General features: G+C 39.4%; 4 protein-coding genes, 1 long non-coding RNA gene and 1 pseudogene across 8 annotated transcripts; 2 read left to right on the top strand and 4 right to left on the bottom strand.

Annotated features, from left to right (window-relative positions):
- Nucleotides 1-36,999: 36,999 nt before the first annotated feature.
- Nucleotides 37,000-39,331, bottom strand: LOC127447940 (BTB/POZ domain-containing protein KCTD12-like). Its single transcript, XM_051710181.1, has one exon. It carries the CDS (start codon nt 39,285-39,287, stop codon nt 38,418-38,420), a length of 870 nt encoding a protein of 289 aa, XP_051566141.1. The 5' UTR covers nt 39,288-39,331; the 3' UTR covers nt 37,000-38,417.
- A 2,720-nt stretch (nt 39,332-42,051) lies between these two features.
- On the top strand, nt 42,052-50,780 carry LOC127447799 (cis-aconitate decarboxylase-like; annotated as a pseudogene).
- Nucleotides 50,781-62,440: 11,660 nt separating this feature from the next.
- LOC127447943 (uncharacterized) lies at nt 62,441-67,992 on the top strand. 3 transcript variants are annotated; one of them, XR_007898437.1, is made up of 4 exons: nt 62,441-65,876; nt 67,192-67,272; nt 67,359-67,505; nt 67,601-67,992. It is a non-coding gene; the product is annotated as an uncharacterized LOC127447943 (long non-coding RNA). The 3 variants fall into 3 exon arrangements; XR_007898438.1 differs by having other exon boundaries at nt 62,441-65,599; nt 67,359-67,992; XR_007898436.1 differs by having other exon boundaries at nt 67,359-67,992.
- Nucleotides 67,993-68,121: 129 nt separating this feature from the next.
- On the bottom strand, nt 68,122-73,287 carry LOC127447942 (thioredoxin domain-containing protein 9-like). The gene is made up of 5 exons (XM_051710183.1): nt 73,127-73,287; nt 71,329-71,534; nt 70,998-71,116; nt 69,958-70,212; nt 68,122-68,742 (listed from the first exon to the last, which is right to left on the bottom strand). Exons 2-5 carry the CDS (start codon nt 71,512-71,514, stop codon nt 68,628-68,630), a joined length of 675 nt encoding a protein of 224 aa, XP_051566143.1. The 5' UTR covers nt 71,515-71,534; nt 73,127-73,287; the 3' UTR covers nt 68,122-68,627.
- A 9,907-nt stretch (nt 73,288-83,194) lies between these two features.
- On the bottom strand, nt 83,195-133,887 carry LOC127447938 (DNA repair protein REV1-like). Of its 2 annotated transcripts, XM_051710178.1 has the most exons (22): nt 133,627-133,887; nt 108,169-108,235; nt 102,980-103,112; nt 101,649-101,817; nt 101,108-101,368; nt 98,697-99,409; nt 98,479-98,583; nt 97,817-97,933; nt 97,603-97,729; nt 97,344-97,472; nt 95,265-95,419; nt 93,739-93,858; nt 93,405-93,625; nt 93,098-93,270; nt 92,276-92,517; nt 90,363-90,556; nt 85,483-85,716; nt 85,275-85,374; nt 85,015-85,193; nt 84,762-84,909; nt 84,546-84,648; nt 83,195-84,422 (listed from the first exon to the last, which is right to left on the bottom strand). In XM_051710178.1, the coding sequence occupies exons 2-22, from the start codon at nt 108,223-108,225 to the stop codon at nt 84,311-84,313; spliced, it is 3,792 nt and encodes a 1,263-aa protein (XP_051566138.1). In that variant the 5' UTR covers nt 108,226-108,235; nt 133,627-133,887; the 3' UTR covers nt 83,195-84,310. The 2 variants fall into 2 exon arrangements, with proteins under 2 accessions (XP_051566138.1, XP_051566139.1); XM_051710179.1 differs by lacking the exons at nt 108,169-108,235; nt 133,627-133,887 and adding an exon at nt 103,215-103,327.
- LOC127447941 (uncharacterized) lies at nt 115,742-120,957 on the bottom strand. The gene is made up of 4 exons (XM_051710182.1): nt 118,672-120,957; nt 117,258-118,270; nt 116,620-116,936; nt 115,742-116,261 (listed from the first exon to the last, which is right to left on the bottom strand). The coding sequence occupies exons 2-4, from the start codon at nt 117,407-117,409 to the stop codon at nt 115,906-115,908; spliced, it is 825 nt and encodes a 274-aa protein (XP_051566142.1). The 5' UTR covers nt 117,410-118,270; nt 118,672-120,957; the 3' UTR covers nt 115,742-115,905.
- Nucleotides 133,888-144,179: the final 10,292 nt, after the last annotated feature.

Raw genomic sequence — 144,179 nt, 5'->3', positions numbered from 1 at the left:
GTAATGTATTATAATGGGCTTGTGTGACCATTTTTACAGGTTTATTTAAATTCAGAGTTGTTAAAACATTGATAATGATCTGTAATCCTCGTTAATAAATGATACCCTTATGAAAACTTACCATGGATTTACTGTAATAATATTGTATTAACCATGACTGTAGTGACCATGTTTTTTTCTTTCTTTTTGTCAGTAACCAAGGTTTTGATTCAATTAACCATAGTTTTACTACAGCATTACTGAAGTATCCATATGGTAACTTGGTTTTAGTAATAGTAGCCATATAATAATATCTATGGTTAATTTAATGGTTTTATATATGGCTTATACTAACTCATTTTTAAAGGGTAAACAAAGCAGCCTAATAATTTTCTGTTGAGGCCCATAAATATGTAAAACAATTTAAGTAATAAGTTACAAATTTTATCTAAAAAAATTTTTTTAAATTCAGTTCAGTAGAGGTATTGGCATTGGTATCGATATCGATATCAGTGATATTGGCCTAAAAGTACTTGGTATCGGATCGAAAAGAAAATAAGTGGTATCACCCATCCCTATTCTGTATCTAAAAGGTGACTGGCTATTTAACCTGTAAGACAGACTTCCTTTCTACATCTGTTGACTGTTGGCTGCCATTGGGCTTTCCAATTTCTCCCTGTGGAGCGGGACGTGGCCGTGTGTCTGTCACTGGGGAGAGAGGAAGCGGTAAGGGCCATCACCTGGTGATTAATGATGCGTAACACCTGTTTCTCATGACAGTGACGACAGAGATGGGCTTGAAAAGGCCGCTGAGAACACCAGTGAGACAGAGAGAGTCCCAGTCACACAGACCAGCTAGATTGTGAAGCTAAACGCTGCAAAGCTGTTAACCTAAATTATTTACGAGTTTTTGTTGCCTCTTATGACTAAAGCTAGAGTAGATACCTTGTTGTGAAGCTGAAGAGAAAATGCACTGCTGTGAAGCTGAAAAGCCAAATATGTTTGTTAGACTAGGAAACCATTAAAGCTTGATTTACTTGGACTGCCACCCCGCTTCCTGCTTCCTTATTGTTGATACTTCTACACTGGTGCCGAAACCCGGGAATAAGGAAGAAGACTGGTCGACATAGTCCCCTCACTGCTGGACAAAGTCATCCGTGCCCTGGCCAGCATCCAGGAGTCCCACCATCAAGCCCTCCTCGCACAAGGACGATGCCTCCAGGAGCTCCTCCAAGCCCAAGCTGAGGATCGGCCGGCCTTGCGGAGCTGGTTGGCTCCAGGCGGTTCCTCCACCATGGCCCCGGAAGCAGTGATGAAGCCACAGCTGTTGCTCCCAAAGATGGGCCCCCAGGACGAGCCATAGGCATACTTGTGTTTCTTCAAGCAGTCGTCCACCACCTCCGGCTGGCCGCGACCCCAATAAGCCCTCCACCTGCTGCCACTGCTTTACGGGGAGGCCCAGCTCATGGTGCAGCATGTTCCAGCTGAGGACGGCCTGGACTACGAAAAGCTGAAGACCGCTGTCCTGCAACAGTTTGGCCAGAGCCCCGAACAACACCGTCAGCGATTCCGCTCCCTCACCTTGAGCGCCGCCGGCCCCCTGTTTGCGTTTGCCCAACAGCTCCGCGATGCCTGCCACAGTTGGGTGCTGGCCAAGGCACAACGTTTATGTCATGAACACTACGCGAACTTTATGAATTGCTAGGGATTAAATCGATTCGCACCAGCGTTTATCACCCACAAACTGACGGGCTGGTGGAACGATTTAATCGTACCCAAAAAACATGATTCGTAAGTTCGGACATGAGGACGCTAGGAATTGAGACAAATGGCTGGATCCCCTATTATTTGCAGTCAGGGAGATCCCGCAAGCCTCGACGGGGTTTTCCCCCTTTGAGCTCCTGTATGGACGCCGGCCCCGTGGGATGACTGACGTCATATGGGAGGCATGGAAGGAAGGACCTTCCCAGAGCAAAAATGAAATTCAGTACGTCCTTGATCTTCGAGCAAAGCTACACACACTGGGTCGGTTGTCACCACAGAATTTGCTCCAAGCTCAAGAGAGACAAAGCCAGCTGTATAATAGGGGTGCCCAGCTACGGAAATTTGCACCGGGAGACAAAGTACTTGCATTACTCCCCACATCGAGCTCGAAATTACTCGCCAAGTGGCAAGGACCCTTTGAGGTTACATGGCAAGTCGGGGATCTCGATTATGAAGTTAAATGAACGGATAGAGGCGGGGCACATCAAATTTACCACCTCAACCTCCTTAAATTGTGGAGAGAGGTGGTCCCCGTGTCCACCTCTCTCCACATCAGCCACAACATTAAAAATAACAGGCCAGAGCCAAAGTTAAAAGCTGATCCATTCACCCCAGTCCCTTGTGGAGACCACCTCTCACGGTCCCAGCTCACGGAGGTGGCCAGGTTGCAAAAATAATTTGCGGACATGTTCTCTCCTCTCCCCGGTCGGACTAACCTCATACAACACCATATTGAGACCCCACCAGGAGTGGTAGTGCATAGTCGGCCATACCGCGTACCTGAACACAAGAAAAAGGTGATTCGGGACGAATTGGAGGCAATGCTCGAGATGGGGGTAATAGAAGAATCGCACAGCGATTGGGAGAGCCCAGTTGTTCTTGTACCTAAGAGTGACGGGTCAGTCCGGTTCTGTGTTGATTACCGGAAAGTCAACGCGGTGTCTAAATGTGTACCCAATGCCCCGAATTAACGAACTGCTCGATCAGTTGGGTGCGGCTCAATTTTGTTCGACACTGGATTTAACAAAGGGATATTGGCAGATCCCCTTAACTCAATTATCCCAAGAAAAAAAATGCTCTCACAGGAGGTTGAGGGTGTGGAACGCCCCGTGCTGTATATTAGTCGTAAGCTCCCTTTGAGAGAGATAAAGTACAGCACCATCGAGAAAGAGTGTCTTGCCATCAAGTGGGTGGTCCTAACCCTCCGCTACTACCTGCTGGGGTGGGCCTTCGTCCTCCAATCAGATCACGCCCTGCTTCAGTGGCTCCACTGCATGAAGGATACCAATGTGCGGATCACTCGTTGGTACTTGGCACTTCAGCCCTTCAAATTTAAGGTGGTCCACAGGCCGGGGCCACAGATGGTTGTGGCTGATTTCCTCTCCAGGAATAGGGGAGGGGTTGGCAGGCCGCACGTTGCCCGGGCCTGAGTCGGGCGGTGGGGGTATGTGGAGCGGGACGTGGTCGTGTGTCTGTCACTGGGGAGAGAGGAAGCGGTAAGGGCCATCACCTGGTGATTAATGATGCGTAACACCTGTTTCTCGTGACAGTGACTACAGAGATGGGAACAAAGGCCGCTGAGAACACCAGTGAGACAGAGTCACAATCACACAGACCTGCTAGATCGTGAAGCTAAACGCTGCAAAGCTGTTAAACTAAATTATTTATGAGTTTATGTTGCTTCTTATGACTAAAGCTAGAGTAGATACCTTGTTGTGAAGCTGAAGAGTAAATGCACTGCTGTGAAGCTGAAAAGCCAAAGACTGTATGTTAGACTGGGAAACCATTAAAGCTTGATTTACTTGGACTGCCACCCCGCTTCCCTCTTCCTTATTGTTGATACTTCTACACTCCCAATAATTTTAATAGAAGTGGCCTGTCTCTGCTAAATAGTCTCTGTTTTCACAAGCAGGAAATGTTTGTGGAACAATGACGTTACCAATGAACAGTCCTTGAAATGGTCTATATAAACCGATCAGCCACAACATTAAAACCACCTGCCTAATATTGTGTAGGTTCCCCTCGTGATTGGTGTATATATATCAGTGGTCCCAGTGCTTTCACATTTAATATTGGTAGTCTTGGAACGCCATTTGTCCAATCAGATTAGAGGACCGAAACTAACTTTATATAATTTTATTATACGCATTCACATGACTTTAGTGAGAGAAAATTGCTTACTAACCTTATCTGTGTAAAGTTTTCAAAGTATTATAACTTTATTGGATATATATTTTCACAGATAAGGTTAGTAAGAGATTTAAATCACATAAAATTATGTGAATGCAGGTAATGTTTACATCTTGTGACTATACTTTTGAAACAATCTTTATTTTAGCGTTTATGAACTGGCCCCATTCACTTTCACTGAAATGCCTTACTGTAACCACAATTTATGTTTTGTGAGTGGGGTCCCTGAATATCATATTGCAGTAAATATTCACCTTAGATCCATGTATTACGACATTGGCCTTAAACTTAGACCCAAACGAAGTTACTATTTGTATTAGGTTTAAATAGCACCTGCCACACATCGCAGCTATTTGCACTCCAATAGTCTGCTGAAAATACAGAGATTGAATTGCACTCCTAGTGTTGCTGCAGTGGTGAGGGGTGTAACTATGATATTTATATGTTTTTTTAGTGCGGACGACCCGGGTTCGAATCTGCCTTTTGTCCTACTTTTTCTCATCCTGTTTCCTGTCTTGCTCTTAATATTTCCTTTAATACTACTTATAATAACAAATAAAAATGAATATAAATGTTGATTTCCTCACAGTGACTTGGTCAAGGTGAAACTCGGATAGTTATTAACCATGGTTTTACTATAGTAATATGGTGTTAAAATAGTAACCATGTTTAATTTTGTGGTTACTATGGTTTTACTACAAAATACCATGGTGATATTATGGTTATTGTAGTACAACCATGGATAATCTTTGTAAGGGAAGGTTGGGGTAGGGGTAGGGGTAGGGGTTGGTGTGGGGTGTCTGTGGGACTCTAAATAAGCATAATAAACACACTGCAGTGATGCAGTGAAGAAGATGCTTTTTTCTATTTGCATTTAGTGTAAACAGCCTATTTCACTACTGATACTTAGAGCAAATAGCCTCTCTGCCTACTTTAAAACAATTAATGGATGTTGAGTTCAGTTTTTGGCTCTCATTCCCCTCTAGTCACTTGTTATTTGAAATCTACCTTGTGCACCATTTTCAGCTCACCTGATATCCCTTCTGTGAGTGACAGATGTTACTGTTCCTTATCAATATAAATCTCCCATGGTGCATTTCCAATGAGAAGGATAGGTCATGAGCATATAATCCTCCATTAAAGGGCAACCAACTGATTCAGCAGCTGTACAGGTTGCACCTTATTGACAATATCACCCCCTACTAGGTCCGGTGGCTGAACCAGATCAATAGACTTGCCAGTTCTGGTCCAGGAACACTGCACTTGTGCTGCCATTTACAGACCCCAGCATGGAGAGACTCCTGTTGCTGAAAGGAGATAAGCTGATGAGATGAAGGATGATGGGGTACTTGGTAGGCCCATTCTGAAAGAGGTGTGTCTTTCAATCATGTTCAGTAATTAAACCGGACCTCCTTTTGAGGTACTATCAGAAGAAACCATTTCTCTCTTCATCCTCTTAAAGATGCTAAAGTGGGCTAACTGTTTGAGCTCCTCATTTGTTCCAAACCTGTATGACTTTCTTTCTTCCATGGAACTCAAAAGGAGATATTAGGCAGTCTGTTAGTCTGAATCACCATTCACTTTTATTGCATATTTTGTCCATACAATGAATATGAATGGTGACTTAGACTGTCATTTTGTCTAACATCTCCTTTTGTGTTTCACAGAAGAGATAAGGTCAAATGGGAGCAGTATGAGAGTGAGTAAATAATGAAAGAATTTTAAATTTTAAACTACACTCACAGTGACATACATATGCAGTTGCAGGAAAAAGCAAGTCAACCCTTTGGATTTACCTGTATTTCTATATTAATTCTGTATAAATTTGATAAATTAAAAATATAAATTTTCCTGTCGATGATAGCAAGGTGTCTAGGCCCTTAAAGTTGGGATGAGGTTTTGATGTTGGTGTGCTGTGCATACAACAACTCAGTTCAGATGTGCAGCACAGCTGAGTTTGATCACATTCAATGATTACTGCAAAATGAATATATGGATAATGAATAGACCTACTTGCTGTGTGATACAATTACAATTATGCTTATGCTATATATATATAAATCTCATTATGGTAAAGAATTAAAAAGATTTAAAACATAAATATTATTTGAAATAATTACATTGGTTAATGAGTGAATGAGATAGAAATCTCAGAGTTACCATATGCCATCAGTAAAGTACTGCATAACACAGACTTATCTGCAGTAAGATATAAATATAATCATGAACCAAAATGTCTCTGAAAACAGAAGTTGATATTTCATGCATAAATGCAATAAGATATGCTTCAGATTGCTATAATTTGCTAAAATCCACTTTTAGGAGATTATCCCAGGGCTTTGAAAAAAAAAAAAAAAAAAGACAAAATAAGACATTCTTTGTTTTTGCAGGACACTACTACATTCAGAAGTGGCATGATAAATGGTATGAACATCTGTGGAATTTATAGTTAGGCCTACATATAGCATTTTCTCCATAGAAATAGATAATCTTTTTAGTAAACCAATATTTAATTGTATAATATTATTACATTGCATTAACTGTAAAGAATGCATTGAGAGATAACCTGACTCTAACTACTATACTTACTGGCTGTTGCAGAATAGTCATTTTGTGGCATCTTGCTTATTTTGCACATTTTGGTGCAATACTTATGCAACCATAACACAAGGCCAACTGAACAGATTCCCTCTATTTGACAGAGTACCCGCAAATAGAATTACCAAATTTAATACTACTTCAAAAAGGATTGTGCTCCTCAACAGGAACCGGTAATTGTCTTTTTTCCAAATTCAACTGACTCCTGCACCCAGACAAATGAGCATTCGGTTGAAATGATGACAGAGACAAACATCGATCAACATAAAGGAACATTAATTAAAAATGAGGTCTTGTCTCTACCTACATCCTTGTTAGAGAGTTACTAAGATGGGAGACATGCCCTGCTCCCTAGCTCCCTATGTTGTGAATCAGTATATCGTGAACACAAATTCGGGCACTGGTAAGGACACTGATCCACTAAACATTGGGACACTTATGACTCAATCACCTGCGACGTTAACGAGCTCACGCATTCAAGCGCAGCTGTTATTAATAAGCACCATCGCTGTATAAATGACAATACTGTTCATTTTCGTTCAAAATATTCAAACGTACAGTGTTATTATTACAGATAAATGGCATAAATAAAGAAATACAAATATATTGGAGTGTATTTTAAACCTTCTTTTAACAACTCAAATATTTAAAAGATTGTTTCACTTGGTAATAATGAATGAAAGACATTATAAACAACATATATTTTAAAGAGAAAATAAGGCTTGGACTTCATAGTTTTACACTTGTGCTCGTCATCTAACGACTTGAGAGACTTCAGAAGACGACGTTTCCGATAAGGGAACATAGTGAGCAACGATGCTCCCTGGTTTTTATGGTGCATTGTGGGATTTTTTAGGGAGCGAACATTTCAGTGCACTGGAACGATTTCGCAAATGAGACAGCTCTTAAAATGGCCGACTCATTGATCAGTGCCCTGACTACTAAACTAGGGAACTAATTGAGACATTTACATGCACCCTCATAATACGATTACAATGCGATTAAGGCAATACTGCGATTAAACTGTTGCTCATGTAAACAGAATATTGTGATTGTGATATTGTGATTATGCTAATAATCAGAGTAATGATAATCGCAGTAAATATGTGAAGTACTCCTTTTTAATCGCTTTATACTGGCATGTAAATGCTTTAATCGCATTTTTTCCACTCTGACCTCAGTGTGCCTGCGCCAGCTGCTGCAGACGGATGATGTTACGCCGGGTTCACACATCCTCTGTGAGCGGGGCGTGAGTGAGGCGTGAGCGGGGCGATTGCATTGGACGTTCACACTGTCTGCATCTCTTCTGCAATAACCAGCAGCGCCTCTGCGCAGAAAATAAAGTTATCTATGGGGTCCTACGCCAAATGTTTTCTTTAATAAGATCATAATATATGACGGCAAATCAGTGCCAATAATCTGTGCGCATTTTTTTAAGCTCGCACGCGTGATAAATTGAAGCCATGCGAGGAAACAGGTAGAACTCACACGCCCGTTTAAAACCCTTGCTCGCATTATTGACACTCACGCATGGTAGTTCATTGCTGCGCGAGGAAACAGGAAGAACCCGCGCGTTCGTTTTACACCCTTGCGCGCACAAAATCTCCTGTGCATGCAATACAACCTCTCGCGCGCTAGGAAACCTCTGCCGCGCGAGCAAGACCATTCTTCTGCCTTTGCTTGTGCGAACATCTTTTAATTTTGACACTCTTAGTGTTTTGTGTGTAACCTCAAATTTCATTGGTTGTTCCCCTTTCCCCTAAATTAGTTGTGACTGGCTCCCTTTTACTTTGAAGAACCATAACAAACTCACTTGTTCTTCGTGAGAGACATGGCTTCATCAAGGTACCCTCTGCATATGAGTCACTATTACTTTTTTTGTTGCTATTTTTTTTTTTTTTCATTTATTAGGGCTGATTTCATACTATATACTGTTTATCTTTGCCAGACACTTTAAAAACAGTAAGTTTATTAACAGTTTATTAGCTAGCTATTGCATTCTTGTGATTTTAGGTAGAACTACATATAACAATTTAACAGCTGAAAGCCCGGCAGATGTCACACGCTGTCCGGAATGGCTTTACTCAGCCAGGTTTCTGTGAAGCACAAGGCAGCAGAGGTTGAAAAGTCCTTGTTTGTGCAGGTGAGGAGATGTAGTTCATCCATTTTGTTAGGAAGAGAGCGTAGATTCACAAGATGAATACTCGGCAGTGCTGTTCGAAAGCTGCGCCGATGGAGCTTGACCAGCACACCTGCACATCTCCCTCGCCTGCGTCTCTTGAACAACACAGCCGTGCCTCCAACTAAAATGTCCAGCAAAACGTCTGAATATTGAAAAACCGGGAAAAGATTGTCAGGTATATTCTGTCGAAAGTTCAGCAGTTTGTCTCTGGTAAAACTGACTGGAAAAAGATTACTAAACACTGGACAAACAAACAAAAACAACAAAACAATAGGAGCACTCCACACCGAGGCGGCCATCCACGGCGCCATCATGATGATTGATATAGTAACATCACAAGAATGCAACAGCTAGCTAGTAACCTACCTGTTTTTAAAGTGTCTTCCAAAGATACACAGTACTTGCATACATTAAATCAGCCCTGATATTAGCAACAAATAAAGTAATAATGACTAACATGCAGAGGGTCCCTTGATGAAGTCATGTTTCTCACAAAGCACAGGCAATTTTATGGTTCTTTATATTATCAGGGAGCCAAACACAACTGACTTCCGGAAAAAGATAATAACCAATGATAACTGAGGTTACAAACAAAACAGCAAGAGCCTGCCCCAAGACAGACAAAATTAAAAGGTGTTTGCGCGAGCAAAGGCAGAAGAATTACCTTATTCACGAGTCAGGTTTCCTCGCGCACGAAAGGTTGTATTGGATGCGCAGTTGTATTCTTCCCGTTTCCTCGCGTGGCTTTAATCTATCTCGCATTACTGATGGGAAGATCGGATAATTTTACTGACTTGAATCTTTGAGTCTCGTTCAGCAAAATGAACGAATCTTAATTCAAGTTATTTAGTTCATTTCGTTCATTTGAGCAGAATTAAATTAAAATGTTACATTTTCAATAGCCAAATCCCCCCAACACGTCTACTTACGCAAACTTTGATTACAGTCCCAATAAGGAAAAATGTATAATGCCAAATTATGAGAAACAGAAAGATTAGTTCACCTCTGGAATCTTCTTGTCAGAGTCATTCATTCTTTTGTCACTGCATAGCGTATACTGCTGTTATGGACCAGAAGATTGGAGAGGTGAACTAATCATTTCTGTTGCCTGTGTGAGCAATGCATAGCATATACGGCTGTCACGTGACAAAAGAACGAACGACTCGGACCAGAAGACTCGAGAGGTGCACTAATCATTTCTTTTGTGATTAACATTTTTATTGATTCATCTATTAGAAAGGAACAGCAAAACATATATATACAGAATCAATATTTAACACTAACTACCCCACCCGACCCCCAACAACACCCCAGTGGTCACATAAATATAGACACACAACAAACAAAAAAATATAAATAAATAAATAAAAATAAAATAAATAATGTACTAATCACACACATCTCCTACACCTCTCTCCACTGTCCCTCCCCGAGAGCTCTCCAAAAAAGACAGATATTTGCCCCATTTCTTCCCAAACAGGTCTAGACTCCCCAGTCTTCTGGATATCCCCTCCTCAAGAGCTGCCACTCTGGCCATCTCTGAACACCACTTCTGAAATGGGTTCACTCCAGCCGACTTCCAACTCCTTAAAATAATCTGTCTGGCAATCATAATACTAGTTAGGACCCAGTTTTTCACGTGCTTATTCTCCAAATTAATGACTGCCCCATCTCCTAAGATACAGAGTCTGGGGCAGAATAAAATTTGAGAGGCCAAAACCTCACACATAAAACTCTGAATCCTCAACCAGATCTCTTGAATCTTAACACATCCCCAAAAGACATGGGTTGTGTCTCCATCTTCTGATTGACATCGCCAGCAGGTGGGTGTGTCTTTAAGACCAAGCCTATGCAATCTAGAGGGGGTCCAATAAACTCTATGTAAAATCTTAAATTGCATAAGGCGAACCCTTGCATCTCTAGATGCAGATTTGACATTTTTTAGAATCCTAGCCCACACTCCCTCCTCCAATACCAAGTTTAGATCTTTCTCCCATAATCTCTTAAGAGAAGCTGAAGTTCTGTCCCCCAGACTCTGAATTAGCAGGGAGTAATACACTGATGCCTCATGATCTTTTCCAAAAGCAGTAATCACCACTCCCAGAGTATCTGCTGCTTTAGGGGGGGTGTAAACCACTCCCAAAAACAGTACAGAGCAGGTGGTGCAACTGTAAATACTTATAGAATTGAGATCTGGGAATCCCAAAAAGTTGAACCAACTTTTGAAAGGATCTCAACACTCCACTCTCATATAGGTCACTGAGTGTAGTAACCCCCATCCCAATCCATTCTGACCAGCAAAACATCATGGTTACTTTCGTAACCTCCGTTCCCTGATAGAGGGAACGAGACATTGTGTCGATGTAGTGACACTAGGGGTCACTCTTGGGTGCCCCAAACACCTCTGCTTTTTTTAAAAAAGGCCAGTGAGAATTGGCGAGTGGAATTTGCATGCCACTTTATACACATACGGGTATAAAAGGAGCTGGTATGCAACCACTCATTCAGGTTTTGTGCTGAGGAGCCGAGACCAGGTCCCATTTCAGCGGGTAGTTCAGCATTGTGGCAAGAGGGACACAACGTCTCGTTCCCTCCATCAGGGAACGGCGGTTACGAAAGTAACCATGACGTTCCCTATCTGTCACTCACTCGACATTGTGTCGATGGAGTGACACTAGGTGTCCCTATACAAAATGCCACAACTATCTGAACTGTGTTACGTGAACTGGCGGTGTGTGATGGGCAGACCGCTGTGTGCCTCGTAGCCAGCGCACCAGGCCATCACGTAACCTCCCCCAACGCTCTTATGAGCATCGAACGGTCCTACAGGAACAAGTCGACTGCCCAACAATAGGGACAAGCTAGCCCAGCCGAGGCCTCTTTTCCTCACTTTTCTCCCCAAAAAGAGTGGAATTTGTTAACCGACTAGGAGCCATAAGTGTCTATGTCAGGTGGTGTCCCTCCAAGGGGAAGACACCGCTGAGACCACACCCACCCAAAAAGGGGAGGGGGGGGGGTATTTTGAGTGGAATACATCACATGGTCTTACTGAGTCTTGTTGGAAGTATGTCATGTGGAGAGGTCCCATGGTAGGTCCTACCTGAAGGGGGAGGAGTTTCTATAGAGCATGATGACCGGGTGCAGAGGGGTCTCTGCCCAAGGAAGACATTTACCGACAGGGAAACGATTTTGTGGAAGATATCACATGGGGTTGCATTCGGGGAACCAGCACATGTGGAGCACCTACCTCAGTACAGGGTCTCATTAGCACACGTACTGGGCCGGCAGCTTGTTTCTCCGCAAACTCAACTGCCAGAGGGCTAAGGAGGAAAGTCATCCAGGGATCACAGTCTGTGAACATGACTGGGAGTCAAGAGCGCACGTCTTCACCTCAAGGGAGGGGAAAGGTACTATGCGCAAGCGGTACACCTGGTCAGCTGTCCCGGAACTTACCTGCTCGTGCCTGCCAATACACGGGATGAAACCGGCTCAACCCGGAGATTGTAGAACCTTGCAAAGGTGTTGGGTGTTGCCCAGCCCACTGCTCTGCAGATGTCTGCCAAAGAGGTGCCACTGGCCAGTGCCCAGGAGGTCGCCACACTCCTGGTAGAGTCGGCCCATAACCCTGCAGGGGGAGGCATGTCCTGAGCCTGATATGCCATCGCGATGGTGTCAATGACCCAGTGGCCGATCCTCTGTTTGGAGACAGTGCTTCCTTTCCGCTGTCCACCAAAGCAGACAAAGAGCTGCTCGGAGATTCCAGCCAAGGCTGGGTCTGCCTCCTCCTGGGGCAGTGCTTGCAGGTTCACCACCTGATCCCTAAAGGGGTCGTTGGAACCTTGGGCACATAGCCCAGTCGGTGTCTCAGGATCACATGAGAGTAACCAGGACTGAACTCCAGGCACGATTCGCTGACAGAGAATGCCTGCAGGTCCCCTACCCTTTTGATGGAAGTGAGCGCAGTCAGGAGGGCAGTCTTCAAAGGGAGTGCCTTAAGCTCAGCTGGCTCCAAGAGCTCAAAGGGAGCTCTCTGTAGACCACGGAGGACTACAGAGATCCCATGAGGGGACGAGGCGCGGTCTGGAGGGATTCAACCACCTAGCGCCTCTCAGGAACCTGATGATCAAGTCGTGCTTCCCCAAGCACTTACCATCTACTGCATCGTGATGAGCCGAAATAGCGGCTACATACACCTTCAAGTTGGAGGGGGACAGCCGCCCCTCCAGCCTCTCCTGCAGGAAGGAAAGCACCAATCCGACTGCGCATCTCTGGGGGTCTTCACGTAGGGAAGACACCACTTAGTGAACAGACGCCACTTCAAGGCATACAGGTGCCTCATAGAGGGAGCCCTAGCCTGAGTGATTGTGTCTACCACCGTGGGTAGTAGGCCACTTAGGTCTTCCGCGTCCTGTCCAGGGGCCAGATGGGGAGAATCCAGAGGCCTGGTCGTGGGTGCCAGATGGTGCCCCGTCCCTGAGAAAGAAGGTCCATCCTCAGGGCAATTCGCCGGGGGGGGCTGTCGCAAGGAGCGTGAGATCCGAGAACCACGTCTGGGTGGGCCAGTAGGGTGCAACTAGGACGATCTGCTCCTCGTCCTCCCTGACCTTGCACAGGGTCTGTATGCACAGGCTCATAGTGACTTGAGGCACTGCTGACTCCAGAGGAGGAGACGGTGGGTGAGTTGGGACATGCAACGGGAGCGTAGACCGCCTTGACGGTTGATGTAAGCTACAGTCGCTGCATTGTCCGTCTGGACCAACACGTGCTTGCCCTGGATCAACGGCCGAAACCTCCGCAGGGCGAGCAGTACTGCCAATAACTCTAGGCAGTTGATGTGCCAACACAGCCGCAGGCCAGTCCAGGAGCCGGCGGCTGTGTGCCCATTGCATATGGCACCCCAGCCCGTCTTAAAGGCGTCTGTTGTAACCACGATGCGCCTGGAGACCTGCTCTAGGGGAACCCCACCCCTGCCCATAGAAATGCAAGGTCGGTCCAAGGGCTGAAGAGGCGGCGACAGATGGGCGTGATGGTCACATGATGCGTCCCGCGGCGCCATGCCCATCTCGGGACTTGAGTCTGAAGCCAGTGCTGAAGTGGTCACATATGCATCAACATCCAAATGAGGATGCCATATGCCCCAGGAGCCTCTGAAAAAGTTTCAGTGGAACAGATGTCCTCCGTTTTAACGCCTTAGGACAGTTCAGCACTGACTGTGCACGCTCGTTTGTGAAGCGTGCTGTCATCGAGACCGAGTCCACCTCCAAACTGAGAAAAGAGATGCTCTGAATCGGGGAGAGTTTGCTCTTTTCCCAGTTGACCCGATGCCCCAGTCGACTGAGGTGCCGGAGCACAAGGTCCCTGTGTGCGCACAGCAACTCTCAAGAGTGAGCTAGGATTAGCCAGTCGTCGAGATAGTTGAGGATGTGGATGCCCACTTCCATTAGCGGGGGAAGGGCTGCCTCTGCGACTTTGCGAAGACACGAGGGGACAAGGACAGGCCGAAGTGAAGGACCTTGTACTGGTACGCCTGGCTTTCGAAGGCAAACCGCTGGAAGGGTCTGTGTCGAGGTAAGACCGAGACGTGGAAGTATGCGTCCTTCAGGTCTACCACCGTGAACCAATCTTGATGCCGGATGCTCGCTAGAATGCGTTTTTGCATCAGCATCTTGGACGGGAGTCTGTGCAAAGCCCGGTTCAGTACTCACAGTCCCAGGATTGGTCGCAACCCACTGCCTTTCTTCGGTAAGATGAAGTAAGGGCTGTAGAACCCTTTCTTCATCTCGGCTGGAGGAACAGGCTCTATCGCACCCTTGCGCAGAAGGGTAGTGATCTCCACATGCAAGGTAGCGGCGTTCTCGCCCTTCACCGAGGTGAAACGGACGCCACTGAACCTGGGCGGGTGCCTGGCAAACTGAATTGCGTAGCCGTAGCACACGCACAAACTCCGGGTGAGGGGGACCAAGGGAATGATCGTGTTGGACGTACCCCGGCGGGTGGGGCCTCGTGGCGGGGCGGAGCTCGAGGTGCCATATCGAGGGGACTCGAGCCCCGTGGCTGTGCTGAGTCCAGGGACATCAAGCACTTACCTGGCTCCTGCTGCCCACCATAAGATTGACCGAGGAGGGGGGAGGAGGAATCTCGTCCCTGTAGTCCACCAGAACCAATCCCGTGTGGGCATGTTTGTGCCACAACTGGGCACACAGGGGTGGGGGGTCCGCTGCTGGAGTGCTATACCTGCAAAAATGGGACGGTGGACACTGGTCATGACGACGGCCGTGCGCACCGGACATGTGACCCAGAAGATGAGGGAACCATTCTTTTTTCAGGCTTTTGGGTGCCGCAGCCTCCTGGGCATGTGGCGACAAAAGATTCTCCTCCCGGCCCTCCACCGGGGGATGGAGTGGTTTGTCGACCAGCCCCAGAGAAGTGGGTCTCCTCGCCCCTGGGTCACCCGTCTCGGAGGGGGGGGCTTCGAAGCCTTCCTCGGGTTCTTAGCGGCCGGCCGCGAGACAGGTGGGGTCTGCTTCCTGTGGAGGGCTCCACGCTGGAGCCAGGCCACGGGGCGGGCTGCGGTGGAGCTGGTGTTGTTGCTGCAGGAGGATGCCCTTAGTGACGAGCAGACAGGGTGTGGGGTCTTAAGCTGCGCCAGGGCAGGATATGTTGTAAGGCCTCTGTCTGCTTCTTCACTGCTGAGAACTGCTGGGCAAAGTCCTCGACAGCGTAGCCAAACAGGCCAACCTGGGAAATGGGGGCGTCAAGGAACTGTGCCTTATCCGCCTCTCCCATCTCGACCAAGTTGAGCCAAAATTGGCGCTCCTGGAACACCAAGATGGACATCGCCTGCCCGAGAGATTGCGCCATGACCTTCATCGCCTGGAGAGCAAGGTCAGTCGCCGAGCGCAGTTCCTGCAAAAATCCCGGGTCAGAACTATACTCGTGCAGTTCTTTTAGCGCCTTGGCTTGGTGTACTTGCAGGAGAGCCATGGCGTGCGGGGCGGAGGCGGCTTGTCCAGCAGCACCGCAGGCCACAGTCATCAGGGATGACATAAACCTACAGGCCCTGGACGGGAGCTTCAGGCGCCCGTGCCAGGTGGCGGCGCTCTGCGGACACAAGTACACCACGAGCGCCTTATCCACCTGGGGGATCACTGAATACCCCCTGGCCACTCCACCATCGAGGGTAGTGAGAGCGGGGGAGCTGAAAGACCGGGACCGGGCAGTAAAAGGTGCCTCCCACGATCTTGTCAGCTCCTCATGCACTTCCGGGAAGAAAGGAACGGGGGCCCAGGAACCAATCGTCGAGCCACAAGGGTTCAGGGGAGAGTGGAGGGTTCCACTCTAGCCCAACGCTCGCGGCCGCCCGGGAAAGCATGTCCGTAATTTCCGAGACTTGGCGACCGTTCCCGAAGGAGGAAGCCCAGCCGAAGCCTCTGCGTCAGAACAAGAAGTCGAACTCGCGCTGAGATAACCCGGAGGTCTCGTGCGAGTGCCCGACTGGGGCAAGCGAGCGTGCTGGGGAATGGGAGGACCGTGGGGAGATACCTGGAGGAGGATGGTCCCATTGATGTCCTGAAATTGCCCCCAGTGCTAACCGACGTGGCCTCAAACCCGTAGGTAGAAGGACCTGTGCGGGGAGCCACTGGGGTGGCTTGCTTTCTAACGAGAGCAAGCCGCGACCGCAACGTTGCCATGGTCATATTCTCGCAATGAGGACATGACTCATCCACGAACAATGTCTCCGTGTGGGCAGTGCCCAGACACGTAAGACAGCGATCATGGCCGTCAGAAGCGGAGAGATAACGACGGCAACCAGGAATAACACACAATTAGAAAGATATCTTTAAAAAGACGTTCCGTGTGTGCCGCTCTTTTTGTGAATGAAAATATACTCTTTTAGAATATACTCTCTTATTTTCGCTCTGCCGAAGCGCCCAGAGGCATTCTCTGCACTGCACGGGTGCAGAGGGGGAGAAGCCGCTGAAATGCGCTGTAAATCCTGCAGTTTTGAAGTGCATCTTTGCAGGGAATTGAATTCAGTGCACTGAATACAACCGCTCAGCTCCGAAGAGAAAATTTGAATGAGTGGTTGCAAACCAGCTCCTTTTATACCTGTATGTCCAGGGGAGTGGCATGGTTACTTTTGTAACCTCCGTTCCCTGATGGAGGGAACGAGACGTTGTGTCCCTCTTGTTCCTTGAGTGCCCGGTCTGTGTCGGCTTGTGGTGGGATGTACACAGCAGTGATAATGACCGCTGTGAATTCCCTCGGTAGCCAGAATGGTCGACACAGAAGCATAAGAAATTCCAGATCAGGAGAACAGAAAGACTTGATGGAATGTACGTTCCTCTGATCACACCAGGATTTGTTGATCATAAAACATACAGCACCTCCTCTAGTTTTACCTGAGAGGTCTTTCGCTCTGTCCGCTCGGAGCATGGAGAACCCCGCGGGTTCAATGGCTTAGTCTGGAATCTCCGCAGACATCCAAGTTTCCGTAAGGCAGATAATGCAGCAGTCCCTCGTCTCTCGTTGGAAAGAGATCCGCGCTTTCAGCTCGCAGAGCTTGTTATCCAGAGACTGAACATTTGCCAGTAGAATAGTGGGTAGCGGGGGTCGATTTGCGCGGCGTCTTACTCTGATGAGAACGCTGGCTCTGTTTCCCCTTTTCCTCCTGCGTTTCCGCAGCCGTGCTGCCCAGACAAAGGGCTCCGCTTGCATGTTTGTAAACAGCGGGTCGGCATTGAGGAATGTGAAGTCCGGTTTACGGTGTGAGATCGCTGAACCAATGTCCAAAAGTGTTTGTCTGTCGTAGACAATAAGGCAGACAACATCCAAGACAAAAAACATAAGAATTGTAAACAAAACAAACAAACCATTGCTATGTTGTGTCGGAGCTCGCAACGCAGCAGCCATACTCGGCGCCATCTTGAGTCCAAAAGGCTTCAAATATTTGAAAGTTTTAAAAGGTTCAAAAGCTCATTTTCTGAAATTTAACTCCGCATTGGACAAATAGTTCTGATAGCTGAAGTGTAGAAAATGTCATTCAGCTGACTTTATTCGTCTACAGAACAGGGTACGGCTACTTTAAGTTTGTGTAAAGAAAAGGCATATATACATATTTTCGCTTGATAATGTTTTTTTTTTTAATTTAATGCATTTTTCGTTTGGTAATTTATTTAATTTAATACAGGGAATTTTGCCATCATTTTTTCAAAAGTAAGCTAAACAATAATTTAATAAAATTGGGCTATATGTTAGTGTTCCAGAAAAAGCACACTGATGCTTTTCTCCTAGTATTGTGTATTTATTTTTAATTTAAAACATCTTTGAGCACAGAAATGATATGTTTTTTTGTATTGTGGGCTAATTCCATGACTGCCATCTATAATTTTGAATGGTGTGGAAAAGCAACTTTAATAAATAAACAGATGTCTACCGTGATTAAATTAATCGCAAAGAGTGGCCATTCATTTGTTCTCCGTGTACTTGACAATGCACATGTCTTGATACGAGATATTTGTGTTGGTACTCCTGGAAGTGTCATGTTTGCAGTGATCGGATCTTTATGCTGTTCAGATCAATCCATAATCATGTACAATATATTGGCTTTTATGGATGTATACCTTGTCGTCATGATTAACACAGGCTAACGATTGGGGTAAACTGTTATGTGACAATACATTTTTGCGTTAATGCCAATTTTCTCAACAAAAAGTGTTTCCAAACCAGTTTTTCGCAACATTTGATGTATCGACATAAGAGTTTGTGTGCTAGAGTTAAACGGAAAAATATAATGTCAACACTTGAGAAATTTTAGCGATAATCTGCGTTTCCATCTGCTTTATTTTGATGCGCTAAAACTTTTTTGCAAAAAAAATCCTTGGATGGAAACGTAGTTACTGAAATTAGCAACGCGATTAGCTAGTTAGCTATAAGCTCATTGTCACGGAGAGTAAAAGACAGACATTGTTTATTTTACTTTCCAGCATTGTGTCTCACCAACTACATAACAACATAGCATGAAATCAACACTCATCAGACACAATCCACCACTGCACCGTTGTCTGCTGAGCTGCAAAAAGATGCTCTCTTACCTTTCAATCTGCTACATTACTGACTGCACTGACAGCTATAGCTGGCTAACAGCAAACAGACATGAGTGACGATATATCGGTCGGGCACTATTGTTGATGCATAATTTGGGGTTCAGCGATATGCTCGAGGCAACATTTAAAAAAAATTCAGAATTAAACATTCTGGATACTTTTGTCCATACCGAGTTCAAATGCAAGATAACGGGATGTAACTTAACTTCTCAGATTAATTTGATAGAAAGGCTCTGCAGTGGTGAAATAGGGGCAAGAACTTCCTGTTCTATACAGAACCAGGGAGGGGATCTCTCAGGGGGAAGTGACCAATGAGCCAAATGTCTGAGACCAAATGCATAATAATAAAATAAAATCTTGGGTAGGCCTAGCCCACCATTGTCAATCGGCATATTAACTTATTGAAATGTAATTTGGGACGCCCACCACTCCAAATGAAGGACTACGCTATGCTATCAAACTGCTTGAAATAAGAGAGGGGGACATCTATAGGGAGAGACTGCAGCAAGTAATTTAATTTTGGAATACAATTAATTTTAATAACATTAACTTTCCCGATCATAGATAAATGTAATGAATCCCACCTGTCCACATCACTCTAAAACCGTTTTATTAAGGGGTCAAAATTAACTCTAAATAAATCACACAATTTTGCTGGGAATAAAATGCCCAAATACTTAATGCCCTGTTTGGGCCACTGGAAAGTGCCCGGCTGGAAAGCTGTTACTGGGCAGTACACTGTCAAAGCCAAAGCTTCGGATTTAGACCAATTGACTTTGTATCCTGAAAACATTTATTTCAGAATTAATAATTCTGTGGAGGCAAGGCATAGATCTAGTAGGGTCAGAGACGAATAATAAAATATAATCTGTGTAAAGCAAAATTTATGCGCCATACCTCCTGCCACCACCCCTGGAAATCCTCCTCCTTTTTTATTGCAGCTGCTAATGGTTCCAGGGCAAGACAGAACAATAATGGGGAAAGAGGGCAACCCTGCCGAGTGCCCCTATTCAGAGTAAAATAATCTGAAATTAATCCATTTGTTTGTACCGTCGCTACCAGTGTCTATAAAGTAACTTAATCCAACCAATAAATGTACTCCCAAACACGTATTTTTCCAAAATCGTAAAAAGATAATCCCATTTTACCATATCAAACGCTTTTTCGGTATCAAGTGAGATGGCAGCGACCGGAGTCTGATCATTCGCCACTGACCACATGATATTGATGAAACACCTAATGTTGTCAGAAGAGCTGCAGTCCCTAATAAACCCCACCTGATCTATATGTATAAGAGATGTCATAACTTTACTTAATCGGTTAGTCAAAATTTTTGACAAAATGTTTACATCTAGCTGGATCAGGGAAATTGGACGGTAACTCTTACATTCGCTTGGATCTTTGTTCTTTTTAAGAATCAGACTGATCTGGGCTTGCGTCATGGTTGGCGGAAGCTTTCCATTCTTTAATGATTCAGTATAAACTTCAAACAATTGTGGAGCCAGTTCTGTAGCATAAGATCTAAAAAATTCCGAAGCAAAACCGTCGGAGCTTTGCCTGAAGGCAAGGCCTTAAATACCTCGTCAAGCTCCTCCAAGGTTTTTTCAGAATCAAGAGAATTTTTTTGCTCAGTCATCAATTTAGGGAGCTCTAATGGTTCCAACAAATTTTCTAATATCTTCATCAGTAGACGAAGACATGGAACTATAGAGATCAAGATAGAATTCTTTAAAAGCATTATTAATATCAATTGCTGAGGTAAATATTTCACCACCAGCAGATTTCACTGGGGGAATGGTAGAAAAAGACTCTCTCTGTTTTATATATCTTGCCAGAAGCTTTCCTGCTTTGTCCCCCGACTCAAAGTATGACTGTCTTGCCCTGAACAACCAAAACTCGACTTTCCGTGACAAAATAGTATTATATCTGTATTTCGATCGGGTCAATTCTCTGAGGCCATCAGACGACATTCGGCGTTTCAGCTCTGCCTCGGCACTTTTAATATTCCCTTCCAACTCCACGAGTTCACGTGCATTGGATTTTTGGGTTAATGAGGCATACTGTATGATCCGACCCCTAAAAACCACCTTAAGTGCCTCCCAAGCCATGCCCACAGATGATACTGAGGACCAGTTGGTCTCCATATAAACACTGATTTCATTCTTTAACATTTGTTGGAAATCAGGATTTTGCAAAAGGGATACATTAAAGCGCCAACTATATGATTTCTTTTTCTCTGTATGTGGCAAGATCTCTAAACTCACCAGGGCATGATCTGAGACTAAGATATTTCCAATTGCGCAATCAACAACAGATGAAATGAGGGGATTTAGATATCAAGAAAAAATCTATTCTAGAATAAATCTTATGAACTGATGAAAAAAATGTATAGTCCCTACCAGATGGGTTCAAAAGTCGCCAGATATCTACAAGACCAAGATTTTTACACATCCTGTGAAGCGTCAGTGTTGCTCTAAGGGGCTTACACACTTTTGCTTCACTATGATAAAGGATTGAGTCCTTCAATAAATTAAAGTCTCCTCCCAATATTATATCATGAGGGGTGCCAGCAGTTTGCAACATCCCTTCAAGATCTATAAAAAAGCCCTGATCATCAGCGTCAGGTGCGTAAATATTAGCCAAAATCAACCTTTGCCCCTGAATGTCTGCTAAAACAATAATGACTCTTCCTATTTTATCTTTAATCTGTTGAGAAATGCCCCAACCCATTCACATTCCATGTGGAGAGAGATAATCCACTCATATTAACATGTAACATTTTGATATAATAAAAAAAAAATTGTGTGTCAAAAGCAAGATTATACAGACCACATTCCCCATTAATGCAACAATCAAACCCCGAACTTACCCCCAAACAAAACAAACAGAAAAAAGAAAAACGTGCGCACGACAGCGCCAACCGGCGTCAATCCCTCTAAACTCAGAAGGTCCATGTTCACATACTAGACATAATCATTCTAATGTCCCTTAAAAATACTCCACAAAAACAAACTCCAGCCAACAGGAGGCATAAGCACAAAGAACTATCAGATTCATCCACAGCTGACCCGAAGCAGTATTATTCAACAAAAAAACTCCAGCTGCTAGGCGGAGCCAGCACATAAAGAAACACAACGGGCATCCCAGTTCCTCGGATGATCAAGAGTCAAATTCACTCGGAGGCCTCGTAAAAAAAAAATACACCATGACTTACTCAGTCCGTCAACTTTATAAAAGATGTCCTTTATGTGAGCATGTAGATATTTTGCAGTCATCCATAGTGTCCATTCTCAATCTGGCCGGGAACTTCAGTGTAAAAGCGATCTTCCGTCAATGCAAAAGTTTCTTGGATTGTCATGCCACAAAACAAACTCCAGCTGCTAGGTGGAGCCAATGCAGAAAGAAACAAAAAATGGCGCCCAGCTAACTAAGACAGTCGAGACACTGAACAGCGAGTCAGCCCACTCGCATAAGAAATGCCCAATGGTTTACTCACCCATAGTTTGTATGAAGACCAGTGCCTTTTTGGGGCATAAAAATACTTTGCTGCCGTCCTTGGTGTCTATTTTAAGTTTGGCCGGAAACATCAGTGCAAAAGCGATCTTCCGTTGATGTAAGAGTTTCTTACATTCCTTGAACCGAACACGTTTCTCTTCTCGAATTCGCAAAATCCGGGAACAAGAAATATTGTGATTCTTCCAAGAAAGCTTTCCTTTGATCCTCACCTCGCGTAACACAAGATCTTTATCGGATGATCTCAGAAATTTGGCCAGAATTGATCGGGGCCTGTCTCCCTCAGCCGATATCCGAGCCGGAACCCTGTGAGTTTCCAGCTTATGGCCCGTTATGTCGAGCAGACTCAGGAAGAGCTCGTCCAGGAATTTCACCACAATCCGTATATTGTTCCTTCGGTCCCTATTTTCAAGATCTTCCAGTTTTTTCCAGATTAGCGGATAATTCCCTTTACGATGACTCCAGATAATCGATTGGTTTCTCAACATCTGCAACTCTTGTGACCAACTCAGAGAATTTTATTTCCATCGCCGTAATTGATCGACGTATTACAGCGAGATCCTCCAAGTAAGCAATGCACCTATGCGGTTTTCACGTACCAAACGTACGGAGGTTGCGCAATGCACATGCAGTGAAACACAAAATGAACGAATCACTCTCTGAGACTACTCGTTCTTCTGAGCCACATAAAAGATTCGTTCAAAATGAACGAATCGTTCATGAACGACCCATCACTATCGCGCATGCGAGCGTCAATAATGCGCGCGGATTATTGGCATTGAACTGCCCTCATAATAATAATCTTGTGTGAACGCAGCATTACGCTCAAGCACAAGTTCAAAAATATCACGAAAAAAAAAAAGATGCACTTACTTCTCGGCTTCATGAGTAACGGCAGTTTCTTGCATGGTTTTCCACCGCGGTAAAGTTAGTTTGACGTTCGTTAGATATTCAGATTCGCTTACCCGAGCTCCCTTTAGTCGACAATCTTACAAAGACGTCATTAGCACACTTGGTTTAAAGGGAGTACAACTATACTATATGGGCATAAAAACTGGATTCGGAACAGTCAGCGCTTAGTGTGGCTGCAAAATTATGCCTGAAATGCTCCGATGCGCTTTGACTGCCTAGCAGATATAAGGGACCGTCTGAAAACTCCACCCACTACGCTAAAACATAGGAGATGTCCACTCATTTGTTCAATTGACCTGCAAGTTATACATGAAAAAAAATTAAATAAAATAAAACAGTAAAATACATTTTCACATTTAGAATGTTCTAATAACTTCCCAGAGGATATATGGACTTACTATAGGTGATATTATTACAGTTTCATCAATTATATAAGTGCAGTAATCAATTATTTTAGAAAAATGAAATCACAAAAATTCACCAAAATTATATTTTCTCATTCTAAAGATTGTAGTAACTTCTTAGAGGATAGATGGACTTACTACAGATGTGATTATTACAGTATGATCAATTACATGTGTACAATAATCAATTCTTTTAGAAAATATTCACAAAAATTCACCAAAATGGTATTTTCTCATTCTAAAGGCTGTAGTAACTTCCCAGAGGATAGACGGACTTATTACAGGTGAGATTATTACAGTACCATCAATTACATAAGTACAGTAATCAATTATTTTAGAAAAATATTCACTAAAATTCACCAAAATGATATTTTAACATTCTAAAGGCTGTAGTAACTTCCTAGAGGATAGATGGATTTACTACAGGTGAGATTTTTACAGTATGATCAATTACGTAAGTACAGTAATCAATTATTTTAGAAAAATATTCAGTGAAATTCACCAAAATGATATTTTAATATTCTAAAGTCTTTAGTAACTTCCTAGAGGATAGACAGACTTACTACAGCTGAGATTATTACAATATGATCAATTACATCCTTCCTCATGATCATGCAGCGTGTTTTCATCAGCTGAATGGGAGGCTAAACAAAAATTTCAAATGTAATGAGACTGCAGTACCAAACTGACCAACACACTCTCACGGCGAAATCATCAGGATTCCTACAACTTTTCAAAATTTGGCTATTTCGTATGGTATCATGCGACTGCACTCGTTTGAATTCCTACGACTTTCATTACAGCCAATGACATCGCTGGACATTGTTTCCATCTGATACGCGACAATTACTTGCTTCTGTCACACACAACAGCTTCCTATCATGTTTACACACTCTACTGATTGGTTAAGTTTCGAAAAGGGGTTTGGGTTAGGGCATATTATTAATAAGTATGTCCTTAACGCCTCGTGCGCGGAACTCGTACTTAATTCCGCATTAGACATCCGGGAATTTGCACGTGATGAAGTCGTACAAGTTTATGTGAACAACATCGTGCGAGACCATACAAAATAGCCAACTCGTAAATTATGTATGACTTTTCATGGGATCGGGTTGAACTGACTCGTGCAGCATGTGCAAGCCATTAGCGCTTCACGTTCGGTTAATCCCGCGAGTAAACGCGCCCTCTTTGCTTCGGTCAGGCTGCTCGGATGACAGCCTACATTCCGTGTTTCATTTGTTTCTTTTTGCTTTCAGAACAACACTTGATGTAATAAGGAAAACACCACTATTAATCCTTGAGATTTCCAACCCAGCACACAGGTACACCATCCTTGGTCTCACTCAAAATTACATTAAATGATTAAAAGAGAAAACATAAACCATAAAAATCTGAGTCTATTCAAAATATAAATTAAACCTGGAAATAAAGTTTTAGGATTTTGCAGGTGCGATTCACCAAAAAGGGCAAAAAAGTTATTCGGCTTGTTATGCGCGAATGGCTTGCATGCGCAGCGCGAGTCTCGTCACACTTTAATAGTGTTTATTCCCTCACCCAGCTGATGAAACATGCTACGTGATCATGAGGAATGATTACATCAAGATGTAGATTGGAATGCAGGAGTGAAAAACTTAATATAAATAAAATAGCCTGCTTCTCTCTCACTGTCGCTTGTGTAGGCTACTAGTGATTACCCCTCTGCAAGATTTTGAAAAATATACATACATAATTTAAGAAATATTTAAGATTCCACACAATTTCATGATCAGTAACCAAATAAGCAAATCTGTGACATTAACTGTGTAAACTAATTTTGTACAAAAGGACAGGTTTTCTTTCATTAAAGCACTTTCACAAGATGCTCTGTGAAAAATTCACATGCATTATTATATCTTAATCATCGGATTTTGCACACATTTTTCACTCAAACTGTTATGCTGATAATATGATTTGTAATGAAAAATAAATGATTAAATTTAAAAAATGCAAAATAGAAACATTTTCACAAGTGGACTCAAACTTAGGAAAATCAGCCATTGACCAGGAAAATGAAAAATGGCACTCCATGTCAAAAAGGTTGCCGACCCCTGGTTTACACTCTCACAGCTCTGCGGGAACCACATGCACATCCATGTCCACGAACAAGCACACACATACAAATGCACATGGACACATATGTTCACAGGTTTGTATATGAGGCTCAGAGACTTCAGTACCCTTGAGTAATAGGAATGCATATCTCACTACACAATCTTTTTATTTATACATATCTTTTTAAAGCCATAAAGATTTTTGATCCCTATTGGTTGAGCTGTTGATGTTGAGTCAGAAGTGGCTGGTCTTTTTTTCCTGACAAGTTATTTCCACAAGAGCACAGATAGGCCAAATTGAATTGCTCTGGCCTCTAGAATGATAAAGGTTAGCAGCACAATAGGTATGTGTGCAGCTAGAATGGGAGTCCAAAGCATATCGAAGGACAATATTTTGTTTTGTTTGAAGGATCTTTTCTTAAATGGAAAAGGTTGCAATAAGGATGTATTGGAAATACTGTAGGTATTGTCAATCTATTTAAAAATGATTCAGAATGAACGATAGTGTAACGTTCTGTCTTCCTTATGTTTCCCCAGGACTCCAGTTATGTTCCTAGCCTAATTCCTAGCCTTGACAACTACAGTAATTCCTTATTACAGAATCTGTGTGCAAGTCAGGGGGCATAATTAAATGTGTTAATTATTTGTTCTGATTTATTTTTTATATCATTAACTCAATTGTATTAAATTAACAGATTGATTGACAGCCTTAATTAGACATTTATTCTCCCTGTCGTGGTATTGCCAGTAATATAATGCATGCACTGAATTAATTGTATTGCTGCTTTGATAAAAATCTGAACACAAGAAATATATATAAATATAAATGTCCAATATGAAATCTAAATTGACTTAGAGAAACAATACAATACAGAAACATGGATTGAGTTTCATGAGCACAGTGTTTCACAGATAATATTTACAGGAACAGAAGGTATATAAAGAGACGCTTGTGTTCCATGAGGAAGTTGCGACGTTTGATTAACTTCATTCAGTTTAGATCATATGATTTCAAAGAATCACTCTTTTCATTGACTTACTACAAACCACAGACTAAAAACTGTTGAACCATTTCACCATGAAATAGACTACACTGTTAAAAAGGAACTGAGTATAAAAAAGTTACAAGTTTAAAAAACAAGGCAACATGATGCAGTAGGAGTTTTCGGATCTCTCTACAACTGTCTTAATTGTCCTCAGTATGATTACTTTGTTTAGTCAGTGAATTTGTTTGTTCACTAAAGGCAAAATACTTTTTAAAGTCAATAACATTCTTTTGAGGCAACTACAGATTTTTTGTTCTGCAAATTAGCAATGCACAAATTAGGAATTATTTAAAAGGAGTTACATTTTGGTCTGTACTTACCCAAAACCGACTGGATCACTTCAGAAGACTTAAACTACTGGAGTCAAATAGATTACTTTAATGTTGCCTTTGATATCTTTAATATTATATAACTTGGAGCTTCAAAGGTCTGGCCACTCTTCACTTGCATTGAAATGACCTATAGAATTTAAATATTCTTCTAAAAACTTTGTATGTGTTCTACAGAACAAAGAAAGTAATACGCATCTAGCATCAATAAGTTAATAATATCCTTTTGAGGCAACTACAGATTTCTTGTTCTGCAAATTAGCAATGCACAATGCAAACAGGTCTGTGGATGATGCAGTCATCATGGGATTGCATCATATTCTGCAACATCTGGACAGACCAGGGACATATGCAAGGATCCTTTTTGTGGACTTCAGTTCAGCTTTCAACACCATCATCCCAGCTATACTCCAGAATAAATTACACCAACTCTCTGTTCCCATGTCTATCTTTCAGTGGATTACCAGCTTTCTGACAGACAAGCAGCAGCTTGTGAACAGGGGAAACTCACTTCCAGCACCTGTACAATCAGCACTGGTGCCCCCCAGGGATGTGTGCTCTCCCCACTACTCTTCTCCCTCTACACCAATGACTGCATCGCCAAGGACCCCTCTGTCAAGCTCCTGAAGTTTGCAGACGACACCACTGTCATAGGCCTCATCCAAGATGACGATGAGTCTGCATACAGAAGGGAGGTTGAACAGCTAGCTGTCTGGTGCAGTCAAAATAACCTTGAGCTGAACATGCTCAAAACGGTGGAGATCATTGTGGACTTTAGGAGGAACACCCCAACACTGACCCCCCTCATCATTCTAAACAGCACTGTGGCAGCAGTGGAGTCATTCAGGTTCCTGGGCACTACCATCTCACAGGACCTGAAGTGGGAGACACACATTGACTCCACTGTTAAAAAGGCCCAGCAGAGGTTGTACTTCCGTCGCCAGCTGAGGAAGTTCAACCTGCCACAGGCGCTGTGATACAGTTCTACTCAGCGGTCATTGAGTCTGTCCTCTGCACTTCAATAACTGTCTGGTTTGGTTCAGCTACGAAATCAGACATCAGAAGACTACAAAGGACAGTTCAGACTGCTGAGAGGATTATTGGTATGTATGTATGTGTATAACTATTGTTTTTGTATTGTTGTACACTGGAAGCTCCTGTCACCAAGACAAATTCCTTGTATGTGTAAGCATACTTGGCAATAAAGCTGATTCTGATTCTGATGAGTCATGACACAAGGAGTGGGCACAAACCTGGTATTAATACCTGGGCACAAAGTCAGGGTCTTTAGGAAATTAAATGGACAAATAAAAAGCACATTAAATTCAATTCAACACATAAACCTCAATAAAAGTGACAATCAAAAAACCTGATTAAGTAAAAAGCTGACCTCTTAACATTACCACAAAACAATTATCTAACAGTGGCCAAACAACAAAAACAACAACAGCATCGATAAAGTCAACAAACAGCAAAAAACTAAAATAATAATAATAATGATAAAAATAAGCCCAAAACACTAACCACATAATTTATTCATGGTGCAATGCATGTTGGGAACTCGCAAATCATCAACATTGTTTAATATGATTTTTTTTTTTTGTCCAGACAACTCTATTTAGGCAGTTGGGACAACATTTTGGGGAATTTTGTTGGTCTAATGTGTTTTTATGTAAATGCAAACATAGTAATTCACATTCTGTAGTATCTATGTCTCAAAGAAATAAAAATGTAAAATAAAATGTAATAGCGCCTCTTAGGTAGACATACTGTACAATAAAGCTAGTAATGGGATGAAAAACAGTCAATTACTTTTGAAAAGCTAATGAATGATGAAGGATTTCTGGGTTTGATTACCCACGGATGATTACAGGGATGTTTGACGTTTGGACTGTTTCCTTTCCCACTTAGTTGCTTATTGGCTTTTTAAGCCCTATATTGATCATGCCCTATATTGATCATGCCCTATATTGATCATGTTTTATTTGTCCAATGGCTGATGTTTCAAGAAGTACATGAATAACAGGGTCTGAAGAATGCTGTAGATTTTAAGTTGGTTTTGCAAAAACAATTAAGATAGACAGGAACATTACAAATTCAACCCTATCGCACCTGATGATCTCAAAATGAGTATTAATTTTAGAAGTATACCCATGTTGAGTCACATAAAATGTGAAGCTGCCTCACATTTGGATTTTTCTTACCTCAATCCAGGGCTAAGGCAGGCATCCAAATGATTCTGCCTCAGCTAATCCAAATATGCAGTCTTAGCCTAGAGCTGCACAGTTGGATTTCCATTGAGGAGTGTCTCTGTATTAGTTTATTCCATAACCTGTGCCAAAAAGTGCTTCGAGTATCTACTGCAGTCCTTGAAATTGTAGTATCAATTTGCATAATATTTCATTTATTATTTGTTATGGAATTTCTTCTGTTTTTATGAAGGACATAGGATGTAACTAAAAAAACACAGCGCTCCTACTGTTTTGATCCAATTAAAAGGGAACATTTTAGTAAATGTTATTCTTGGAGCAAGCCAACCAGGAAATCACAGTCCAGGTCACTGCTGTGAAATATTTCACGCTCCAAAGACAGGTTTATGTGCTAGCATAAAATAGCTGAACATTTTAATATGGAATCGACTTATATACTGAAACTGTACCCTGTTAATAACATGGAATGGTAGAAGCAGACATCTTGTTATAGTATAATAACACTTGTGATGTTTCCCATCTCACCACTATGGCCATGTTGCCTCTGACTACACACTTTGTAGTGCTTATTGTGGTGAGTAACCCCACAAACATATGTGTGTCTAGAGTATGTCATATGTAAAAAGGTTCCAAACCACACAATATTTTCCCTGAAGACATGTTTAGCCCAAGGGAAAGGGCCCCCTCGAATCTATGAGGGCGGACCATCTGTTGTGTCATTTGTTTGTACCATACTTATTTACTCCTGTGCCTTAATGGAGAGAAGACTGTCAAACATTCCTCCCATCTTGGTTCACTGTAGTGGAGCACTACAAAACTTTACACCCTCTCAAAGGCAAAGAGATGAGAGGATATGTACACAGCCATGATTTTAAATGGAAAAACACATTCACATATACAGAGACTCGGTGAGAGATATTGTTTCTGCAGTCATGTGTCACCTGTTTCTTGAGCAAATTATTAATTGGATAGGCAGGGCTTGTGACCAACAGACTCCCATTGCTTATGTATTAGGCAAAGTGTTTTGCACAACACCTGTGTGAAGTGTTTTTTGTCAGGAGACGTGATTAAAGATGAGGCAAAATCCATGCCAATCCAGCCAGAGTGTTTTTTACTGTAAGAAGAAGTTGGGTGTGGATGCAAAGATGGTGGCATCTTTGTTGGGAAAGTCTTGGCATTCAAATTGAAGATTCAGATTGGAAAATCTTATATTTTTAATGGTCACTGCACTGCAGCAGACACTGTATAGACAGCATAGACAGTTTTTCTGATGTTTATGACATGATGAATTAATGACACAACCCTCAATTTCATAATAACTATTTTAATTCATTTGTTTTTACTTTTAAATTAACAGCTTACTTATTAAAAGACAAGAATACAATTGCATTTCACTGCATAATGGCAAAGGTTTGTAATCTATGTTGATTTAACTTGACCAGCTCACATTCCTGGTAAGACGCATCTGTGTCACATTAATTCATTTTGTTTATTGCATGTAGTTATGAAAAGTTATTAGTCATTAATTCAAGGCCATAACTTTGCTCCCTGTTAAACCATTGTAAATATTCATATGAAATGCACATAAGTTTGTTGCAAGTAATTGATTCATATTAACACAAATGTATACAAGTTGTGTGTGCCTGGCCTTATAATATTTTTGGAAGCAAGTGAGAAGTATTTTGAAAGGCACTAGCCTTGACAACTACAGTCACTAATGAATGGTGAGATCCTGGCCATCATCTGTTCTAAACCATTGAACCACTAAACTACTATTAAACGTCATAATGTACATCAATGCATTAATGTTTTGTTTACGATCTTCTCTTTTGCAACTTTTGGTTTGCTTGTTTGCACTTGAGCATACATTAATTTATGTACATAGTCTTTGATGTCAGACTGACAGATAGCTAATTGTTTTATGCCAGTTGTGCATGAAAGCTTTGAGAACTTTGCCAAATGATTTTATGAAAAACAATGTAACATCATGCCCTCACTTCATGTTGTACATTGGAAAATACTATACAATCATTGTGATGTTTGCTTCATTAGAAACATTTGTTTTCCCATCCTTACCACATTGACTCTTACTGTAAGAAAAAGTCGTAATTTTAACAGTAAAAGACTGTAAAAATGCTACAGTAAAATAAATGTTAATTGGTTTATGGATCATTACCTTAACAGACACAGTAAAATGATCATATATTTAACAAGACAATATATGTAACTGTGCTGTAAAATATTGTAAAAAAAAAAAAAAAAAAATTTTTTGGTCTCTTGTTTCTCATTTTCCTCTTGACAATACCCCATAGATTCTCTATGGGGTTCAGGTCTGGTGAGTTTGCTGGCCAGTCAAGCACACCAACACCATTGTCACTTAACCAACTTTTGGTGCTTTTTGGCAGTGTGGACAGGTGCCAAATCCTGCTGGAAAATGAAATCAGCATCTTTAAAAAGCTGGTCAGCAGAAGGAAGCATGAAGTGCTCCAAAATTTCTTGGTAAATGGGTGTAGTGACTTTGGTTTTCAAAAAACACAATGGACCAACACCAGCAGATGACATTGCACCCCAAATCATCACAGACTGTGGAAACTTAACACTGGACTTCAAGCAACTTGGGCTATGAGTTTCTCCACCCTTCCTCCAGACTCTAGGACCTTGGTTTCCAAATGAAATACAAAACTTGCTCTCATCTGAAAAGAGGACTTTGGACCACTGGGCAACAGTCCAGTTCTTCTTCTCCTTAGCCCAGGTAAGATGCCTCTGACGTTGTCTGTGGTTCAGGAGTGGCTTAACAAGAGGAATACGACAACTGTAGCCAAATTCCTTGACACGTCTGTGTGTGGTGGCTCTTGATGCCTTGACCCCAGCCTCAGTCCATTCCTTGTGAAGTTCACCCAAATTCTTGAATCGATTTTGCTTGACAATCCTCATAAGGCTGCGGTTCTCTCGGTTGGTTGTGCATCTTTTTCTTCCACACTTTTTCCTTCCACTCAACTTTCTGTTAACATGCTTGGATACAGCACTCTGTGAACAGCCAGCTTCTTTGGCAATGAATGTTTGTGGCTTACCCTCCTTGTGAAGGGTATCAATGATTGTCTTCTGGACAACTGTCAGATCAGCAGTCTTCCCCATGATTGTGTAGCCTAGTGAACCAAACTGAGAGACCATTTTGAAGGCTCAGGAAACCTTTGCAGGTGTTTTGAGTTGATTAGCTGATTGGCATGTCACCATATTCTAATTTTCTGAGATAGTGAATTGGTGGGTTTTTGTTAAATGTGAGCCAAAATCATCACAATTAAAAGAACCAAAGACTTAAACTACTTCAGTCTGTGTGCATTGAATTTATTTAATATACGAGTTTCACAATTTGAGTTGAATTACTGAAATAAATGAACTTTTCCACGACATTCTAATTTATTGAGATGCACCTGTACATCCCATAAAGCCTGAAACATGGTCACTGGCAACCACAGCTGCCGGTATTTTACCGTAAATTAAACAGTACTTGTGTGTGTGTGTGTGTGTGTGTGTGTGTGTACAAGCCTTATAAAACTGTCAATCAAGCAGGTTTGAATGCTTTTTCCTCTTACTTGGCAAACAGCTGTGGAATCCCTCATGTGCCAAAACAATTAGGCTTTGTTCACACTGCAGGAAACATCAGACTTTTCCTCAAATTCAATTTTTTTGAGTGACTGTTCAAACTGCAAGTTAGATGTGGCCACATCAGATTTTTTTCTGTTCAGACTACAGTCGCTTTTGCTATCACATCCACATTAGTTGTCATGGTAAGGCGGCAAACTTGCGTATATTCACCATGCATGAGATTTTAGTGATGGATGTTTTACCATTGATTATGCTTTTCATGAGGGCAGTATCCAAATATGAACTTTCTTCACAGACAGCGGCTTAAAAATGAGAGAGGTGGCATATGCAATGTTAGTTACTGCTAGTGTTGTTTCTGCCCGTTTTAGCAGGGATGTCCTGTGTTTTGTCCAAAATGATGACGTCCCATACAGGACACCTTTTATCTTGGGGCCCTGTATTTTAGCAGAGAGCGAAACATTCCGTATTGAAGGCTTTGTGTCCCGTATAAAAGTATAAAAAGGTCGGACGGTGAGACGAGGACCCACGTCCTGTGATGAAATGCTCAAAATGTTCAAGCGTCCCGTATTCATGTGACATTCAATACTTTATCACATTGTGGTGTCTCACAACCGGTATGGGTTACAGCACTTTAGCGCCAGTGGCGATTTCTCAGGGCCAGCAAAACCTTCTCTGCTGGCGTAACATGCCTAATAAATAAATATTTTTTCATCCTTTCATTCTCATTGACCTTTTTGCCTACGTGTTTTCAACTCTTTCCACTCCTAATTCATCTACAAACAAATAGCAAAAAACAAAAATGTATCCAATCAGAATTTATTCCTCGATGGTTACAAGCAAAGTGTGATGACTGTTTCAAAATCGCATGCCTGAAGCCATGCTCCTTAGCCGAAGAAGCATGTGAGTCTGAGCTTCACCTCGTCAGGCCTTCAGAATTTCTGCAGATTCCCTCAACACTGCAGTGAATAGGCATCTAAAGTCAGATTGTCAGATTCATTAGCCAATCAGATTGATTTATTTGTTCTTGGTGGGAGTGGTCTTTAGGATATGTCCCAGTCGAGGCCTTCTAGCTGGCCCTGAGTGACGCAATCATGCTTTAAGTGATGTACGTAATTTGAAAGTGAAGGGTGCGAGATCTTGCTAATGAGTCAGCTGTCATCACTGCCTCATCATCATTAAGAAAGAGATCCTTATGGATTTAAAAACCTGAGATGTTCTGCAGGATCGTGCGATTAATTAATTAAACAGGAAAGGAGGAAGCACAGTATGTTTTCTCATCACAATACGTGATGTTTAACAACTGTCGCGCACAGCAAATGATGAAAAAACCACATGAAATCTGACTATTCAGACTGAGATGCATTAAGAAAATCTGAATTTAATCGGATTCCAAACCACCTACGAATGTGAAAGTGAGTGAGAGGGCGAGTTCAGAGATAACACTGCGAATGTCTTTTCTGATCTCTTCCAGCAGGTCACCACTGGGGGCTCCTATGCCAGGGAACAAAGAGAAGATGAGCACCTCAAGCATTGCTGGAATCAGGTTCGCTTCATCGAAGGAGTCCCCTGAATGGATGGTCCTCACCCTACTCCTCACTTCAAACATCCAGAATGGCCTCCTAGCGGCCAGGAGGTGAAGATAAGCAGCTCTTAGTAGTCTCCTGGATGAAGATTGAGGCAGCTTGCCCATTCCCAACCCCTTGCCGGACACCTGGGGCCCAAAACACCATTCAACATATCCAGGATAGATTCCACTGGCCGAGCCTGGATGCAGAAGTATGTTCGATCTGCCAGAGGTGCAAGGTATGTCAATGGACTACCACAATGACTTCCACCAGCTCCCCTGGTTCTGCTACCAGTATTTTAGGTGCCCTTTGACCGCATAGGTATGGATCTGGTAGAGCTGCTGCCAAAGTCCGCCCGGGGTCATGAGCACATTTTGGTGATTGTGGACTATGCCACCATGTATCCAGAAGCAATTCCCTTGCGCAAAGCCACCTCTAAAACATTGCAAAAGAACTCTTCCTGCTGAGCAACGGTATACTGTTTCCAAACATTCAGACACCCACCACACTGATTTGGGAGGCATTTAGAAGTACATTTAAATATGAGGACGCTACATGTAAAACCTTAAAAATGTGTTATCAATGACTTTATGCCTCATTCTATGAGTAGAATTCACATGACATCAGTAAAATGTGAATGGGCACTTGAGAGTATTTGAGAAGATTTGATTCCTTTAGTAGACTCACATGACTTGGTCTTGGAAAACGTCTCTAAGCGAACAATCGTACAGATGTAGGTACATTTGCACCAGCTCGCTAATATCTCTGCACATCGATGTGTTCATGTTGACTCATTTTGACTCACTAGACAGCATAAACAGAACTAGCTGTAGGCATCAATGTAGGTAGAGCTCCAGGTCACACCTACCGATGACATGGACCAATGGCAGTAAAAGGTGTTTAGCAGCCGATTATTATTTTTCCTAAAAGTTTGCCCAGAGAGCTGTTACAAACCACCGAAACAAATGCAAAAACACCTTCTTTTTGGCCAGATTTTGTTCTAATTGATGTCACACCCATTCGTTCTTCGATTTCGTAGGAAGTATATGGAGGCCTTTAGTCATGATCAATCTTTAAACAAAAATTAGTATGTGAAGACACCACTCAGAAGAGTGAGGTGTCAATTCATGAACATCAATTCATGGAATATGTGGAGAATGCACATCACTTAACATTCTCCATGAAAAAAAAAAAAAAACGGAGCTGTGCAATGAGTGCATAAACCATAAATAAATATCCCAGCCGATAAGAGTACTCAGGGAGTTAGCCTATTTTTAACTTTTTTCATAATCAAGTTGTTTTTTTTCTTCAGCTAATTTAGTCTGAACTCAGTACTGTGGTATGCAAATATGGCTTTGTTATGCAATGCTTTGATCTGATTTTCAACAACAACAAAAAAGTTTTTGTAGGAGAATGTAGTTGGAAGTTTAAGAGAGCATGCCATGGGGATATGTTTCTGCACTTCCAAGTTATTCAGAAATGGCCACCTTGGTAAAGCATTTATTTAAATGTTGTGTAATAATCCAGAACAACATCTGCTTTGCTTATTGCCATATCCCAACTATCATGTCCTGCTCTTAGACATGTAGCTGCTCTTTGAAAAGAGGTTTGGACATTTTCTTTCTGTTTGCCCCGCATGGGAACATTGTCCTTATTGTAGAATCTACACTATATGCCTAAATAGTATTTCAAGCTGACCAGTACTCTTCCTCACAGTTGCTTATACAAGGTTTGTGGCTCATAGAAATCCCCCCTCCCCCTTATTCATTAACAGTGCAAGAATTACTGCATTCATCTTTGTGTAACTGCACATCATTTAATTAGATTATTTGTACATTACACCATAATTGTTACAATTCACAACAATAAATATGCACTGTAATAATAGCAGTATGAAAGTAACGAGTCTATAAGGAGCGTATAGGAACCTTAAAGTATCCCTCCACACTTTTCAAATTGCTCCTACACACTGTATATGTGTACTGTATATAGTATATAGTATATAAACCTCTCTCTTGGAACTGAGGTGCTCCACTGTGTGCACTCAGAGAGATCCGTCCTGTAACCCTGACCTTGCAGCTGGATCCTTTCATTATTTAGACATGAAATGAAAATACCACTTATATTTGTGCACAGCAGCACCATTTGCATTTGAACATCAATTTGTGTCACAAAAAAACGGAAAGGGACCTATTGTATATTGGGGTACAATTACTGCATTCGTTATGACTGGCTATGATTCATGATCTGGCCACTGAAATAATCTGGCTGACCCCCAAACCACTTGAGAGCCCAGATAATAGTACTCAATCTATCCAAAAAGCAAGCTTGAGGGCCAATTTGTTAATCCCAGTTGTATTTCTCCCAATTTGTGATTCATTTTCTCCCTGAATCTCTTGACATTGTTTGAGAGTTTCAGATAAAAGTTGTGCTAAGAATGAATGACTAATGTTTTGTGTCATTATTAAAACAAACATTCCAAAAATGAAAAGGATCTTTGTCCCATTTAAATTTCTATTAAGCAAAAATATATTTTAAAAATATAATGCACTTGAAGCACTGAATGCATTTGTACAGAAGAGCAAATCTGGGCTGTTACTCATGTACTGTTTTAGCCCTCTAGACTGTAAAGCTGCAAAAGTCACACTGAAAACAAACAAAAGTGATTTATTTATTTTTTTATTTTTTTATTTTTTTTTTTAAAGAATTTTGATAATAATAATTCAAAATTGTAAGGCTGAAAGATTACAAGATTATAATTTATTGAATGATTAACTCTCTTTTAAAAGAAAACATCTTAAGTCATTTACAGCTGGATTAAAAAGGTGCACTTTGTTTAATATACAGATATGAACATAGACAAAAACAAACAAATCTCACTGCCCACTCATTTAAAACTGGAATGTAAGCAAATATGTAGTCAGTACAATACTACCATTAAAAATTGTGAGCCTGTATAAAGGACATAATTGAACTTATTTCGTGAAAATGGTCTGTGTTTCTGCCATGTTTAATAAAGCAACGTTTGATGCAAAATGACTAACACATACAAAATACATAGCATGCGAACGTTTCATAAATAGGCCATCTGAATACTAATCTGAATTTTAAAAAAATAAAAAATGACAAAAAGGAAAAAAGCTATGAAAGAACGCATCACTATAGTAACACATTCTGCATTCATGAATTACAGGATATAAAATGTAATATTAAGCTCAATCGACAGCATTTGTGGCATAATGTTGATTACCACACAAATTTATTTCGAATCATCCCTACTTTTCTTAAAAAAAAAAAAAAAGTATTATTTTTTTAAGAAATAAAAAGAAGCAAAAATCGAGGTCACAGTGAAGCACTTACAATGAAAGTGAATGGGGCCACTTTTTGGAGGGCAGAAAGCAGAAATATGAAGTTTATAGTTTTATATTAAATCTGCTGTTAAAACTCGTATTATTTGAGCTGTAAAGTTATTTAAATAGCCGTTTTTCGGTCATTTAAGGGTTTTGGGGTGAACTGCGTCATGTCGTCATGGCAACGAATTTGCAAAAATCACAGAAAATGTTAGTAATTAATTTTATCACATTAAAGTCATGTTAAAACGCATATTGTATTTTAACATTTACGGATTGGCCTCATTCACTTCCATTGAAAGTGCCTCAATGTAACCCAAATTTATTTATTTTTTTATTTATTTTTTTTAAGAAAAGGAGGGCCGGGAGGTAATCAACATTATGCCATAAATGCTTAAGTATTAAACCCAGAATATCGCTTTAAAGTCTCAGAGTTAGTCGATCCTGTGACGCTAACAATGAGACAACTGGCGGGTGCAAATCGGAGAAACTCCATTATACTTCTCTAAGAGTGGATGGAACCTTACTATTGTATTAAATGCGTATAGACGTTTTCATGTAACAAATGTGTGCTCATTCTCGACAGAAAACATACTCTGTGTAGCTTGTCCAGATCTTGTCCTCGTTCGGATCACTGCTGGAATAAGCGCACGTGCCAGTGGAGCTGCACGCGACCATATGGAAGCCAAGCTCGGACAGTTTGTCAAACGCTTGCTCGAGAAAATTATATTTCAGATAATAGCGCGATGTGTACCTCTCCGGAGGTCGGTCCGGGTCTCTGCTCTCGTTCAAAGTGTCTCCGAACACCTCTTTAGCTAGAGAAGTTTTCCCGCACACCGTGATCCTCGCGACTCGCCTGAATTTGGCGTCTGTCTGTATGTCTCTTCCTATTGTATATGAACCCCGGTAACCGACTGTGATGTAGCCCGTCTTCTTGGACTCCAGTGATGGAGAACGAGCGGTGCTGACGGCGGACAGCGCGCGTGAGGGGTCCGGTCCGACCAACGGAGTCGCGCTCTGCACCGACGGCTCTTCCGAATCACTCTGGCAGATCTCATCGGTGATGGAGATGTCTTTACTCATTTTAGGACTCAAGAGCTTGGTCAGGTCCCGCAGCTGAAAAAACTCTGCCTCCCTCTGTAGTCTGCTCTTTTCTGGAAAATAGTCGGGCAAAACCAGATTTAGATCCCGTAGGTAGTCTAAAATGTAGCGGAAAAGAAACCCGTCCCTGTCCAAAAAGTAACGACCCTTGCTGTCCCGTGCCAGCTCTTTCGGCGTTTTCTTACTGAACATGTTCCAGAGGAGAGAACCCGGCACGGCTGTCAAAGTCGTGTGCCGCGTTACATACACTTGTCCTCCAACATTTAGTTCAATAATTTCGGAAAACGGAGACGTGGATTCTGCGCCGTTTAATATTCCACAGGTTGGATCCGCTAAAGCCATCGTGTCTCTTCAACTGGAGATGCAGTGATGCGGGATTGTATGAAACGAGCTTTCTATAGGCGTAAGATAAAGGCAGATGTCTGTTTAAATACGTTGTGGGAGGGAAGAGAAGAAGGCTGATGTGTGCGGTCATGGGCGCTAGATGTTAACACTTTATTGGCACATTGGGACCAACTGGTGTTGTGTCTCCTGCTGTCAGTGATCAGCGGCTGTTTACAGCTCGTCAGAAGCTACGCGGACTCTTATTTGATGTCTGTCATGTCCATGGCAAATAAGCACATACATTACAATGAAATGCACAAAATAAAAAGGAAAGAGATATTGTTGTTTAATGTTATATGACAGCATTTGCCATTGATGAAATAGGAGAATAGTGGCATCTAGTGGTAGAAAGTTGCAATCTTGGGTCTGAATCTTCCCCATAGGGATTTTCATGTCAATTAAAATGTTGATTCTAGTAGACTCTACAACAAAATGGACAGACATAGATGTCAGCTCCTACCATTGTGTTTCCATTGGTTTAACAATAAACTTAAATTGCCCTAATAACTAACTAAAAAAATAAATAAATCACATGTATAGTTTTAATAATATGTCGAAGTCCATTATATAATTAACATTTTTTATTGATTCATATATACATTACAAAGAAAAACCCAACACATATACAATGAATCAACATTTCACATTAAACCCCACTAACATCCCTCCCCATTCACCAGCCCCACCCTAACCCCCAATGAACACCCCTGTGGTCACATAAAAACACACACAACCAAATAATAATAATAATAATAATAATAATAATTATATATATATATATATATATATATTCTTGAATCTTAAATTGCATAAGGCGAACCCTTGCATCTCTTGATGCAGACTTGACATTTTTTAGAATCCTAGCCCACACTCCCTCCTCCAATACCAAGTTTAAATCTTTCTCCCATAATCTCTTAATAGAAGTTAAAGCTCCATCCCCCAGACTCTGAATTAACAGGGAGTAATACACTGATGCCTCATGACCTTTTCCAAAAGCAGTAATCACCTCTCTCCGAGTATCTGCTGCTTTAGGGGGGTGTACGCTACTCCCAAAAATATTTCAGAGCATGTGTCGCAGCTGTAAATACCTATAAAACTGAGATCTTGGAATCTCAAAGTGTTGAACCAAATCTTCAGAAGATCTAAACACGCCACTCATATAGGACACCGAGTGTAGTATTAACCCCCCTCACAATCCACTCTGACTAGTGTCAAAGTCCATTATGAAAATATCCTAACAGGTTCCTAAATTTCACATATTGGTAGCAAATTGAAGAGGGCTGGATGGGAGTGCTACCAAAAGAGAGGGTGATTAGAAGTCCTCACCATTATTTATGCCTTTGCCATAACTTTTAGACAACTTTAGAATAGGCATAAATACATCAAACATACAAAAGACTTTTAAAGACTCGAATAGTCTTTCATAGGGTTGCAAAAAGATGAATGTATGATGAGTAAGTTGAAATGACTTGTTAATTTCTGACATATAGTGAAAGGTTTTTGGAAGGTTAAACTACACTTAAAATTGTGTGAAATTCATGGCATTAGAACTTTATATTAAACTTGATATTAAATCTGTCCTTTTGACATTATGCAAACAAACAATAGGAAATCCTAATGTTTTAATACTTTCTACAATAATACGTAAAACATTACAATCACTTTTGTTCACTTTCATCTTAATGGTCACACTCAATTTGTGATAACTTGCACTCTTTAACCTCAGCTTCTTGGAATTTCTCTGACCCTATGTGGAACCACTGACAGACAGACCACATTCTCTGACTAATCAATTGTTGCAAAAGAAATTCCAGTTTTCGCAAATTTTGGAGATACACAACATGTAAGAAATCAAAGTTTAAGTTAATTAAATATGATGTCTCAATTTTCCTCTCTGTGTTTAATGTTCTAAAAACATTGATGATAAAAAGTTAATAATGTTGAGGACCTGATTACAGCCTACATTGAGTGTTATATGTTTTTGTTTTATTGTTAATTAATTGCTATTATTGTTTTATTACTACACACAAACATATTCCTGGTAAAATGTAGATTTAAGAAATGGTTTTGATTAGATTTATAGAAATATGTTCAACTTTGCCAAGTATAAAAATAGTTCAATTAATCTCATAGTCCTCATTCATTACAATACAATAATTCACATTTATTCTAAATTCATAACATATACACTATTTGAAGACTACTCAATTCAGTTTAATGGAAATTTGTCATATAATTAAAATAGGAAAATCTTACAAATAAGCTGAATTTTTTTAATTGGACTTGTATTGTGGAATTCTAATTATGAATTGTATGCACAAAATGTAGTTATTTAGTTGTTTTATACAAAAATTGAACTGAGATTTAATACCACGAGTTAGTTCAACATTGTGAAACCACACACTTCATGATGTTGTGGTTAAGTAACATTGGAAATTTGGCGAGACAGTTTTTGCTCAGGCACATTCGTATAGAATGCGCAAAAAGTTGACATCCTAAACTCACAGCAGGATCCAGACCTCACGCGATGTTCAGAAAGGTAATGACTACACACTGACTACTAGTCACTTAAATCATGCAATGTTAGATTGAAATTATTTTAAATATAGTTCTTTTATTTTTATTTATTTATTTACTTCTTTTAATAGAATTAAGATTTTGTATTCCAAACGTTATTCATGCTCTCAATGCCCTATGTAAAATGTGTGTTAAATGTTATTTAATGTTGCTGAAAGTTACTGTAAGTTTTGGCGCGGCAGTGTCCTGTTTGATCACAGCTCATCTGATGGATGAGGTGATTAGAAGGAGTAAGAGAATGATACTGGACACACTCGGAGTGGGATTACTTGGAACCAGCACCCCAGTCTTTAACACTGTGCTCCAGTACAGCCAAGTAAGTTTCTATCATTCTACAGGTTTCTTAATCCTATTCAGTGCATGCAAAATTAGTCTAAACCAGGGGTGAGGCCACATAAGGGCCCGGGTGGCACTGATCCACCCAAACTGACGGCTGGCCTGCCCGAGTAAAAATGCCAGAAAATCCTAGCAGTTTGCAAATAAAAAGAAACAGCATTCTGTCACATGCAAAACAGCTCACATGCATGGTAGTCATCATATTCCTGTTAGAAATATAGTTAGAAAATATGTTTGTATTTCAAACAAGAAAATTTGTATATGTTATGGTGAATAGAATAAATAAATTGATAACTGAAAATTAATGTTTGGTGTGTGGTAGATATTTATGTAGATGGCATTTCTTTGGTTTGGCTTAAAATCTAACACACAAACAACAACCACATATACAGTAATAGGGTGGTCATATGTTCTTTTTCCCAAACCAGTCCTCTTTTTCAGACTTCTGGCTGAGCTTCTTGGATTTCTAAATTGCTAAAAATGTTTGGGATTTGACTTTGTTTTCATAATGACGTGCATTTTACAGCCACCATACTTTCTGTGTGATCTTGAGAAAAAGCTGTTTTAATGGAAAATGACACAAAAACGTACTATTTTTCATAAAAAGTAATGATATAACAATATGTTTTGTTACCAATAACAAAACAATGTAACATTACTTTTAAAAGTAACATTACCCAACTCAATAGAACAGCAGTAAAATGTAACACCTGTTTCACCACACCTGCACTTGCTACGAATTGTCAGTTGTAATTACTGAAAATGTTAATATTGGCTATATCGAGACGATTTCAAATAGCACTTATCAGGGATATAGAAACAAACATGATAAAAATCCGCCAAGTTCATCCGAGTGACAGATAATTTGTAGTGCAACGTATGTGTGATCTGGCAATTGTCAGTAGCAAAAAAAAAAAAAAAAAAAAAAATATATATATATATATATATATATATATATATATATATATATATATATTGCATCTTATATTTAATATTATTGTATTTTATTCTATGGCCATTTAATTTTTCATCACATATGACATATTAAGGTAAATTACAAATGAAAAGCATAATAATTGTTTAAAAAACAACAAATTATTGTTATTGTACCAGTAATTGTGCAACTATCATTATTAGGCTTTGTAAATGAGCAAATATTGACTCACAATGACTCAAAATTTTTTTTTTTTTTGCATATTTCTTTGATGATTTATAATTTAGAGGCAGCAAGCAATGAAAAAGAGCAAAGTCTGGGGAAGACCAGGATCATCTCTTCCACCTCAGTATGCTGCCTTTGTTAATGGAGTTGCGGTAGGTCATTTTAAATGGCCACTTTTATATACACTGTATGTCTGAGGTATTTTTTTGTAAATATATGGTTCAGTGTTTACTTTTAAAAACACTTTTGAAATAATAATTTAAAAAAAAACTTTCTTTCCTGACCACATTACTTACCATTTATTATTTTCTCACTTCTTCAGCTTGTCTTAGTAAACTATAGTTTCATGTTAGTTGTATTTTAGAATGAATGTATCTGCCAAGAACAAAAATGTATATGTGATTGAATTGGATTTTTTCTTTAAGCAAAGCTACCCCAACTGAGCCACTGGAAAAAAATAAATAAAAAAAATGATGGGTTGGATTCACTTAAAATATACAGTATATATATATATATATATATATATATATATAAAAAATAAAATATAAATAAAGCCGCACTTCAGCTATGCAAATTAACATGCACAAGGAAAAATCACATGGATTGAACAGAATCCAACTTCAACAAAGGGAACAACAATGACTTTCTTTATTTACTAACATCTTATGCAGTTTTGTGTTCTTTGCCACAGTCACATTTGGCTTGCTCACTGGGAGTCTAAAGACAATAATTTTTAAACTGCACAAACATTAACATTAACTTTAAGACAGTACAGCATAATTTTCTGTAAAGCAGCATTGTGAAAAGCACTATTCATACAAACAAACAAACAAACACACACACAAAACAGTCACCTGGTTTGTACATTTGTAAAAAAAAAATAATAATAATAAAAAATAAAAAAAAATGTAATCACATTGTTAATCAGAAAGTGGTACATCTCTAGTGATCAACAGGTCAAGTCAAGTCATTTTTATTTGTATTGTGCTTTTCACAACACATGTCATTTCAAAGCAGCTTTACAGAAAACCATATTGTTCCTACTAGAGATTGTATGTTTTAGCTCAGATGTATTGGCAGTAGAGGATTCTTACTAATGGGTTTAAAAACTGTGAAATGTGTTGATATATCAGGTGCACTCTATGGACTTTGATGACACCTGGCATCCAGCCACTCACACCTCCAGTGCCATTTTGCCAGCACTCCTTGCATTGGCTGAAACGATGCCTGTTAAACCCTCTGGCCTGGAGCTCTTGCTGGCTTTCAGTTTGGGAACAGAGGTTCAGGGGAGGTTCCTCAGATTTTCCAAAGAGGCATACAACATTCCCAAAAGGCAAGAATATCTTTCAAGAGTCTAAAATCATATGCTATTTAAAGGAAATTATATATATAATACAGAAAACCAAATAAAATAGTCCTGACAGTAATCTAAGGCTCCAAAATGACTCACTTGTTGATCAATGAAAGCATATTTTATTTCCATTTGTTTTTTCTTTTCTTTTCTTTTTTTTTTTTTCCAAGTAATTTCAGAACACAGTATATAGAGAAATTGTACATGGTCACTCACTGATTATGTGGCTGTGGCTTTCAAATTGCTAGTAATCATTTTCAGTGTGAGTCACTGGGCCTGAAGAACTTACAAAGAAATATTAGAAACAATAAGTTCAGCGAGAAATGTCATTTGTAAGTGGTAGTGAAGACTTGTCAGAAAAAAAAAAAAGCACAATAATGAAAACAACTTGAATTACAGTAAATCTTCATAATAGCTTTTATTAGTAAATAATTATTTAATTTTGCTTTTACAGATCAGTAGATAATGTACATCAAATATTAATACATACAGTATGAATATATACACCGATCAGCCAAAACATTAAAACCACCTGCCTAATATTGTGTAGGTCCCCCTCGTGCCACCAAAACAGCGCCAACTCGCATCTCAGAATAGCATTCTGAGATGCTATTCTTCTCACCATAATTGTACAGAGCGGTTATCTGAGTTACCATAGAATTTGTCAGTTCGAACTAGTCTGGCCATTCTCTGTTGACCTCTCTCATCAACAAGGTGTTTCCATCCACAGAACTGTCTGTCACGAAATGGTGAAACTCATGAATATTAATTAGGTTTTATGACCAATTCAAGCATTTTAATACAAAATTTACATTATTTATTTGATAATTTGAACTGTACATATAACACTGTCAGTAGATTTTGTCAGTCAGTGAATAAATACATGGATCCATTGTTTGTTGTTATTTAAACAAACAAATGCCAGTAATTCAGTTCTTTGTTAGGGGAGCTGTCCTGTCCAAATTGGTGCTGATCACTTTGACCAATCTATGTCCTGGAGTCTGCCTTCTCAACATGAAAATATGGAAATACTAACATTCATGGAATTTGTTTGTAACCTTGTAGAGGCGCCGAAATGTATTGACTATTACAGAATTTTAATAAAAGAAAAAATGATGGTTTTAGCAAGAGTTTCAGATGTAGGCTAATGATGCTAAATTATAGAAATTAATGAAAGTGACCCAATAAATCCACGTAACGTGAATGTACGCAATGTGAATCATAAGGGGCTCTCAAGTAGCCTAAAGTTTTGTTACTAGTCTGGAAACTGAACAAATGCTCCCAAAACAGGATTAAAATGATGGGTATCAGTATTAAACTACTCATAGACCTATCTATATAGTAACAGATCATCTGGTTAGAGTTCAAGGCACTGTGTACTTGTAGCCTTACTGCCATATTATGCAGCATGCAATTTGTTACTGCCTTGTAAAAAGACTATAGGCAAGCCGATTTGAAACATCCATTGGAAGAAGGAAGAAGAGGAGGAGTTAAAGAGAGAGAGAATCTCTCATTGCACACACTTACTCTAATCTCCATTTTTAACCATATTTTAATTGTTTATTCAGGCATATTTATTTAAGTTTTAAACTGCAAGGTCACATTACTCACATGTCTTCTTAAATAATCTGTTTTTGTCATGCTCAGACTGCAGAGACTGCCTATTGATTTCATAGTGATTTTTCAACACTTATTTTATTTCCAATGATCAAAATATATTAATACAGTTTATTAAATTTCCCAATGTCTTTGATCAACTGTGAAAGATGCCAGAAAGATACACTTAAGTTGCACTTAATGGACTTAGCATAGGTTCAAAGCTCTCGTTAATTTATGAACTTTTTTACGAACTACTTAGATAATGCTTTTGGGACACGCGATTTAGAGATTAAGTACTGCTTATGTGCTACTAACCTTCAACTTTGAGGTTCAGGAAACCCAGCCGACGTTAGTTAAGATGACCATAAAAACTTAAGTTAAAACGTTTTCGGGAAACCCAGCACTGATCAGTTGTTTGCTTGCAACACATTTAACTTCTACCGGTCAATTTTGCTTTAAAAATAAAATTCAGATAAAAACTTAAAGCAAAAATATTTCTAAATTATAATTATACTTCAAACAAAACGAAAATATAATCACAATAATGAAAAAAATAAAAAATCCTATATTATTAAAGGTGCAGTCTATAAGATTCAGAAACCCTTGTTATTAATGACACCTGTGGCTGTTAAGTGAACTGCAGCCAGCTACCTGTTGCTCGTGCACACAATCCATAGGGACTCGAGCGAGTGAGCATCGACCAAAACAATGACGTAACGTACAAAGACACTGAACATGATTCACCGACATCATGCTGACAGATGAGGTAGCATAATTAAAATTACACAGTTATGATTGTTTTACTACAAACTTTGAGACTGTATATTATATTCGACTCTCCAGTATTGGAACAGGGCTAAAACAAAGTGTGGATATAGGTCTGACTATGCGAGACTGTAGTTTGAAGTAATCACTTTTCTTTGCATGATACCGTGACTGCATTTATACGATAGCCTATGTCGGCGTTAGAAAGCTAGCCAGCTTTATCAATAGCTGTTAGCTAAATTTGGTGGATGATGACAGTAGCTGTTTATAAAATAGACTGTACATTATAAATATGTTGACACAATTCAGTATTGATGTGATTCCATCTCAACTGTCATTTTTATATATCGATGCGCTATTGTTTTATAATAATAGAATGTATATATTTTCTGTACAACCAAGTTACGTTACACTAATGAATGGGTCTTTTTGCATCATCTTGAACATTGTCTAGCATTCATTTCATGTGTTATTGTAGTTTACCTTGCTAAATAATTACAGATTACCATTGTTTATGACAGTTACTTTGCATCAGCATACCTGACTTTTAGTGTAAAGAGAAGATCGTTGAAATTATTTGAAAGTTAGGAAGCAAGGTAGCTTGCAATTCGTCAGCATTAGCAGGCAAGATCAAGTTAGCTAAAATTACACAGATCAATCCTTATGGCACTATATTTCACATGCTTTGCAGTTATGTAAGCTTACCTGTCCAATAAGAAGAATGCCAATTCAGGGTTGGTTTTGATCCCCAAAACCGAACAAAGTTCCCTCCAGGAATCAAATGCCCTGCCGATGTTCACTCTAGTTTTCGCTCGACCACGATCATGTTCCCGCTTAGCCAGACTGGATATAGTAGATACATTTTATTTATTTTATTTTGACTTACTCAGAGTTTGTGTAGGAGTCGATGTTGTGCTGGGAGCTGGACGTTTGCTGGATTCCATCTCTAAGATAACGTTACCTAGTGTTGCAGTTTGTTGTCGCTGTTGAATAGCGGAAGAGAAGCACTGAGGCAAGGTTCTCGGAAGTACGCATAAACGTCACATCCTTTGGATTTTCCCGGCAAAAGCAACCCACTCCCTTCACATGAAAATCAGTCTACAGGATTTAATAGGCAACCTAGGAACTCTGGGAAGGGCTAATGTTTTAAGTTGCGTTTCAAGCCGTTCACACATTGAAAAAAAAGAAAAGTTGTTACATATTGCACCTTTAACTACCCAAATCCAAACATTTTAAACTCTTCAACTTCTTTCACCTGCAATTGTAAAAATAAGCATAATAACTGAAAAATAAACAATGGCCTCTATAAAGTTTAACACAAATCTCATACATTTTTGTTTCATAAAATGGCTCCAAAAGAGATTGTCAGGCCGGGACATAATTTTCCACTATATTTTCAGAATTAAGTTGTTGTGAGTTGAGCTGTGCCTCACACAGTCCCAAAAATAGAGCCCAGAGTCTTCTTCACACTTTCAAAGAATGTGTCTGATCAACTAATTTCAACCAAAAAAGTGTATGATTATTTCAAAAAATGACATTCTCCATGCATATACACGCAGAGTAAAAAAAGTGTAGGATTGAAGTGTGCACAAATTGTATGATAATTGTTATTCAATCCTTTAAAAAGTGCATCATTAATTATAAAAATTAAACCCTTTGTAAAATATCATATTATATGACACCAATAATAACATAAAAAAAAAAAAAAAAACTTTTAAAATAGTTTGTATTGGTTTTTATTGAACCAAGCCTCTTTTACATCATGTAACATCAACTGATAAAAATATTCTTTTAATATCAACCCATCTCATGAAAAATCGTACATAATTTACGAGTTGGCTATTTCGTTTGGTCTGGCATGATGTTGTTCGCATAAACTCGTACGACTTTATCACATGCAACCTGGATGTCTAATGCAGAAGTGCGAATTTCGCGCACGAGGCATTAAGGACATGCTTATTAATATTATGCCCTTACCCAAACCCCTTTTCTAAACTTAACCAATCAGTAGAGTGTGTAAACATGATAGGAAGCTGTTGTGTGTGACAGAAGCAAGTAACTGTCACGTATTAGATGGAAATGATTTCGAGAGATATCATTGGCTGTAGTGAAAGTCGTAGGGATTCAAACGAGTGCGGTCGCACGATATCATATGAATTAGCCAAATTTAGAAAAGTCGTACGAATCCTGACGATTTCACTGTGAGAGTGTGTTGTTTATTACAGCTATATTTGAATATTAAACATGACTAAATATCAGTAAACAGCTGGAAAATAATTAAATGGTTCAGCCCAACCTTGAATAAAAGCTTTACAATTGTCAGGTGTTTTTAATCGTCTGTGTGGGGTTAGTATGTTTCCAACCACACTGAGTACAAGTTCTGTCAATGAATTACTAACAAATATGTATGAGGTGTTTTATTATTATTATTCTGTTAACAACAACATGGAAATATGCACATCATGAGGATAATAAGATATTACTACTTAAAACATTGGATACTGTTGACAAAAATATGACGAGAAATAAATAACACAGGAAGATAAAGCACTGACAATATTGTAGAAGGAGAAAATCTCTAGCATAAAGAATCAGAAAACAGTCTCAAATGATCTAATACTTCACTATACTGATTGTATGCTATTATTTCAAAAATTTATTTCAGGTTTTCCTTAGGTAAGATGTTACGTTCACGTGCACTTCGCCGCCAGTCGCACTCCACCACCGCTGTTTGTAGCCCTATTCCCGTGTCCCAGCCCAATGCCCATGCCCAGGGGAGGCTTACACACAGTCTGCCCTTGGTGGGGACACTTCTGTTTGCATTTTGACAATTTTGCAATTTAACTGGAATGGAGCGCGAACTGCTTTACAGTGGGGCAGGTAATTTAGCATGCAAATTGGTGCACGAGAACATTGCCAACTGTCAATCAACGTCTTTGATAACAGCTCCAACAAGTACTCATTATAACAAACTCCAGTGCTGAATTGACACTTATTATAATACACAAATACGAAATGGAAACTCCTGCTCAAGAACTAGAGATATTTCTTCCACATTAGACACTTTCCTGATGAAAGCTATTTCAAAAAGTGAAATGATGCCCTTGTATATACAGTATAAAATATATATATATATATATATATATATATATATATATATATATATATATATATATATAAGAGAGTGCCCTTATCCAGATATATAGACTGTCCTCTTCCAGTTACTGAGCACCAGGCCAGACACTCTTTCCAGTTCAACTGCTGCAAGACACTGCTTGATGGTGAAGTCACCGTTGAATCTTTCAGCAAAAGCCAGATGAACAGGAGCACCCTTAAGGAGATGCTTCTCAAAGTACATTTGGAAAATCCACAAGACAATCACTCGAACTTTGAAAAGATGTATTGTGAAATTATCATGGAAACAACGCAGGGGGAAACATTCACTGCATGATGCAACACTTTTTACGGTCACTGGACGAATCCACTCAGTCATGAAGATCTGGTGCAGAAGTTCAAGGCGAATGCATCAACTGTGCTAATGCCAGATGTTGCGGAGGGTATTATTTATACTGTAGACAGTCTGGACAAAAACCCAGACTGCTCAATACTTTGGTCATATATTAACTTTAATAAGGAAATGCTGCACAGAGATGAGTGTTACTAAGTTCAGGCTTGAATTATATTGTAATGCCTGAAAGATCTTTGTTTTGATGGATTTTTTTTAAAAATGTAAATATGTAGGGTGCTACGGGGCTAAAAGCTCCATGGGGTAAAAGGCTCCTTTAATTTTATTTTCCCCCAAAACACTAAATAGCATCAAAAACTACCATAGTACTTTCCTAAATACATGTTTGACATTATGAACTGCAAAATTTTCCTCTTCCATGAGATCATTGTGTATGGTGTCTAAAGGTTGATTTTGAGGCAATTTGATCTAATATTTAATATTCTTTTAAATGTTGTAAATGTATGTAGATAATGAATATCCTTGAAATTATCACATTTGTCATTTTAAATTTTGTTCAAGGTGCTTATATAAAACAAAAATTCAATAACTGTCCAATAAGTGAAAGGATAGCATTTGGGGTAAAAAGCCCCCCGACTGCTGGGACTGAAGGCCCCTATAAAACACATTCCTGGAAAGGAAGTCGGCGACAGCCATCTGCGCCCCCGGTCTGTGGACCACCTTGAACTTAAACGGCTGAAGAGCCAGATATCAACGGGTGATCCGGGCATTAGTATCTTTCATGCGGTGGAGCCACTGGAGTGGGGTGTGATCCGAGCAGAGGGTGAAGGCCCGCCCCAGCAGGTAGTATCGGAGAGTGAGGACCGCCCACTTGATGGCGAAACACTCCTTTTCCACGGTGCTGTACTTAGTTTCCCTTAACGAGAGCTTACAGCTAATGTACAGCTCCTCCCCCTCCACCACCTGCGAGAGTACGGCCCCCAGCCCCCTGTCTGAAGCATCTGTCTGTAAAACAAAAGGGAGAGATAAGTCAGGTGAATGTAAAAGTGGCCCCCCGCAAAGTGCAGCTTTAACTTGCGTGACGTCTGAATAATTAGGTATGAACCTTCTATAATAGCCAGCCAGCCCCAGGAACTGTCTCACCCCCTTTTTGGTCTTGGGTCTCGGGCAAGTCGCAATCGCCGCTGTCTTGTCAATTTGGGGACGCACCTGCCCGTGGCCTAAGTGGAACACCAGATACCGTACCTCCACCCGTCCAATCGCGCACTTCTTCGGGTTCGCTGTGAGTCCCGCTTGGCGCAGCGATCTCAGAACCGCCCTCAGATGTTGCATATGCCGCTGCCAGTCATTGCTATAAATGATGATGTCATCTAAATAGGCAGCGGCGTAAGATGAATGCGGTCTGAGGATTCGGTCCATGAAACGCTGAAACGTAGCCGGGGCTCCAAACAAACCGAACGGAAGTGTCACAAATTGGTGTAATCCAAACGGTGTGGAGAAGGCAGTTTTCTCACGGGAAATTGGTGTAAAGGGGATCTGCCAATAACCCTTCATCAAATCTAATGTCGAATAAAAACGAGCAGTGCCCAACCGATCGAGCAACTCATCAACGCGAGGCACTGGATATGCATCAAATTTAGACACCGCGTTGACTTTTCTATAATCCACATAGAATCGTACAGACCCGTCGCTCTTAGGCACTAGAACAACTGGGCTGGACCAATCACTGTGGGATTCTTCTATTACCCCCATATCAAGCATTGCATCTAATTCTTCCCGAACTATTTTTTTCTTGTGTTCGGGTAATCGATAGGGGCGGCTACGTACCACGACCCCCGGCTCGGTCTCGATGTGGTGATGGATGAGGTTTGTACGTCCCGGTAGAGGGGAGAACACATCTGCAAACTCCTGTTGCAACCTAGCAACCTCTGCGAATTGGCTCGGCGGGAGGTGGTCTCCGCAAATAACTGGGGTGAACTGTTTATGTTTTGAACTTACCTCCGGTCCGAGCTCCGCCTTCTCGGGAACTACCGTAGCCAACGTCACGGGAACCGCCTCCCTCCACAATTTCAGGAGATTGAGGTGGTATATTTGACGTGCGTCCCCTCTATCGGTTCGTTTAACCTCATAATCGAGATCTCCCACTTGTCGTGTGACCTCAAAGGGTCCTTGCCACTTGGCGAGTAATTTAGAGCTCGATGTGGGAAGCAATACAAGCACTTTATCTCCCGGTGCAAATTCCCTTAGCTGAGTTCCCCTGTCATACAGTCGGCGCTGTCGTTCTTGTGCTTGGAGCAAATTCTCCTGTGTTAGCTGTCCCAATATGTGGAGTTTTGCTCTAAGATCAAGAAAGTACTGAATTTCATTTTTACTGTTTGAAGGTCCCTCCTCCCAGGCTTCTCGCAATACATCAAGCACGCCGCATGGGCGTCGCCCATACAGCAGTTCGAATGGAGAGAAGCCAGTGGAGGCTTGCGGGACCTCTCGTATTGCAAATAACAGGGGGTCGAGCCATTTATCCCAATTTCTAGCATCGTCGTGTACGAACTTACGAATCATGTTTTTGAGGGTTTTATTAAATCGTTCCACCAGGCCATCTGTTTGAGGATGGTATACACTGGTGCGAATCAATTTAATATTTAACAACTCGTACAGTTCGCGTAGTGTCCGTGACATAAATGTTGTGCCCTGATCGGTGAGGATTTCTTTCGGAATCCCCACACGGGAGATTATTTTGAAGAGTGCCTCCGCAACACTGCGTGCTGAGATGTTGCGAAGAGGCACGGCTTCCGGATATCGCGTTGCATAGTCCACTAGGACCAATACAAAGCGATGTCCGCGTGCTGACCGTTCTAATGGCCCGACGAGGTACATTCCAATTCTCTCAAAGGGGACCTCGATCAAAGGGAGAGGGCGCAATGGCGCTTTTGGGGTGGCCGGTGGGTTAACCAGTTGGCATTTGCGGCATGCCGCACACCACCTGCGGACATCGCCGCCAATGCCCGGCCAATAGAAACGGGCTATTAGACGGTTCAGTGTTTTCCTTTCTCCTAGGTGACCCGCCATGGGATTATAATGAGCCGCCTGGAATACCATTTCCCGAAGGCTCCTTGGAATTAAGAGTTGGGTTGTATCCTCTTTGGTCCGAGTGTCCTGTGTCACTCTATACAACCGCTCATTTATAATTGCAAAATAAGGGTATGAGAGGGCGATGTCCGGCTGGAGTCGTTGACCATCGATGACTCTCACTTGGTCAAAGGCGTGTTTGAGGGATTCGTCTTGTGACTGCTCCAAAGGGAAATCCCCATCAGGGAATTCCCTGAGAAGGGGAGGGGCTGCAGCCTCTCCCCCTCTCTCGTCATTATGACGTGGAGCCGTCGAGGACGGCCCCGGCTCCGCCTCCCCTGCCAGAACATCGCACATCACACATCTCCCTATTTTCGTACAGGACCCATCCGCGCAAATTCCCTTTAATAAAACTCTAAAATCAGGCCAATCAGTCCCCAAAATCAGCGGATGGGTGAGGCGGGAACTAACCGCGGCCTCCACTCTATGGTTTTTCCCCCGAAATTTAATCGTCAGGGTCACCACCGGAAACTTGTGAATATCCCCGTGTACACATTTCACCTTCATCGTTTTAGTTGTGACCAATGCCTCGGGTTGAACCAGGTGTTGGTGGATAGTGGTTTGATTACACCCTGTGTCCACCAACGCCTGGTGAGTACCGGTATCCGGTAGGCTCCGGCCCGGTCGGGGGCAGCCTGTGGGAGGTCAGAGACCCGCACCACCGTCCCCAGCTCCATCAGAGGGCACTGATCTCGGAAGTGGCTCGGGTCTCCGCACCTCCAGCAGCCCGGCACAGGCGCTACATCCGCACTTGCGTCGGCGGGCGCCCCCCCCGAGGGGGAGAGTGGCGGGGCATTGGGATAGGGGTAGGTGTCGCCTCCCACACCCGGGGAACTGGTCTCAGGGGCTGAAGTCCTCCTCGTCTGCGTGGGGCAGGAACGGGACCTAGAGAGAGAGCAGAACAAGAGGAGAGAGGGGAGGGGGAAGAAACAGAGGGAGGAGAAAAAAATGTAGGAGGGCTCTTCCGCCCTGGGGATCGCCGCCATGTGGTCCTCCGCAAGCCGGACCCACTCTGCCGTCCCTTTTGGCAGTCGATGTGTGAATTGCTCCAGTACCACCTGGTCGATAACTCCATCGACGTTGCGGTCCCCCGCTAGCAGCCATCTTCGGCAGGCGTCACGGAGCCGCTGGGCGAAGGCAAGCGGGCGGTCGGAGCTCTCCAACTTCAAGCTCCGGAAGAGTTGACGACTTTCCTCCGGAGTGCGACCAACCCGTTGCAAGATGGCTCTCTTTAAATCTCTGTAGGCCAGGAGGCTTGTCGCTGGCAGTTGTTGAGCCGCGAGCTGGGCTTCCCCGGACAATAGTGGGATCAGTCGGGCCGCCCATTGGCCGAGCGCCAACCCTAGATCTCGGTGGTCCGCTCAAACAAATCCAGGAAGGCCTCGGGGTCGTCCGCCGCCCCCATTTTCTGTAAAGCTGGCGGGGGTAATGGCGTGGGAGCGTCCGGGGTCGCGGCTGAGGATGCCTCCTGGCTGAGGCGGCTCCGGATCGCCTGCCGGTCCTCGGCTTGAGCATGCAGGAGCTCGACAAACCGGCGATCTTGGTCTTGTCGGAGCTCAAGCAGTGTCAGTTGGTGGCTCTGATGTAGGCTGGCGAGGGCTTGGAGGGTCTCCGCCAACTGGGAGGACTCTACGGGACGACTTCCATCCATTTTCAACCCAAACTTCAATCCCGGGTTTCGGCACCAGTGTAAAGAGGAGAAGCAGCTTTCCTGGTTCAGGTAAGGATTTATTTTTCTCTTTGCAATACTGAACTTTAATCACACACCGCTTCATCAAAATAAAACTCTCATCATCACAAAACTCTTGCTTCCTGTTCGGCTCTGTGGTGCCCAGGCTCTCTCTCCTTTTTTCTACTTGCGGTGTGGCTCTATTTATCCGCTCTCCCCGTGCTTACTGAAATTAGAGACAGGTGTTAGACATAATTTAGCTCAGGTGTAAGCGCCCTTACCGCTTTCTCTCTCTCCGGAGAGATGCTTGACCACGCCCCCGCTGCCACAATTACATTATACGCTAAGAGTATACACCAATGCGAGTGAAAACACTGGAAACTGAAAACGTTTTTTTTTTTTTTTCAATTGTGGAACACTTCCGTGTTCAGAAAAAAGGTGGATATTCTTAACTAAAAGGGGTCATGACATGCCTTTTTTATTATATTAATATGTTCCTTGAGGTTCACACTATAAAAAGACGCACATAACCTAATTTTAATATGCCAAGATGCATCACATGATGCCTAACTGTGGTTAGAATCATAGAATGCATTATTTTGACCTTGTGCATACATGATGCTCAAATGAACTTTTCAAGTGTATACACATATCAGGACATCTCATCTTAATCCAGAAACTTTGACACAATTGCAAACACGTGACACGTGATGGGGAGTCACGAATCTCCCTTACGGGAGGCCTCGCTTCAAAGCCCCGCCTGATCATTCCAGCACTGAACTCCTGCATCCACGATCTTAACAGAGGTCCAAAACATCAACGGAATAACCAGAAATTTCTACTGACCCAGCCAAAGAACCAAAGCAAAAATGAAAAATGAAGGATCGATGGTTCTCAATGTATTGTCTATAGACACCTTAAAGTTCAATTTTCTTTGTTAAAGTTCACTCACAAACCTGTTTTTCATGATTGTCTATGTGTTAGTTTTATGTTGTAGATTAGAAATAAAGTCTTGTTTGTATTAGAAGATAACTTGACTGTGGTATATTTTGATAATCTCGTCAATTGATTCTTAAAGGTCTACGCTCCGAGCTCGAACCATATTTCAACATATGTGGTATTATTTTCGATGGCCATGAGTATAGTATTATTCTAAAACGTTAATAGCTGCATCATATCAACTCAGCGTAGCCGAGTGATCAGACGTACACTTTAATTCTTTCAATGTTCCCCGAAGTTAATCATAATTCCCTTCTTGAGTTAAAATCCCTTACATATATAAATTGTGAGCAGATACAATGAGCCTGTTGTATTACATATTTAATAGTGGAGAATTTTTATTCAGATCTCTAATCTGATCATTTGTTATTTATCCTTCATATAGTGGTGGTTGAACGCAGCCCAAGCCACCTGGCAAAATAATATAAGAAAGTCAATCCTGATGCTTTTTAACACTGGCACACTAAATTAAATTAAATGCTGAGCTAAAGATTATATGGACATTCTATCAAAAACAGCCGTAAATAATAGAGGTGTTCTGTTCTACCCTGGGAAGATGATGGCATCCAGATCCTTCACAGTGACCTGGGAAAGGTCTTGGATATCACCCCTTGCAAATGTGGCACTTTCCACAAGCACACTTCTCTTTTATTAGTTCCTCAGAGCCTTTCAGGTGATCTACAACATGCATCTGATCAACGTTGGGTGCAAATATCTTGACCTGTGGGGAGGCTGATTCTGTTACTAAAGAAAGTCCTAGACAGTGTCAGTGAACAATGATTGTGAAATAACATGTTTTGGTACAATATATGCTGAAACTGATATTTCTTTTGCTATAAATTTCCAAACTATACCATTTTAACCTCATCATGTTTTTGTGTGTTTTTTATTAATGCAGCTGCAGATCCAATCAATTCAGTTATAAATTATACCAAGGAAAGCCATACATATGTATGACATGTATTAAGCAAATTAACACAGCATCCAACAACATTGAGAGAGTGAGCGAATATGGCTATGCTACTGATTTATATACTACATATATGTACTATATGTTTAAATAAGCAGTCTGGTATAAATAGAACAAACTTGTTCAGTCATATGCTTTCTCTGTGTAGGTTAACTGTTTATTGTATTGCTATTTTATTATTTAATATTTCACATTTCAATATTATTACATTTTTGAAGTTCACATCCAGTATATTAAACATACAGTAGCTTGCTAACGGCTCAAATGAACCAGCTCCGCAGACGCCTCGTAGATTTCACTTCCATCAAATACACCACAGCCTGCCAATACTACAGCAACACGCTTTTCCATGTCTTTAAATTAAATGACTCTCACAAACTCGCTGAAGTCCACGGTGAACTTGAAATTAGTGATGTCCGGTTTGTGAACGAATCATTCTTTTGAACCGGTTCATTTTAATGAACGAGTTAAACTAGTTCACCAAATCGGACTGAATCGTTTGAAACAGTTTGCGTCGAGTCAACACTGATCCACAAGTTACTCTATCTTAACCTGTCTCTCGGATGTGCCTGACACTCCAAATCAAAATGAGCTGATAACCGGGAGTAATATGATCCTAGAACTGATATATCTGCTTTTGACAACTCTTCTTTGCAATTAACTGCTCCAACTAGTTCACAAATCGGACTGAACGCTCGGGTCACAACAGCTCTCGAGTCAACAGTACGAGTCGTTCGCAGCAGTTCTCGAGTCAGCAGTACACTGATCCGAGGACAGCAGCTCTCGAGTCAACAGTACAATGAGTTGCTCATAACAGTTCTTGAGTCAGCAGTACACTAAACTGAGAACAGCCTCTTTTGGAGGTGTCCGACTTACTGAGAACCGATGAGCTGCTGACATTGAGCATGTGGACATTGAGCATGTGGATCCGAGGACAGCAGTTCTTGAGTCAACAGCACACTGATCCGAGGACAACAGCTCTCGCGTCAGCAGTACATTGAGTCGATCACAGCAGTTTGCGAGTCACCAGTACACTGAACTGAGAATCGCCTCTTTCGGACATAATACTGAGAACTGCTGATTAGTGAGCAGCTGAGGACTTGAAACGTTTCAGTCGAGAGATGTAAACAAATTTTACTATTGCGTTTTGAGCATGCAGATTATATCTGAAGTTGTGATGAGCTGGATCATGGTTTCTGTAAAAAAAAAAAAAAAAAAAATAAGTGAGTTAATTAAGACTAGTTTAATCACTTTTTATGCTTTAAACGTGTAGAACATCCACGTTTGTATATCAGTGTCAGTATTGGGTGCTTTAAGTGCAAAACTTTAAATGTAGGATGTATGTAAGATTACTGAATGAAACACTGATGACAATAAACACCCTTATTATTATAACTTAATAAATAATATGTTATAATCAGCAATCTGCCCTTACATATGGCTGTATTAAATGTGTTTGTGCGTTTATTCTACGACGCCAGCGTATTTGCATTATGTATAGTGATGTCATTACGTGATGATGTAAATGAACTGGAGAATCGGTTTTTTGAACCAGTTCATTGAAACGAACCGTCCAAAAGAACCGGTTCGCGGAAAAGAATCGGACTTCCCATCACTACTTGAAAGCTTCAGAGCCTTTGATGTTCGTGAATGTAAAGTACGATAGCGACAGTGTTACAGCGCCTACAACTGCAGCGGCGAACAGAGAGGAGAGGGCCGTGGACAGAAATGCATTTCTAAAGACTGTTTTCCGTTTCCGGTCTACACATTTGACATGTGTTTGCCATATAGTGTAGTATTTGTATAGTTAATTATGGTCCCTTTACTCGAAAATATAACGGAGGGAACTTGTGTAAATAACATGAAAATCCTTGATGTAAGTGCGGCCAAAAAATACTTCACTTATTGAGTGCTGTGCCATGTTTAATCAAAGTCTCTCTAGCAAGTCAGTCCACTGTAGGCCATCTTTGGCACGCTCTCAGGAGGCTATTTCCAGTCATGACAGTGCAGCTCCTATCCACTTGAATGGAGAAATACCAAAATACCAAAAACAGTTGGTCAAGATTATGATCAAGGAACATATTTCAAATCAACAATAAAATCTAACAATACTGGTAACATAAATTCTTATTCTTTACCTCTTATTATGCTAAAAACGCAATTTTCCCGGCTTGTATAGCTAATGCGCATGCGCATTCTAGAGTTGTTTCTAAAAGATGACTGGCTCTTTTATCTGTGAGGCGGGACTTCCTTTCTACATCTGTTGACTGTTAGGCGTTCAGAGCTTCTTGGTTGAATGTTCCAATTTCTCTTATTCATTTTAACGAGCGACTCGTCTCGGCTAAATATTCTGTGTTTTAATTCACTCAAGCTAGCTTGCTAGCTAATTTTGTTTTTAATTTACATTTTCTTTTTTTTTCTTTTTTGCTGTTGTTTTTTTTGTTTGTTTTTTTATTGCTTGAGTGAAAATACAAAGAAGCCACAGTAAACGTAAAACTTAATACATTCCATCAAATCTAAATAGCAGCACAAACAAAAAATAAGCATAATAAACAGAGGTAAATAGCCAAATATATACAAGAATATTGCACAAGGGGGTTAAAGTATATCTCCAAAAGTTTACGCAATTTAAGAACTTTTATATTATGCATCCATTTTAAGGATTTGAGGAAGCCAAATCCTTCTGGAAATGCAAGAGGATGGGAGGATTCTTTAAAAATCTAGATTTATGTATAAAGTAATTGGCCAAAACCACAATATTATTAACCAAAAATTCAACATCACCATTGAGAAAAAAGACCCCATATTTTATAGATTTAAAGTCAAAGTCAGGTATTACATATTTCAAACTTAACCAAACATGAAGGTCATCCCAGAAATTTTTTGAAAATTTGCACGAGTAAAATTAATGTTCCAGTGACTCTATGTCTGCTTCACAGAAGGTGCACTGATTGCAGTCCATATTAAATCTATGTCTGAGGAACTCATTTTAAGGATAGATGTCATTAATCATTTTAAACTGAACCTCTTTAGCCTTCAGTAGAAGAGGGAAAGAAAGAAACAAGAGGTCTATTTCTGACATGTAAAGGGAAAGTCTGTGCATTTACAAATGTTCTTAATACCTTATTATTACAACTGTCCTCGATAAAATTGAAAACAGAAATGATTAAAGTACTCAGCCTTGGTATCACAGGTGAATAACACAATGCACCTTTAACCAACTGAGCCAAGCCCACAGGAATAGCTTTTAACAAAGACATATACAATCTGAGTACACATGATATTGTGCTTTCCACAAAAATCATCATAACTGAGAAAATTCCCTTCCCCATCCATAATGTGTACAATAGACCAGACACCTTTATCCATCCAATCACGAAAAAACACAGATTTTCTATTAATGAGGATACACCTACAGTGCATCCGGAAAGTATTCACAGCGCTTCACTTTTTTCCACATTTTGTTATGTTACAGCCTTATTCCAAAATGGATTCAATTCATTATTTTCCTCAGAATTCTACAAACAATACCCCATAATGACATCGTGAAAGAAGTTTGTTTGAAATCTTTGCAAATTTATTAAAAATAAAAAACGAAAAAAAAAAAAAACAAAAAGAAAAAAAAAAAAATCACCTGTACATAAGTATTCACAGCCTTTGCCATGACACTCAAAATTGAGCTCAGGTGCATCCTGTTTCCACTGATCATCCTTGAGATGTTTCTACAACTTGATTGGAGTCCACCTGTGGTAAATTCAGCTGATTGGACATGATTTGGAAAGGCACACACCTGTCTATATAAGGTCCCACAGTTAACAGTGCATGTCAGAGCACAAACCAAGCCATGAAGTCCAAGGAATTGTCTGTAGACCTCCGAGACAGGATTGTATCGAGGCACAGATCTGGGGAAGGGTACAGAAAAATGTCTGCAGCACTGAAGGTCCCAATGAGCACAGTGGCCTCCATCATCCGTAAATGGAAGAAGTTTGGAACCACCAGGACTCTTCCTAGAGCTGGCTGCCTGGCCAAACTGAGCGAAGGGCCTTAGTCAGGGAGGTGACCAAGAACCCGATGGTCACTCTGACAGAGCTCCAGCATTTCTCTGTGGAGAGAGGAGAACCTTCCAGAAGAACAACCATCTCTGCAGCACTCCACCAATCAGGCCTGTATGGTAGAGTGGCCAGACGGAAGCCACTCTTCAGTAAAAGGCACATGACAACCCGCCTGGAGTTTGCCAAAAGGCACCTGATGGACTCTCAGACCATGAGAAACAAAGATTGAACTCTTTGGCCTGAATGGGAAGCATCATGTCTGGAGGAAACCAGGCACCGCTCATCACCTCGCCAAAACCATCCCTACAGTGAAGCATGGTGGTGGCAGCATCATGCTGTGGGGATGTTTTTCAGCGGCAGGAACTGGGAGACTAGTCAGGATCGAGGGAAAAATGAATGCAGCAATGTACAGAGACATCCTTGATGAAAACCTGCTCCAGAGCGCTCTGGACCTCAGACTGGGGCGAAGGTTCATCTTCCAACAGGACAACAACCCTAAGCACACAGCCAAGATAACAAAGGAGTGGCTCCGGGACAACTCTGTGAATGTCCTTGAGTGGCCCAGCCAGAGCCCAGACTTGAACCCGATTGAACATCTCTGGAGAGATCTGAAAATGGCTGTGCACCGACGCTCCCCATCCAACCTGATGGAGCTTGAGAGGTCCTGCAAAGAAGAAAGGGAGAAACTGCCCAAAAATAGGTGTGCCAAGCTTGTAGCATCATACTCAAAAAGACTTGAGGCTGTAATTGCTGCCAAAGGTGCTTCAACAAAGTATTGAGCAAAGGCTGTGAATACTTATGTACATGTGATTTTTTTTTTATTTATTTATTTTTTAATAAATTTGCAAAGATTTCAAACAAAACTTCTTTCACGTTGTCATTATAGGGTATTGTTTGTAGAATTTTGAGGAAAATAATGAATTTAATCCATTTTGGAATAAGGCTGTAACATAACATAACAAAATGTGGAAAAAGTGAAGCGCTGTGAATACTTTCCGGATGCACTGTATTATTCCACAAACAGCGACTACGTGGGGAGAAATTGTGTTTGTATAACATCTTCCAATATAATAATACCTGACTATGAAAAGACAATAGTTTGCATTTTAATTCTGAAGGCTCAAAATCACACCTCAAAAGGAAATCAAGGCCCCAAAAAATTCAAAAATGTTATAAGAAAAACAAGACCAAACCGACTGATCATTTCTAAGGAAAGTTTGGAGCCACTTCAATTTGAGAGTCCCATTCATGACATCGAAATCAATTATATTCAACCCACCCCCACTTATTGGCTTCACTAAATCTCCTTTTCTTATATAATGGTGTGTTTTTTTTCCCCAAATAAAGTTATACTGAAGTTGGTTAATATCTTATATACACTTGTCAGTGATACTTGGAGTATGCTGGATAAATAAGCCTAGAAAGAGCTTCGGTTTTCTGAATGAGAATTCTACCAAAAATAGAAATATCCCTTTGTAACCACAAGTTTAATTTGTTTTGAATTTTTTTTCACATTGTCGACCAGATTCAGTTTTTCTCTAATTTTAGTATCTTTTGTAATAACAATTCCCAAATATTTTAATTCATTTTTTAACGGAATACTGAACAAATGAGAATCTGTATGATCATGAATTGCGATCAGCTCACACTTTTTTAAATTCAATCATAAGCCTGAAGCGTTTAAAAAATGAAACACCAAATTAATGGCCACTGGAATCTGCTCTGCATTACTAAGAAACAAAGTATTATCGTCTGCCAATTGACTTATTAATACATGACTACCTAAAACATTCAAGGGCTTGATCTCTACTATTTTTAACATAAATTGTTAACAGTTCAGCTACTAAGATAAATAAATATGGACTTGTTGGATCCCCGTCTAATACCCCTATTAATGTTAAAAAGCTTAGAAGTCCCACATAGAAGTGAAACTGAACTATTTATGTCTTCATACAACATCTCTATTATATTAATACATTTGTTTCCAAAACCAAAAAGCTCCAGTGCATGTAAAATACATTTATGTTCTACAGTGTCAAAAGCCTTGTAGAAATCAAGAAACAAAACAAAACCATCATCCTTAATCAGATGTCTATAATCAATTAAATCCAAAATAAGTCTAATATTGTTGTGTATCAACCTGCCTTTAATAAAACCAGATTGAGTTTCACTTATAACTTGACTTAAGCTAAATTTTAATCTGTTTGCAAACACAGACGAGAGAATTTTATAATCAGCGTTAAGAAGGGTAATCGGTCTGAGGTTATCAATAATTCTCTTGTCTTTACCTGACTTTGGTATAAGAATAATCAACCCCTGTTTCATGGTTGGAAGTTGAGATTTAAATTCCAAACATTCCTTTAAAGCTCCAAACAGCAGACCATTTATATCCTCCCAAAAGAATTTATAAAAATTGGTGGTCAAACCATCCTGACCCAGAGATTTTCCTAAAGCCATATCTTTAATAACAGAATCCAGTTCCTCCATTCTTAGGTCTACTTCACAACTTTCTCTAAATTCCGTATCAATCTGTGGGATAATATTTTTGATCTTTTCAAGAAATGTATTACTATTTTTGTCCGAATAAGATGATGAATAAATATATATATTTCCTCAGATATTAATTTGGGGTCTGTGATTACCTCATCAATAATAATTAAACTACGAACTGCATTGTTTTCCTGTCTCCTCTTTTCTAAACGACAAAAGCCGTATTCTTCTCCCCTTCTATCCATTTTGCACAAGATCTTACAAAAGCTTTCTGTGGTTTCATTAAATACAAATGACCTAGTTTAGCTTCAAGATACTTTAATTTATCATCTTCTGGAGACATTTCCTGTGTATTACAGCAGGCATTAATTTCTTGTATTAAGTTTAATTCCATCTGCTTCTGTTTTCTACTCTTTCGTTTAGCAGACTTAATTGAAAGTACCCTTGCTTTGAATTTAAAGTACTCCCACTTACTCCCATTAGACGTTAAGGTGATGTCATCCTTAATCTCAATAATCAAATTTCTTATTTCCTTGCAATAATCTTTATCCCTTAAAAGGTCTGCATTAAACTTCCAATAGTCTTTTCTAGGGTTATTTATTACTATAAGACAGTGGTCTGTCAATGGTGCACTGGAAATTGAAACCTCAGTTTGTCCTGCAGAATCCTGAATAATGTTATTAAAATGGTGACTAGTATAACTAGAAGGAGATCTATCCAGCCATTCATCAGGTGCCAAGTTAAAATCACCTCCAATTAGCACAACATTTGTATGAATTTTTTTTTTAAAACAAAAAGTGTGATAACATCAGTAGTATTTGAAAATAAAATCTTGTTTTGTCCATTACTATTATAACCATAAACATTCACTAAAATAAGAAAAATACCTTCAATATTAACCAACACAGCAAGCCAATGCCCATTAAGATCACACTGAAAAGTCACAACATTCCCAGGGCAGTTGTTAGGGCATATGGCGACACCTGCTGACCAATTGGAGCCTGGACTAAACAAAATTATATCTCCCCACTGCATTTTCCAAAAAGCAGCATCCTCTTCAGTAGAGTGAGTCTCTTGCAAAAAAACAAAGCGTGACTTCTGCCCTGCACAAAACATAAATATACCTTTACATTTTACTATGTCCTTTAGTCCCGTTGCATGTAACGAACAAAAAGATAAACGGGACTTCAAAGAGAACATACTCACCGGAACTCACAGTGAACAAACTACTTATGCTATTACAAAGAAGTCGAGATAAGAAGAACGAAACTGCAACAGTTACAACAACAACAAAAAAGGCCTTCAAAAATAAACACAATTCCCAATTTTTCAAATTCCATCATCAGGCAAAAATCTGCTTCCCCTCGATGAAAGCAAATGGCCCACGAAAGACCGCCACTTTTCTTTCAGCACGTGCTTGTTTAATGCGAGGCCAAAGCGCTTCTCTAGCTTCTCTGTAAGTCCTTCGCGAAACGAATGCCTGCCTCTTTACACACGGTTGATCCCTTTGACAACACCCAAACTCTATACATTCTCTTTGAAAACTGAATGATGATCTGCCGCATGCGATTTCCTTCCTTTCTGCCAATTTGATGAACCGTGTCAACCGCTTCTTCCATTTCCCAGGGCACTCCAGGAGCAATCTTTGAAAGCAGCGAAATCACCTCTTCTCTGATGTTCTCGTTCTGTTTCTCTGGAGAGCCTTTGATGCGTAAGTTCCGACGCATTTTGTAGCGATCCAGTTCTCCTACCTTCGCTTGCAGATCTTTACTTTCCTGTTTTAGAACAGAAAGATCCAGATCAATTTCAGCTGCCTTCTGCTTGTGAGCTTTCAGCTACCCCTTAACCTCAGAGATGACACTACAGTTCTCCTCCAACTTTAATTCCTCCAATAGAGTGAATAGCCTCGAGGATATCCGCATTAGAAATCTGTTCCTCCTGCTCAGGACGCACTTTCTTCATGACGTGCACTTTTCTGGGAGCAACAGGTAGATTCTCAGCACCAGTTTCCTCCAAAAGACGCTTGTTTGCAGCAACAGCTACCTCCATCAAGTCGGCGTAATCGTGCTCGTTTCTGTTACTACTCACCATCTTCAGATTTTTTTGCTCTGCCTGCCATATTTAGATGATGAGAAATATATTACGTTGGAAAGTCTAAAAACACGAAAATAAACTTTAGGACTTTGTTAGTTGTTAACTATGCTGCCATCTAGTACGCCATCTTGGATCCAATTCCCAGTTAGGGGAGTAGTGAACAAAAAATCGCTTGCTAGCTAATTACCTTAAGTCAAGCGTGTGGTCATGGCAGAACTATATAGAGCTCTTTTAACAGCTGCCTCCGCTGTCACGAAGGTGAGATTATTCCACATTTCACCCATCAACCTTTAGGAGTGATTCTCTGGTTCTCAGAGTTATACGGGCCTTTGACCTGATTAAAAAATACATGTACAGAGTTCGTAGAAATGTTATACTTGTGTCCATGTTGGTTTCATAAATGTATAACATTTTCTTCGTTCAGGGACGCAAACTTAAGAGAGGTGAAAAAGGAGAGAAAGTCATAGCAGGTGTTCCAGATGTATATATTCAGTTGATTTGTTTGTTGTATTTAAAGCTTTTGTTGTTGTTGTACTCTTTAAAGTATTTAAGCTAAAAGGAACCTTTTAAAGTAATTTTAGGAACATTTTTATCAAAAAATTTGGGCAAATTAGCTTCAGAAAAGGTGACTAGGTGAAAGGCGAGTAGTTTACATTAAAAACACTTTTTTAATAAAAATGATTTAATGGCTTTAAAAAAAATGTCAGGTGGTGTAACCATCAAGGAAAAGGTATTACAGTACTTTTCTTGAGATTACAGTCTTTATATCAAGAAAAAACATATTCTTTAGAATATCAAGAAGTTTTCTCAGGGTTATTACTTGTGCCCTTACAAAAAAAGGTCGAAACATCTTTTCTTTTCTTTTGTTTTTTACACGAAAGCATGAAGGTCTGAAGGGCTGTTTTATGTTTTCTCTTTCTCTCTTTTATTTGACAACCTACATATCGGTTTCACCCTGACTTTGATTTGATGGACAAAAGTTTTTCAAATATTAATTAATGATATTTTAAAACAAAATTGTTTCACTGGTTACTTTTAAGAAATAATAATAATAATAATAATAATAATAATAATATATATATATATATATATATATATATATATATATATATTATTATTATTATTATGTATTTTGGAATAAATTAATAGATTCAGGCAAAAAATAAAACATTAGGATCACATCATTGACCCATATATTTACTTTTTCAGTGCAGAATCTGATACAAGCCACATTGTGTCCACTGCATGGAGCATGTCGCACTAAATTGTAGGAGCCACATCCCTCCACAGGTATGTGATGATTCAAATGCATGTATCGTATTTATCGATTCAATTTAATGAGAGTACTAACATTACACCCTCTTTTTGCCTTTTAGGTGTTTGAAGAGCAATCAAAGGAACATGATAAGTATGGTGGGGATCCAGAGCAGCCTCATAAACTGCATATAGTGACACGGGTTAAAAGCACAATGTGACGACCCTATTGGGAAAGAAAAGTTGTAAAGAGTTTGGGGCTTATGAAGGTGGGCTGTGGTCTATGTTTCCCTGCATTGACCTTTGAGAAATATAATACTACACTAATATTTATAATTTAGTAAATCTTGTTTATTGTCACTAGGCACATGAACTCCGTATCCACAAGAATACCCTCTCTGTAAACAGTCAGCTAAAAATAATTAAGCATCTTGTGAAGTATGGCATTTGCATTTCATCTTTTTTTTTTAATATAAATTAACTTGATTTTACACCATACTATTACCTATGGAAATTATATCCTTGTGTGCAGGATTCAGCCCCTCAAGCTCCCTTATGGACTACCTGCGTAGGAGGATATGGCTAACAAATATGTGACTAGCAGAGGGGAGCTGGTAGTGAAACATCTCCTTAAACCACTTGACCAGAAAGCCAGTCATAGTCATAGGATTTTTTTGGCCTACCGTCTGTGTTGTTTGTCTTTGCTGTTTGTTTAATAAAGGTTTCAATTAACTAAACATTCTTTTTAATTTGTACAAAGAGTTGCTATTCAAAACATAAGTCACTCAAGTAATTTAGTGTTTAAATCATTGATATGGTCATAAAGACAGAAAAAGAACACCCAACAGTTTTCAATTCCAGAACAGAAGAGAGTGCTTCACATGCTGAAAATTATATATTTTTTAATAAGTCAAGTACTGCTACAAAAGAAAGGTTGCAGACTTTTTTCTTTCACATCAGTGGGAGAAAGATGTGGGAATTCATATTGGAATGCAGAAGCTTGCTTCCTTGGCACTTGTTTGATGCCCACTGTCCATAGCATCAGTCCATCAGAGGCAAAAATTGTACTTTTATGTTTGCACCATTATGTAAAACAAGCTTCCATGCAATCTGTCTGGAAGAAACTCACTCTTCTTTAGTTAATAAATCAGAACAAAAGAAAGTGAACTTTAACCAGAATTCTTCTTTGTAGAAAGGTTTAATTCCACAAATCAAACTTAGACTAAGATGTATGAATTATCACCTTTTCAGGTGGCTGTATTAAGTCATTAATCAAACAAAGAAATTAAATAGATGCTGCAAAAAAACAAGTGACAACAATGTGGTTTTACAAGACTCAGAACTGTTATGTAGGAAGCCCTGAGATAGACAGAGCTTAATGTTTGTATTCTCTAATCCTCATCAGAGTCTGAGTCATAACCTTTGCCTCTGATGGTCTTTTTCTCCACCTTGGTAAACTTTGACCCTTGCTTCTGCCCACTTGCTGGGGGCTCCAAAAGATTCCCACTAGAAGGATACAAATATGGTGTGTTGAAATAGTGTTTGTGTATAGTGTATAGAAATACAGTTAAGGAATTCTTTCATTATTTACTCACCCTCATGCCATCTCAGATCTTTCTGTTCTGCTGAACAAAAAAAGATTTGTTGAAAAATATCAGCTCTGTTGGTCTGTTCTATGCAAGTGAATGGTGGCCAGAACTTTGAAGCAATCCATAGGACTCCAGTGGTTAAATCCATGTCTTCAGAAGCGATATGATATGTGTGGGTGAGAAACAGATCAATATTTATGTTCTTTTTTTACTGTAAATTCTCCTCCCTGCCAGTAGGTGGCGATATGCATGAAGAATACGAATCAAAAGAAGAACTCTTAGGAGAGAAGAGAGTGGTTAGTAGGGCTTTTGAAAGCTGACATTTGTAGTATAAAAGGACTTAAATATTGATCTGTTTCTCACCCACACCTATTATATCTCTTTTTTTTCTCGATTTTCTCCCCAGTTTGGAATGCCCAATTCCCAATGTGCTCTAAGTCCTCGTGGTGGCATAGTGACTTGCCTCAATCCGGGTGGCAGAGGACGAATCTCAGTTGCCTCCGCGTCTGAGACCGTCAATCCATGCATCTTATCACGTGGCTTGTTGTGCGCGTTACTACATAGCGCATATGGAGACTTCACGCTATTCTCCGCGGCATCAACGCACAACTCACCACGCGTCCCACCGAGAGTGAGAACCACATTATAGCTACCACGAGGAGGTTACCCCATGTGACTCTACCCTCCCTAGCAACCGGGCCAATTTGGTTGCTTAGGAGACCTGGCTGGAGTCACTCAGGCATGCCCTGGATTTGAACTCGTGACTCCAGGGGTGGTAGTCAGTGTCTTTACTCGCTGAGCTACCCAGGCCCCTATCATATCTCTTCTTTAGACGTGGATTAAACCACTTCAGTTGTACGGATTACTTTTATGCTGCCTTTATGTGCTTTTTTGGAGCTTCAAAGTTCTGGTCGCCATTCACTTGCATTGTATGGACATACAGAGCTGAAATATTCTTCTAAAAATCTTCGCTTGTGTTGAGCAGAAGAAAGTTACACACATCTGGGATGCATGATGGTGAGTAAATGATTCATTTTGGGATGAACTATCACTTCAACATTGGTGGAGTCTCATGAAAAGACAACAGAGCATTCATATTCCATTGAAAACATTTTTCCATGCTGTTATTTACCTGTAGTTGATGATATCTGAGCAGCCTAGTCTCCACTCCAACATTTCAGTAGGGAACTCATCTGTGTTGCCCAGATCAGTGAAGCCCACAACAAAGTCCTTAGTCTTCCCATCCTTTACCAGAGCCAGTGTTGGAATTACTTTAATCCTCAACCTCTCGGTTAGGAACGGAGCCTTCTCAACATTCAGCTTGATGAACTTTGCTTCCAGATGTTTCTTAGCCAAAACACCCAAGTGCTTGTCTAAAATTTTGCATCTTTAGAGAAATAATTTTTCATACACTAAAAAAAGTTGTTTGCATTCATGAATTATTTTATCATACAAAAGATGTGTATTACAGCATCAGAGATTTGCAGGTAATGTGAACAATACAAAAATAAAACATTTGTCCTTAAAGGAATCATTCACTCTAAAATGAAAATTCTCATCACTTACTCACCTTCGTGTTTGACTTTCTTCTAGTGAATATCTCAGCTCAGGAAGTCCATTCAATGCAAGTGAATGGTTACCAAAACCTTTAAGCTCCAAAAAGCACATAATGGCAGCTATATATTTTTACTATAAATGTCCACTTTCACCAGCTCCCTTAAGTGCTCTCTTCACTAAAAATTCTTCTGTAGTTTTTGCCGATTCACATTCTTTGTTGATATATCTCCACCTACTGGGTAGGGAGGAGAATTTATAGGAAAAAAGGACTTAAATATTGATCCGTTTCTCACCCACACCTATTATATCACTTCAGAAGAAATTATTTAAGCACTGGAGTTTCATGGATCACTTTTTAAGCTCCAAAAAGCACACAAAAGCAGCATACAATATTGGTCACCATTTACTTGCATTGTGAGGCCCAAGAGAGCTGAGATATTCTTCTCTTTGAGTTCAGCAGAAAAAAGAAAGTCATACACATCTGGGATGGCATGAGAGTGAGTAAATGATGAGAGAATTTTCATTTTTGGGTGAACTATTCCTTTAAATAGTTTAAACAGTGTTTATATCTGAGTGAAGAGTAAATGTAAATGAAGAAGTAAAAAACTTGGGCACCTGAAGGTAGAATCTCTGTAGAAATGGCAGACCACATTTTTGCTTTCTTTCACCTCGGCAAAGAAATCTTTCTCACTTGGAATCTCTCTGTATTCTCCATGTCCTTTAGATATCCACTCCTGAGAATAGAAACATATCACAGATTAAAAAGTCTCATCATACTAGTGGGACCTCTGATCTGCTTCAATGCATTATAATGATCACAAGTTAAAGATAACTCAGAAAAAAAACATTTTCTAATTTTCATGCCACAAGAAGCTGTTCAACAAACTTCAAAACTAAGACTAGAGTGCTTAAAAGCGTTTTATTTCATTTTTAATATAATACCCACCTGCTTCTGTTTCTGAGCTTTCTTAAGGGCCTCGAGCCTTTTCTCCTTGAGTCGTTCCAAGTCATCTTCATCCATCCGTTCCAAACTGTCCAGTTTAGCATCCAGCTGCTCTTCCACTATCCGCGCTGACTGCAGCATCTGCTGCTCCAGAGCCTTCGCAACAACCTCCATTGACTGACTGGCCATCCCATTCACACCTTGACTGCCTGTTACAAATATATGACACATTGTTAAATGCATAAATATCCTGGCTAAAAATGTTACATTGCATGTAAAGAAGACAGCTTTAAATAGCACCAAATAAAGAATGCAGCTAGCTGGTGCAACATCACTTACAGCATGAAATATTACAACTCAAATGATTCTAAGGAGTGGCACACAACAGTCATTAGTGGTCTGGGTTTTTCAAAAAAGTGAGTCAAAAAAGTCAAGTGGTGCTCACTGCAGAGCAAATGGGTGGCACTTACGTCTAGCTCCCCTTTGCTAGACGCCCAGCGAGGAGGAGCTACACGTAAGCTCCACCTCTCTTGACCTAGTCTAGCTCCACCTCTATGAATCTAGTGAAGCGCCACTCATTTCGCCACCTAGCGGCTGTTAACGTTAATGCAAGCCCTTCGTCAGATCGAAATTTAACCTAATGGGGACTTGGGATCTCCACCTCAAAAATAAAAATTAATGCATGTACAACAGTGTAGTTGTGAATATAATTTAGATGGAATATAATTTTGGATGGACTCAGTCCACATTTTAATCAAATCACTGTCTTAATCAAATGGTAATAAGTAACCTGTCCAGTAGTCTGAAACCAGCCACGTGTCACACTAAAGAAAAAAATCAAGAGGATAAGTGTGCTGAGACTAGTAGCAAGGCAACCATTCCAGGAACATTTATTAGTAGACTGGGAGTGTTACTTAATTTCCAATTTATTAGTCACATACTTCACTGCCCTCAAATGTTGCTGTATTTATTTTATTTCTATTAACCTTTATTAGCAAAATGTACAGCTAACATAAAAATCAATCTTCAATCTAGGAACAAAATGTATAAGATACAACATTGAATTTTAGTATATTAAGTTTCATGAACACATCCCCCCCCACCCCAAAACTTTTTTACAAAACTACAAGACAAAACAATTTTTTTTTACAAAACAATATTTACCCAGATCTACCGCATCAGTTAGTTTGTTAAATGTGAGGGTTGTGCAAGCAAGACACGAATATTTATTTTGTCATATATTTCCTGCATGAGAAACTTAATGTCCTCTGTTCTCTCAAAGGTGAAAAGGAGCCTGGATTTTGTCGTCATCCATTTCACCTTCATAGAAAATGATGTCAATAAACAGGTCCCTCATTGTTATGGCCAACAAGGCATCATCCTCGTTCATCCTTATGACCTGTGGTAAGTGAACTTTCCCAGCAAAGTGGGTTCCGTTCTCCTCCACCCAGTCACCCAAGTGAGTCACAACAATAGAGACGCTGGTAGACAGCGCTAGAACCGCATAAAGACAAACATGACAACTGTGATTACTTTCTCCAACTCTTATGACAGTGCACCAACGACATTTTCTGGTTTTAAGTGACCATAAACTGCAGAAAATAAGAGCGTTCATATTTTGGCGGTTGCATCGAATCATGCTAGTGCTAGCTTCTAGATTTGGCTTCTGACGGCAGCTTTGATGGCCAAAAAAGACATGATTAGCCCCGGTATACTGGAAAGCGATACACTCTGAACAAAGCAACAACACATAGTACTAATTTATTTGACATTTTAATATTGATAAGGGAACAGTACTTACCGATGCTGTGTGACTTCGAGAAGGCGGCACGATGACGAAGGGTAACGTAGAGATGTTGACTGATTACGTCAAGCAATCTTTATTAAAGTCCCTTTCAAGGCAAGTCAGTCCACTCGGCGGCCATCATTGAACGCTCCCGGGCAGGCTGGGCAACTATTTTTCTATGTAAACAAGCGGTACAGCTCTTATCTACTTGAATGGGGAAAGACCGAAATCTCCAAAACGGTTCGTCAAAATTACGATCAAAGAACATATTTCAAATCAGCAGTAAAATCTGACAACAGTAATATAATTATTTGTTTATGTGTGTGTGTGTTTACATCAGATTATGCTAAAAACGCTATTTCAAAGCCCTTCTGATATTTAAGCCTAGAAGGTTAGATTAGCGTAACGCGTCCGTTCCGTAGACATGACGGTAAACTGGCGAGGAGACAAGAGGCCGTTCTTTTTTGTATGGATGTCTGAGGAGGTGATGCTTCATAACGCGGAATAAACCGCTTATGTGAGGAAACAGCTCATCATTTAATGAATTAACCGCCTGTCCGCTAATCTTCAACATGTTTTACACTAAATATTTTTTTTGGAGAGAACTATGTGTGGAGTTTACTTTGATAAAATTTCTGTTTTATAAGAGAAGTCACGGACGATTTTACGACCGGAATGTGTCAGTTTACGGCTCTCTCCGTTAATTTTTAGAGCGTCAGCACACTGTCATGGTAGTTGACCGTTACAGCCGTTACGCTCTCCCCAATGAATGGCTGTGTCTCGTTTGGAAGGCTGCAGTATACGAGGCGTCCTCCTTTAAACAAGTCTCCTTTAAATGAGACGGCCTTCGTAGGACAAACGGAAACGGAACTTAACATGGTTGCTATGACAACAAACTCTTTAACAAGCACGAGCGCTTTGAGAAGGGAACAAAGTCCCTTTAGAAGGGAATGTATGAGGTACATTTTAGGAGAGTTATAATGATGTAAAGAGAAAAGAAAATCGATTTTACTGGTGTACTTTTAATCTAATACTTTATTTAAATTATATATTAACATATATATATATATATATATATATATATATATATATATATATATGTTAATATATAATTTAAATATTTTAAATTATATATATATATATATATATATATATATATATATATATATATTTATTTAATATATATATATATATATATATATATATATATATATATATATATATAAATATATTATTCATTAATTATACATATTATATAATCTGCACCCATCTACTGAGGTACTTCAACTTGGGAATTAACATTCCTTGCGTTTGAACATCATGTTTATGGGCAAATTGGTGTCATTTTTTTTATAGACATTTCCGTTGAAGCAATGAATTGTGGGTTGTGAGTGCCCACGAAGGATACACCTCATGCATCCTCCGAATACCCGTGAAAGAAGGTTGCATTCGAAGTGTTCTACTCGCTTTTCTGAAACGAGACAGCCTCAATGACGTATGCAGCTGACAAATGTGACCTCCGGAGTACGCAGCCTTCCAAACGAGACACAGCCACTGAAGCGCGAAGGCTGTCATCTAAATACTATAAGAGCTGGCCTGTCTAGCTACTGCACATGCACATTCTCGATTTGAATGATAGATTCCTTACATTTATATAGCACTTTTCTAGGCACTCAAAGCACTTTACATAGTATAGGGGGAATCTCCTCAACCACCACCAGTGTGCAGCATTCACCTGGATAATGCAACAGCAGCCATAGTGCACTAGTACACTCACCAAACACCAGCTATTCGTGGAGAGGAGAGAGGAGATTTATAGAGCCAATTAATGGATGTGGATTATTAGGAGGCCATAATTGAGAAGGGCCAATGGTGGGAATTTGGCCAGGACATCAGGGTTACACACCTACTCTTTACAAGAAGTGTCCTGGGATTTTTAATGACCACAGACAGTCAAGACATCAGTTTAAAATCTCATCTGAAAGACAGTGCCTTTTTACAGTATAGTGTCCCTGTCACTATACTGGGGAATTAGGACCCACACAGACCACAGGGTGAGCACCCCCTGCTAGCCTCCCTAATACCTCTTCCAGCAGCAACCTTAGTTTTCCCCAGCTGGTCTCCCATCCAGGTACTGGCCAGGCTCAACCCTGCTTAGCTATTGTAGGCAACCAGGCAAGAGCTGCAGGGTGATATGGCTGCTGGCAAGATCTATCTCTGAAAGGTGATTGGCTCTTTTACCTGTAAGGCAGGACTTCCTTTTACATCCATTGACCGCTGGGCATTCCAATTGCTCCCATTCTTTTTAATAGAAGTGGCCCGTCTCTCTAGCAAGTCAGTCCACTGTCGGCCATCTTTGGAATGCTCTCGGGAGACTATTTCCATTCATGCCAGTGCAGCTCCTATCTACTTGAATGGGGAAAGACCAAAATCTAAAAAACGGTTGGTCAGTATTACAATCAAAGAACATATTTCAAATCAGCAATAAATCTGCCTCATGACACTGCACATGCAGTCTCCTACCGTGGCACTATACAAACTTGAACAAATCCTCACAGGGTGAGAAACTCTCCAGCACCATGACATAAATTTCAGCCTGCTCCTCCCAGTCAAGCAGCTGAATAATATAGGGGAAGCAAGGGCCCGTTGGCCAGGATGGTCAGAGCCACGAATGGGAAAGGTTTCAGGAGATCAGGGAGAAGAAATACATTTATTATGATGGTTGGATGGACATGGTTTCCCAAATAAGGATTTATTCTTTGCCAAGGGTAAAAAATTTAGAGGGTAAAAAAATTACACGTTAAAAGAAAATTGTGACCACCGACTTCTTTTAAAGTATAATGGGGATAAAGAACCAAATTGATTCGGGTTGCAAATAATTTTTTTTGAACCAATTAACCTAATCTAAATATAATGCTGTCTGTTAAAGACGTTTTAGTCATTTTGAACATGAAGACAGAAGTATAGGCAATTTATAGATCTATATCATTTTGTCTGGGCATATTCTATAGTCACAAAAGTAGAATGTTCAATTCTCTTCCACCTTACAAGGCTTTCTGTACGAACTTGTCTCTTTAATACAATCACTTAAGATTATGAAAAATGGAAAAAAGCATGCTTATTGTTTAGCACTATGATTCTGTATTTGGCGTCATAAAAATATTGTTTATTTATTTCTTATATATATATATATATATATATATATATATATATATATATATATATATATATACAGTTGAAGTCAGAAGTTTACATACACTTAGGTTGAAGTCATTAAAACTCATTTTTTAACCACCACAGATTTAATATGAGCAAAGTATAGTTTAGGCAAGTCATTTAGGACATCTACTTTGTGCATGACACGAGTAATTTTTCCAACAGTTGTTTACAGACAGATTGTTTGATTTTTAATTGACTATATCACAATTCCAGTGGGTCAGAAGTTAACATACACTAAGCTTGGAAAGTTCCAGAAAATTATGTCAAGCCTTTAGACAATTAGCTTCTGGTATGAGGTGTAATGAATTGGAGGTGTACCTGTGGATGTATTTTAAGGCCTACCTTCAAACTATTTGCTTGACATCATGGAAAATCTAAAGAAATCAGCCAAGACCTCAGAAAAAAAACTGTGGACCTCCTCAAGTCTGGTTCATCCTTAAGAGCAATTTCCAAACACCTGAAGGTACCACGTTCATCTGTACAAACAATAGTACGCAAGTATAAACACCATGGGACCATGTAGCCATCATACCGCTCAGGAAGGAGACGCATTCTGTCTCCTAGAGATGAACTTAGTTTGGTGCGAAAAGTGCAAATCAATCCCAGAAACACAGCAAAGGATCTTGTGAAGATGCTGGAGGAAACAGGTAGACAAGTATCTATATCCACAGTAAAACGAGTCCTATATCGACATAACCTGAAAGGCTGCTCAGCAAGGAAGAAGCCACTGCTCCAAAACTACCATAAAAAAGCCAGACTACAGTTTGCAAGTGCACATGGGGACAAAGATCTTACTTTTTGGAGAAATGTTCTCTGATCTAATGAAACAAAAATGTAACTATTTGGCCATAATGACCATCATTATGTTTGGACGAAAAGCATGGGGGTGGCAGCATCATGTTGTGGGGGTGCTTTGCTGCAGGAGGGACTGGTGCACTTCACAAAATAGATGGCATCATGAGGAAGGAAAATTATGTGGATATATTGAAGCAACATCTCAAGAAAACAGTTAGGAAGTAAAAGCTTGGTTGCAAATGGGTCTTCGAAATGGACAATGACCCCAAGCATACCTCCAAAGTTGTGTCAAAATGGCTTAAGGACAACAAAGTCAAGGTATTGGAGTGACCATCACAAAGCCCTGACCTCAATCCGATAGAAAATTTGTGGGCAGAACTGAAAAAGTGTTTGCGAGCAAGGAGGCCTACAAACCTGACTCAGTTACACCAGTTCTGTCTGGAGATATGGGCCAAAATTCCAGCAACTTATTGTGAGAAGCTTGTGGCTACCCAAAACATTTGAACCAAGTTAAACAATTTAAAGGCAATGCTACCAAATACTAACAAAGTGTATGTAAACTTCTGACCCACTGGGAATGTGATGAAAGAAATAAAAGCTGAAATAAATCATTCTACTATTATCCTAGCATTTCACATTCTTAAAATAAAGTAGTGATCCTAACTGACCTAAGACAGGCAATGTTTTCTATGATTAAATGTCAGGACTTGTGAAAAACCGACTTCAACTGTGTGTGTGTATATATATATATATATATATATATATATATATATATATAGTACTGTGCAAATGTTTTAGGCACTTGTGAAAAATGTTGCATAGTGAGGATGTCTTAAAAAATAATTCCATAAATAGTTTTCATTTATCAATTAACATACAAAGTACAGTAAACATAAAAAAAGCTAATTCAATATTTGGTGTGACCACCTTTGTCTTCAAAACAGCATCAATTCTGCTAGGTACACCTGGATACAGTTTTTCTTGGTTGTTGGCAGATAAGATGTTCTCGGATAATTTGCCACCGTTTTTCTATCTATTTAGGCTGTCTCAATTGCTTCTGTCTCTTTATTTAATCTCAGACTGACACAATGTTCAGTGGGGGGCTTTGTGGGGGCCATGCCATCTGTTGCAGGGCTCCCTGTTCTTCTGTTCTATTCTATTTGCAAAAGAAATGTTTGGGAGTCTAAAATGTATATTTCCTATTGACACACTAAAGCTGAAAATATAAATAACCATCTTAAGACAAATGTTTTTGTGAAGCATCTTATGTGCCTAAGACTTTTGCACAGTACTGTATATATATAATGTACAGATTTTGCTCTTATGGAAAGAAATTGGTACTTTTATTCACCAAAGTGGCATTCAACTGATCACAATGTATAGTCAGGACATTAATATTGTGAAAAATTACTATTACAATTTGAAAAAAATGTTCAGAACTACTTAAACTAAAGAGTTCTCATCAATAAAATCCTCCATGTGCAGCAATGACAGCTTTGCAGATCCTTGGCATTTCAGCTGTCAGTTTGTCCAGATACTCAGGTGACATTTCACCCCATGCTTCCTGTAACACTTGCCATAGATGTGGCTGTCTTGTCAGGCACTTCTCACGCACCTTACAGTCTAGCTGATCGCACAAAAGCTCAATGGGGTTAAGATCCAAAACACTCTTTTCCTGTTGTCCACTGTCTGTGCTTTTTGCCCACTCTAGAGACTCTGATGTACTAATCCTCTTATTTAGTTGTACATCTGGCCTTCCACATCTCTTTCTGTCCTTGTTAGAGCCAGTTGTCCTTTGTCTTTGTAGACTGTAGTGTACACCTTTGTATGAAATCTTCAGTTTTTTTTGGCAATTTCAAGCATTGTATAGCCTTCATTCCTCAAAACAATGATTGACTGAGTTTCTAGAGAAAGCTGTTTCTTTTTTGCCATTTTTGACCTAATATTGACCTGAAGACATGCCAGTCGATTGCAAACTGTGGCAACTCAAAAACAAACACAAAGACAATGTTAAGCTTCATTTAACAACCAAATAGCTCTCAACTGTGTTTGATATAATGGCAAGTGATTTTCTAGTACCGAATTAGCAATTTAGCATGATTACTCAAAGATAAGGTATTGGAGTGATGGCTGTTGGAAATGGGGCCTTGATCCAAGAAATAATTTTTTCAAATAGTGATGGTGCTGTTTTTTACATCAGTAATGTCCTGACTGTACTTTGTGATCAGCTGAATGCCACTTTGGTGAATTAAAGTACCAATTTCCTTCCGAAACAGCACAATCTGTACATTATTCCAAACTTTTGGCCGCCAGTGTATATACAGTATCTATATATAAACTCAGCAAAAAAAAAATAAATAAATGTCCTCTCACTTTCAACTGCTTTTATTTTCAGCAAACTTAATGTGTAAATATTTGTATGAACATAGAAAGATTAAACAACTAAGACATAAACTGAACAAGTTTCACAGACATGTGACTAACAGAAATGGAATAATGTTGTCTCTGAACAAAGGGGGTGGGGTCAAAATCAAAAGTAACAGTCAGTATCTGGTGTGGCCACCAGCTGCATTAAGTACTGCAGTGCATCTCCTCATGGACTGCACCAGATTTGCCAGTTCTTGCTGTGAGATGTTACCCCACTCTTCCACCAAGGCACTTGCAAGTTCCCATTTCTGGGGGAATGGCCCTAGCCCTCACCCTCCGATCCAACAGGTCCCAGACGTGCTCAATGGGATTGAGATCTGGGCTCTTTGCTGGCCATGGCAGAACACTGACATTTCTGTCTTGCAGGAAATCACGCACAGAACGAGCAGTATGGCTGGTGGCATCGTCATGCTGGAGGGTCATGTCAGGATGAGCCTACAGGAAGGGTACCAAATGAGGGAGGAGGATGTCTTCCCTGTAACGCACAGTGTTAAGATGGCCTGCAATGACAACAAGCTCAGACCGATGATGCTGCGACACACCGCCCCAGACCATGACGGACCCTCCACCTCCAAATCGATCCCACTCCAGAGTACAGGCCTCGGTGTAATGCTCATTCCTTTGACGATAAACACGAGTCCGACCATCACCCCTGGTGAGACAAAACCACGACTCGTCAGTGAAGAGCACTTTTTGCCAGTCCTGTCTGGTCCAGGCGACGTTGTTGCCAGTGATGTCTGGTAAGGACCTGCCTTACAACAGGCCTACAAGCCCTCAGTCCAGCCTCTCTCAGCCTATAGCGGACAGTCTGAGCACTGATGGAGGGATTGTGCGTTCCTGGTGTAACTCGGGCAGTTGTTGTTGCCATCCTGTACCTGTCCCGCAGGTGTGATATTCGGATGTACGGATCCTGTGCAGGTGTTGTTACACGTGGTCTGCCACTGCAAAGACGATCAGCTGTCCTTCCTGTCTCCCTGTAGTGCTGTCTTAGGTGTCTAACAGTACAGACATTGCAATTTATTGCCCTGGCCACATCTGCAGTCCTCATGCCTCCATGCAGCATGCTTAAGGCACATTCACGCAGATGAGCAGGGACCCTGGGCATCTTTCTTTTGGTGTTTTTCAGAGTCAGTAGAATGGTCTCTTTACTGTCCTAAGTTTTTATAACTGTGACATTAATTGCCTACCGACTGTAAGCTGTTAGTGTCTTAACGACCGTTCCACAGGTGCATGTTCATTAATTGTTTATGGTTCATTGAACAAGCATGGAAAACATAGTTTAAACCCTTTACAATAAAGATCTGTAAAGTTATTTGGATTTGTACAAAATTATCTTTAAAATACAGTGTCCTTAAAAAGGGACGTTTCTTTTAAATATGTTATTGTATTATTTTTAATATGCATAAAAAAGATGTTGACCCAATTCAGAAAAACAATAAAATTATTATAAATAAAAGCGTGTACAGCCTGTGTTCACAAAAATTGCATATATATATATACACACACACACACACACCGATCAGCCACAACATTAAAACCACCTGCCTAATATTGTGTAGGTCACAGTTACAGAAATACCCCATTTCCTCATTTTATGCACTTCACTGCTGCCACATGATTGGCTGATTAGATAATCGCATGCATGATTGTTGGTGCCAGACGGGTTGGTTTGAGTATTTCTGTAACTGCTGATCTCCTGGGATTTTCACACACAACAGTCTCTAGAATTTACTCAGAATGGTGCCAAAAGCAAAAAATATCCAGTGAGTGGCAGTTCTGTGGACGGAAATGTCTTGTTGATGAGAGACGTCAACAGAGAATGGCCAGACTGGTTCGAACTGACAAATTCTGCGGTAACTCAAATAAGCATTCTGTACAATTGTGGTGAGAAGAATAGTATCTCAGAATGCTATTCTGAGATGCGGGTAGGTGCTGTTTTGGCGGCATGAGGGGGACCTACACAATAATAGGCAGATGGTTTTAATGTTGTGGCTGATCAGTATATATATATATATATATACCCCGTATTGGCATTTCCAGGCATACCCTTAAAAAATAAAATAATAAAAGAACAAAGAAATAGGCAAATAATGTATAGGAGATATATTTACTTTGAAAAACAATGTGCTCTAATGCGTGTAATCGTTTTATTTTCTTAAATTGATTTTATTTCTAAGTTTATCTTTATTTACCTTTACTCAGTCTGTTTTAATTTTTAAATACTTAAAGTATGACCAAATAAATAAATACAAAACAAATCTAAAAATAATTCTAAGGATTATTTACAGGATGTTCTGTTTAAATTATGCCTGTTCATTTGCAACAATAAAAAAAGTTATATCAGATTATTGTGCCATATTTCTACTGAATGTTAGTCCACAGACTTGGACATGGTCGACTTCAGCAGCACAGATCTTATTAAAGTATCATTGATCTTCATTTTCAATCTGCCTTATTTCATATAGTGCAGTGCATCCGGAAAGTATTCACAGCGCTTCACTTTTTCCACATTTTGTTATGTTACAGCCTTATTCCAAAATTGATTAATTTCATTATTTTCCTCAAAATTCAGCAAACAATACCCCATAATGACAACGTGAAAGAAGTTTGTTTGAAATCTTTGCGAATTTATTTCAGGCCGGAAGCCACTCCTCAGTAAAAGGCACATGACAGCCCGCCTGGAGTTTGCCAAAAGGCAACTAAAGGACTCTCAGACCATGAGAAACAAAGATTGAACTCTTTGGCCTGAATGGCAAGCGTCATGTCTGGAGGAAACCAGGCACCGCTCATCACCTGGCCAATACCATCCCTACAGTGAAGCATGGTGGTGGCAGCATCATGCTGTGGGGATGTTTTTCAGTGGCAGGAACTGGGAGACTAGTCAGGATCGAGGGAAAGATGAATGCAGCAATGTACAGAGACATCCTTGATGAAAACCTGCTCCAGAGCACTCTGGACCTCAGACTGGGGCGAAGGTTCATCTTCCAACAGGACAACGACCCTAAGCACACAGCCAAGTTAACAAAGGAGTGGCTCTGGGACAACTCTGTGAATGTCCTTGAGTGGCCCAGCCAGAGCCCAGACTTGAACCCGATTGAACATCTCTGGAGAGATCTGAAAATGGCTGTGCACCGACGCTCCCCATCAAATCTGATGGAGCTTGAGAGGTCCTGCAAAGAATGGGAGAAACTGCCCCAAAATAGGTGTGCCAAGCTTGTAGCATCATACTCAAAAAGACTTGAGGCTGTAATTGGTGCCAAAGGTGCTTCAACAAAGTATTGAGCAAAGGCTGTGAATACTTATGTACATGTGATTTTCTTTTTTTTTTTTCTTTTTTTCTTTTTAATAAATTTACAAAGATTTCAAACAAACTTCTTTCACGATGTCATTATAGGGTATTGTTTGTAGAATTTTGAGGAAAATAATGAAATTAATCAATTTTGGAATAAGGCTGTAACATAACAAAATGTGGAAAAAGTGAAGCGCTGTGAATACTTTCCGGATGCATTGTATATTACTTAATGATGGTGTTTTGTTCATTCAATGTGTTTTAGTTTGCAAGTGATTAAGAAACATGTAACATTACTAGCCTGATCAACAAATTATACATTCATACAACTAAACCAAACAAAGATAATAGAATATCACTTATCCAAATTTATTAGCAAATTTAGAAAACATACAAATGATGTCACAGCTTCAGGTCTTCAGGCACCAGTCATTCTGTCACAACCGATTTATGACCAAATAAGCTTCCTCTCTGTAATGTCATGTTAAAGTGTGAGATAAAAGATGTCAAACTCATGAGCACCTTCTTTAAACCAAGATGAGTATAAACATAAAACATTATTGGAGTCAAGTACATACCTGCTCATTCACAAAGCCAAACTTAGTAAATATGAACTGAGTGTAACCTGGTTCATGTTACATCTGAAAAATCCCTTCATTTCCTCTAGCGCCATTTCCACATTTAAGACTGAGAAGCATGACAGGAGGGTTTAGTCAAATTAACCTGGCCAATGTTTTGATCTTTTTCTTCTTAAATATTCAGTTCTATGACACATAAAAATGTACATCAAGAAACAATCAATGAGGAGTAATATTCTTTTTTAAATCTAGGAAAACATAAAAGGTTATCTTTTACATAAATTTTAGTATCCACATGCTAAAATCTGCCACAGGACTTAAAAGATGTTTTGTTTTCCCTAGTTTTACTTTCAACATCTCAGACTGATCTATAAAGGGCAAGTAAAATGCCACTCCATTCTGCTTTGCTACCAATTCTGTTTAATACTTCTGAGGCCAGACTCAAAAGATAAACACAGTTTCTGGAGTACAAGAAGAAGAAATGTTGAAAAGACAAGGAAGAAAAAAAAAAATCCAAATAGCAAACAGAAAGCAAACAGGATTGCTTTGACAAATCTCTTTCAAAATCTTGGTTTATGACATTCAAAAAAGCTCCTCTAGACATTAGTCTAGAATGTTGACATCATGATGAGAGAAAAATTCAGTGTTCAGTTGCTTCTGAACAAAGCTGGTATGCTCAACTGTTCCTAATCATCCTAACTCATCATTGGCTTGATCTTTTAGTCCTCAGATGTCCCTCGTGTTCTCTGAGATGCATGAAGTCAAAGAGGACAAGCAGCATCATGATTGGCAGAGTCAAGCTGTTTTCTTCTCTCACTCTCTCACGCACACATCATGATGAAGTGGCAGGACTAGGCTGATATCACAGTGACTGAGGTTTGGACGGTCCTTCTATGTGATCTTCAGAGTGCTACCATAGGTTTGCTGTACCACTACCTGCACATTGTCAAGGATGAAGTCAAAGGCCATGCTCCATACAGACTCCGTGGACTGCTGCATAAGTCTGAGATTAACAGTTAAAATAATGAATATGGGGGATTAATTATACAACCCAACTGACTGGTAAGATTTTATAATAATGGGAGCTGGGAGAAATGTTGATAAAGGAGCAAAGGCAGAAAAATACCTCTTCATGTATTTGATGACAAGGTAAAGTTTCTCCAAGTCTTTATCTTCCACAAGTTCAGTGCAGTACTTCACCACCTGTAGAATGTCCTCTTCCATTGGATCTGAGAGGATGCATCAGCACATAGTTAAACCAAGTACAAATACATACATTTGTTAAAGAAAGCAGGCTACCTCTTTAGCCTCATATGGTATGCAAACTGTAGTTCTGGCCCACCTGAGATGGTGGTGACCCATTCACAAAGCAGAGTTCTGAGGTCACTGAACTCAAAAGCTCCAGCTAGGGTCGGGACTGGACGGGGATTAAATTTGGACGTCTCTGGGACATCTGTGCTCGGAGAGGATGGGCAACATATATTTTCTGTCTGCACATGAGTGGAAAATAATTCAGATAAATATCAGACCACAATTATTAAACGATTAAATACCAAACCTTGAAAACAGAGTTGATTTGAAATCAAGTGGCTTACTTTGAGTGGCAGAGGAAGAATTTTGGAGGGGCTAGACTTGGCAGGGTTGTTTCCAGGAAATCGTTTTTTTAGGGGACTGGGCCCCTTTTTAGCTGGACTAGCATTTCTCCTCTTGTAGCGCTGTTTGATTTTCCCCACTGCAGGCTGCTTTAGTTGAGGAAATGGTTTTTTTTGTTCCCCTACAGAAAGAGAGGTTAAAAGGGTTTGGAGACAGTTTTTTTCTGGCTAAACACTATGGTTGATTACTCATTTTTACTGACCTAAAACACCTTGAGCTTCAGCATTTCTTTTGTGTCTGTAAGCTGAACATAGCTCTTCCTGTAGTTCTTTGGGAAGCGCTGCAAACACATCTGGATCAACCTGCTCAATGTTCACGCAAAAAGGCATGAATGTCTGAACTCATGTCACATCATGCATCACCATTTCACCAAGTTTTCCTGCTTATGTGGAGATTTTAACAGAACGTACCTGGGAGAAGTCTGGTAGTTCCAGCACAATGCCAGTTGCACATGCTTGTCCAGGTTGATTTGGGAGCTGTAGTACAAGGGTGCCAGGTGGTGGACCTGGAGGTGGAAAAGAGGAGGTTCTAGGTGGGGTTGAGAGATAAGATGAGGTGCTGGGACGCTCCTCTCTATGGGTCCAGGATTGCTCCACCTGTTTCCTAAGCTCTGCAGGTAAAGCTTCTAACACAGAATGATCCACCTGAAATGAGAGGAGATACAAGGGCTAACATTTCACTTGATATGTGGGACAATAGGTTTAGGAATGGATAGTGATGGAAAGGCTGTCTTTCTGTAGTTTGAGACAATAATGTTTTTTTTGTTTTAGACAAAATTGACTAGTCAAGTACAAGTAAACCGATTCAGTCACATCAAATCAAATCAAATCCCTTTTATTGTCACACAGCCATATACACAAGTGCAATGGTGTGTGAAATTCTTGGGTGCAGTTCCGATCAACATAGCAGTCGTGACAGTGATGAGACATATACCAATTTACAATAACATCAAATTAACACAGCACAATTTAAAGTCTAATATAAACATAATTACACACAACACAATATACAAATAATAACATACACTGTACAGTGTACAATACACACAATATAGATACACATTATTCAATAAAAAAAGTATATATAGAATGTACAGTAGGTTGTATTGTACTGTATTGACATTCAGGCTGTCGGTTGATAGTAAGTTGTTAAGAGAGAATATAATATAATAATAATATAATTTATGACAGTCCGGTGTGAGATATAAGAGTAAGAGTAATAAAGTGCAGTGCTGATGTATTTTGATCGTGGGAGATCGAGAGTTCAAAAGTCTGATTGCTTGGGGGAAGAAGCTATCATGAAGTTGGCTGGTGCGGGTCCTGATGCTGCGATACCGCCTGCCTGATGGTAGCAGTGAGAACAGCCCATGGCTTGGGTGGCTGGAGTCTCTGACGATCCTCCGAGCTTTTTTCACACACCGCCTGGTATATATGTCCTGGTGGGAGGGAAGCTCACCTCCGATGATGTGTCTGGCAGTTCGCACCACCCTTTGCAGTGCTTTGCGGTTGTGGGCGCCTCCTCTCTGTAGGCTGTTTCATCATTGTCAGTGATCAGACCTACCACCGTCGTGTCGTCAGCAAACTTAATGATGGCATTGGAGCTATGTGCTGCCACACAGTCATGTGTGTACAAGGAATACAAGAGTGGGCTGAGAACACAGCCCTGTGGGGCTCCAGTGTTGAGGGTCAGTGATGAGGAGATGTTGCTGCCTATTCTAACCACCTGGCGTCTGCTTGACAGGAAGTCCAGGATCCAGCTGCACAGCAAGCTGTTTAAGCCCAGTGCCCGGAGTTTCTCATCTAGCTTGGAGGGCACTATGGTGTTGAATGCTGAGCTGTAGTCTACAAACAGCATTCTCACATCAGTGTTCTTTTTTTCCAGGTGGGAGAGAGCAGTGTGTATTGCAGATGCAATGGCATCATCAGTGGAGCGGTTGTTGCGGAAAGCAAACTGCAATGGGTCTAGGGAGAGAGGCAGCACAGAGCAGATGTAATCTCTGATTAGTCTCTCAAAGCATTTGCTGATGATGGGGGTCAGAGCAACAGGACACCAGTCATTTAAGCAAGTGATTTTTGATTGCTTTGGAACAGGCACAATAGTGGATGTTTTAAAGCATGTGGGGACTACAGACAAAGAGAGGGAAAGGTTGAAAATGTCCATAAAAACACCAGCCAGCTGGTTCGCGCACGCTCTGATGACGTGGCCCGGAATGCCGTCTGGGCCCGCGGCTTTGCAGATATTCACCCGTCGGAAGGATCGGCATAAAAACGAGCATAAAAAGTATTTAGCTCATCCGGGAGAGAGGCAGCGATGTTCATGGCAGAGTATTTATTCCCTTTAAAGTCTGTGATGATGTTAATTCCCTGCCACATGCTTCTAGAGCTGGTGGTGTTAAACTGTCCTTCAATCTTGTTCCTGTATTTGCGTTTTGCTGTTCTGATAGTTTTGCGGAGTGCATAACTGGCTTGTTTATGCTCCTCCGTGTTCCCGGAATTAAAAGCGGAGGTCCGCACATTAAGTGCCGCGCGAACATCGCTAGTTATCCATGGCTTCATATTATGTATAGTTGGTGTTAAGTCACTGAATGTTGTCATCCCCCAATTTCCAAATGCCTGAAGGTACCACTTTCATCTGTACAAACAATAGTACGCAAGTATAAACACCATGGGACCATGCAGCCATCATACCGCTCAGGAAGGAGACACAATCCGTCTCCTAGAGATGAACGTAGTTTGGTGCAAAACGTGCACATCAAAAAGAAGCCACTGCTCCAAAACCGCCATAAAAAGCCAGACTACAGTTTGCAAGTGCACATGGGGACAAAGATCTTACTTTTTGGAGAAATGTCTGTTTGGCCATAATGACCATCATTATGTTTGGAGGAAAAAGGGTGAGGCTTGCAAGCCGAAGAACGCCATCCCAACCGTGAAGCATGGGGGTGGCACCATCATGTTGTGGGGTGCTTTTCTGGAGGAGGGACTGGTGCACTTCACAAAATAGATGGCATCACAAGGAAGGAAAATTATGTGGATAAATTGAAGCAGCATCTCAAGACATCAGCCAGGAAGTTAAAGCTCGGTCACAAATGGGTCTTCAAAATGGACAATGACCCCAAGCATACCTCCAAAGTTGTGGCAAAATGGCTTATGGACAACAGGTATTGAAGTGGCCATCACAAAGCCCTGACCTCAATCCGATAGAAAATATGCGGGCAGAACTGAAAAAGCATGTGCGAACAAGGAGGCCTACAAACCTGACTCAGTTACTCCTTTACATGACCTCAGGGCAGCTGAGAGATGGCGGAAATCTAAAGATCCAGCAGATCTAGGTAAGTATCAGTCTCTGCTTGCTTGTTAACTTTTCAGATAACGTTAAATTTGCAAAAACTTCCTACTACCAGAACAAGCTCAACAGCACCACAGACACTCGCAGCTTGTTTAGAACATTCAACACACTTCTCTGCCCTCCTCATCCACTACCTGACACATCACTGACAGCAGATATCTTTGCCACATTTTTTACTAATAAGGTTACAACCATCAGCAATCCATTCTCAGCACCTCACCCTGTCTCCTGTATGCAACTCCTCTGTCTCTATGTTCTCTCCTCTGACTGACACTGAGGTCTCTAAACTCCTCCTCTCCAACCAACCCACCACCTGTTCCCTTGACCCCATTCCTTCCCACCTTCTCCAGGCCATCTCTCCATCCGTCCTCTACCTGCACTCACACACATAATTAACACATCTCTACTTGCAGGCACTTTTCCCACTACATTTAAGCAGGCTCGAGTAACTCCGCTGCTGAAGAAACCTGCACTTAACCTCACACAAATGGACACTACAGACCAGTCTTTCTCATCCCATTCATGGCAAAAACACTTGAAAAGGGCAGTTTTCAATACACACACACACACACACACACACACAGTACTGTGCAAAAGTTTTAGGCACTTGTGAAAAATGTTGCATTGTGAGGATGTCTTCAAAAATAATGACATATATAGTTTTTATTTATCACTCAATGTCATACAAAGTCCAGTAAATATAAAAAAGCTAAATCAATATTCGGTGAGACCACCTTTGCCTTTAAAACAGCACCAATTCTCCTAGGTACACCTGGACACAGTTTTTCTTGGTTGTTGGAAGATAGAAGAATTTTCCAAGAAGCTTGGAACAACCTATCTATTTAGGCTGTCTCAATTGCTTCTGTCTCTTTATGTAAACTCAGACTGACATGATGGTCAGTGGGGGGTTTGTGGGGGCCATGACATCTGTTGCATGGCTCCCTGTTCTTCTATTCTAATCTTTTCTATTTGCAAAAGTAATGTTTGGGAGTCTAACATTTATATTTCCTATTGACACACTAAAGCTGAAGATATAAATAATCATCTCAAGACAAATGCTTTTGTGAAACATCTTATGTGCCTAAGACTTTTGCACAGTACTGTATATGTGTATAAAATCACTAAATAAACAAAACCAAGAGCGCTAACCTACTGCCCTTATTGGTTTCAGGAACTTTTTAAGCAGTCACATTGTGGAAAATATTTAAAAATCTAATCTAATTTACAGAAGAAAAAAAACAGCCTTGTAAAGGCTGTATATCAATAAGGATTCTTTTGCAAATGTAGGGGCAGGTCCTACATGAACAGAAGCATCTCTGCATATAGGGCCTTATGAAATCAATTTTTTTTTTTTTTTTTTACTAATTCCATGCTTTCCGTTTTGTTTTTCCTGAAATTTGTATTCGACAGTTTAATCCATTTTTTTTTTCATCAAAAGGATGGATAAAAAATACATTATTTTAAACTTTAATAAGATGAAAATAGAACAATTAATTTTCAACATAACATTAGCATTATTTTTATCAAATGAAGTGCTTTTACAGATCATTACAGCACAATCCAAAAAACAACATTGGTGTCATTTTTGTAAGCGCTCTGATCTCTGTCATCTACTGCACACAGAGTGCGAGTGATGCTCATCATGAGGAATTTTCAGTGTATGAGCTGCCGGCTTCATACAATTACTCTGAAGCATGCAGCACACGCAGAGATCATATTTATTTCATTAAATCGCAGCCTTTCCGGTTTCATAATCACACTAGGACATATCACGATTTTAATCTGTTCGCTGTATGTTTACGAAATGACATTTGTACATCAGTTGATATTATTTTTGATATCAGAGCAATTTTACGAGTACAAGTACATGACCGCAGTATCAGGACATCCCTTCAAAGCACAATCTTTAAATAGAATTCTGCATTCAAGCAAGGAGATCACAAACCTGAGAGGGAGATGGCACCTCAATGCTGAGGTTTAGGCATGTCCTGACATGGTTGGGGGTGTGTGGATCGGGAAGTACTCCTTTACTTGTCCCAGGTATTGGATCCAACAAGGTGGAGGTTGATGATGTGAGAGGGCCAACTTTCTCCTGATTGGAGGAGAAAGCTCTAGATGATGAAGTGCTGGTTAAGTCATCTACAAAACAAAGCAACAAGGAAAGTCTGTTAAGAAACATATTTTCTGCAAGGACTTGCATGGATTATGATTATATAGTTGAAGTCAGAATTTACATACACCTTTGCCAAATACATTTAAACTCAGTTTTTCATAAGTCCTGACATTTAATCGTAGAAAACTGTCTTAGGTCTGTTAGGATCACTACTTTATTTTAAGAATGTGAAATGTCAGGATAATAGTAGAGAGAATGATTTATTTCAGCTTTTATTTCTTTCATCACAATCCCAATGGGTAAGAAGTTTACTTACACTTTGTTAGTATTTGGTAGCATTGCCTTTAAATTGTTTAACTTTGGTCAGAATTTTTTGGGTAACCTTCCACAAGCTTCTCACAATAAGTTGCTGGAATTCTGGCCCATTCCTCCAGACAGAACTGGTGTAATGGAGACAGGTTTGAAGGCCTCATTGCTTGCACACGCTTTTTCAGTTCTGCCCACAAATTTTCTATCAGCTTGAGGTCAGGGCTTTGTGATGGTCACTCCGATACCTTGACTTTGTTGTCCTTAAGCCATTTTAACCACACCTTTGGAGGTATGCTTGGGGTCATTGTCCATTTGGAAGACCCATTTGTGACCGGGCTTTAACTTCCTGGCTGATGTCTTGAGATGTTGCTTCAATATATCCACATAATTTTCCTTCCTCATGATGCCATCTATTTTGTGAAGTGCACCAGTCCCTCCTGAAGCAAAGCACCCCCACAACATGATGTTGCCACCCCCATGCTTAACGGTTAGGATGGTGCTCTTAGGCTTGCAAGCCTCACTCTTTTTCCTCCAAACATAACGATGGTCATTATGGCCAAACAGTTCCATTTTTGTTTCATTAGAACAGAGGACATTTCTCAAAAAAGTAAGATCTTTGTCCCCATGTGCACTTGCAAACTGTAGTCTGGCTTTATGGTGGTTTTGGAGCAGTGGCTTCTTCCTTGCTGAGCAGCCTTTCAGGTTATGTCAATATAGGACTAGTTTTACTGTGGATATAGATACTTGTCTACCTGTTTCCTCCAGCATCTTCACAAGATCCTTTGCTGTTGTTCTGGGATTGATTTGCACTTTTCGCACTAAACTACAGTCATCTCTAGGAGACAGAATGCATCTCCTTCCTGAGCGGTACGATGGCTGCGTGGTCCCATGGTGTTTATACTTGCATACTATTGTTTGTTCAGATGAACGTGGTACCTTAAGGTGATTGGAAATTGCTCCCAAGGATGAACCATCCCCATTCTGAGGTCTTGGCTGATTTCTTTTGATTTTCCCATGATGTCAAGCAAAGACGCACTGAGTTTGAAGGTAGGCCTTAAAATACATCCACAGGTACACCTTCAATTCAGTACACCTCCTAACAGAAGCTAATTGGCTAATTGTCTAAAGGCTTGACATTATTTTCTGGAATTTTCCAAGCTGCTTGAAGGCACAGTTAACTTAGTGTATGTGAACTTCTGACCCACTGGAATTGTGATATAGTCAATTAAAAGTGAAACAATCTGTCTGTAAACAATTGTTGGAAAAGTTACTTGTGTCTCGCACAAAGTAGATGTCCTAAATGACTTGCCAAAACTAAAGTTTTCTAATGTTAAATCTGTGGAGTGGTTAAAAACTCAGTTTTAATGACTTCAACATAAGTGTATGTAAACTTCTGACTTCAACTGTAATTTTCATACATCATATACTCCTCTGACCTTGTGCAAGAGGGTCTTTACTTTGACTATGGGGTGGCTTTCTGGCCAGCAGCAGGTCCTTGATGGAGCGGCCACGAGAGAGCCCTTGACCTGATGGATCTGTGTGTGTTCCGTCCAACTGCTGCACCTGAAGCCCCACCCCTCTCATGTCCTTTACATCCAACTTCATGGCATGGAAAAGCTTAATGGCTTCTCCTGCAATCACCTGACCACTGTCTGTGGCCTGAGCTAGCAAAGCAGACCTATAAAGTGACATTAATAGTAAATTCTCAAACATACAGTGTCTCCAAAAAGTATTTGGACACTTAAGCCACACTTAAACATGTATGAAAGTCATTGCATTGTATAACAAATATCAACTGCCATTTCTTTTAAAGAAATAGCTCAACATAGCTCAAGCAAAACATTTCACAAAACATCTTTTTAGGTTTCAAATAAAAGCACAATTGGTTTATTGTTCAAAATTAAGACAACTTTTTCTGACACATACTGGTTGTCAAATGTCAGTGAACATGTCAATAGTTAATGTGAACTGACTAGCGAACTTGAAGGGAATTGATGTCATACATCCACTAAAATTACCTCTAAAAATTGCAAAGAAAAGTGAAGTTAGCTCTAAGAAAAGCTTTAGCATCATCTATTTGCAGATGCCAGTTTGGTTTAATATTTGTATATAGGACAATAACATTCTGACATTTTTAAGGTGGGTTTATGTGTGTCCAAAAGGGTTAAAATACTTATTTGGGGTCACTAAATACCACAGAGAAATTCTGTGGTTATTCAATAGGACTAACAGTTGTAATTTATCCTGATATCTGTCACCTGGCCAGGTTGTCACAGATACCATGACCACCATATTTGGCTGGCTCTACAGGGGCCCCTGCTTTCCGCATCATGACCTTCAGTGTAAGCCGGCGGCCCTTTTGCCCAGCGCTCTCCAACCTCTTCTGCACCTCCATGGATAGGTTAGTGAGGAAAGACTCTGCATCTTCAACCTAGAAAAGCATTAGAAGAAATAGGTAGCTAAAGACATAGGTCAACAGACGGAGGAAAATAACAAGTAATGGGTGATTTGAAGCACTTTTGTAGCTTGTACTTGTAAAACTAGGTTTAAACTTGTACATAAAACCTGTGTGAATCGAATGTTGTAGTTCATCTCGGCAGACACAGACTTCCTCTCCTTCTCACTGCGCACAGGCCTGTCATCCAGCCCCCTGCAAAAGCGGAAGAGTGTCTGCCCTGTCCGTGGCCCAAACTCCTTCTGCAGCAGAGACATGGACAGGTGCTGTAGGTCTCCACAAGTGCTCACTCCAAGGGAGGCCAGTTTGGAGCTCATTGAGCGGCCCACACCTGCACAGAGGCACACAGAAGCACAGGCCCACGTGCACACAAACACAACATTACACTCGACTGTAAAACTCTGAATACAGAGGATTGAAATATACAAAATGCACTACTCTCACCAGGCAAATTGGAGACAGGTTGATCCCTGATGAAATCATCCACCTCCTCTGATCTGAGGAAGTACTGTCCATTTGGCTTGGCCTTCCGGGTTGCCATTCGAGCTAGAAGGATGTTGGAACCTGAAGACGAGCATAAGGCAAGTTAGAAAAAAAGAAGTCATTATAATAACACAGTGTTCCCATACCTTTCGACCAATTAATTTTCATAACTTTTCCGGATTGTTCACCCCAAAATGAAAATTCTCTCATCATTTACTCATCCTCATGCCATCCAAGAGGTATGGCATTCTGTCTTCTGCAGAACACAAATGAAGATCTTTAGATGAATATCTCGGCTCTGAAGGTCCATACAATGCAAATTAATGGTGATCAGAAATCACAAAGGCAGCATAAAAGTAATCCATAAGACTCCAGTGGTTAAATCCATGTCTTCTGAGCAATAAGATAGGTGTGGGTGAGAAACAGATCAATATTCAAGTCCTTTTTCTCCATAAATATCACCCTTTGACTAGCCCCGACCAGTAGGTGGCAATATAAATGAAGAAAGCAATTGCCAAAAAAAAAGAAAAGAAGAAGAATGTGGAAGTAATGGAGATTTATGGTAAAAAAAAAGAAAGAAAAAGACTTAAATAATGCTCTGTTTCTCACCCACACCAATCATATCGCTTCAGAGGACATGGATTAAAGCACTGGAGTTTTATGGATTACTTTTATGCTGACTTTGTTATCTTTGGGGATTCAAAGTTCTGGTTACCATTCACTTGCATTCTATGGACCAACAGAGGTGAAATATTCTTATAAAAATTTTCATTTGTGTTCTGCAGAAGAAAGAAAGTCATACATATCTGGGATGGTATGAGTAAATGAGTAAAGAATTTTCATTTTTGGGTGAAATATCCCTTTGAATATTTTATTGAGACTGCACTTATTTGTAGTTTATTAAGTATTTTAGTGCAGAGCATAACCAGAAAAAAAATTATGTTCACTGTAAAAAATTTCCAGGACTTTTTAACATTTTAATAATTCCCATGATTTTACCAGGCCTGGAAATCACAATTTTGTTTTTCATGACCAAGAAACCCTGATAACGGCATCTACTTTACAATTAAAAAAGTGATAGCTACAAAAATATGTGGAACACATATCTGAAACTGAAGTGTGTAACTTTTTCAATGTTAAAATACTTTCTACAATCCCAGCATAATACGCAGAGACAACTATAAGTAAGCCATTTGTAGGTTAATTTTCTCAAAAACTGCAAGCACTTCAGCACTGAGTCTCTGTATCACTATAAAAATTCCTCTGTTTGTTTTGAGTGACTCGTAAAGCCCTACACAACAACACTGAATCAACAAATGACATGAGTTGGGAGCGGGAATATTTGTTCAAACAACAGCAGGCGGGGGCCTTATTCGCAAGACTGTTCGAAAACGATAATTATTTTTGAAATTCCATTCAGTGGCCCTAGTGACACAGAAATCAAACTTCAGCTTTAAATCTTATTCAAAAAGACAGATGTCACTCACCCATTCCAACTGAGGCAGAGCAACCAGTTTTCTCCTTCACATCTGCCCGGATGGCCCCTGCCAGGTCATCAGGAGTGACCCGCAGCTCAGTCAAAAGAGCAGTGGCATCCACTAATGCCTCGTCACAACTCAGTGCCTCGATGCTGTGAGTGTAACTTCAGACAAGAAAGGCAGAGAATGCTAAAATCAATCGGTATATGAATGCAGTTAGTTAAAGGAATGGTCATCCAAAAATTCTCTCATCATTTACTCAACATCATGCCATACCAGATGTGTATGACTGTCTTCTGCAGAACAAAAATTATGATTTTTAGAAGGCTATTTCAGCTCTGTAGGTCCATACAATGCAAGTGAATGGGTGCCAACTTTTTGAAGCTCCAAAAAGTTCATTTAGCCATCATAAAAGTAATCCGTTCGACTCCAGTGGGTCAATTAATGTCTTCTGAAGCAAAATGCTGGGTGTAAGAAATAGATAATTATTTAAAACTTTTTTTTTATTAAAAATGTTCGCTTCCGGCCAGCTTGAGGTTTGTACGTTGAAGAGGGTGGAGTTCAAACTGCCTCTCGCGTGACGTAAGTGCAAAAGCCTCTGTGAATTCTTAGTAACAAAAAAAAAATAAATAAATAAAAAAAAATAAAAATGTTGAACTATTTCTTAGACATACATAGCGCTTCGCTTCAGAAGACATTAATTAGACCACTGGAATTATATGGATTATTTTTAAGATGGCTATATGTACTTTTTGGAGCTTCAAAAAGTTGGCACCCATTCACTTGCATTGTATGGACCTACAGAGCTGAAATATTCTTCTTCAAATCGTCGTTTGTGTTCTGCTGAAGAAAGACAGTCATACACATCGTGGATGTTCATTTTTGGGTGAACTAATCCTTTAACAATCAAGAGAGTATAACAAAACAGGGCCTGAAATTAAAAATGTGGGGGATTCCTTAGATGCTTCATGAGGGAGGGATTCATGCACTTTGTGGGGGAATAAAACTTGAAATAAAAAAACATCCAACAATCTCCACTCAATTTCACCTTAAACTCTAGTTTTGTTCAGATGGAACGATTTCTAAAGTATACAGCCCACATTATGGCCCTTCTCTTCAGTAACTTGTTTCCCAGGAAGACATGTTGCAATAAAGTGCTGAATTACATTGATATTCTTGGCAGATCCATACAAAAACAGACTTTTAACAATAACTTAAACAAGTAGTTAACAATACAAGTCAATACTTACCAGTGATATTAATGAATTAATCGGCAGTGTAAAGTTGACAAAATGCATTGAAAATGGCAGCAGATGAAATCCTGAGAGACCTTACTTCTACATTAGCTATGATGTTTTATACTTGAAGATAGATAATAATATGTACATTAAAAGATAGATCATAAGATGAATTTTGAATACAGTATGCATATTATTTGTGTATATGATTACTTATGTTATTAAATTGACTGATTCATGTGGCAGAGAAAGCACCTGTACAGGTATGTCAGATTGAACTGTTATGATCAAGCGGACCATATGAGCAAGCGGCATGATGTGACGTGGCAAAACTAGATCACTCCAATATCGTACACTTGCACTTTAGATTGCTTTGTTCATAATAAAAAGCAACGAAAGTTTAACCGCGTTGCCATATGCATGCCGAACTAACAAGTTCATATTGGTTTCACCCAGCGGGGTCTGTCTTTAACAGAAGTCCCACAAATATGCAAGAATGCATTTTCTTTACAGTGTAAAAAGTGAGACTCAGAGCACCCACACTACACTCAACAAGCATTTAAAGAGCAGCTCAATCTGATGCACGTGATAGAGAGAGAAGCACGCGGTAGCATCGATTTACTTGCACTGATTCTGGAATTAAATTCTGAAATCAATAGAAGTATTGATTTGGTTTGTTCATCTGTGTGTATTCATTTACTAATTCTCATGTACATGCTATAATGAATAAACGTGTGCTATGAATGCAGAACTTGCTGGAATTATCAAAATGGTGTGCAATCCCCACAATCCTATGCCAAAGTTCAGGCCCTGCAAAAGTTTTTAACATTTTAACTCTGTACAACTGTACCTGGCCAGTGTCTCATACATGGTCAGTGCCACCTCTTTATATGCCTGAAAATCATATGGTACTGACTGTAGATCAGGACAAAGCTGTTTAGCCCGGCCAAAAAACATGCCATTTCGCACACCAGCCTGCCTGTAGAAGAGAGAAACATCACTTTAGCCATTGTTGCAAGAGACCAAACAATGCTAAAGGGCAGTAAATGTCAGCTGTGCGCATGTTAATGAACGGGATGAAACAGGCTGGGCAGGGTTATAACAATTACCTAGCCTCATAACTGCAGGAGGCAATCTCTGCCATAGACATGGAGGTCTGGTCCTGATACACTCCATTGCTGGGAGCCTCCTCACACTGTGGAGATAGGGTCATCTCAAGATCACAGTCTGTCTTTCCTAAGTAAGCAGAAATCATAAGTCACTAAATTCACACTGTACTTTTTGTGATCTTATAAGAAGTCTGTAGCAAAATACAGGGCTCACCTGTTCTGTACTGTTTCTGTTTCCTCTGATAGTACTGAAACTCAAGTTGAGGATTGGCGCCAGGTCGCTGTGCAACACGGCTTGGACCACGGTTACTTGTTACCGCAACTGGTTTCCCTGGAGTACAAACTGACCATCAATAAAGCTCAGGTATCCAACAAGTGTCTAAGTGTGCTCTGAAAGTCAACAAGCTGCAGGTGTGTGATTGAAATACCCCATGATTTCAAAATTGGAGTTTTTCCAGCTTTAGTTCATATCTGTTAGCTTTAAGGCCATACATATGCTAGTGTACTCCTAAAAGCTGATAAAATTTACATTTGGCAGATACTGTACTGTATATACAGATAAAATTACAGTCTTTCTCTCCCAGGAAAATGGACCAAATGTATTGATGAGTCATCGTGCGCTACACAGATTTTTGTCCAATCAAATGCTTCCTATAACTGAGAATGTTTCTCTCCCAAATAACTCCTGCTACTGAACTAGCAATTAACAAATTATGAGTCATTGCTGTGAAATATCTAAAGCCTATTGGTTATTTAAAAAGAAAGGATCGAGCCCTTTGATACATCCCACCCAAACTTCCTGTTTTAAAAAGAAATATTCAAAACAGGGAAGAAAACGTTGCTCGTCAAGACATTTCATGGGGTCTTGAAAGGTACCTATGAGATCTGGTCGGTGTCTGATTCCCACTGACACAAAGAAACAGTCCATATCCACATGCAGAATACAGGACTGACGCACCTGAGGAGCAGGCATTGAGGAACCTGAACCAAAGAAACGGATTTTATGTAAAAAGCTGGCCAGAATCACCACATCAAACACAAACACTTATTATATATAGATAATCATATTATTTATACAGATATAAACATGCTACCTGCACTGCAATTAGCTCTGAGCTTCTTTAGTTTCTCTTTTCCAGAGAAAATGGCTCCCTTTGCTGCTCGTCGCCTGCTCTGCAGGGCATTTACATACTCTGAGAACTCATTCCGCCACGTGGAGATATGATGCAGCCTCGAGTGAGAATAGAACTCCGATATAATTCCAGCCTCTGTTCCCTGGACATCTGACCTTCCTGATTGGTTACTAGAGTCTGCAAGGGTGGAGTTAGGGCTCATATGGTAACTCCCATTTAGTCGACCTCTGCCAGTCTGATCCTGCAGATGATTAGCCTTCTCAGGGGCAGCTAAAGTTCCTGGATGGGATGTTGGTTTTGGTTGAAGGTAATTTTGCATATTGGGAGCAACAGACTTCTTTATAGGACTAGACATGGAGATCATGGGTCTCTGATCTGCTTTTGAACCAGAAGAGGAGCAGTTCGGCTGATCTGTGTCCCTGTGTCCTCCCTGTGGGAGGTGAGACTGATGGGACCCTGTGTCAACAACTTGAGGAGGATGTTCTACCAAAGGAACCAAGTCCTGAGGCTTTAAGGCACCATTAAAAGGATGTACATAACCATTGGATAACAAAGGGTCTTTCGAGCTTCTTGGCAAAAGGGCACACGCATTGTCATCATGATTTCCACCATGAATCCCATTAACTCCAGAGCTCTGTGTGTCTTCCTCAGAGATAATGCTACACAAGTCATTTCTGCCAGACAAAAAGAGAGAGGACAGGAAGAAACAACATCAATGAACTTGCACAATGTTTTACAGCTATACATCTTGATTAAACAAATAGGAACTGATACCACACATGTATAAAATATGACATCCTATAAAGCAGTGGTTCTCAACTGGTTATGCTTCAGATTTTACATGGAACATCACGTAATGACTCAACACAGTACTTTTGTATGATAAAAAATATACTTGAAACCAGACATTTTTAAAATTCCCATGAAGCAAAAATATGCTAAATTATTAACCTAAAAAGAAAATTTACAATTTTGTGAATGCATAAACAATAGTAGAAGCCTAACACATGGAACAAATACTGTATTCGTATTAGCCAAGTGACAGGTGAAAATGTGCGAAAATACAGTAGTTTGATTGAATGCCTAGCCTTCAACATCCTTTGGGATAATTCAATGCACTCCTTTATGTGGCGCCCCTATGCATTGCGTATTTTGTATTTGCAACCAACAACAAAAAGATATGGAAAGCCTTTTCATCTGCAGCTGAATGGCCCCTGCACACTTCATACAAAATCAAAGAACAAACAGGTGCGACCTTGTTTAGAAGAAAATCTGGCCAAAACAAGGTGTGTTTTAGATTGTTTTCGGTGATTCGTAACAGCTCGCCAAAGCAAACTTTCAGAAAAACTTCTTACCGGCTGCTTAACACCTTCTTACTGCCACTGGTCCGCATCATCCGTAGGTGTGATCTGGAGCTCCACCGACTTTGAGGCTGACAACTAATTCCCATTCAGTCAGTTAAGATCAATCAACATGAACACACCAGTGTGTAGAGATAAAAGTGAGCTGGTGAAACTTACCTACTGTACATCTGTACGATCACTTGCATAGAGAGATTTTCCAAGAACATTTCATACAATTTTTTTGTTTTATTAATCTTCAAAAGGAATCAAATCTACTCAGATACTCTTAAGTGCCCATTCACTCTAGTGTTTGATATGCTGTTTCACTCATGTGTCAATTGAAGCCAAAAGCCATTTCACACATCTGCCCAAAGTAAGATATGCCTATAATTTTTTGTCTGTATTCTACCCCTTTACACTCTTTTATATACCCATCTTTGCAGTACTATCAGTGAGATCATAAATTACTATAAAGGAGTGTAATCGGTGCATATTATGGCCACGTATAGCATGTTAGCACTTTAGCGTCATAAATGCCAAAGGTAAACATGACAAATTACACATTATCTACTTCATATACATTTCTTTAAATCACCACTTAGTAGTTAAAACAGCTTCTTTTACTGATCTTGTGTGAATTCTACTCATAGAAAGAAGTATGAAGTCATTGATAACGCATTTTAATGTCATATTAGTTGATGATTTACATGTAGTCTTGAGCGTCCTCATATTTAAATGACCTCTAAACACCTCTCCCAGCAGCATGGCAGGTGTCTGAACGTACACAAACAGTATGTCGTTGCTAAGTCGTTTAGAGCTTCTTTTTGACTCTGAGCAAATAACGAAGGAGCACTTTGCCGAGAGTGTGCAGGGACCTTAAAAGTTGATAAGCTTATTTATCTTGCCATCCTAACATTGGACGATTATATGGTTAGTTGCATTTTAGTATTTGCATTTAGCATTGTTTTTCACCCTAACAGAACAGACCTGCAAACCCAGTAGAGATCCCCTTTTGTAAAATGTACTCACATTCTGACATCCAGCAGTTGATTGGTTTGCTCAGTGAAGTTATTAGGGTGGTTACTGAGGACTTCTTTAGAGTGGGTTTGAGTGTGGCTGGGCTGAGCCTGGATGCTGTCTGATTGGGGGTAACTTGGACTGGATTTGGATGGGACACAGCTGGACAATAGATCCTGCCCTCCTCTTGCACACACAGTGGTAAAGCTCAGGCCTTTCTGCTTTGTATACAGCTGATACTGCATGTAAGAAAGCTGGTGTCCTGCCTTTATACTGCAATAAACAAAAAAGGCAAAAATATTAGCATGTTGGAGCCATGATCTCATAGGTAGTGCATATGCTTCAAACATGATGTTCTGTGGTGCTCATGTGGTAGATGTAGGTTTGAACCGGCCTGCATCATGTCCTGACTGCATTCCTCCTCTGTCTCTCCCATAATTTCTTGTATCCTCTCTAAAATCTCTACAATAAAATGGCAAAATGCCCAAAAACACAACAAAACAGAACACCATACATACAAGTGATATTTTGTTTTTATAACACATGCGCTCACCTGTCTAAAATCCACTCTGGCCGCACTACTTTCTCTCCTCTGAGATCCTGTATTTTGCGGTTGGGCAGGTTAGTGGCAATGATATGTGTGGTTTTGGAGCGTGAGTAATAGACATGGAACTGCCCACCATGCAGCATCATCAGCCTGCGCAGCTCATCTGCACTGGGATCTGAACATACAAACACACACATACAAGATTAAAAAAAACACGTCAGAGGCACAGTGGTTAGCACACATCACATTTTGATAATCTCCAGCCACTCTCTAATATAGCTGTCTAATTAAGAAAGGAAGAAGCCCCAAAGGAAACATTTTTAAAAGTACATCCATCTATTCTATAATATGACTAAAAATAATACATAAACATTAAAGGGAAAGTTCACTTCATTACTCATGTTGTTTCAACCCTGTATGACTTTCTTGTGAAGAGATGTTAGGCAGACCAACAGCCTTAGTTAACATTCACTTTCATTGCATGGAAAAACAAAAGTATAAGGTGATTGAGGCTATCAGTCCCTAACATCTCCTCTTGTGTTTCACGGAAGAAAGTCGAATAATAACAGATGTTTTTTGGGTGAACTATCCCTTTAAAGCGATGTTCTGGGTTCAATACAAGTTAAGCTCAATCAACAGCATTTGTGGCATAATGCTGATTACCACAAAAACTCATTTTAACTCGTTCCTCCTTTTCTTTAAAAAATAAAAGCAAAAATCGAGGTTACTGTGTGGCACTTATAATGGGGCATTTAGAATGGAAGGGAATGGGGAAACTGAAAGTGAATGTGGCCAATTTTTGGAGGGTTTAAACAGAAATGTGAAGCTTATAAAAGCACATATTAATTCTTCTGTTAAAACTTGTTTATTTGTGCTGTAAAGTTGTTTAAATTGTCATTTTTACAGTCATTTTAGGGTTTGTTGACATTACATTGTCATGGTAACGAAGTTGTAAAAGTGTCTATAACTTTACATAGAAAAGGTTTTTAAGTGATTTTATCACACTAAAATCATGTTGACATGCATATTGTTTATGTCTAGTGACTATACTTTTGAAACAGTGAGTATTTCAACGTATAAAAATTGGACCCCATTTACGAAGCGCCACACTGTAACCTCGATTTTTGCTTTTTTTCAAGGAGGGACGAGTCGAAATACATTTTTGTGGTAAATCAACATTATCCCACAAATGCTTTCGATTGAGCTTAACTTGTACTGAACCCGGAACATTCCTTTAACACTAATGCTCATTTTGTGAAGAATGCTTGTCTGCTTCTTCACATTTGTAATTAGAGCATATGTAGGTGATGGTAGGGATATGGGGAAAGAAGTCTGACCTGTGTATCCATTGACGTAGATGGCCACACCACTGAAGATACAGGACGATGTTCCATCTTTCTGTTTCTCTCTTGGGGCATCCTTCTGAAACTGCTCCTCAAGCTTAGATATTTTTGCAGCCATGTAACCACCCTAAACACACATTTAACAAAAGCACAAGCAATGTTCATAGAGGAAATGCTCCATTCACAGTCAAAGAAAGATCAAATCATAGAGCACAGATGGGACACTCACACTTATACAGTAGAATATAATTCTAACAGAAAATCCCTCAGAAACAAAATGAGCAGACAAGAATATAGACTCCCACACACAAAGAAAAATGTGCAGTGTCTGGCTGACAAGCATTTGATTACACCTCAGACATTCAATGAGTCTGGAGGTGCAAGTCTGCCCTGCTGGCACGGCGACTCTGTCTCCATGGCAACGGATGGAACGCTAGGATTCAGGAGTTGAGCCTGAACCAATAAACAGTCACACACACACACACAATACTCCACGATGCTCACTCGCTCTACCTGTACTGACAGGAAATTCCCCTGAACCTAATTAATACAGACTAAAATTTTAGGAAACAAAGACCTGAAGGCAAAGACTGCTCCGTTTGAGTGAACTTTAAATTCGGCACAAAATAATCATTATATGGAACATGCACTGGCAACATTCACAAGCACACATGGGATCTGGGATCTTTCATTATGATTAACAATCACAAATCATTAAACAATAAAAACCAATAAATTACAAAACTCCACACTTTCCTGTTATTTGGCATCAAAACGCTCAGAGTCCATCTAATAAGAAAAAGAATAGTAACTGCAATTTAAATGGTAAATGCAGAGTCATATATGCGGTTCAGCTAATGCTGAGGAACATGAGGATACTGGAGTCAATCAAATCTCTCAAAAGGATCGCTGCTTTCAGACTGTGGCGGCAGAGCAGAGATGCTGGCCACCAGTGTGGAAAATTGGAATTACTCACTGGTGTATTACAAATGAAAACCCGTCTAGACTTCAGTAGTAACACACACATACACACACACACACACACGCACACACGCACGCACGCACGCACGCACGCACGCACGCACGCACGCAAGGGGTAACCACTTGCCATGCGTTCCATGGTTATGAGGAAAAGTGGGTTACAATACCAGTGAATCAACATTTACAGTGTCTGCAGTTGCTGCCTTAAAGGGATAGTTCACGCAAAAATGAGAATTCTCTCACCATTTATGCCATCCCTCATGTGTACGACTCTGCAGAGCACAAATTAAGATTTTTAGAAGAATATCTCAGCTCTGTAGGTCCTCACAATGCAAGTGAATGGGTACCCTTATTTTTAAGCTCCAAAATGCACATGAATTCAGTATAACAGTAATCCATATGACTGCAGTGGTTAAATCTGTGTGTTCAGAGGTGATATGATAGGTGTGGGTGAGAAACAGTTTAATATTTTAGTCCTTATTACTATGAATTCTCAACCCTGCCAAGTAAGTGGCGATATGCACGAAGAATTAAAATAGAGATTTATCGTGCAAAAGGACTTAAATATTGATCCGTTTCTTATCCATAATTATCATATAGCTTCTGAAGATATGGATTAAACCACTGGAGTCATATGGATTACTTTTAAGCTACCATTATGTACTTTTGGAGCTTCAAAATTTTGGTACCCATTCAACTGCATTGTATGGACCAACAGAGCTGAGATATTCTTCTAAAAATCTTTGTTTGTGTTCAGCAGAAGAAAAAGTCATACACATCTGGGATGGCATTAGGGTGAGTAAATGATGAGAGAATTTTCATTTTTGGGTGAACTAATCCTTTAAAAGACAACATGGTAAATCAGAGGAAGCCTCAACAGTAACTGCTGCAGAGCTTCACTCCAAATCTTTGATACAATTTCAAGAATTCCTTTTTGAAATTTTCCATACTTTTGGGTGCATGGCATGACAAATGTCCCAGTCTTTGATATGGAGTTAAACTAACGCTTTCTTTAGAATCAATGGCACTGAGAAGAGACATCACATAAAAATAAGAAAAGGAAAATGTACAGTTAGCTGGTCATTTTCACAAAATTAAACCCCCTTATGGGATACACTGTAAACCCTAATGCTCAAAATACTAAATTGTATTGAGTATAGAAAATCAAATCATAAAAATAGTCCAAATAAATTAACCTTGATACTCATCAATTCGTACTCTCTCTTTCTTTTGAGATTACAAAACTGAAAACTTTTGAATAACCTGTATTGTTTTATTGTTTTGAGCTTAACTTAAATTTAAAGGAACCCAAATGATCCAACTGAACTTAAAGATATCCAGTAGCCTCTCAATCTACACTACCAATGTTGCAATGAGGGCACAGATGCAGAGACTATTGGGCATTTTTGTTGTGCAGCTCTGTAGAGTTCTACTGAACTAAACTAAAATGAAACTAAAATGTATCCAAAACTTCGATTTGCTATAAAAAATTAAGTAGGCTATTGGGCATTCATTGTTCCTCTTCATTTCAAGTTTTACTTAATATATTTGTGTTTGGACAACATCATTATTTTGTTGGGAGAACAATTTTTTTTTTTTTTAAACAGGGCAGGGGATTCCAAATTTCCAGCATGCTTTGTATGGCACTCAAAAGGGAGAGCAAATGGTAAAATGTACTGTTATATAATGTGTCTTTGTGCAAGATAAATGTTAAGACTTGTTAGTGTTTAATGTTTTGCTGTGTTATTTAGAAGAGTTTCTGTTATTTTGGAGGTTAACATTATGGTGAATTGTGGAGATTGAGCTCAGGTCAAAGTTAGGATTGTTCTATACTGCTTTATTCATTGAGCAATTGCTATGCTGAGATTGCATGGTAATTTTAAGTTCAGCCAAAGTGTTAAATTTAAATTAAAAGCCATCAAAATAAGTTTGCTTAAACTAAATCCTTAAAGGGGTCATCGTATGCCCTTTTACAAAGTGTTTATTTTTTGGGGTGGGTCTACTACAATAGGTATTTATGCTTTTTTTAAAAACAATAAATAAATAAATAAATAAATAAATAAAACACATTATTTTTCACATATTATACATTTCTGCATCACCTCTCTTCCCAGTACTCCTTCCGAAAAGAGCAATGTGCTCTGATTGTTCGTGCGGACCAGTGTGTTGTGATTGGTCGACCACTTCGAGGGTGTGTGCGATATGTTACGCCCCTTACCATAACCTCTAGATTCAGCTTCTCAGATGTAAACATTAACAATGGCGTCAATTTTGCCTTATCAATTCGAGCCCGAGTCAGATAATGAGAATGTAGAAGTACAAGTGAATCGACAAGAACCAGTTACAAAGCAAGACTTGAACAGGGCGTTTCACAATGGTATGTTTTTATTTTGTAATTCTCTTATACATCTCAGATGCGATGTTATAAATTATTCAAAAGTAACTGCAGTTTCTGTATACAAAATATCCATGTATTACACAAAATAGCTTTCACAGAGGACGATACGCCGGGAGCATTTCTTCCACGGCGCACGGGCCAAGGAGTCTAACGAGTCAGAGGGTGTTCTCAAGACCCCACGCCGCTAAAGAATGTAACACACATTTAATTATCTTTTCATAGAATGGGTGTAGCCGAATCTTTGTAATCCAGAACTACGAGCCTTGAACAGAAACTTACAAAAGTGAAAAAAGTGGGGCCGCAGATTTAAAAAAAAAAAAAAAAAAAAAAAAAAGAAAATCTATCAACACAATTTAGCTAGCAGAGCCAAACAGCTTCGCACTTAATCTATATCGTACCTACAACACAATACTTTGAATTAGAACTGTCAATAAGAGAAACATTAACAAATAATAAAACATACTTACAGGTTGTAATCCAGAAACGCAACATAGTCCCGACAAAGTAGGAACTGCTTCGTCTTTCAAGGCAAGCTTTTTAGAGAAGCCGGAATTGTATTCCCTTAAGTTATGGAAGCTGTCCTCCGTAAAATGTGCAGCACACAGATAAACTTTAGGGTTATAATGTCCTGGAACAGTGTTAAAAAAAATTTTTAATCACTGTTCTCAACGCTCTTTGTCCTTAGCAAGGCCAAAATAAGGGGGTTTGGAACCGGGGTTGAAAAAACAGCGTCTCTTCGACATGTCGACAACACACTGGCGCTTTTCCACTGCACGGTATAGCTCGGCTCGCTTTTTTTTTACTACAGCAACTCAACCAGGCCTCACCGCCTTTATTTTTTGAACATGCCTTGGGCGGTAATTATTTAGGATGGATCCTGGAAAAAAACTCAGGACTACAATGTAGTCCTTTTAGGGAGTTCAGAAACAGTGCTAAACTAATATAGACAATAACTCGCTTTGGAGTGGACATTTTTTATGCTCAACCCGCAACATTACACACTAAAAGAAGTTGAAAATGTAAAAAAGCATACGATGACCCTTTTAATATCGGCACAATAGCACTCCTGCTGTGGTATTTCTTAAGTATTGCAGCACACCTGAGCAGAGGGCATCTGTACATCTGTGAGTCATTTAATTTAATGCTGTCTAGAAAAATGTATACACAAGACCTCTCACTCACTGCCTCCATGATGCATGTTTAGGACAAAATCTGAGAGTTCTATTAACTTAAACTTGGAGTTTAGAAACATTAAAAATTTAAGGTAATTGACTGCCTCAAATGTTTTGAGTTCTGCTACCTTATTAGGGTTTACAGTAAAATACAAGACCCCTTCCCATCCAGATCACACTGACGTGGTTTATTTAGCAATTAAGACAAGATGACTCTACATTATCCTGCTTATTGCACAGCTTCTTACCAAATAAATAACTAAATGGACAACATTTTTTGATTTGAAATAAAGACAATGCAGGCCTTTGTACATTAATTAGGTCATAGTAATGTTGTTCCATAACCTTCCAATGGTTATGGCTTGGCTCATGAATATTAAGAGCCAAGCCTTCAATATAGTGCATTTTGTAAATTTGCTTCCAAAACACTGTGCAAATAAAAAATGTTGTCCTTGTATTAAGATGTCATTGTGATCAAGCTCAATGACCAGGTGTCTGGTCTGGGTCAATGGTAAATTATACAGTTAAATGGCCTAAATACAAAAATGTTTGACCACAGAGTGCTGTGACTAACCAATCAGAATCACATATTCCTGAGAATTGTGTAACAATAAAGAATGATAGCTTCTTACCCTTCCTCCCCATCCATCATCATCACTGGCTTTCTTTCTCCATCCATCTCGACTCATACTGAGGGACCTGAAAGACAATATTCAGTGAAAAGGGTCAAAACTCCACACATGCAAGTGACTGAAAACAGGACACATAAATGAAGGTGCATACATCTGTTCTCATACAAACACATTCAGATGCTAACACACTAAGAAATGAAGCAGACAAATACAAGTGCTACCACTTCAATTAGCAGTTGAGTGACAGCCATCTTTAATAAAAATGCATCTCTATCTGAAAAGCTACACTGTAAAAGAAAATCCTGTTAAATTTATGGTGAAAAACTGGAAGCTGTGGTTGCCAGAAATCCACCGTAAAAAATAAGGAAACCACGTTTCAGGCTTTACGGGATGTAATTTTGATGCTTGTATATTTTAAGGTGCACAACTGTTGTTATATTATTAAATGATAAACTTGATATATTAACTTCTGAAACTATAGAAATCTGCTTTTCACTTTGTAATGTATTGTTAATCACTGTAGTAATTACAGAAAGGCACATAATGACAAGCAGTTCATCAATAGTGGCCCTTCCAGAAGTAATGACCAAATATAGCTGCAAGCAGTGATGACAGGCCCAAGCACCATGGGTCCATTTCCACCCGGTGGCTTTCGGAAAACAATGCATGATGGACATGCATTTGGTCAAGTAAACAAGACAGACACCATGTCTTACCTTCTGCTCAGACATAATGGTCAACAACTTTGATGTGTGTGACAAATTAAATAAATGTATAATTATGGCAAGTTTTGGAATACCCTTGAACATCTACACCATTGTTGCCAGCTGGAGGCCCTATGACCGTGACCCACCATAGACACATTCATGTCATAAGCATTATTAAACATATGGCTGATTTGTCAAATACACCCGAATACACTACAACATCATAGAATTTCCTCTGTTGCCATGACAACACTTTTCAAGATATCAAGAATCCCTTCATTATTTTACATCAGCTGTGTTTTGACATTATTGTTAACAATTTTGCCATTCATTTATTGCCTCGCCATTGCAACACCGTTCAATATATTAAAAATCCATTAGCAATTTAGCATCTTCAATGTCTTGGCATAATGTTGGTGACATTATTTGGTGACAATCACATGAATTTTTAAAAGTTCAAAGCCTGTGATTTTCAGAAATTCCAAAATGGCTGATTTCCTGTTGGTCGAGCTAATGACTGCAATAAGTTGTTCGGCTTGAAAAGAACAACATATACCAAGTTTGTTGACTCTAGGTGAAAATGGGGTGCTACAGAGACCCTGTTACATGCCCATTTTTTGTTATTAACAATTTTATTGATTCCAAGCATAAAACATACAAACCAACATAAAAAACAGAATCAATTATTTACATTAAACTCCCTTCCCCTGAACCACGTGCAAATGCGAGATAACGGGGTTAGTTTGATAGAAAGGCTTTGCAATGGCGAAATAGGGGCAAGAATTTCCTGTGCAATACAAAACCAGGGAGGGGCTCTCTCAGGTGGAGGTGACCAATGAGCCAAATGTCTGAGACCGAATGCATAATAATAAAACAAAATCTTGGGTAGGCCTAGCCCACCTATGTCAATTGGCCTATGTAACTTGTTGAAATGTAATCTGGGATGTTTACCATTCCAAATAAAGGACTTTGCTATGCTATCAAATTGCTTGAAATAAGAGAGGGGGACATCTACAGGTAGGGACTGTAGCAGGTAGTTGAACATTAACCTCCCCAATCATAGATAAATGTAATGAAGCCCACATGCTCACATCACTTGAAAACATTTTTATTAAAGGGTTAAACTAAATCACACAAATTAGCTGGGAATAAAATGCCCTGTTTGGACCACTGGAAGGCACCCAGTTGAAAAGCCGTTACTGGGCAGTACCTGTCAGAGCCAAAGCTTCAGATTTAGACCAATTGTCTCTGTAACCTGAGAATTTAGAAAAGGAATTAATAATTATGTGGAGACAAGGCATAGATCTAATGGAGTCAGAGACGAATAATAAAATATCTTCTGCGTAAAGCAAAATCTTATGCACCAAACCTCCCATCATCACCCCTGGAAAATCATCCTCCTTTCTTATCACAGCTGCTAATGGTTCCAGGGCAAGACAGAACAATAATGGGGAAAGAGGGCAACCCTGCCAGGTGCCCCTATCCAGAGTAAAATAATCTGAAATGAATCCATTTGATTGTACCGCCGCTACCGGGTGTCTATAAAGTAACTTAATACATTCAATAAAAGTATTTCCAAACCCATATATTTCCAAAACCTTAAAAAGATAATCTCACTCTACCACATCAAACGCCATTTCAGCATCAACTGAGATGGCAGTGACTGGAGTCTGATCATTTGCCACTGACCACATGATACTGATGAAACGCCTAATGTTATCAGAAGAGCTGCAGCCCCAAATGAACCCCACCTGATCTGTATGTATAAGAGATGTCATAACTTTACTTAATCGGTTAGCCAAAATTTTTGACAAAATTATAACGTCTAGCTGGATCAGGTAAATTGGACGGTATCTCTTACACTCACTTGGATCTTTGTCCTTTTTAAGAATCAGACTGATCCGGGCTTGCGTCATGGTTGGCAGAAGCTTTCCAGTCTTTAATGATTCCGTATAAACTTATAACAAAAGTGGAGCCAATTCTGTAGCATAAGATCTAAAAATATTCAGCGGCAAAACCATCTGACCCCGGAGCCTTGCCTGTAGGTAAGTATTACCTCGTCAAGCTCCTCCAAGGTTATCTCAGAATCAAGATAATTTTTTGTCTCAGTCGTCAGTTTAGGGAAATCTAATGGTTCCACAAAGTTTCTAATATCTTCATCAGTAGACGAAGACGTGGAACTATAAAGATCAAGATAGAATTCTTACAAAGCATTATTAATATCAATGGCTGAGGTAAAAATTTCACCACCAGCAGATTTCACTGAGGGAATGGTAGAAAAAAAAACTTTCTCTGCTTTATATATCTAGCCAAAAGCTTCCCTTCTTTGTCCCCAGACTCAAAATATGACTCTCTTGCCCTAAATAACCAAAACTCCATTTTCCGTGACAAAATAGTATTATATCTGAATTTCAATCGGGTCAATTCTCTGAGGCCTTAAGACGACATTCGGCTCTTCAGCTCTGTCTTGGTACTTTTAATATTCTCTTCCAACTCCATGAGTTCTCGTGCTTTGGATTTTTTGATGAATAAGGTGTACTGTATGATCAGACCCCTAAGAACCGCCTTAAGTGCCTCCCAAGCCATACCCACAGAGGATACTGAGGACCAATTGGTCTCCATATAAACATTGATTTCAGCCTTTAACATTTGTTGGAAATCAGGATTTTGCAAAAGGGATACATTAAAGTGGCAACTATATGATTTCTTTTCCTCCATATGTGGCAACACCTCTAAACTTACCAGAGTGTGATCTGAGACTAAAATGTTTCCAACTGAGCAATCAACAACAGATGAAATGAGGGACTTTGCACACTTTTGCTTCACTATGATCAAGGACTGAGTCCATCAAAAGATTAAAGTGTCCTCCCAATATTATATCATGAGGGGTGCCAGTGGCTTGCAACATCCCTTCAAGATCTATTAAAAGCCCTGATCATCAGCATTAGGTGCGTAAATATTAGCCAAAATCAACCTTTGCCCCTGAATTTCTGCTAAAACAATAATGACTCTTCCTAATTTATCTTTAATCTGTTTGAGACATTTGAATTGTAGATGTTTATTTACCAATGTAATGACTCCCCTGCTCTTACTTGAGCTAGCACTAAAGAAAAAATGTCCACCTCATATCTTCTTAGTGTTTCTTGAAGAAACACTATATCATATTCCTTACGGTTAATAAAAGAAATAACCTTCCTTCTTTTTATGGGGTGCCCCAACCCATTCACATTCCACGTGGAGAGAGATAATCCACTCACTGACATTCTGACAGAGAAATTAGATTGTGTGTCAAAAATACAATTATAAAGACCACATTCCACATTAGTGCAATCAACCCCCGAACTCCCCCCCCCCCCAAAAAAAAAAAAAAAAACAGAAAAAAGAAAAACGTGCGCATTAACCCCACAAGCGACAGCGCCAACCGGCGTCCATCCCTCTAAACTCAGACAGTCCATGTACGCCTACGAGAGCCCCCGCAACAACTCTGCCATCGGATTGCTCAAGTCCGGTTTTTCAATAAAAAAAATTTGTAATACAGAATTACACAACAAAAGATAATCTATAAAACAAACTCCAGCCCATAAGTGGAATAAACAAAAAAAAATTGTAGATTCGTCCGCTCAATTGTCTCGAAGGTGTGTGCCTCCACAAAACAAACTCCAGCCTCTAGTGGAACCAGCACAAAAAAAAAAAAAAAAAAAAAAAAAACCGGGCCGTTCAGTTCTTCAGGCAGTCAAACTCACTCCAATGTCCTGCAAGAAATATTGCACAAAACCAACTCCAGCCAACAGGAGGCATAAGCACCCAAAACAACCAGATTTATCCACAAGCTGTCCCGAAGAAGTTAGGCGGAACCAGCACAAAACGAAACGAAAAAGGCGCTCAGTTTCCCTGGACAGTCAAGTGTATGTTCAGTGAGACAGGTCCACTAGGCGGCAAAATGAAAATCACCAAATGGTTTACTCACTCCAATGACTTTATGTAGGCCAATGCTTGCTGTGGGCATGTAAATATTTTACGGCCATCCTAAGTATGGAGTGGTGGCGGCGTAGTGGGCTAAAGCACATAACTGGTAATCAGAAAGTTGCTGGTTCAATCCCCAAAGCCACCACCATTGTGTCCTTGAGCAAGGCACTTAACTCCAGGTTGCTCCAGGGGGATTGTCCCTGTAATAAGTGCACTGTAAGTTGCTTTGGATAAAGGGTCTGCCAAATGCATAAATGTAAATGCAGTATCTATTCTCAGTTTGGCCGGAAACATCAGAGCAAAAGCGATCTTCCGTTGATGTAAGAGATTCTTGCATTCCCTGAATCGTTCATGTTTCTCTCATCGAATTCGCAAGAAAATGCTGTGGTTATTCCAAGAGATCTTTCCTTTACTCCTCGCCTCACGTAACACGAGATCTTTATCGGATGATCTCAGGAATTTGACCAGAATTGATCAGGCCTGTCTCACTCCATGGATCTCTGAGCCTGTGAGCTTGCTCGATTTCCAGGCCTGTTATGTCAAGCAGACTCGGGAGGAGCTTGTCTAGGAATTTCACCATATCTCAGCCTTCTTTATGCTCAGGAATTCCAACAATTCCAACATTGTTTCGCCGGCTATGATTCTCAAGGTCTTCCAACTTTTCCAAAACGTGTTCCAAATCTCCCTTGGTCGCTAGCGGATTAGCAGCTAATTCCTTCTCCGATGACTCCAGATAATCGATCCATCTCTCGACGTCAGACCATCTTGTATCTAACTCCATGGAAGTGATCGATCGACGTAACACAGCAAGATCCTCCAAGTCTACAACAATCTTAGTCAGCATTGCCGACACATTCATCAATTCACACTGGATTTCTTTCAGTTCACCGTCTGAATTGAGTCCAAGGCTTTTGGCCTGCTGCTGCAGGGAATCAGCTTGAGCACATAAGTGTCTTTTAATATCTCCAGAACCCGAGGATTTTGAATTCTTTGACATATTGTCTTCTTCGAACAGTTAAGAATCAGGGTGTATCGAATCTCACCGGTTTATGACAAATATTATTAAAACTAGCAAAGTGCGCAGAGCTTGCCATTTGATAAGTTTGATGCATACCCGATTGATGAACTGCTTGATCGGTTAGGCGTGGCTCGCTTTTATTCGACACTGCACTTGACAAAGGGATTTTGGCAGATCACCTTAACTCCCATGCACTGTGAAAAAATGCCATTTTCCATACCATTCGGATTACATCAATTCGTTACGCTTCCATTTGGTTTGTTCAGGGCCCCGGCTATGTTTCAGCGGCTCATGGACAGAACTATGCACGCTGCATATGCAGATAACCATCATTATTTTCAGTAATGATTGGCAGCGGCATCTGAGGGATGTCCTGAGGTCGTTGAGATGAGAGGGACTCACAGCAAACCCAAAGAAGTGCGCAATTGGGTGGGAGGAAGTACTGTATCTGGGCTTCCACTTGGGTCATCAGCAGGTGCGGCCCCAAATTGATAAGACCGCAGCGATTGCAGCCTGCCTGAGACCTAAGAAAGTTAGTTTGTGCCTAACTATTCGACTGTCACCAGCCCGCTGATTGATCTGACTAAAAAGGGGGCACCAGATCCGGTCCAGTGGATGAAGCCGTGTCAGCAGGCGTTCACGCAGGTGAAAGCTGCTCTCTACTGACTTAACTCTCCCTTTATCTTGCAGAGGGATGCATCAGACAGGGGGGGTGGGAGCGGTACTGTCCCAGATGGTGGAGGGGGAGGAGCGCCCCATGCTGTACATTAATCTTAAGTACAGCACAATTGAGGAGTGTTTAGCCATCAAGTGGTCAGTCCTCACCCTCCGATACGATCTGCTGGGAAGTGTTTTCACCCTCTGTTCGGAGCCCCGCTCCAGTGGCTCCATCGCATGAAGGATGCCAACGCGCAGATCACCCGTTGGTAACTAGCTCTCCAGCCTTTTAAGTTCGAGTTGGTCCACAGGCCAGGGGCGCAGATGGCTGTTGTGGATTTCCTCTACAGAAATGGGAGGCGGGAGTAAGTGACAGGCCGGAAGGCTCCCCAGCCTGAGTCCGGCAATGGGGGTATGTGGAGATGGGGGCATGGCCGAGTGATGCCTGTGGAGAGCCAGGCGGGAGAGGAAGAGCGTTAAGGATTGACAAATGTGTGAAAATATCCCTAACAGCTGTTTTGTGTTACAGTGAGAGCTGGAGAGGGATAAAAAGGCAGTCCAGACTGCCAGAGAGAGAGAGAGAGAGAGAGAGAGAGAGAGAGATGCACGCAGCAGTGTTTTGAGCGTGCTTCTGATATGCTGAAAATCTAACCTTTTTGTGTGAGACTGAAAAGTATTCAAAATAAAGAAACTTACATGGACAGTTTACCCAGCCACGCTTCATCAGAAAAACAAGGGATCTTTCACACAGAATTTTTTTTACAGTGTAGGCTAAACCCTTAATATCAGCACAATAGCACTCCTGCTGTGGTATTTCTTAAGTACTGCAGCAGACCTGAGCAAAGGGCATCTGAACATCTGAGTCATTTATTTTAATGCCGTCTTGAAAAATTATTTTACAAGACCTCTCACTCACTGCCTCCTTGACAGAGGTGTAAAGAGTACTTGAAAACCATACTTGAGTAAAAGTACAGATACCTTACTGTAAAAATGACTCCATTACAAGTTACAAGTCACCAATTCCAATACGACTTGAGTAAAAGTCTTAAAGTATCCGATTTTAAAAGTACTTAAGTATTTTACTCATACTGAATGTAGGCTCAAAGATGCACTAGTCCTCAACACCAAGAAATATGTCAGTGAAAAACAAGAAACAGTTTATTTATGAGGTTTTATTTCCTAATATAGAAATGAAATTGAACACCTCAATATTTCAACATGGCAGAATAAAACACAGATCAAACAAGTCAGTCTCAGTCAAACTCAAGTGTTCAAAAAAGGCATAAGTAAAAAAATTTTTCAAAAAGGTCTTTTCAGTATACAATGGACAAATCAAATAAAAAAAGTAAAATCAAATATTCACAGCTGACTTTGATGTACCTCTCAGTCTCAGAGGGGGGCAATATTTTTATTCAACTTCAACAAAAGCTGGTTCTCAAAGTTCTTGGAACTTATTCTAGCTCTTTTTGGACTGAAAATGAGGCCAGCACTGCTAAAAAGTCGCTCGCAAGCAGCAGATGCAGGTAGGGGAGTGTTGAGCCTTAATGACAACTTCAATAGAGGTGGGAAGGTTTTCAGGACACCCATGTCGTCACCAGCACACGTCAGATAGCCATCAAGCACTGCTGGGCCTTGTTGTGCCTGGGATGACTTCAATGGCTTGAAGAAATACTCTTCCTCTGATAAAGTGGAATCACTTGTAAGCTGACAGTTCTCCTCCATATTTCCCTTTATGTAGTCAAGGCCTACAATACAATACACATTTGGAAATGTTTCTGCAACAATTTAAAAATTAATTCAAAAGCATTTTTAGTGCTTTTAAAATTATTAAGCTTATATGCACTTATTCAGTTTAAATATATTATCTCAGCATTCCACGGTTCCAAAAATTTCACACATTACTGATAAATGTATATAGAATATTGCCAAATGTCCCCAAATTATATACAATACTAGAACACCCATTATTCCATCTAAATGGGTAAGTTTGTTCTAAAATCAGTTTGCAATTAATAAAAAAAATAAATAAATAAAATAAATAAATCTGTACTAATTAGCATGTCACTGCTCTTCATTTAGTTTTATATGCCTGTGTCAACAAACCGAGTTTGAGGATGGCAGCATCAGTTGTCCAATAAGTTTTAAACTTTGGAAGCAGGATTGCAGCCGCAATCAGCTCAGGATCATTGAGCATGTCACCGAAGCACTTGTTCACACCTGCAAGGATTGCATCTACCAGGCTCTTGCAGAGTTTCATGGATATCTTGGCTCGTTTTAGTTTGGAAACCATGACATTGAGTGTTGGTACAAGCCAGCCCATGTGCACATTGGTTTCTCCCTGCAAGATATTAATCGCTTTGGCAACAGGGGCCATAGCTGTGACATATTCCCCAAGAAAAACCTTTTCTGCAGGAGTGAACCTATAAAAGAAAAACCTTGTTTAAGATTATTTAAAGTAGCTGATTACTGCAAAATATAGATTCTACTCAATCAGGATAGAAATGTTTCATCATAGGATAGTAGAACAATTTGCATTGATTTGTAATGATTTGCTGCTACCCCTCCTATTTCCCATTTTTGAATGAATAGTAAAAAAAAAAAAATCTATTATTTCACCTGACAATTCAGGATGCCTTGATGGCATACAAATATTCACTTTTGCTGGTGGAAAAAGGCATAAAGTCTCTGAAAGAAACTTTAAAAGAAAATGCATAGCATCATTACATTATAACATTACTCACATAGGGATTTTGAATTCCGCACAGAGATTCCGGAAAGCACTATCTCCCTTTTCCTTCATGATCTTCAGGATCCTCTCCACTGAAAGAAACAAAGAGTTCCATCGTGTGGCATTTGGACGAATTAACTGCATACTACATTCCTCTTCCATCATCTCTGCAGCTTTGTTGGACCGGCCACTCTTGTTCCACAAGGCCCAACATTTGGAGAAGGATGATCTTGATAACCTTTTGTATGTTTCATCCGATTGAGCAGTGTCAACATCCACGGTGGAAACCAGATTCAGAAGATGGCAAGCTCAACGTTGATTCTTGGGCAAATGAAATTCAAGATCATCCTTGGCTAGAATTTCAGCAACCTCAACATATTCAATCTCCTCACATTTCTCCTCATCTTGAGTGTCAGATTCATCCTCATCTTCTGATGGGGTTGCTGTTGCACTTTCTGTGTTGTTGCCGTGTATGTTCACACCTCCATAGACACGAAAGGCTTTCAAAAAATTTGATCCATTGTCTGTTGTTATACAGACAACTTTTTCATGGATCTCAAATTCAGTGTGTATGTCACTTTAATTGTCGACAGGCAAGTGCTGCAGAGCATCGTTGTAGATTGTCTGGGTCAATCCAGTGCGCTGTCATACCTATAAAGCTGCACCGCCTTGAACTCCAGCAATCAGTGGTTGTACAGATGTATTCCACCCCACTCATGGCTTCTGTTACACTTTTCTTCATTCCTCCTGCAGCTTCCTCTATCTTGGCACAGATGGTTGATCTTGATCGTACAGTAGAGTTAGGCTGCAAGTCATGAATCAGGCCCTTAAATTCATCTTTTTCAACCACGCTAAAAGGTTGGAGACTGTATACAATGAATCGCAGTACAGCTTTATCAACGGTTGCTTGAGAAATGATCTTGGTCTCTCCCATTTAGAGTTGTTTCGTTAGGGGCTCCATATTTTTGTCTTCTGACCGATCGAGGTCAGGTCTGAGTAGTTTTTCAAGTGATTAGGATGTTTTCTCTGTATTAAAATGAAACAAAGAGGAGCAGTGTTATTTTTCAACTTAGTAAAATACATATAAATTCAATGATAAATACATCACAAACTCACAGCTAAATACACCTGATGCAAAATGTATAATCTGTTAGCAGACTTCCCATATTCAACAATCAAATGGATTAGATCATTAGATTTCAGTGATACATTTATTGCACTAAAAATTTTAAACTAAAATACAGTCATGTCGCAGTGGTTTTTGCCATATCAGTAACTGTATTAACTTTTGGTATTGCTAACAAACAGCAAAGTTTGTAATGTTGTTAACAAACATTATGCTTACAATACCGTTGTAAAGTCAGACATGGTCTGTATAGATTCATTTGGCTAAATTCACATTAAATTACCATTAAATAGACTCTTACCTCAATGTGTTTCCTCAAATTTGACGATGAATTCTTAAAAGCACTTATTTTCGTGGTACGTGGCAAACATAGTAGACACTGCATCCTGTAAGAGTCATTCTGTACACTGGCAACTGAAAACATTTCTTTCAAATAAGGCCATGGATGGTCGTCAGTGCTGGCACTGCATGATGTGCTGGCTTCGGCTTCATCAGTGGCTGTAGCCATGTCGCTAATTTATGTGAAACACCTGGCATTTGGCAAGCTGCTAATTCACGTTCACGTGGAGTAGCCTCATTTAGCGCATATAGGCAAATAGCATCCAGTACCTTCAATACCCTGCAGATGGTGATATCGCCTCTTCCGCCCAAGAAATAAGCCACTGCAGATAAAGTTGCCGACTTGTCGTGCACAATCACAATGTAACGAGTAACGGTAAGTGTCAGTTCAAATGTAGTGGAGTAAAGAGTACATATATTCAATCAAAAATGTAGTCGAGTAGAGAGTAAAAGTTGCTTATATTTTTGATACTCAGTACAAGTACAAAGTAGCCAAAAAATACTTAAGTACAGTAACAAAGTACATTTACTCAAATACTTTACACCACTGCTCCTTGATCATGTTTGCCTCCGTATTATGAATAAACTCAAAGAACTTGCCCAAAGGAGGGAGTGGAGTCATGCTCATCACTATAGCATCATGTAACAAGTAGGGTGAGGCAAAATAAACTTTGTTCTAAGTGCTTTTGCTTGCAGTGGCTGATAGATTAATATGAAATGATGCTAAAAGCAACTGCCTTCCCCATTTGTCACACAGAATCACATATACACATAACTTCACTCTCCACAGGATGCTCTATCAACCTTGTCTTCATGTTATTTCCTGGCACTCTATCACAAGCATGCATACAGTGCAAACAAAATGGTTCTAAATGGTCTCGTCCAAAAACACCCCCTCCCCACTGAAATGGAACATCAAAGTGTCCGTTACAGTATTTTGTTTTTTTGGTTCCTTGCTCTACTTCTCTCATTCTTTCTATAATACAAACACACACAGAGCATTACAGCAGGACACAAAACACTTAGCTGTAAGCTCTACATGAAGCACTTATCATCTCAGTCTGCTCGCATACACTTTACAAGTTAAGACATCTGTTGAAGCGCAGTCTCAATGCCAGAGACACAAAAAAAAACAGAGAGGGGATCTTTTTACACGTCTTCATAGATTGAGTCTAAAAATGTGTTAGTGAGTGAGTTAGTGTAATTTTTTTCAATGTTAAAATAATTTATTGCATTCCACCTTAATGCAGTCAAATAAGTGTCATTTGCAGGTTGATTTCACCTAAAAGTGCAACACTGGGGTGCTTTCAAAACAATGCTTTGTTTGTTTAAATGGTTGTCCAGCCTAAAACAGAAATATTGCCTCAACCAGTGGTGTGAGTTTGGGGACTAGATCCATGGAAGACAGGGACAGTTTTCTGGAATCTGTTTGAAAACAGCAATTATTTAGTGGCACAGAAATGACACACTTCTACTAAAAATAAAAATCTTCAGTAAGTGCCATGTTAGGGACATCAGAGGGCCCACAATAAGTCAAAGTTGCATTTGCTCAACCAACACTAAATCACAAACATAAAAAGAAAAAGTATAAAATCTGTACAGCATGCTGACAGGTATCAAATTCAATTCAACCTTCGTTTCATCAACAGAAAATGGTAAACAGTTAAACCAGTCTAATAATTTATGACAGAGCAACCAATGCCAAACGAAGAGCACTTACCATACACTGATGGGTAACACTGTTACCAAGTCAGTTGTAAGTTAAACATAAATATGGTAGTTGGAAGATTCCTTGCAGACACCCAAGATCATATAATTCAGTGTGACAGAAGAAATTGTCAGCATGTCAGAGTAATACACTGGCATAAAGACAATAAAGACAAATGAGCGTGAAAGAGGCAAGCAATCCTTGAATCTTACTAGAGTGTCTCTTGGTCATAAAAATTATAGTATCATCCATTCTATCTATACTGCTGACTCATTTGTCATATTTAATAGTTCCCCAATGAAATGGTAACCCACTACCATGTGATGGTCAATGGCGCAATGCTAATTTTTTCCCCCAGATCTATTTATGTATTAAAAAAAAGCATTACAAATGCAATTCACAAAAAAAAAAAAAAAAAAAAAAAAAAATTACTGGTCAAAAATTAAACCAATTACTTAAATGCATCTGTTCTATGATGAACATGTTTTCAGTTACTGGTTGTTTAGATCAGTGTTACTATCAGAAATAATTGGTAATTATTTCTGTAGTTATTAATCAATATTTAAATTAATTAATTGGATCTAACTCATTAAAACCTCATATGGGACTCCAGTAAATGTAGTGTGCTACGTTTAGGAGCAAGTTTGGTTATTAGCAATAATTAATAATTATCAAAGATAATTATTAATTATTAAAATCAATAGAACATTGATGAGAATCAATGTTAGTCTTTTTTTTAATCCTTTAAAATCAACACTTATCAAAGATAATCGTTAATTGTTAACATCGATGAAACATTAAAATTAACACTAGCTTATTGATCATTCAAATTCAATCAAAGATAATTATCAGTTATCAAAAATCAATAGAATATTAATAAGGATCAACACTGACGGAGCACCACCCTGAAATCAGGGACTAATAACCGAATATTAAAACAGTCTCAATATTAGATTGTTTTCTTAGGAAAATCGGCATCCGAAGAATATCGATTTTCGAATAAAAAACAATGAATGAAGGTTTGAATCCGAGCACTGACATCTCGTCAGCATGACACAGGCGTATGCAAAACAAACCAAAACACTTCTCTTTGTAATATAAACAAAGTTTATTTATGCAGTAATATCAATTAATAATTAATACAATGCAGTCAATAAACTTCCGACTTACAACTACAAACTAAACAGTGATATGATTAGATATGGAAATAAAAATAATCCTATAACACATAAGGTGTGTGTGTGACTATGTGTGTGTGTGTCAGTGTGGTTAGTGAGAGAGAGAGAGAGAGATTATCAAGTGACAGCCCAAAAGCTGATTTCGCGATAGCTGGAGAGAAAACAGCTGTGTTCATCACTCAGAGACGCGGTTTTACGAGCGGGGCTCGTAAAAGTCCCTTGTTATTTGACTCTTTAATGGATGAACTCAGTTGCTGTCTCACCCGCGATGGCGAAAATGCACAACAATCCAATTTGGTTGGACCACAATACAGCAAAACAAATTTGTGATAATTAATACCCTGAGTATTAATAATGAGCGGACATGGCGGTCCATAAACTGTACAAGCAAAAACCTTGAAACACAAGAATAACACACTATAATATTCTATCTCTGCCCAGACGTCAACCTCTTACTTGAATCGCATGAGGACACAGGTAGAATGTGTTTTCCTCCGTCCTTTAACTTTGACCCGGTTCCTTGAGGCTCGTGTGATGACGGGAGGCCGTTTCCTTGCGCTGTCGGCGGCCGGTACGGCTGTTGATTGACGGCAGGCTGGCGGAGAACTCAGAAATATCGACTTGATTGAAGATGGAAGAGAAATCTTTAATCTCTTCACTTCTGTAGGCCAACGGATGAAGATGCGAATTGCTCGGCGGTCTCCTTCGGATCCGTTAGAGTGTTCGGTTGAACACAGAGTAATCTCAACTCGTCCAGTGAGATGGAGATTGTATGGCTACAGTTTCAAGTCGGACATTACTTCCTTATGCCACGAGGCTGCACCGGAGAGCAGCAAAAAGCTACGTCCGTATTCAGTGAACTAAGTCGCTGGAAGCAACTCTGGAAGCATTTCAGAATTATTTGAAGTCCTGATGATGTCATGTTTGAGGGACATTCTGTGGTGTGCCTCATCCAATAGGAGTTGAGCGCTCGATCCTTTAGTGAGCAAGGCTTCATGGATCTGTAGTCTGCTTTGGACTCCCTTTGTTTGATTTTGGCGCAATTTTTATCAGTAAAATTTACGACTAAGAAGGTGGGGGCTTGAGGAATGTTTTTATGACTGTTAGGCCTGCCTTTGTCTTCTGTCTGAATACATGAGGCCCAACACTGGGTTCACAGTGCTTTGGGATTTTTCTGGTGCTTAAAGTCAAAAACATAATGTGGTGTAGCCAGAGCCAGTATAAAAAAGGCCAATACTGATCTCCGATTTTTTTAACACTAAGATCGGCCGACACCGATTTTTTCTTAAAGTTTTTCTTTGCCACACTTTTGAAAGTTATATGCTGCAGTTATATGTTTATGCCCCACACAGTAAATTTATGGTAACACTTTACAAAAAGGTTCCATTTGTTAACATTATTTAACAACATTACTGTAGTTAACATGAACTAATGAACTTAATGTTAGTTACAACATATACTAATAAATTTTTAAAATCAAAAGTTGTATTAGTTAATGCACATTAATGCACTATGAACTAACATGAACTGACAATGAACAATTGTATTTTTATTAACTAACATTATGATTAATAAATGCTGTAAAAATATATTGTTCATTGTTTGTTCATGATACCAAATGTATTAACCAATGTTAAAGAAATTAAACCTTTTTATTAAGTGTTACCAAAATTACATTACAATTACATTAATTGTGAATTGCTAACATTTATTTGTATTGAAAACAGTTATTAATTGTTCTGTTGCCAATATCAATAGGTCAGGGACAATCCCTGGTTCTCATCCACATTATCTAATTTGCTTTATGAGCTTGATGTTGCATGGGCCAGGGCTAGGTGCTCTGATCTTCAATCAGAGTGGCTCTATTTTAGACAATTAAGAAATAAATGTACAGTAGCGATTAGAAGAGCTAAAGCTGAATATTTCCTTACTGAAACAACACTGAATTTAAATGAAATTTTGAACCAAATATTGGTTCCTTATCTGGCACTAAAAAGACTACAGTGCTTCCACCATGTATAATGAACAACCTCACCAAAATTTCAGATAAGGCTCAAATGCTTGATTGTTTTAATAAGCACTTTGTTGATACTAGATCTCTATTTCAGGCACTTAAAATCACTGATATGAAATCAGACATTGACTATGGAGAGAGACATCTAATGAATCTTAATTTTAGTTTTCGACAGTTTACCATCCATGAGGTTCAAACAGCTCTCAAATTACTAGATACAAATAAGTCCGCTGGACCAGATCAATTAGAACCTTTATTTAAAAAATTAGCAGCTGACTTTATTTCTCCTCCATTCATGTATATCTTTAATCTTTCCTTATATTCATAATAATTATAATTTTATTTATCACACATTATACATTTGCACATATACAGTGAAATTATTTTTTTTCACATATCCCAGCTAAGCTGGGGTCAGAGTGCAGGGTCAGCCATGATACAGCACCCCTGGAGCAGATAGGGTCAAGGGCCTTGCTCAAGAGCCCAACAGTGGCATCTTGGCGGTGCTGGGGCTTGAACCCCTGACCTTCTGATCAGTAACCCAGAGCCTTAACCACAGAGCCACCACTGCCCCTCTTTCAAATGCCTTTGTTAAAAGGTGGTGACCCTACTAAATTGGATAACTACAGACCCATTTCTAACCTCTGCGTACTTTCAAAGGTTTTAGAAACTCTTATCAGTGAACAATTGTCTTTGTATATATCTGAAAATAAAAACGAAAAAACGCAGTACAACTACAGCAGCTATGAAGGTCGTGAATGATATCATCGAGGCTCTTGATAATGGTTTGCAAACTATTTAAATGACAGAACACAATGGGTGCGAAGGTCACTCATCTGCGCCTTTAGAGATCACCAAGGGTGTTCCTCAGGGGTATGTTCTGGGGCCACTACTTTTTACTATTTATATTAATTACCTTGATTTTGATATTATAAATTGTAGTTTTCATTTCTATGCCGACGACACTTATTTATTGTTGTGCTCCCACTATACATCAAGCTGTGTGTCAACTACAGTCTGCATTTGATGCTGTGCAACAAAGGCTTTATAGCTTAAAACTTGTTTTAAATGCTGATATATCTAAAGCCATGTTTTTCACAAACTCAAAGAAATCAACAACAAATCTAGCATCACTTCACACTTTGCAGGGTACTGTAATAGAGTCTGTATCTGAATATAAATATCTTGGTTTTATACTTGATGAATCATTATCTTTTAAGTCTCATGTCAATCAGTTAGGGACAAAACTCAAGGTAAAGCTATGTTTTTTCTTCAGAAATAAGTCTTGTTTTTCATTTGATGCAAAAAAAGAAACTAGTCTCAGCTACTTTTCTGCCTGTGCTTGATTATGGAGATGTTTTGTATAAATCTGCACCATCCTATATTTTACATTCATTAGACACTATTTATCACGCTGCACTTAGATTTATAACAAATTGTAACTTTACTACTCATCATTGTGAGTTGTATAATAGGGTCACTTGGCACTCATTGTCCACACATAGACTAGCATTGATATCTGTTCATCTATAAATCAATTCTGGGCTTATTGCCATCAAATCTCTGTTCTCTTACCCAACAGAAAATGCTGTGAAGTATTCCTTACACTCTCAGAATTTGTATACCCTTTCAGTTCCATTTGTTCGAACAGAATTAGGGAAACAAGCTTTTCGGTACGCTGCCCCCTGTGATTGGAACATTCTACAAAATGATTTAAAGATAAAAAGGCTGGTGTCAATGTGAACTTTTAAATATCTTATTCGAGAATTTGAGAAAGACGGATCAATTTGTAAATGTTTTTAAATATATTTTTTTCTCTTTTAACTTCTTTGAGAATGTATTTTTTATTTGTATTTGTATCATTATATGCTATTTAAGACTGTAAACATCTGCGGCTGCCTGTCTTGGCCAGGAAAATTCTGTAAAAGAGATTCTTAATCTCAGTGGCGGTTCTAGCTTGTATGGCGCCCTGGGCGAAACCCGCTTCAACATGCCCCCAAAGTTCTTGACGGGGGGAGGGGATGGTGGTATGGTGCCTTGGGCGAAACCCGCTTCACCACACCCCCAAAGTTGTTGACCGGGGGGGGTGGTCTGTGTTGCTGCCTCGTGCCGCCCCCCGCAAGATGCCGCCCTGTGCAACGGCACGTCACCCATGCCTAAATCTGCTACTGCTTAATCTCAGTGAGTTTTATTTCCTGGTTAAATAAAGGTCAAATAAAAAAATAAAATAAAAAGGACATTGTGACATACTGGAAACCAAAAACCAAAAGAGCACCACACACACAGCAGAGATACTTTCAAAATAAGAAAAATATATCCATTAAAAGCCCTAAAATTGCTCCAGTGAGAAATCATTAATATCTATGATTTGTTTACTGTCTTTGGCATCTTGTTGTAACACAAATCACTAATTATTAAGCAAATGCATGAAGCATGGTGCCGTTATTGAAGGTTAAACAGTAACATCTGTTATTAGTGGTACTGTGACCAACATTAATCTGATTTAAATTGGGATCCTCACAGAATAGCGCTGAGATGGTGACTGATGAGATACTGAGAGCACCTGGAAAACACGCATGTCTGATTGACACTGAGAGTGTTCATGTTAAAGAGAATAATGCTAAAAGCACTCATGACTCATGTCTCTATCGCTCCACACAATGTCTGATTATCACGACTCGCGTTACATCACGTGTACACAGATTTGTATTTGCATGTTTATTTGTTGTTTAATTCGTTTTTATACCCATTAGCAGCCTCTTTATCCTCTTCCTGCTCACTGTGCTACGAGTCAGAATAACTACTGTAATGTATCTAGAAAATGGGCAACTTATTTTTCATTCACGTGTAATTCGCCGATCGCCAATCACGGATTTAACAGGAATATCCGCCGATTTCGATCGGTAGCCAATCGATTGGTGCACCCCTAATTTTTGACTCAAAAACAGTACAAATATATATACATACGTATGTATCATGTACTGTATACACTCACCGACCACTTTTTTAGGAACACCTGTATACCTACTTATTCAAGCGATTATCTAATAAGCCAACCATGTGGCAGCAGTGCAGTACATAAAATCATGCAGATACGGGTCAGAAGCTTCAGGTAATATTCACATCAACCATCAGAATGGGGGAAAAAATTGGATCTCAGTGATTTCGACCGTGGCATTGTTGGTGCAAGATGGGCTGGTTTGAGCATTTCTGTAACTGCTGGTCTCCTGGGATTTTCACGCACAACAGTCTCAAGAATTTACTCAGAATAATACCAAAAACAAAAAACATCCAGTGAGCTGCAGTTCTGAGAATGGAAACACCTTGTTGATGAGAGAGGCCAACGAAGAATGGCCAGAATGACAGAAAGGCTACGGTAACTCAGATAACCAATCTGTACAACTGTAGTGAGCAGAATATGTAACGTCAAACCTTGAGACGGATGGGCTACAACAGCAGAAGACTATGTTGGGCGCTTTATTAGGACCATAATGTTCCTAATAAAGTGCTCAGTGAGTGTATATATAACCCAAAATGGATTCAAAGCTCACATTTCTATGAACTTGACACGTGTTTTTTTTATCTAGAATTTTAAAATATTTCTAACTTTTATCACCACAGACAACCTTATTTGTCAATGACAATAATACTGAATTGTGGAATCTCGTTTTGGAGAACATCTGATTCTTTTCTCCAGTGCTACTCTGAAAAATATGTAACATGCACTGATTAGATACTGTAAACAATTGCTTGATGGCTAAATACGTTCATGTGCATACGGCCATGTGTACACTGTTGCAGGCATTTACTTTTGCATTTTACCACATGCTTTGGGTTTTACCACTTTTCTACTGTTTCATCTGTGTGCATTATACCACGCGCACCCGTTTCTCTCATTTCTTTAATTTACTTTTTCAATTTTTTTCCGCTTGTCTACATCACGCGTCTTGACAGCGTGCATTCATTTTTCTCCACTGTGCCTTACACGGATTACTGAATCAATCTCAAACATCTGCTGATTAGGAACCACATCGATCTCAAACCCTCGCTGTTCAAAAACAACCATAACTACAACAACAAACAATTGTGGTAAGTCATGGCAATTGCTTCCTGCATTACATGCCACATGTTTACTATAGCTTCTTTCATCAGCAATGAGGGATTTACATGTGATAAATGTAAGGAATTTGTCAGGCTGACGGAGAAGGTTAATGAGTTAGAGACACGCATCCGAATGCTAGTGGAGGTCAGTGAGAAAGAGAAGCTGGTAGATACTGTTTCGGATGCGGGTAATACAGCAACCAACACACACACTTTGGTTCCGCTGAAGAGCCCCCGCAGCAGGTTGACTGGGTGACGTCTCAGCAGCATACTCGCTCAACAAAGCGACACCACTCTCCCATTCCTGTTAGGGTTTCCAATCAATTCTCCCCACTCAGAATCATGTTGAAAGAGCCATAATAACTGGTGATTCTATTGTAAGGAACATGGAAATAGAGACTCCAGCCAACACTGTTAAAATGCATTTCGGGGGCTCTGGTGTCCGACATCAGATCAAATTTACAAGTGCTGGCTAATGCTAAACGTAGATTTTCTAAAATTGTTATTCATGTCAGCACTAATAATGCCTAGCTTTGCCAGTCGGAGGTAACGATCATGGAGAAAATGTTAAAGAGTCTGAACTTGCAAAAACGATGTCAGACACTGTAATATGCTCCTGCTTGTCATGGTGACGAGGTTTATAGTAGATTAGTGTCACTGAATGGCTGGATGTCTGAGTGGTGTCCAGAGAATAGCATAGGATTTATAGACAATTGGAAGAGTTTTTGGGATAGACCTGACCTGCTAAAGAGAGACGGACTCCATCCCTCCAGGGAAGGTGCCTCTCTCCTCTCTCATAATTATAGTCTTAATAATGATAGTATTTGACTAACTGGGGCCCAGGTCAGGAAGCAGACAAATTGGTTAATCCGAACGTCTGCTAGCTGCCTTGAGACGTCACATAGATCACATAAACTACAACACATAGAGGCTGTATCACCTAGATATCACAGGTCTGTTCCCCGAACTACCAAACACAAAAATCATTTAGAAAAAATTTGATCAAGGTCAAACTTGAAAAAAACTAAAAAATTGATGATAAACTTCATATAAATGTAGGGCTACCAAACGTTAGATCTCTTTCTACCAAAGCCCTAATTGTAAAATAAAACTATTACAGATCATAGTTTGGATGCGCTCTGCTTGACTGAAACCTGGCTTAAACCAGATGAATATATTAGTTTAAATGAATCTACTCCTCCAAGTTATTGTTATAAACATGAGCCTTGTCTGAAGGGTCGAGGAGGAGGTGTTGTTGCATTTTACAGTGAAGTTTTTGGTGTTACTCAGAGAACAGGATATAAGTTTAAGTCTTTTGAACTAATAATGCTAAATATGACACCGTCAGATATAAACAAAAAATCTCTGTCATCTTTTGCCCTTGCTACAGTATACAGATCACCCCGGACTTCCTCTGGTTTCCTTGGAGAATTTGCACATTTTCTATCTGATATAGTAATTAATGTAGATAGAGCTTTAATTGATGGTGACTTCAACATTCACATAGATAATGAAAATGACACATTGGAATTAGCATTTATCGATATTCTCAACTCTCTTGGAGTCAGACAAAATGTGACAGGACCAACTCATCACCATAATCATACGCATAATCATATTTAATTCTGTCATATGGAGTTGATGTTGATACTATAGAAATTCTACCGCAGAGTGATGACATCTCAGATCATTACCTCGTCTCTTGTTTGTTGCGATCAGCTAATGTCACTCAATCTACACTACGCTATCGTTTAGGTAGAACTATTCTTTTGACCACAAATAATCATCCAGAATTGTCTCATACTCAGTCAGCCAAAAAGTCTAGAAAAATTTGATGAAATAACAGAAAATATAAATACAGTCTTCTCTAACACTTTCTCAATTAAAGAAAATTTAAGAAAAAAGCCCTGCACCGTGGTACAATGATCACACTCATGCTCTCAAGAGAGCAGCTCATAAAATGGAGCACAAGTGGAAGAATACAAAATTAGAGGTATTTCGTGGTACACAGAAGGAAAGTGTCTGTAGCTACAGACAGGCACTAAAAGCTGCCAGGTCAGCATATTTTAACCAACTCATAGAAAATAACCACAACAATCCTAGGTGTTTATTCAGTACTGTGGCTAAATTGGTTAGAAATAAAGCATAGACTGAACCAGATATTCCTTCACAGCACAACAGTAATTACTTCATGAATTTCTTTACTGATAAAATTGAAATAATCAGAAATAAAATTGGAGCTATGCAATCAATTGTCACAGCACCACAGAAAACAGTGTCTCATAATTTTGCTCTCAAGCAACTTCAATCCTTCGCTGTTATAGGTCATGAAGCGCTAATAAAACTTATCAAAAATCAAAAGCCACAACATGTATGTTAGATCCAGTACAAATGAAGCTCTTAAAAGAGGTATTCCCAGTAATCTCAGAACCTCTTCTTAATTGAGTACCACCCCTGGAGTTCGCGAGTTCGAATCCCAGGGCGTGCTGAGTGACTCCAGCCAGGTCTCCTAAGCAACCAAATTGGCCCGTTGCTAGGGAGGTTAGAGTCACATGGGGTAACCTCCTCATGGTCACTATAATGTGGTTCGCTCTCTGTGAGGCGCGTGGTGAGTTCTGTGTGGATGCCGCGGTGGATGGCGTGAAGCCTCCACACACGCTATGTCTCCGCAGTATCGTGCACAACAAGCCACGTGATACGATGCGTGGGTTGACAGTCTCAGACGCGGAGGCAACTTTGATTCATCCTCCGCCACCCGGATTGAGACGAGTCACTACGCCACCACGAGGACTTAGAGTGCATTGGGAACTGGGCATTCCAAATTGGGGAGAAAAAGGGGAGAAAAAAAAAAGAACCTCTTCTTAATAATATTAACTCCTCGCTATCCTTAGGACATGTCCCAAGAAACTTTAAAATGGCAGTTATCAAACCGCTTATTAAGAAGCCACAGCTTGATCTTAGAGAATTGGCTAATTACAGAATGATTTCAAATCTATCATTTAAGTCGAAAACACTAGAAAAGGTAGTGTCCTCCCAACTATGTTCATTTCTACAGAGAAATGGAATATATGAACAATTTCAGTCAGGATTTAGGCCCTATCACAGTACAAAGACTGCACTTATCAGAGTTTCAAATGACTTGCTCTTATCATCTGATCGCAGCTGCATTTCTCTTCTAGTTTAGATCTTGGTGCTGCCTTCGACATGCTTGATCCTATTTATCAGACCGCTACCACTTTGTATGTGTAAACGAGGAATTGTCAAATCAAACTAAAGTATGGAGGGTTCAGTTTTAGGACCTCTGGTTTTCTCCTTATACATTTTTCCCCTGGGAGATATTATCAGGATCATGGAATATGTTTCCACTGTTATGCAGGCGATACCCAACTTTATATTTCTTCTAAACCCAACAAAAATTCACAATTCTCCAAATTAGCAGTGTATCAATGAAATCAAAATTGGATGGCCAGAAATGTTCTTCTACTCAATTCCGACAAAACAGAGGTACTAATGATTGGACCAAAAACCTCTAAAAATAAGCCGCTAAAATATAATTTGACTCTCAATGGACGAACTCTTACGTTGTCTTCTTCAGCAAAGAACTTAGGAGTTATATTTGATACCAATCTGTCCTTTGAAAATCAAGTTTCCAATGTCTGTAGAACAGCATTCTTCCACCTGAGAAATATTGCTAAATTACGACACATGCTCTCTGTTGCTGATGCCGAAAAATTAATTCATGCGTTCATGACCTCAAGACTAGATAATTGTAATGCATTACTGGGAAGATGTCCAGCAAGTTCAATAAACTTCAATTGGTTCAAAATGCAGCTGCCAGAGTGCTGACTAGAACCAAGAAATATGATCATATTAGCCCAATTTTTTCGCTGTGACACTGGCTACCTGTTAAATTTCGTATTAATTTTAAAATTCTGTTACCTACATACAAAGTTTTGAATGGTCTAGCGCCACAGTACTTGTGTCCTTCTGACATGCTATATTCTATCACATTCATTATGATCACAAAATTCTGGCTTGATAATAATTCCAAGAATAACAAAATCCACAAATGAGGTAGATCCTTTTCATACTTAGCTCCTTTGGAATAGTCTTCCTAACACTGTTCGGGATGCAGACACACTCTCTCAGTTTAAGTCTAGACTAAAGACTCATCTATTTAGCCAGGCATACACCTAATTTATCATTCAACTTGCAATTAGGCTGCTTTAGTTAGGTCTGCTGGAACCAGAAACATCCATCGTGATCTATAACTATAACTATAAAATAGAATGGCATCTACGCTAATATTATTCTATTTGTTTCCATGTCTCAACCTCGGGATTCATATCCCAAAGTTACCAGAGCCTGCCAGATCCAGCTCTGTTCCTGCTTGGTGTTGGACTCCACTGCTTCGTGTAGCTGACAGATGACGACAAACTACAGCTGGTGCTAGCCAGACATCACTTCAGTCTTTTGACTTCTGAGAACAAACTGATGCCAACTACAACTGTAAGACACCGGATGCTACATATCCCACTGCCTGAACCTTGGATTTAGGATGGACCCCACCGAACCTCACCAAAGTGACTTGCAGGTTGAACTGCAATGCACCTCATCATTAATCTCTGCCTTCATCACCTTTGTCTATGGATGGACTACACTCTTGAAATGGAATACATAGACTATAATTTAATTGCCAACAAAAGCCTTCATCAGCCAACTAACAAAGGACAATTCATCTATGTAAACTTTTGCATTTAATCCAGGATGGACTTCAAAAACATTAGTCATTAAAGTTCATTAAAAATATTTTATTTTTAAAACACTGGACCTTAACGCTTAATTTACTAATTTAAAACAATGACTTGCACTGCACACAAATAACTAATACTGGCATTATATTCATGTTGTTTAATCAGAGGGGAACTGGCCCCCACAGTGAGCCTGGTTTCTCCCAAGATTATTTTTCTCCATTAACCAGCATCTTATAGAGTTTTGTGTTCCTTGCCACAGTCGCCTATAGCTTGCTCACTGGGGTTTTAAATACAATTATTAATTATATAATTTATATGCACATTTTACAATCATATTTAATCAAACTACACATTGATCACTGTAAGACATTATAGATATTAGTTTCATTTTTTGATTTTGTTAATACATGATTTCCTGTAAAGCTGCTTTGAAACAATGTGTGTTGTGAAAAGCGCGATACAAATAAAAATGACTTGACTTGTTGCAGGCATTTACTTTTGTTATGCAAGTCATGAAATCACAAACGCCAACAAGTGACGCGAACAGCAATGAACCGCCTAATTGATTTATTTATTGTACATTAAATATGCACAGGAGGCTTTAAAAGAGCCGACAGATGGAAAGGTTTACTGAACTTTCAACATTAAAAGTCGCATGCAAAAGGTTTTAGTACAGTTCAGTAACCAAACCACACGGGAAAAGCCTTTAAACACAAACTATACTAAACCTCAGTGTTATATACGTTTATTTAACAATTTATTTGAACATATCAGCCGCTAGGAGTGTGTAAACTGGGACATGTATGACCATGTCCCATGTGAATAAGCAGTACTCTCGCGCTTGACTGTCTAGCCACACACCACGCGAGATACTTTTGTGGGAAAACATTGGAAAATTGAAAGCCATGGAAGTCTAGAACAGATAATATCCCCCGTGTCTGATCACTACTTCTATCAGAAGAAGTGATCAGACACGGGGGAGAATAACGAGGCAAGTGACATTTCGGGCATAATAAACTGCATTCTAATCAACATTGGCAACAGTGTTGCAGACCAGTCAGACTAATCTGTTCAATACAGAACAAAATAGCGGTGTAACTCTGCGCGTGATTTGTGGTTTCTTTTGGAAATGAAAGATTAAAAAACTGACATTGTTGCTTACCAATTATCCCCCTTCTTTACAGATGTATTTTGTTCAAACCAAAGCGCCTTTGTTTCCGCTCTTGGGTTGCGTCCTGCCCTTTTGCGTCAATTTTGAAAGATTATCAACAGAGACTTCGTGCATACTGGGCCCTTTCCATATCAACATGCTCCCATAACTGCACGACTTACTCTATTTACCCTTCATTCGCACACCTCCATAGCTAATCGCTTGCTCACTGTCGCCTCTCTACCAGATTTACTGTTTGTTTTCCGCGGAAGATCCTCCTCCTCCCGGCAGGGGTCACACAGTGACAGCGCTACCTCGGCCTGTTATTCACAGCGCCATCTAGCAATAGTCTAATCCTGCAGTAGCGGAGGCTACAGTTTCAGGACCGTAGTTTTAGGACAGCCATTCTAGGACCATAGTTTTTTGTGACAGCGCCACCTATCGAACTGGATTACCGAAAAAAGCGCAACCAAGGCAGTATTCCCACCAAATACTAAAGACTTAGAATTTTAAAGGTTTATTCCACCCAAATAATACTTTCTGTCAAATGACTTGTAGTTTTAAAGGTTTATTCAACCCAAATAATATTTTCTGTCTAATGACTTATAGATTTAAAGGTTTATTCCAACACAAATAATACTTTCTGTCCAACGAATAATAGTTTTAAAGGTTTCTTCCAACCCAAATAATACTTTCTGTCTAATGACTTGTAGTTTTAAAGGTTTATTCCACCCAAATAATACTTTCTGTCAAATGACTTGTAGTTTTAAAGGTTTATTCCAACCCAAATAATACTTTCTGTCTAACGACTTGTAGTTTTAAAGGTTTATTCCAACCCAAATAATACTTTCTGTCTAACGACTTGTAGTTTTAAAGGTTTATTCCACCCAAATACTACTTTCTGTCTAGCGACTTGTAGTTTTAAAGGTTTATTCCAACCCAAATAATACTTTCTGTCTAACGACTTATAGTTTTAAAGGTTTAATCCAACCCAAATAATACTTTCTGTCCAACGACTTATAGTTTTAAAGGTTTATTCAACCCAAATAATATTTTCTGTCTAATGACTGATAGTTTTAAAGGTTTATTCCAACCCAAATAATACTTTCTGTCTAATGACTTGTAGTTTTAAAGGTTTATTCCACCCAAATACTACTTTGTCTAATGACTTATAGTTTTAAAGGTTTATTCCACCCAAATACTACTTTCTGTCTAACGACTTGTAGTTTTAAAGGTTTATTCCAACCCAAATACTACTTTCTGTCTAACGACTTGTAGTTTTAAAGGTTTATTCCACCCAAATACTACTTTCTGTCTAACGACTTGTAGTTTTAAAGGTTTATTCCACCCAAATACTACTTTCTGTCTAGCGACTTGTAGTTTTAAAGGTTTATTCCACCCAAATACTACTTTCTGTCTAGCGACTTGTAGTTTTAAAGGTTTATTCCAACCCAAATAATACTTTCTGTCTAACGACTTATAGTTTTAAAGGTTTATTCCAACCCAAATAATACTTTCTGTCTAATTACTTGTAGTTTTAAAGGTTTATTCCACCCAAATACTACTTTCTGTCTAACGACTTGTAGTTTTAAAGGTTTATTCCACCCAAATAATACTTTGTCTAATGACTTATAGTTTTAAAGGTTTATTCCACCCAAATACTACTTTCTGTCTAACGACTTGTAGTTTTAAAGGTTTATTCCACCCAAATAATACTTTGTCTAATGACTTATAGTTTTAAAGGTTTATTCCACCCAAATACTACTTTCTGTCTAACGACTTGTAGTTTTAAAGGTTTATTCCACCCAAATAATACTTTGTGTCTAACGACTTGTAGTTTTAAAGGTTTATTCCACCCAAATAATACTTTGTCTAATGACTTATAGTTTTAAAGGTTTATTCCACCCAAATACTACTTTCTGTCTAACGACTTGTAGTTTTAAAGGTTTATTCCACCCAAATAATACTTTGTGTCTAACGACTTGTAGTTTTAAAGGTTTATTCCACCCAAATAATACTTTGTGTCTAACGACTTGTAGTTTTAAAGGATTATTCCACCCAAATACTACTTTGTCTAATGACTTGTAGTTTTAAAGGTTTATTCCACCCAAATACTACTTTGTCTAATGACTTATAGTTTTAAAGGTTTATTCCACCCAAATAATACTTTCTGTCTAACGACTTGTAGTTTTAAAGGTTTATTCCACCCAAATACTACTTTCTGTCTAACGACTTGTAGTTTTAAAAGTTTATTCCACCCAAATAATACTTTCTGTCCAACGACTTGTAGTTTTAAAGGTTTATTCCACCCAAATACTACTTTGTCTAATGACTTATAGTTTTAAAGGTTTATTCCACCCAAATACTACTTTCTGTCTAACGACTTGTAGTTTTAAAGGTTTATTCCACCCAAATAATACTTTCTGTCTAACGACTTGTAGTTTTAAAGGTTTGTTCCTCCCAAATAATACTTTCTGTCTAACGATTTGTAGTTTTAAAGGTTTGTTCCACCCAAATAATACTTTGTGTCTAACGACTTGTAGTTTTAAAGGTTTATTCCACCCAAATAATACTTTCTGTCTAACGACTTGTAGTTTTAAAGGTTTATTCCACCCAAATACTACTTTCTGTCTAACGACTTGTAGTTTTAAAGGTTTATTCCACCCAAATAATACTTTCTGTCTAATGACTTGTAGTTTTAAAGGTTTATTCCACCCAAATACTACTTTCTGTCTAACGACTTGTAGTTTTAAATGTTTATTCCACCCAAATAATACTTTCTGTCTAACGACTTGTAGTTTTAAAGGTTTATTCCAACCCAAATAATACTTTCTGTCTAACGACTTATAGTTTTAAAGGTTTATTCCACCCAAATAATACTTTCTGTCTAGCAACTTGTAGTTTTAAAGGTTTATTCCACCCAAATACTACTTTGTCTAATGACTTGTAGTTTTAAAGGTTTATTCCACCCAAATACTACTTTCTGTCTAATGACTTGTAGTTTTAAAGGTTTATTCCACCCAAATAATACTTTCTGTCTAACGACTTGTAGTTTTAAAGGTTTATTCCAACCCAAATACTACTTTCTGTCTAATGACTTGTAGTTTTAAAGGTTTATTCCAACCTAAATACTACTTTCTGTCTAACGACTTGTAGTTTTAAAGGTTTATTCCACCCAAATAATACTTTCTGTCTAACGACTTGTAGTTTTAAAGGTTTATTCCTCCCAAATAATACTTTCTGTCTAACGACTTATAGTTTTAAAGGTTTATTCCAACCCAAATACTACTTTCTGTCTAACGACTTATAGTTTTAAAGGTTTATTCCACCCAAATACTACTTTCTGTCTAATGACTTGTAGTTTTAAAGGTTTATTCCACCCAAATAATACTTTCTGTCTAACGACTTGTAGTTTTAAAGGTTTATTCAACCCAAATAATATTTTCTGTCTAATGACTTATAGATTTAAAGGTTTATTCCAACACAAATAATACTTTCTGTCCAACGACTTATAGTTTTAAAGGTTTATTCCAACCCAAATAATACTTTCTGTCTAATGACTTGTAGTTTTAAAGGTTTATTCCACCCAAATAATACTTTCTGTCAAATGACTTGTAGTTTTAAAGGTTTATTCCACCCAAATACTACTTTCTGTCTAGCGACTTGTAGTTTTAAAGGTTTATTCCAACCCAAATAATACTTTCTGTCTAACGACTTATAGTTTTAAAGGTTTAATCCAACCCAAATAATACTTTCTGTCTAATGACTTGTAGTTTTAAAGGTTTATTCAACCCAAATAATATTTTCTGTCTAATGACTTATAGATTTAAAGGTTTATTCCAACCCAAATAATACTTTCTGTCCAACGACTTATAGTTTTAAAGGTTTATTCAACCCAAATAATATTTTCTGTCTAATGACTTGTAGTTTTAAAGGTTTATTCAACCCAAATAATATTTTCTGTCTAATGACTTATAGATTTAAAGGTTTATTCCAACCCAAATAATACTTTCTGTCCAACGACTTATAGTTTTAAAGGTTTATTCCAACCCAAATAATACTTTCTGTCTAATGACTTGTAGTTTTAAAGGTTTATTCAACCCAAATAATATTTTCTGTCTAATGACTTATAGATTTAAAGGTTTATTCCAACCCAAATAATACTTTCTGTCCAACGACTTATAGTTTTAAAGGTTTATTCAACCCAAATAATATTTTCTGTCTAATGACTTGTAGTTTTAAAGGTTTATTCCACCCAAATACTACTTTGTCTAATGACTTATAGTTTTAAAGGTTTATTCCACCCAAATACTACTTTCTGTCTAACGACTTGTAGTTTTAAAGGTTTATTCCAACCCAAATTCTACTTTCTGTCTAACGACTTGTAGTTTTAAAGGTTTATTCCACCCAAATACTACTTTCTGTCTAACGACTTGTAGTTTTAAAGGTTTATTCCACCCAAATACTACTTTCTGTCTAGCGACTTGTAGTTTTAAAGGTTTATTCCAACCCAAATAATACTTTCTGTCTAACGACTTATAGTTTTAAAGGTTTATTCCAACCCAAATAATACTTTCTGTCTAATTACTTGTAGTTTTAAAGGTTTATTCCACCTAAATAATACTTTATGTCTAATGACTTGTAGTTTTAAAGGTTTATTCCACCCAAATAATACTTTGTCTAATGACTTATAGTTTTAAAGGTTTATTCCACCCAAATACTACTTTCTGTCTAACGACTTGTAGTTTTAAAGGTTTATTCCACCCAAATAATACTTTGTGTCTAACGACTTGTAGTTTTAAAGGTTTATTCCACCCAAATAATACTTTGTGTCTAACGACTTGTAGTTTTAAAGGATTATTCCACCCAAATACTACTTTGTCTAATGACTTGTAGTTTTAAAGGTTTATTCCACCCAAATACTACTTTGTCTAATGACTTATAGTTTTAAAGGTTTATTCCACCCAAATACTACTTTCTGTCTAACGACTTGTAGTTTTAAAGGTTTATTCCACCCAAATAATACTTTCTGTCTAACGACTTGTAGTTTTAAAGGTTTATTCCACCCAAATACTACTTTGTCTAACGACTTGTAGTTTTAAAAGTTTATTCCACCCAAATAATACTTTCTGTCCAACGACTTGTAGTTTTAAAGGTTTATTCCACCCAAATACTACTTTGTCTAATGACTTATAGTTTTAAAGGTTTATTCCACCCAAATACTACTTTCTGTCTAACGACTTGTAGTTTTAAAGGTTTATTCCACCCAAATAATACTTTCTGTCTAACGACTTGTAGTTTTAAAGGTTTGTTCCTCCCAAATAATACTTTCTGTCTAACGATTTGTAGTTTTAAAGGTTTGTTCCACCCAAATAATACTTTGTGTCTAACGACTTGTAGTTTTAAAGGTTTATTCCACCCAAATACTACTTTCTGTCTAACGACTTGTAGTTTTAAAGGTTTATTCCACCCAAATAATACTTTCTGTCTAATGACTTGTAGTTTTAAAGGTTTATTCCACCCAAATACTACTTTCTGTCTAACGACTTGTAGTTTTAAATGTTTATTCCACCCAAATAATACTTTCTGTCTAACGACTTGTAGTTTTAAAGGTTTATTCCAACCCAAATAATACTTTCTGTCTAACGACTTATAGTTTTAAAGGTTTATTCCACCCAAATAATACTTTCTGTCTAGCAACTTGTAGTTTTAAAGGTTTATTCCACCCAAATACTACTTTGTCTAATGACTTGTAGTTTTAAAGGTTTATTCCACCCAAATACTACTTTCTGTCTAATGACTTGTAGTTTTAAAGGTTTATTCCACCCAAATAATACTTTCTGTCTAACGACTTGTAGTTTTAAAGGTTTATTCCAACCCAAATACTACTTTCTGTCTAATGACTTGTAGTTTTAAAGGTTTATTCCAACCTAAATACTACTTTCTGTCTAACGACTTGTAGTTTTAAAGGTTTATTCCACCCAAATACTACTTTCTGTCTAACGACTTGTAGTTTTAAAGGTTTATTCCTCCCAAATAATACTTTCTGTCTAACGACTTATAGTTTTAAAGGTTTATTCCAACCCAAATACTACTTTCTGTCTAACGACTTATAGTTTTAAAGGTTTATTCCACCCAAATACTACTTTCTGTCTAATGACTTGTAGTTTTAAAGGTTTATTCCACCCAAATAATACTTTCTGTCTAACGACTTGTAGTTTTAAAGGTTTATTCCAACCCAAATACTACTTTCTGTCTAACGACTTATAGTTTTAAAGGTTTATTCCACCAAATACTACTTTCTGTCTAACGACTTATAGTTTTAAAGGTTTATTCCACCAAATACTACTTTGTCTAATGATTCAATTCAATTTGGTTGCTAATTAGCATAAAGTGAATGAAATAATGAACATTTACTTTAAAATGTTCAACTCTGTAATTTCAAATTTCAGAATTAAAAGAGCTTAATGACATCTCAAAATTAAAAATACTCCTAGTAGTTGGAGACAGGGCATATCTTGCTGCCCAATATATATCAACATGCCACAACCTGAGGGACAGTGAATGATCAGGACACACAGAACACATGCATGCATCCACGATATACTATACATATATAATTAATATATATCAATCTTAATGTTAATGTTCATATTACTGTTATTGTGTACTATCCAAAGATTTTGACAAATTGTATTTTGATGCTTTGGCAACACTGTTTCTTTAAACTTTCATTTCATTAAAGCCCCTTTGAGAGAGACAGAGAGAGAGAGAGAGAGAGAGAGAGAGAGAGAGAGAGAGAGAGAGAGAGAGAGAGAGAGATGCAAGAAATCCGAATAGAAATAACATGTTATTAACATCTGACTTTTCCTGACCCTTAAATATTCAAACACCAGATTGTGAAGTATGTAACAGCACTACCTATCAATTGAATGTTCTCTCTTCTTTCCTCAATTGTTTGTCTATCCCTCTACTAAATTCCTCCACTTCAGTGAAATAGTAAAAGGAGAACACAATCACTGCTGTGTTAACAAATTCTGCAGCACAGCCAGGCCATATATGATGGCCTACCAAAAGAAAATGGTTAATTTAAATATACCATTATACCAATACAGAACAGCAAGACATTATACACGGGTCTGTACACAAGTAGCACCATGGTAGGGATGCTGTATATATACAGTAGACTTTGAAAGTGCAGGAGCAGGAACACGCACAAATACATTACATGGTTAGGCATACCTCTGGAAATAGAACACCACAGATTAAATGCACTTCATCCGTGAAGCTCAGTTGTGTTGGTGTTCTATGCAGTACTGCCTTCAGATAGGCGAAAAGGGTGTCCTGTTATTCCTCACTGTCGAGGTAGACATGCACCTGGGTAGCTCAGCAAGTATAGACGCTGACTACCACCCCTGGAGTAGACTTCTCTTATCTTATCATTTAGTCCGCTTAAACCCTGCCCCTTTCTTTTAAATACCACAACCTTGTGTAGAGTTGAACGAAGCGTCAGTCGCATATTGATGAAGATGGCAAGGTGTATTTTCGTCTGTTTTCCTTCAAAACTATCGTTCCTTACCCAGCTTTCTTGGTTATGGGTCAGCTGGCTTAAATGTAAATTTTGAATGAGGAGGAATAACAGCGAATTCGCGGATGTGTTCGAGACATTTCACGCCTGAATTGCTGAGGTGATCACTAATGAATACAACGCTTCAGATGCCTCTTGAGTTTATTTATATTTTTTAATGCAGTTATCTTGGGATACACAGCACAAGTAAGTGTTTTTTTCCTTTATCGTTAGTGTATTGTGATTTAAAATGTTAAAATATGGTTATCTTTTACTCACTTGTTTTTCAACGGCTACAGTCTCTTCATAAGCAAAGACTACGATGTGCTTGTGTGTTTATGTTGTCATTTTGATCATAAATGTGTTGAGATCACTGCTCAATTTCACAGATAACCGGCTCTGACTCGAGCAGCATGGTGGTAGGGGTGTGTGTCCACTGCAAACTCGCATTCACATCTGCCTCTGTTCCGCTATGCAGCGCCCATATTTTCACAATCCAATCAACAACCAATAGATAAACTCAAATCCCCGCCCTACATTTTTTCTTGTTTGATAAGCTGTTTCACTCGGAAATGTCACAATACGGAAGTCGGTCGCAACTTCCATTTTATGCCGATTTTAATGCTGCCTTTATGTGCTTTTTGGAGCATCAAAGTTTTGATCACCATTCACTTGCATTGTACGGACCTACAGAGCTGAGATATTCTTCTAAAAATCTTCATTTGTGTTCTGCAGAAGAAAGAATGTGACACATCTGGGATGGCATGAGGGGTGAGTAAACAATGAGAGAATTTTCATTTTTTGGGTGAACTATTCCTTTAAAAACGCTAGACAGCGCCACGAATGCAGGTGTCTCGCGACGTGTTTTTAACAGCTGAAGTTCTTTTTAACTTCACTTGGCGTCTAAAAAGGCGGTGCTCCTGCACGAGATGCTCAAAGAAAACCAGCAAGTCTTGGTGCAAAGGTCAAAGACGTCCGTTTAGCGCATGTTTACATAGAAACAATTGGAAAATTGCGAACGGCCCCATTCACACATGGAGTTTAGCTGATGAATATTAGACATGATATACGGACGCTGCCTTGTAATTTTCTAATGGCGAAGGCTTTTTGCTTGTGTAAATTAATTAGTTCTGGCGAATGTTGTTTGATAGTTTTCCATTGGCAAAAGGCCTGGCTACTAAAATGTTAAGAAGCAAACCTTCACCGTAGTAGGATTCATAAATTCTCCTTCAATACACTGCTAAAAAATGATAAAGGCTGCTGAGGTGTGTTGAAATTAGGAGGCCATTGTGATCAAGTTTAATGATAGGTTTCAGAGAGGACGTGAGCTTGCAATTTTCCAGCCCTGATAATATATTTTTGTTGATGCTACACTGAAAACTGCAGTTAACCTGTTTGGTACTGGGTGTCCCAAGGTAACCTGTGGTGAGGCTTTCTCAGCCATAGATATATATGTATGTGTAGCCTACTGTACGTATATCAATGATCTTAACTCTAGAAATATGGAATTTCTAGTGTTTTATGTTGGAATATGAGGAAGATATTACAATACAGCTTATATGACCATATTTTGTCGACAGGGTTGGGAGGGTTACTTTTGACATGTATTCCACTACAGATTACAGAATACGTGCTGTAAAATTTAATTTGTAATGTATTCCGTTAGATTACTCAAGGTCAGTAACATATTCTAAATACTTTGGATTACTTCTTCAGCACTGGTAGATTTTTTCACTTGTTTTGACAGTAAAAACTCTGTTAGTACAGTAAGACAAAATACACGTTAAAAATACATTCTCTGAAAAACCTAAATATCTTATGCAGTGTTGTTTCTAAAACAAGATAAATCAAATTGATCTTGTTTTAAGGATTTTTAGATATTGTTACAGGAAAACAATACAAAAAGTATTATCAAGAATATGATTTTTACCCTAATATCAAAGGTCTTACTAGAAAAAAAATAAATTATGATCTAATGTGAATTTTCTTGATAAAAAAATATGATCGTGCCTAGTAACGTGCATGTAAAATGGCTAGAAATAGCATTTTAGCTTGGCGTAAAGCTGACAATTTACACAAGGTTTATTTCTATTTCTTCTGCTCCAAACTTACTTCAAACTTACTTCTCTGTCTGCTTATATGAATGTAACACATCATAAGAAAGTGTTTCACCGCTGTTCAGATGCACTTTGGATCGCATCATTTATATGTATAAATTTTTCCATCTGAAAGGACTAAATATTAAATGAAACAAATGACAATAAAATGCAAAGTAATCTCTTCAGTAATCAAAATACTTTTTGAATGTAACTGTATTCTAATTACCAATGATTTAAATTGTAACTGTAGTGGAATACAGTTACTTATATTTTGTATTTTAAATACGTAATCCCGTTACATGTATTCCGTTACTCCCCAACCCTGTTTGTCGAAATATCGACATTCATTACCTGAGGACCTGTTTAGCCCAGTGCAAAAAGCTGGTTAAACGGATAATTTTCAAAGAATATGCTTTAATTTACCCAAAAAATAAAAATAAAAAGAGTGCTGTTTTTATTAACTATTATGCTACTTGTCCTAGGTTTGTTTTATCAAGAAAAAACAAATGTAATAGATGTGTCAGGTAATGTACATTGTATCTACCCATTTACCACCATCTCTTAACTTTATTTTAACATTTAAACATTCTTTCTCAACTCATGCTGTTCTAGCACTGCCTATTTGTCATGTAACGTTGGAAGAATAAAAAATCATTTACAATAAAATTAACTTTAGGCCTAGTTTGATGTTATATTTGAATTAGGTACTGCTTCATGGTATTCACTTTTAAAATTAATAAATAACCCATTTAATCCTACCAGTTGCAATTGTGACTGAAATTTATTTTGAAACTTGAAGGGTCTATAAAGAGTTGATATATTTTATACAGAGTTGTCAATTGAAAATGACAGTGCAGACTGTCTTCATTTCATATGAACATTTTTGCATGAGTGGTGCA

This window comes from Myxocyprinus asiaticus, chromosome 11 (genome assembly GCF_019703515.2).
Source record: "Myxocyprinus asiaticus isolate MX2 ecotype Aquarium Trade chromosome 11, UBuf_Myxa_2, whole genome shotgun sequence".
Classification (NCBI taxonomy): domain Eukaryota; kingdom Metazoa; phylum Chordata; class Actinopteri; order Cypriniformes; family Catostomidae; genus Myxocyprinus; species Myxocyprinus asiaticus.
Note: the sequence above shows the minus strand (reverse complement) of the source record. Positions and strands in the feature narration are given on the sequence as shown.

Bases quoted from the DNA above. Each gene is read 5' to 3' on its own strand.
- LOC127447940 (XM_051710181.1), bottom strand. From the start codon at position 39,287: ATGGCTTTAGCGGATCCAACCTGTGGAATATTAAACGGCGCAGAATCC.
- LOC127447942 (XM_051710183.1), bottom strand. From the start codon at position 71,514: ATGGCCAGTCAGTCAATGGAGGTTGTTGCGAAGGCTCTGGAGCAGCAG. The intron at 71,117-71,328 runs GTGGGTATTATA...TTCTATTCTCAG, and splicing joins AAGCTCAGAAACAGAAGCAG to GAGTGGATATCTAAAGGACA. The intron at 68,743-69,957 runs GTAAATAACAGC...GTATCCTTCTAG, and splicing joins TCAGATATCATCAACTACAG to TGGGAATCTTTTGGAGCCCC.
- LOC127447938 (XM_051710178.1), bottom strand. From the start codon at position 108,225: ATGAGTCGAGATGGATGGAGAAAGAAAGCCAGTGATGATGATGGATGG. The intron at 90,557-92,275 runs GTCAGAGGAGTA...TTTGTTTTGTAG, and splicing joins TAAAGACCCTCTTGCACAAG to ATGACTTAACCAGCACTTCA. The intron at 85,375-85,482 runs GTACGTTCTGTT...AACATTGAGCAG, and splicing joins AACTACCAGACTTCTCCCAG to GTTGATCCAGATGTGTTTGC.
- LOC127447941 (XM_051710182.1), bottom strand. From the start codon at position 117,409: ATGATGGAAGAGGAATGTAGTATGCAGTTAATTCGTCCAAATGCCACA. The intron at 116,937-117,257 runs GTGAGTAATGTT...TTTCTTTTATAG, and splicing joins GCGGAATTCAAAATCCCTAT to GTTCACTCCTGCAGAAAAGG. The intron at 116,262-116,619 runs GTTTGTTGACAC...ATTGTATTGTAG, and splicing joins TGCTGCCATCCTCAAACTCG to GCCTTGACTACATAAAGGGA.